General features: G+C 33.4%; 10 protein-coding genes, 4 long non-coding RNA genes and 3 pseudogenes across 21 annotated transcripts; 6 read left to right on the top strand and 11 right to left on the bottom strand.

Annotated features, from left to right (window-relative positions):
* The first annotated feature begins 20,415 nt into the window (after positions 1-20,415).
* On the top strand, positions 20,416-21,510 carry LOC146926185 (uncharacterized). Its single transcript, XM_085706869.1, has 3 exons — positions 20,416-20,649; positions 20,752-21,231; positions 21,316-21,510. The coding sequence occupies exons 1-3, from the start codon at positions 20,416-20,418 to the stop codon at positions 21,508-21,510; spliced, it is 909 nt and encodes a 302-aa protein (XP_085562995.1).
* A 1,675-nt stretch (positions 21,511-23,185) lies between these two features.
* LOC146926184 (uncharacterized) lies at positions 23,186-23,910 on the bottom strand. Its single transcript, XR_015008111.1, has 2 exons — positions 23,784-23,910; positions 23,186-23,462 (listed from the first exon to the last, which is right to left on the bottom strand). It is a non-coding gene; the product is annotated as an uncharacterized LOC146926184 (long non-coding RNA).
* Positions 23,911-29,724: 5,814 nt separating this feature from the next.
* LOC146926183 (uncharacterized) lies at positions 29,725-30,335 on the bottom strand. The gene is made up of 2 exons (XR_015008110.1): positions 30,232-30,335; positions 29,725-29,995 (listed from the first exon to the last, which is right to left on the bottom strand). It is a non-coding gene; the product is annotated as an uncharacterized LOC146926183 (long non-coding RNA).
* A 1,420-nt stretch (positions 30,336-31,755) lies between these two features.
* On the bottom strand, positions 31,756-42,021 carry LOC146926182 (putative CoA ligase CCL8). Of its 2 annotated transcripts, XM_085758559.1 has the most exons (18): positions 41,717-41,846; positions 40,561-40,996; positions 40,323-40,492; positions 39,252-39,404; positions 38,714-38,903; positions 38,517-38,605; positions 38,181-38,249; positions 37,985-38,038; positions 37,746-37,853; positions 37,384-37,482; positions 37,050-37,142; positions 36,885-36,962; positions 36,552-36,656; positions 34,678-34,768; positions 34,246-34,319; positions 33,949-34,128; positions 32,853-32,906; positions 31,756-32,141 (listed from the first exon to the last, which is right to left on the bottom strand). In XM_085758559.1, the coding sequence occupies exons 3-18, from the start codon at positions 40,470-40,472 to the stop codon at positions 32,097-32,099; spliced, it is 1,632 nt and encodes a 543-aa protein (XP_085614685.1). In that variant the 5' UTR covers positions 40,473-40,492; positions 40,561-40,996; positions 41,717-41,846; the 3' UTR covers positions 31,756-32,096. The 2 variants fall into 2 exon arrangements, with proteins under 2 accessions (XP_085614685.1, XP_085614684.1); XM_085758558.1 differs by lacking the exon at positions 40,561-40,996 and having other exon boundaries at positions 41,717-42,021.
* Positions 42,022-44,013: 1,992 nt separating this feature from the next.
* LOC146926181 (putative plastidic glucose transporter 3) lies at positions 44,014-52,014 on the bottom strand. Of its 2 annotated transcripts, none has more exons than XM_085758557.1 (14): positions 51,925-52,014; positions 51,544-51,670; positions 50,463-50,556; positions 50,304-50,371; positions 50,072-50,204; positions 49,661-49,760; positions 49,289-49,401; positions 48,815-48,908; positions 47,659-47,812; positions 47,347-47,490; positions 47,178-47,251; positions 46,923-47,011; positions 46,641-46,755; positions 44,014-44,422 (listed from the first exon to the last, which is right to left on the bottom strand). In XM_085758557.1, exons 2-14 carry the CDS (start codon positions 51,611-51,613, stop codon positions 44,234-44,236), a joined length of 1,437 nt encoding a protein of 478 aa, XP_085614683.1. In that variant the 5' UTR covers positions 51,614-51,670; positions 51,925-52,014; the 3' UTR covers positions 44,014-44,233. The 2 variants fall into 2 exon arrangements, with proteins under 2 accessions (XP_085614683.1, XP_085614681.1); XM_085758555.1 differs by having other exon boundaries at positions 48,802-48,908; positions 49,293-49,401.
* A 2,728-nt stretch (positions 52,015-54,742) lies between these two features.
* LOC146926180 (CURVATURE THYLAKOID protein) lies at positions 54,743-58,042 on the bottom strand. The gene is made up of 7 exons (XM_085758554.1): positions 58,012-58,042; positions 57,719-57,839; positions 56,805-56,899; positions 56,621-56,707; positions 56,065-56,127; positions 55,695-55,732; positions 54,743-54,925 (listed from the first exon to the last, which is right to left on the bottom strand). Exons 2-7 carry the CDS (start codon positions 57,816-57,818, stop codon positions 54,871-54,873), a joined length of 438 nt encoding a protein of 145 aa, XP_085614680.1. The 5' UTR covers positions 57,819-57,839; positions 58,012-58,042; the 3' UTR covers positions 54,743-54,870.
* An 8,115-nt stretch (positions 58,043-66,157) lies between these two features.
* On the top strand, positions 66,158-69,224 carry LOC146926179 (F-box/kelch-repeat protein At3g23880-like). The gene is made up of 2 exons (XM_085758553.1): positions 66,158-67,551; positions 68,821-69,224. Exon 1 carries the CDS (start codon positions 66,281-66,283, stop codon positions 67,547-67,549), a length of 1,269 nt encoding a protein of 422 aa, XP_085614679.1. The 5' UTR covers positions 66,158-66,280; the 3' UTR covers positions 67,550-67,551; positions 68,821-69,224.
* A 14,922-nt stretch (positions 69,225-84,146) lies between these two features.
* LOC146926178 (uncharacterized) lies at positions 84,147-86,364 on the bottom strand. Of its 4 annotated transcripts, none has more exons than XR_015034041.1 (4): positions 85,914-86,364; positions 85,220-85,317; positions 84,667-84,758; positions 84,147-84,564 (listed from the first exon to the last, which is right to left on the bottom strand). It is a non-coding gene; the product is annotated as an uncharacterized LOC146926178 (long non-coding RNA). The 4 variants fall into 4 exon arrangements; XR_015034043.1 differs by having other exon boundaries at positions 85,267-85,317; XR_015034040.1 differs by having other exon boundaries at positions 84,147-84,758; positions 85,914-86,362.
* A 5,237-nt stretch (positions 86,365-91,601) lies between these two features.
* On the top strand, positions 91,602-94,447 carry LOC146926177 (F-box/kelch-repeat protein At3g23880-like). Its single transcript, XM_085708076.1, has 2 exons — positions 91,602-92,857; positions 94,044-94,447. The coding sequence occupies exon 1, from the start codon at positions 91,617-91,619 to the stop codon at positions 92,853-92,855; it is 1,239 nt and encodes a 412-aa protein (XP_085564202.1). The 5' UTR covers positions 91,602-91,616; the 3' UTR covers positions 92,856-92,857; positions 94,044-94,447.
* Positions 94,448-105,048: 10,601 nt separating this feature from the next.
* LOC146926176 (F-box/kelch-repeat protein At3g23880-like) lies at positions 105,049-107,343 on the bottom strand. Its single transcript, XM_085758552.1, has one exon. The coding sequence runs from the start codon at positions 106,438-106,440 to the stop codon at positions 105,049-105,051; it is 1,392 nt and encodes a 463-aa protein (XP_085614678.1). The 5' UTR covers positions 106,441-107,343.
* A 1,296-nt stretch (positions 107,344-108,639) lies between these two features.
* On the bottom strand, positions 108,640-111,691 carry LOC146926175 (F-box/kelch-repeat protein At3g23880-like; annotated as a pseudogene).
* A 4,075-nt stretch (positions 111,692-115,766) lies between these two features.
* LOC146926174 (F-box/kelch-repeat protein At3g23880-like) lies at positions 115,767-118,342 on the top strand. Its single transcript, XM_085706868.1, has 2 exons — positions 115,767-116,427; positions 118,314-118,342. The coding sequence occupies exons 1-2, from the start codon at positions 115,767-115,769 to the stop codon at positions 118,340-118,342; spliced, it is 690 nt and encodes a 229-aa protein (XP_085562994.1).
* A 1,919-nt stretch (positions 118,343-120,261) lies between these two features.
* On the top strand, positions 120,262-121,692 carry LOC146926173 (F-box/kelch-repeat protein At3g23880-like). Its single transcript, XM_085758551.1, has one exon. The coding sequence runs from the start codon at positions 120,262-120,264 to the stop codon at positions 121,546-121,548; it is 1,287 nt and encodes a 428-aa protein (XP_085614677.1). The 3' UTR covers positions 121,549-121,692.
* Positions 121,693-122,743: 1,051 nt separating this feature from the next.
* LOC146926172 (F-box/kelch-repeat protein At3g23880-like) lies at positions 122,744-124,988 on the bottom strand. Of its 3 annotated transcripts, none has more exons than XM_085758547.1 (2): positions 123,618-124,988; positions 122,744-123,056 (listed from the first exon to the last, which is right to left on the bottom strand). In XM_085758547.1, exon 1 carries the CDS (start codon positions 124,917-124,919, stop codon positions 123,627-123,629), a length of 1,293 nt encoding a protein of 430 aa, XP_085614673.1. In that variant the 5' UTR covers positions 124,920-124,988; the 3' UTR covers positions 122,744-123,056; positions 123,618-123,626. The 3 variants fall into 3 exon arrangements, with proteins under 3 accessions (XP_085614673.1, XP_085614674.1, XP_085614675.1); XM_085758548.1 differs by having other exon boundaries at positions 122,744-123,444; positions 123,618-124,983; XM_085758549.1 differs by lacking the exon at positions 122,744-123,056 and adding an exon at positions 123,368-123,428 and having other exon boundaries at positions 123,618-124,983.
* A 2,756-nt stretch (positions 124,989-127,744) lies between these two features.
* LOC146926171 (F-box/kelch-repeat protein At3g06240-like) lies at positions 127,745-128,831 on the top strand (annotated as a pseudogene).
* A 1,911-nt stretch (positions 128,832-130,742) lies between these two features.
* Positions 130,743-135,492, bottom strand: LOC146926170 (F-box/kelch-repeat protein At3g23880-like; annotated as a pseudogene).
* A 4,726-nt stretch (positions 135,493-140,218) lies between these two features.
* On the bottom strand, positions 140,219-141,238 carry LOC146926169 (uncharacterized). The gene is made up of 2 exons (XR_015034039.1): positions 141,081-141,238; positions 140,219-140,659 (listed from the first exon to the last, which is right to left on the bottom strand). It is a non-coding gene; the product is annotated as an uncharacterized LOC146926169 (long non-coding RNA).
* Positions 141,239-144,179: the final 2,941 nt, after the last annotated feature.

Here is a 144,179-nt window from a genome sequence, read left to right as displayed (position 1 = left end):
ACATCATCACTAATAATCTCAGTCACCTAAACAGACTTCTGTAACATCTGGAACATCCTAAACAACCCTCATTCTTACTTCTAAGATCAACTCACGACTACACATGCGAAAGGACCGCATGGAAAACAGTTTTGGGCAACTAACAGCTTAACTCGCAATGGCGAGTGATCAACTCGCAGTGGCGAGCTCAATGGTCTAGCTCGCTTGCAGTTGCGAGTAATGTTGCTCGCAGTGGCGAGCGGTGGGTTCATAGCTCGCAGTTGCGAGTGTTGCTGCTCGCAGTTGCGAGCGATGCCTGTCAGTGCGGGCAGAAACCTAAAAATCACAACTTTTCATCTATCTTCATGGTTCTTTCATCCAATTAGCATCTAATTATCACCCTAGGTAATATCTAAGGTCTGTTTACAGGTTTTGCATCAATCTAACATCTTTTCATGGTTCAATCCTCAAATTGGTCATTAACCCTAATCCTCAATTCTCACAAAACTTAACCTAATCATGCTAAATTCATTTTTCAGAATCATACCCTTAATAATATTGAAAGTTAGCCTCACCCTTACCTGGTTTTTGCAGAAAATCGCAGCTCTCCTCTTGTTCTCCTTTCTTCTGACTTTTCTCCCTTTTTCTCCAAAAGCGTGTCACGTAAAAACGTTTCTAACTTATGTTTGCCCTATTTATCTTTTCGTATTACTCTACTCACCTCTAAACTTACTCATCTCACCTCACGACCCCACTTCTAATATTTATATTTTATTTCTCATATCTTATTTTATCTAACAATAAAATAAGTCACACCAACATAACAACTTCACAAATCATATACTTCACATCAATCTTGAAAAGCTCATAATTTATCTATAAATCATGTAAACCACTTAAATTCATAAATCATATAAATCACACATATAAATCATATAATATATATATGCTAAAACTCATCAAATAATTAAATAATTACGACGGGCGTTACAACTCTCCCCAACTTAAAGAATTTTCGTCCTCGAAAATTTACCTCAAGCAAGTAACTCTGGATAAGACTCCAGCATCTTACTCTCTAGCTCCCATGTCAAGCTTTCACCAGTTGCTCCATCCCAAACGACTTTCACAAGAGGTATCTCCTTGCCTCTCAACTTCTTCACTTCACGACCTTCGATCCTCACTGGTAAAGTCTCCACCGTAAGGTTGTCTCTTACTTGCACATCATCTCTCTGGATCACATGGGACGGGTCTGGAACATACTTCCTTAGTTGCGACACATGAAACACATCATGCAAATTCGATAAATGCGGGTAAACCCACTCGGTACGCCACCGTTCCGACTCTTTCCGATATCTGGTACGGACCAATAAACTTCGGAGTCAACTTCTTTGACTTCAATGCACGACCAACACCGGTTATCGGAGTAACTCTCAAGAACACGTGATCTCCTTCTTGAAACTCAAGGTCCTTCCTACGCTTATCATGGTAACTCTTCTGTCGACTCTGCGACGCTTTCATCTTCTCTTGAATCATCTTCACCTTCTCATTAGTCTGTTGAACAATCTCTGGTCCTAAAACCACACTTTCACCTATTTCAAACCAACATAACGGAGTCCTACACCTCCGACCATACAAAGCCTCAAAAGGTGTCATCCCAATACTTGAATGATAACTGCTATTATATGTGAACTCTATCAACGGAAGATGACTATCCCAAGTTCCACCTTGCTCAAGCAAACAAACTCTCAACAAGTCTTCGAGTGACTGATGTAAGATTTTTCCTACATGTCATATAACTATGTACACGTGAGTATATATAGGATCGTTTCCACAGGGAGTTACGTTAATCATAAGCATTTACACAATCGTTCACATTAAGGGTTTGGATATAATTTGTTTGTTTGTAACACTATATCCATAGATTACACTAAAGTAAAAACGAGAGGGGATCGAACTATTTCGCTTGCGGTATAAGATAACGAGCAAGCATAACAGCAGCAATCTCTCGATCGATTAACAGACTCTAGCTTTATAACCAATATTATTACAATCATTTCTACAATATCCTTCGTGTCCAAAGCGACATCGTTATTTCCAAGTTAGCGTTTAAACATTCGTGTCCAAATTCCTTAAACGATAACAAAGTCGATCGGATAGCTTAATCGACCGTGTCCAGCCTGATTAAGTATCCGAAAGCATTAAAATCTTGATTAAAAGTAATTATCAAAGGTTTACAAACTTGTCAAGAGTGATATAACATAAGATAGATTGTTATTCTAGTTCTAGATTCAAGAGTTTGTGTCCAAATCATCTTGAATCTCTTTGAAAGCATTAAAAGCAAGAATAACAACAATATTGAATCATTAAGCTAGAACCTTATATATTAAAAGATCAAAAGATTACATAATAGCTTGATAGTTACCTCAATACTACAAAGAAGGTGATAGTTACACATAGACATGTAAACTAATGCAAGGAATGAAGGAAAGATGAAGATTCCATGCCAAGATCCTTGATGTCTCAATGAATCTAGGGTTGAATCTACTCCTTAATCTCTTGCTTTGTGTTTCTCTCTTTGAAATAGCTCTAACCTCTCTCTAGAAATGTGTAAAATGTTTTCAATGGAATAGTGAATACCTAAAAGAGAGGTGAAAATGCTATTTAAATGGCCTGTGTTTTTGCACCTGCGCTAATAGCGCAGCTCACGCTAATAGCGTGGTAAGGCGGCCTATAATCTGGCCAATAGGAGCGTGCCACGTTGGCCTTGCCCTGCTGCTACGCTCCAGCCACGCCATTAGCGTAGCTCTCTGGAGTATTTACGCTAATAGCGTAAATTACGCCAATAGCGTAATTCTTCATGGTCTGCTACGCTCCAGGTACGCATATGGCGTAGCTCTCTGGACAATGTACGCTAATAGCGCAGTATACGCTAATAGCGTAGCCTTCAAGAGTGCTCCAGATCCTACGCCCCAGGTACGCTAATGGCGTATCTCTCTGACCTTGGCCATTTCTTCATCAGGCTAATAGCGTAGGACACGCTAATAGCGTGGGACCTTGAACTTTGACGTTTCTTGCTCCTTGCTTGTATTTTCCTGCACAAAAAGGGTAGAATAAGGCTCAAAAGCATAAATGACATATTTACACAATAATTGGAGTTTTCCATAGAGAATCTTGCAAAACAAGTCACTAAAATGCCTAAACTCCTATATGAAATATATCACTTTTAAACACTTATCAAACTCTCCCCAACTTGGCTTTTTGTTTGTCCTCAAACAAATCAATTGACAAGGAAACTAACAAGGCTTTGGACAAGGTTTTCAACATGGTGTCAAACAATTCAAAACAAAAATAAACAAATGGTGATTCAAATATGATCGCGTGGATAAGCATGAGGTCCTCCGCTACTCTAGGTTCAAACTAAGAATGCGAAAAATGTTCTAAGCACAAACTATACATCATAAACTTCAAAATATAAACATATCTATCTATGAACCACACCTAACACACTTCTTTGAAAGTAAATGCAATATAATGATAACAATGAATGAGGTAATGAACACACATCCAACAATCATGCTAACATCCTATTTAAGTTAGGTGTCCATCCAAATATCGTCTCAAAAAGCATAAAAGCATGGATCAAAAGGTCTTGCAAGGGTTATAACTTGGCTGGGCTACAAAAGAAATGTCATATGTGGGGCAATTGATCAGAAAGCCTAACAAAGAGGAACATTTTTTTGTATCACAACTTGAAATCCATATACTTCCCTACCAAGAATTAAAACCTTTGGTGCTTAACAATCAAACTTATAACCTTGACAACTTATTCTCTTTTTGATTTTTCTCTTTCTTTTTCTTTTCTTTTCTTTTCTTTTTCAAATGTACAATTTTTTTCTTTGATTCAATGTTGTCAGGTTATTTTACAACTTCACCATAACTTAACATATAATGCCTCCTTTTCCTCCCCAACTTGAATACAACAAAACTCTAATTGAATGTTCCCCTATCCTAAGGCAAGGGACAAAGTACAAAAAGGTTAAGGGTTCAACAACGTAAAATTATCAAAGTCCTATAAGATTCAACCATGAACTGGATTTTTGAAAAATTTCAGGCAAATTCAACAAGCATTGTGCTTATGAATATTGACAGTTCATGTTTGAGGACTTGATTCATTTGGCTCAGATTGGGGTATCAGATACTCGCTCTTCTCACAGGTAGGCTTTATGTGGTCAAGTAGGTTACTTTCAATTCAAAAAGTGCCTTGATCCTTTCCATGCTTTCAAACAATTCAAAATAATTATCAGATTTAACATAACTAAAACAAGTTAGACGGTGATTATCGGTCTCCAGCATATATACAACAGATTGAAGCTACCTCACATTTATGTTAAGTACTAAGTGGTTCAAAGATATTTATGTTTATGAAAAGACTTAAATGATATATATTTTGTGCAAAGTACAAGTTTCAAATTCTTATTAAAAACCTAGAATAACAGGAAACCAATACCTTGGCCTTACGCTTTATCACAAGTAATATCATTATCACTCACCTGCTTTTGCTCAAACATGGCTCCATGGAGCACTTTAAAATTTATTGTTCATGAGCAATTTTCTTTTGAAAGACACAAGCAAGATGTAAACAAAATTTTCATCCAAAGCATAAGTTATTAAACCAAAAAGCTAAGTTATTAAACCAAATATAAAGTAACAAAGTAACAAAGTAACAAATCAAGCACTAAAAACCACAGTGCTTGAAGAGTACAAAATACAACCAAAATAAACAGATGTTCCAACATGAAATAAAAAACGAAGAGTTATAAAGCAAAAAGAAAAACATCACTAAAAACTCAAGTTCACTGATCATCCTCTCCAGCATCATCCATATCAAGATCCTGGTACACATCATCATCATCACCCACGACTCCAGCATCATCAGGTGTCGCCTCATCATCAACAGCATCAGCCACCCCCACATAAGGATTTGGCCTGCCCTCAGGCCAATGAACATAAGCCTGATACTGCTCAGGAGTCATAACCGGGTACTCAGCATTTCCCGGATGCATGTGAGCATTGTAGAGGTCCTGGTGTATGCCCATGTTGCTCCTCCAAATTGCCTCATTCTGATCCATTAAGAAGCTGTTCTGGTCCCTCACGTACTGGTTATGCATCTGCTGCTCCAGCATAAAGGTCTGTAAACCTGAAAAATCAAAAGAACCAGCACCCTCAGATGGGCCACCTTCATCATCAGAGAAATGGTATTGGGCTGCCCTCTGCTCTGATTTCTCCCAAGTGCGAATATGAGTGTCAGTAATGGCCCCCTCAATATCCTCATCATAGGGTCCAGTAATGGCCACTCCATTGGCCTTCAGCAATCCCATAATCAAACCCGGGTAGAACAATGCCACCTTCTTAGCACCAGTGGCAACTTTCAAAGCCACAGCCTTCATCTCATTAGCAATGATGCGAGCAATATCAACAGGCACTTCTTTCATAATGCACCAGATGAGTGGTAGAACGGCTTTTGGGGCATCGGAAGTATGGGCTCTAGGCAGGGCATTGTGGACAAGGAATTGGAAAACTAAGCGGGCAGTAGCGGTCATCTCCTTGGTAAGTGCATGCCTAATCTCTCCCTTGTCATTCTTTACAAAGAGTCTGCCCTTGTTCATAATATCACGCTCAATTTGCTGAAATTTCCAATTTCCTTGAGCGTTCCTCTTACCATAGGTACACAAGGTGGGCACTATGGGGTCAGGTGATGGCTCAAGGTTTAAGGCATTATCAAGGAAATCATTGATTGCATCCCTATCAAATGGGATTTGCTTTCCTCGGACATAAGAAGTCCAAGAGAAAGTCTCAGCAAGGGTTGCGGGTGAGGCATCAGGGACAGCATTACAATAGAACTCCCTGATTAGGTCGGTGTTAATCTCAGTTGCGGGTACAAGGAGTTTGGTCCATTTGCGACCGGTAAAAATGTGGAGCATGTCAGAGTGTTCGCCACCCGGTTGAATGTCAAAAGTTTTCTCGTGCCAGGTTTTGTACTGTGCCATCTTCTTAAACCTGGCAGAGTGGGCAGGGGTGGGGAAACGGTTTGGGATTGCAGGTGTAGCAGAGGAAGAGGCACCTTTGCCTCTAGGACGTTTAGTCCCGGTAGTTTTTTCAACATTTTTCGGTGCCATCTGCAACAAAACCAGGAAACACCAACATATTGCATAGAAAATATTAGCACAAAGTAGAATTGGTCAGTTAAAAACATCAAAAATTTTGAAAATCTGGGCAAGTATGAAGATCTACGCTATTAGCGCCAGCCACGCTAATAGCGAAATTTTTCTGGGAAACTTTCGCTATTAGCGTAGGGTACGCTATTAGCGTAGTTCTTCGTACCTGCAATTTTCAAATTTTCAAAATCTTTGTTCCTGCAATTTCACAACACCAACCAGCAAATTTCAACCCTAGGTTTCATCCTATGTCTCTAAAACACAATAGAATCATGAAAAGGAATCAGAATCACAACATTGGTACACAAATCATTCAAAACCCTTATTTTTCAAATTTACAAAATGGGTCAAAATCAAAAGATGAATGTTTGTTGCATGTGGGTTGTGATTATTGTTCCTTTTCAAACTATTATCAATGAAGAACAATCTCTATTCACAAATCAAAACTCTAACCCTAACCTAACCATCTCTAATTATGTCAAAAACATGGATTTTTCAAATTTAAGAACAAAGATAGGAAGAGAAGATCAAACCTTGTTAATGCAGAGAGAAGCAACACAAATGCAAGAAGAAATGATGCAAAAATGGATGCTTGAACCAAAATGAAAAGTGGGTTTGATTTCTAGGGTTAGGGAATGGGAGAGAAGTTTTGATGTGTGGTTATGAGATAATGGACAAATGAAACCGTAAAAGGGGAAAAAGAGGGGTTGTGGGAAGTTAAGGGGAGTTAATCCCCTGGGCCCACAAAATTTTTTTTTTCTCCCACGCCAAACTCACGCTTATAGCGTGGCTCTCTGGAGCTCTCACGCTAATAGCGAAAAATACGCTAATAGCGTGAGGCTTCAGGATCAGTTTTTCAAAGTTTTTCATTCTGCTTGTAAATATATATGTACTACTACTATATGCAATAAACATAAAAATACTTACAAAACTGGGTGTGCCTCCCAGCAAGAGCTTGTTTTACGTCCTTAGCTTGACGCATTTTGAAGAAATCATGGCTCGATTAGTGAAATCGTCGTCAAACACCGATCAATTTCACCACCGAAGTAGGGCTTAAGCCTTTGCCCATTCACAGTCCAGTTGGCTTTGGTGACTGGGTCCTCAAGTTCAACAGCTCCGTACGGTTTGACCTCTTTAACCATGAAAGGTCCGGACCACTTAGACTTCAATTTGCCCGGAAACAACCTCAGTCTTGAATTGAAAAGTAATACCATTTGTCCCGGCATGAATTGTCTCAGAATGATCTTTTTGTCATGATACTTCTTGGTCCTTTCTTTGTAGAGCTTTGAAGATTCATAAGCTTGATTTCGTAATTCTTCAAGCTCATGCATTTGAACTTTTCTTCTTTCACCGGCCTTCTCTTGATCAAAGTTTAGGAACTTCAATGCCCAAAAGGCTTTATGTTCGAGCTCGACCGGTAAGTGACAAGATTTGCCATAGACCATTTGGAAAGGAGTGAGGCCTATAGGAGACTTGTATGCAGTCCTATATGCCCACAAAGCTTCATCAAGTTTAGCCGACCAATCCTTCCGAGATGTAGAGACCGTCTTCTCAAGTATGCGTTTGACCTCCCGGTTAGAAACTTCGGCTTGTCCATTTGTTTGCGGATGATACGGTGATGCTACTTTGTGCTTGACTCCATAATGATCTAGGGCCTTGGCAAGTTGTGTGTTGCAAAAGTGTGACCCTCCATCACTAATGAGAACTCTTGGTGTACCAAACCGGGTGAAAATATTCTTCTTTAGGAACTTCACCACCGTCTTGCTATCGGCTTTAGGCGATGCTACGGCTTCCACCCACTTTGACACATAATCAACAGCGACCAAGATGTACTCATTTGAATATGATGACGGAAAAGGGCCAACAAAATCTATACCCCAACAATCAAACACTTCCACTTCAAGGATGAGTTGTAGAGGCATCTCATTTCTTTTTGACATTGATCCGGTTCTTTGGCATTCATCACAATACTTGCAATGTAAATTGGCATCTTTGAATAAAGTTGGCCAATAGAACCCGGATTGAAGTACCTTTGCGGCTGTTCTCTCCCCGTTGAAGTGACCTCTATAGGGCGAATTATGACATTGCCATAGGATCTTCTTTGCCTCTTCATCATCCACACACCTACGCAAGAGATTGTCCGCTCCAATTTTGAACAAATAAGGCTCATCCCACACAAAGTGGTTAGCATCATGAAGGAACTTCTTGCGTTGTTGCCATTCAAAATCTTCCGGAATGAACCCGGTTGCTTTGTAGTTCACCAAGTCGGCAAACCACGGTCTCACATTGATAGCTAGCAACCGTTCATCTGAAAATTCTTCACGAACCTCCGGTTCATTCTTGGTTACCTCATTGTTTGTTAACCTTGAAAGGTGATCAGCTACAAGATTCTCCGTGCCTTTCTTATCCTTGATCTCTAAGTCAAACTCTTGAAGCAACAACATCCACCGGATGAGTCTAGGCTTTGAGTCGGACTTAGTAAGGAGATACTTGATAGCTGCATGGTCAGTATAAACAACAATTTTGGAACCTACAAAGTAAGAACGAAATTTCTCCATTGCATATACTATTGCAAGTAACTCTTTTTCAGTTGTGGCCTAATTGATTTGTGCCTCATTTAGAACCTTACTTGCATAGTGAATAGCATGAAAAATTTTGTCCTTACGTTGACCCAAGACCGCACCAACAGCATAATCACTTGCATCACACATTAATTCAAAATTTAAATCCCAATTAGGAGCAATGATTATTGGTGCGGTGGTCAACTTTTCTTTTAAAGATTCAAATGCATCAAGACATTCATTATCAAAAACAAAAGACTTATCTTTGTTGAGCAAGTTGCTCATAGGCTTTGCAATCTTTGAGAAGTCTTTGATGAACCTCCGGTAGAACCCGGCATGACCAAGAAAACTCCGCACACCTTTGACATTTACCGGTGGAGGAAGCTTTCCTATGACATCGACCTTTGCTTGGTCTACCTCGATACCCTTTGAAGAAATCTTATGACCAAGGACAATACCCTCGGTAACCATGAAGTGACATTTCTCCCAATTGAGCACCAAGCTAGTTTCAATACACCGCTTCAGCACGGTATCCAAGCTATTCAAACACGTATCAAATGACGAACCGAAAACTGAGAAATCATCCATGAACACCTCCATGCATTTTCCAATAAGTTTGGAGAAGATTGCTTGAACACACCGTTGAAAAGTTGCGGGTGCATTACACAAGCCAAATGGCATTCTTCGATAAGCAAAAATACCAAAGGGGCAAGTGAAAGCCGTCTTCTCGTGATCATCTGGGTTCATGGCGATTTGATTGTAACCGGAGTAACCATCTAGGAAGCAATAAAAGGATTGACCGGAGAGTCTTTCAAGCATTTGATCCATGAAGGGCAAGGGGAAGTGATCCTTCCTTGTTGCTTGATTGAGTCTTCTATAATCTATACACATCCTCCATCCAGTGACGGTTCTAGTTGGGATCAACTCATTTTTATCATTAGTGATCACCGTCATTCCTCCTTTCTTGGGCACTACTTGAACCGGGCTTACCCAAGCACTATCCGAGATAGGATAGATCATGCCGGCTTCAAGTAACTTCACTACTTCCTTTCGCACCACCTCTTTCATGTTTGGATTCAAGCGGCGTTGCGGTTGTGCTACCGGTTTAAAGTTTTCTTCCATCATGATCTTGTGCATACAATAAGATGGACTTATCCCTTTCAAGTCGGATAACTTCCACCCTATCGCTTCCTTGTTGGCCTTGAGAACCTCTACCAACTTTGTTTCTTCATCGATGGACAAGGAGCTACTAATGATCACCGGTTTTGTACCATCTTTCTCAAGAAAAACATATTTCAAATTAGATGGTAAAACTTTTAATTCTACCTTGGTGTCATCAACTTTGGCTTCTTCCTTGGATTCTTCTTTCAAATCTTCAAGTATGGCTTGATTAGGAAGAACCTCCTTCAAGGAATCTAGCTCCTTCAAACACTCTTCAATGGCACTTGCTTCATCTTTGTCAATAGCATTGAGTGCGTCCACCAAAGCACTCTCAAGGGGTGTTCTATTGTGCATTTGCTTCCGAGTAGTCAAAATGACTTCTTCGGTTGCATCCATTTTGAAACATGCACCCTTGTCTTTCGAGTACTTCAAAGCTTCTCGGATGTTGAAGGTAACCTCTTCATCATTTACCTTGACCTTCATGATATTATCATCAAGATCAATCATCATCCGAGCCGTTTGCATGAAATTCCTTCCCATTAAGATAGGCACATCCTCATCTTCTTCGACATCCATAACCACAAAATCAGCCGGAAAAATAAATTTGTCCACTTTTACAAGAACATCTTCGGCCATACCTAGTGGTTTTGCAAAGGATTTGTCGGCCAATTGCAACATCATCCTAGTCCGCTTTATACAAAGGTCACCAACTCTTTTGGCAACGGACAAAGGCATGAGATTGATGCTTGATCCAAGATCAAGTAGTGCTTTACCTACACGTGTTGTGCCAATAGCTACCGGTAGAGTGACTCTTCCCGGATCTTGCTCTTTCTTAGGCAACGTTCTTTGAATAATAGCACTACAATTGGCATCGATTTGGATCGTCTCTTCATCGTTGATTCTTCTTTTCTTGGAAAGGATATCTTTCATGAACTTTGCATAGACCGGCATTTGCTCCAAGGCTTCCGAGAATGGTATATCAATTTGCAACTTCTTGAAGAGTTCAAGAAACCTTGCGTATTGCCGCTCTTTGTCTTTCTTCGATGGAGCATGTGGGTATGGTAAGCGTTGAGCCACCACTTGCTTCTCAACTACTTGTTTCTTCCCTTTATCTCTCCCCACATCTTTATTCTTCCTCTCCATCTCCTCTTGTACCACTAGATCTCTTTTTTGATTTTTTTCTTTTTCAACTAATGCTTCTTTATTTTTTATATACACTTCCTCCTCTATCTCTACACTATCCTCCTCGAACTTCTCTTTGTACTCCTCATTGACAACTTCATCATCCTTCTCTTCGACAACAATGTCATCACCTACCCCTATACCTACTACTCTCCCACTCCTTGTAGCTATAGCTTTTAACTGCTATGCCTTGTGGTGCTCCTTAGGATTTGGTTGAGTGTTAGCGGTGAAAGCTCCACCTTGCGGAGGACCTTGAGCCATTTGTTGAGCTAACTGACCAACTTGCGTTTCAAGGCCTTTGATGGACGCGTCGGTGTTTTTCTGGTTAGCCATGGACACTTGCATGAATTGTTTCAAGACCTCCTCGGTGCTTTGGGAATTATTCGGTTGTTGGGGGTTATTTGGTGGTGGATTTTGGTATTGATTATTGTATGGTTGTTGGTAAGGTTGTTGGTAAGGTTGTGGCCATTGGTAGTTATTGTTGTACGGTGTTCTCCAAGGTCTTTGTTGGTTTTGATTGGCCGGATACCTTCCTTGGAAGTTGGAAGTACCCGGATTTTGTTGTGAGGTTCCGGCTTGTTGTGATTGGTTAGGCCTTTGTTGGTTTCCCACATAGTTGACCTCTTCCCCTTCAAAAGAACCGGGCTCGGGACAATAGCCGGTGGGATGATCCCCCGTACAAAGTCCACAAGTATAGACTTGAGCGGTTCCTCCTTCTTGCTTGAGAGATTCAAGAATTTGTTTTGGCATAGCTCTCATCTCCTTTTGCATAGCTTCTATTTGTTGAGTGAGAAGCTTATTTTGAGCCAAAACTGCATCGTTTGCTTCAAGTTCAAGAATACCGGCTTTCCTTTGATTAGAATTCCGATTGTGAGAAGATTTTCTTGTGTTAAGAGCCATTTGGTTGATGATTTTGACAGCATCAGCTGGGTTTTTCATAGCAATAGAACCTCCAGCACTTGCATCTAGCATCGTCTTGGACATGTCTTGAAGCCCTTGACGAAAAAGATATAGTTGCATTTGGCTATCAAATCCATGCTTTGGACAATTCCTTAGCAATGATTTATAACGCTCCCAAGCTTCACAAAGAGTCTCACTTTGGCCTTGAGCAAAAGTTGTAATTGAAGTTTTAGCCTCAAGATGCCTATCTTCCGGAAAGAACCTTTCTTGAAATGCTTTCTCTAGCTCACCCCAATTTTCCATCAAAGAAGTTGGTTGATCAAGATACCACTCCTTAGCCTTCCCGATCAAAGAATGAGGAAACAATTGCACAAACACACCCTCTTCCTCATCTTCCTTCATACCAAGTGTACCGGCGGTAACATAGAAGTTAGTAAGATGTCTATATGGATCCTCATGATCCATACCGGTAAACTGGTTATGAGTTATCAAGTTTATCAACCCCGACTTCAGCTCAATAGATTTGGCATTACGATTGCCCAGATTAGCTAGCCTCCTCGGACTAACCCACATAGGTAGAGCATTCTCATCTTCATTAGCCATTTCTACTTCTGGTTCACTCCTCGGAGATGAATGTGCAGAAGAATGTGAAGATAGTGATATAGTATGCACCGAACCTGACGGAGAAGGAATAAAAAGTAAAGATTCCGGCTGAGCCAGCCTAGCTAATCTCCTAGCTTCCTTTGCTTGCTTTCTAAGTAACCTAGCAGTTTTCTCAATTTCAGGATCAAATTGTAGGTCTTCTTTATCAACGGTACCTCGCATAAACAAAGTTCACCAAGACTATACCAGGTGGTTAGCATAAAAAATAATGAATGATATATGTGTATAAGTATATGCATGAAAGAATTTTGTGCAAAATTGACTTAACATGACAAAATTGTTTCAATACTTATGATAAAAATTTCCGTTACTCCCCGGCAACGGCGCCATTTTGATGTAAGATTTTTCCTACATGTCATATAACTATGTACACGTGAGTATATATAGGATCGTTTCCACAGGGAGTTACGTTAATCATAAGCATTTACACAATCGTTCACATTAAGGGTTTGGATATAATTTGTTTGTTTGTAACACTATATCCATAGATTACACTAAAGTAAAAACGAGAGGGGATCGAACTATTTCGCTTGCGGTATAAGATAACGAGCAAGCATAACAGCAGCAATCTCTCGATCGATTAACAGACTCTAGCTTTATAACCAATATTATTACAATCATTTCTACAATATCCTTCGTGTCCAAAGCGACATCGTTATTTCCAAGTTAGCGTTTAAACATTCGTGTCCAAATTCCTTAAACGATAACAAAGTCGATCGGATAGCTTAATCGACCGTGTCCAGCCTGATTAAGTATCCGAAAGCATTAAAATCTTGATTAAAAGTAATTATCAAAGGTTTACAAACTTGTCAAGAGTGATATAACATAAGATAGATTGTTATTCTAGTTCTAGATTCAAGAGTTTGTGTCCAAATCATCTTGAATCTCTTTGAAAGCATTAAAAGCAAGAATAACAACAATATTGAATCATTAAGCTAGAACCTTATATATTAAAAGATCAAAAGATTACATAATAGCTTGATAGTTACCTCAATACTACAAAGAAGGTGATAGTTACACATAGACATGTAAACTAATGCAAGGAATGAAGGAAAGATGAAGATTCCATGCCAAGATCCTTGATGTCTCAATGAATCTAGGGTTGAATCTACTCCTTAATCTCTTGCTTTGTGTTTCTCTCTTTGAAATAGCTCTAACCTCTCTCTAGAAATGTGTAAAATGTTTTCAATGGAATAGTGAATACCTAAAAGAGAGGTGAAAATGCTATTTAAATGGCCTGTGTTTTTGCACCTGCGCTAATAGCGCAGCTCACGCTAATAGCGTGGTAAGGCGGCCTATAATCTGGCCAATAGGAGCGTGCCACGTTGGCCTTGCCCTGCTGCTACGCTCCAGCCACGCCATTAGCGTAGCTCTCTGGAGTATTTACGCTAATAGCGTAAATTACGCCAATAGCGTAATTCTTCATGGTCTGCTACGCTCCAGGTACGCATATGGCGTAGCTCTCTGGACAATGTACGCTAATAGCGCAGTATACGCTAATAGCGTAGCCTTCAAGAGTGCTCCAGATCCTACGCCCCAGGTACGCTAATGGCGTATCTCTCTGACCTTGGCCATTTCTTCATCAGGCTAATAGCGTAGGACACGCTAATAGCGTGGGACCTTGAACTTTGACGTTTCTTGCTCCTTGCTTGTATTTTCCTGCACAAAAAGGGTAGAATAAGGCTCAAAAGCATAAATGACATATTTACACAATAATTGGAGTTTTCCATAGAGAATCTTGCAAAACAAGTCACTAAAATGCCTAAACTCCTATATGAAATATATCACTTTTAAACACTTATCAAACTCTCCCCAACTTGGCTTTTTGTTTGTCCTCAAACAAATCAATTGACAAGGAAACTAACAAGGCTTTGGACAAGGTTTTCAACATGGTGTCAAACAATTCAAAACAAAAATAAACAAATGGTGATTCAAATATGATCGCGTGGATAAGCATGAGGTCCTCCGCTACTCTAGGTTCAAACTAAGAATGCGAAAAATGTTCTAAGCACAAACTATACATCATAAACTTCAAAATATAAACATATCTATCTATGAACCACACCTAACACACTTCTTTGAAAGTAAATGCAATATAATGATAACAATGAATGAGGTAATGAACACACATCCAACAATCATGCTAACATCCTATTTAAGTTAGGTGTCCATCCAAATATCGTCTCAAAAAGCATAAAAGCATGGATCAAAAGGTCTTGCAAGGGTTATAACTTGGCTGGGCTACAAAAGAAATGTCATATGTGGGGCAATTGATCAGAAAGCCTAACAAAGAGGAACATTTTTTTGTATCACAACTTGAAATCCATATACTTCCCTACCAAGAATTAAAACCTTTGGTGCTTAACAATCAAACTTATAACCTTGACAACTTATTCTCTTTTTGATTTTTCTCTTTCTTTTTCTTTTCTTTTCTTTTCTTTTTCAAATGTACAATTTTTTTCTTTGATTCAATGTTGTCAGGTTATTTTACAACTTCACCATAACTTAACATATAATGCCTCCTTTTCCTCCCCAACTTGAATACAACAAAACTCTAATTGAATGTTCCCCTATCCTAAGGCAAGGGACAAAGTACAAAAAGGTTAAGGGTTCAACAACGTAAAATTATCAAAGTCCTATAAGATTCAACCATGAACTGGATTTTTGAAAAATTTCAGGCAAATTCAACAAGCATTGTGCTTATGAATATTGACAGTTCATGTTTGAGGACTTGATTCATTTGGCTCAGATTGGGGTATCAGATACTCGCTCTTCTCACAGGTAGGCTTTATGTGGTCAAGTAGGTTACTCTCAATTCAAAAAGTGCCTTGATCCTTTCCATGCTTTCAAACAATTCAAAATAATTATCAGATTTAACATAACTAAAACAAGTTAGACGGTGATTATCGGTCTCCAGCATATATACAACAGATTGAAGCTACCTCACATTTATGTTAAGTACTAAGTGGTTCAAAGATATTTATGTTTATGAAAAGACTTAAATGATATATATTTTGTGCAAAGTACAAGTTTCAAATTCTTATTAAAAACCTAGAATAACAGGAAACCAATACCTTGGCCTTACGCTTTATCACAAGTAATATCATTATCACTCACCTGCTTTTGCTCAAACATGGCTCCATGGAGCACTTTAAAATTTATTGTTCATGAGCAATTTTCTTTTGAGAGACACAAGCAAGATGTAAACAAAATTTTCATCCAAAGCATAATATCCAAAGCAAGATGTAAACCTTGGATCTCTATCTGACACAATGCTCGAAGGAACACCATGCAGCTTCACAATGTCTCAAATATAAATTTCCGCCAACTGAGATACAGGAAAACTAATATTAATCGGAATGAAGTGTGCCGACTTCGTCAATCTATCAACAATCACCCAAATAGCGTCATTCCCTTTCGGAGTATTCGGCAAGCTCGTCACAAAATCCATGGATATACTATCCCATTTCCATTCTGGTACATCTAACGGTGTCATCAACCCAGCAGGTTTTTGATGCTCCACCTTCGACTTCTGACAAATCAAACAAGAGTACACAAATTGTGCCACATCACATTTCAATCCGGACCACCAAAACAACTTCTTTAAGTCATGATACATCTTTGTAGCTCCCGGATGAATACTCAAGCTACTCCTATGACTCTCTTCAAGAATCATTTTCTTCAGTTTGATTACTAGCAACCAACAAGTCCACAAACTTAACATCAACTTTCTGCGCATCTTTAATACTTTTCAAGAAATCATTATCAATTTTCAGCATTCTTAGCTTAACACTCCGAGGCGACATTTCACAGACTAAACTCAAATCTCTAAACTGTTCAAGCAACTCAAACTCTTTAACCATCATAGCAGACATATGTAAAGTCTTCCTACTTAAGGCATCCACAACAACATTGACTTTACCCGGATGGTAATTCAAACTAAAGTCATAATCTTTCAACAATTCGAGCCACCTTCGATGTCTCATATTCAATTCCTTCTGATCAAACAAATACTTCAAGCTCTTGTGATCACTAAACACCTCAAATCTCGAACCATACAAGTAATGTCTCCAAATCTTAAGCACAAATACGACTGCAGCTAATTCAAGATCATAAGTAGGATAGTTTCGTTCTTGAATTCTCAACTGTCTTGATGCATAAGCAACCGCTTTACCGTCTTGCATAAGCACACCGCCTAAGCCCAACTTGGACGCATCACAATACACTACAAAAGGCTCATCTGGTTTCGGCAAAATCAAAACTGGAGCCGTCGTCAAACGCTTCTTCAATTCATTAAAACTGTTCTCACAACGAACATCCCACACAAAGGTTTTACCTTTGCACGTCAACTGCGTTAACGGAAGTGCTAACTTAAAAAATCCTTCTATAAATCTTCGGTAGTAACCTGCTAAACCCAAAAAGCTTCTAATCTCTGTAACCGACTTAGGAGTCTCCCATTGGGATACTGCTTCAACTTTAGACGGATCGACTGCAATACCACTACCAGAAATAACATGGCCAAGAAAACTTACTTCCTTCAACCAGAATTCACACTTAGACAATTTAGCATACAACTTCTTCTCTTTCAGCACTTGCAAGACAATTTTCAGATGCTCAACATGTTCTTCTTCTGTCTTAGAGCAAATCAAAATATCATCGATGAACACAACCACAAAGCGATCCAAAAATGCATGAAAAATGCGATTCATATACTCCATAAACACGTCAGGCGCATTACTAACACCAAAAGGCATCACCTTATATTCATAATGTCCATATCGCGTCCTAAAAGTCGTCTTCTGCATATCCTCATCTTTTACTTTAATCTGGTGATAACCCGACCTCAAGTCAATCTTGCTAAACACACGTGCACCCACTAACTGATCCATCAAGTCATCAATTATAGGAAGTGGATACCTATTCTTTATAGTTACTTTGTTCAACTGTCGATAGTCAATACATAACCTCATACTACCATCCTTCTTTTTAACCAACAGTACCGGCGCTCCCCAAGGTGAAACACTTGGTCTTATAAACTTCTTATCAAGCAAATCTTCCAACTGTTTCTTCAACTCAGCCAACTCAGAAGCTGACATACGATAAGGTGTCATAGACACAGGCTTTTTTCCCGGAACAAGATCAATATAAAATTCAACCTCTCTCTCCGGCGGCAGACACTTCCTGATGTGCCGGTAAGATCAAACAATAATCTCTTCAGGAAAACTTCGGGAAATCCTCACACAATTTGCAACTTATCACTCACTGCTTGAATCTCAATAGATAGTGACGTCATCAACGAAAACATCAAAATTCCATCACGTGCTAACTGCTTCAGCTGCTTAGTAGACAAAAACTCTGCTCCACTTTCTTCTTCGGTTGAAGAAGAGTACACCGACTTACTAAAACAATTAATACGAACATGCTTGTACTCCAACCAGTTCATACCAGGTATTGGTTCTCTACATAACAATCAACAATAAGTACAACTTAAATACAGTACAAAACTGTAAAACGACACAACGCGACTCAACTACTTGGCCGGACGGACCGACCTGCTCTGATACCAATTGTAACACCCCGTTTTCCCAACATAAAAATTTCATAATAAATCAGAGTATTTAAATCATAAACGGAATGTCACATTACTTATTGAAAATCATAAAATAGATAATAAGAATTATCCTTCAAAATTCAACATCATAAAAGCTGAAACTTCGCAGCGGAAAATAGTTCAACATAATAAAATTCTTGGCACGCAGGCCTCATCAGAAATCTCATAGTTTTAGTTCAACATTTATTCATAAAAGTTCATAAAGACACGTAAGGAATAGAAGTAAAAGCAAGCCCTCATCCCGTTACGTATCAGAGCACCTAGACACAATGTGAGGAGTCCACTCACGTACGCCTCTAGTCTTTGTTACCTGCAAGTTACCCATACGAAGGGCAACATTTTCAAGCAGAAGGGGTGAGATTTCACAGTTAATAAATTAAACATATAATTCATCAAAATGCATTTAACAACACAAAACATCACTAACATATCAACATTTATTACTTAGCATCATATCAATCATAATCAAATATCATCATTAATATCATCATTAAATATCATCATTAAAATCATAATCAAACATCATATTCAACTTAACTCTTGACTTGACAACGCGACTCAACTAGACAATGCAACTCTTAACAACTTAAATCATCGTGAAACTTCTTGATATGCAAATGTATGTGGTACCATTCGGGGCATCAAGCCCCCAACATAAATGAGCGCAATTAGGCTCCTCAACATGTGAGCATAAAGCTGCCGGGCCTCAAGCCCCCAACGTCGTTTGAGCATTAAGCTGCCGGGCCTCAAGCCCCCATCTTTTATGAGTATGCAATGGACTCAATCTTCCTACAACTTAGACAACATCGTGAACATCTTTTGCAATTCCATAAACATGGACAACTTCTTAAATCTTTACAACTTATACCGACTCATGCAACTTCATGACTTTATATAGTCAACAACATTGAACAACAACAGATTACAACATATAACAGTGCTTGAATGTCTCAACATCATTTGAGGAATGAATTACATCAACTTAAATATCATAAAACATCATAATATTACTCATACATCATCACTAATAATCTCAGTCACCTAAACAGACTTCTGTAACATCTGGAACATCCTAAACAACCCTCATTCTTACTTCTAAGATCAACTCATGACTACACGTGCGAAAGGACCGCATGGAAAATAGTTTTGGGCAACTAACAGCTTAACTCCCAATGGCGAGTGATCTACTCGCAGTGGCGAGCTCAATGGTCTAGCTCGCAGTGGCGAGTAATGTTGCTCGCAGTTGCGAGTGCCTAGGTTGCTCGCAGTTGCGAGTAATGTTGCTCGCAGTGGCGAGCAGTGGGTTCATAGCTCGCAGTTGCGAGTGTTGCTGCTCGCAGTTGCGAGCGATGCCTGTCAGTACGGCCAGAAACCTAAAAATCACAACTTTTCATCTATTCTCATGGTTCTTTCGTCCAATTAGCATCTAATTATCACCCTAGGTAATATCTAAGGTCTGTTTACAGGTTTTGCATCAATCTAACATCTTTTCATGGTTCAATCCTCAAATTGGTCATTAACCCTAATCCTCAATTCTCACAAAACTTAACCTAATCATGCTAAATTCATTTTTCAGAATCATACCCTTAATAATATTGAAAGTTAGCCTCACCCTTACCTGGTTTGTGCAGAAAATCGCAGCTCTCCTCTTGTTCTCCTTTCTTCTGACTTTTCTCCCTTTTTCTCCAAAAGAGTTTCACGTAAAAACGTTTTTAATTTATGTTTGCCCTATTTATCTTTTCGTATTACTCTACTCACCTCTAAACTTACTCATCTCACCTCACGACCCCACTTCTAATATTTTTATTTTATTTTTCATATCTTATTTTATTTAAAAATATAATAAGTCACACCAACATAACAACTTCACAAATCATATACTTCACATCAATCTTGAAAATCTCATAATTTATCTATAAATCATGTAAACCACTTAAATTCATAAATCATATAAATCACACATATAAATCATATAATATATATGCTAAAACTCATCAAATAATTAAATAATTACGACGGGCGTTACATCCATGATCTTCATCTCACTGTTAAAGACGTTCTCACCATAAATGGTAATAGAGCTCAATCGCTGTATACCACTCTCCCTCAAGTTGTGTCTGATTTCATCAACAATGCCGCAATTATGTTTAATGACGCAATAGAGGATGCTTTTGTTTGGCCTCTCAACAAGAATAGAGTCTACACAACCAAAAGTGGTTACAAATGGCTTCTCTCTCTCTTCCTGGTTCGAACAATAACACCAACCTTAATTCTTCTTGGTCCTGGATTTGGAGACTCAAAATTCCTGAAAAATTCAAGTTTTTCATCTGGCTTGCCTGTCACAACTCTGTCCCCACCTTATCTTTGGTTAGCCATCGTAATATTGCTCCCTTAGCAACCTTGCTCTCATTGCGGGCTGCATAATGAGACATTTTTACATTGCATTCGTGACTGTAGATTTTCTAGAAATATTTGGCAGCATATGGGTTTTACTGATCCCGCATTCTTTGACGAAGACTGTGTTGCTGATTGGCTTAGGGGGGGAACAATAGGTACTCACGCCGTTATTTTTTCTGCCTGTTTGTGGTGGGTTTGGAGATGCCGCAATTCTATGTGTCTGAGCAATGAGCATATGTCGTTAACGCAGTTGTCAGCAAATATTAAGAGCTCAATTGAGGACATTAACCTCGCCTTTTCTTCTCCAATTCCGGTTACCTCTCTGGGTCGGCATATAAGGTGGAACAATAACAATTTTGATTGTGCAATTCTCAACGTTGATGGAAGTTGTATTGGTAGTCCGGTTAGAGCGGGCTTTGGCGGATTAATTAGCAACAGTGCTGGATTTTTTCTTGCAGGCTTCTCAGGTTTCCTCCCATCTTCTTCAGACATTTTGCAAGCTGGGCTGACAGCCATTTATTACGGTCTCTCCATGGCAAAGGATATGGGTATCACTGAGTTGGTCTGTTATTCGGGCTCTCTCCTTTCTATCAACGTCATCAATAGCAGTAGTTGTAAGTTCCACGTTTATGCGGTGCTTATTTAGGAAATAAAAGCTTTGCTTTCTCAGGCTAACTATTCGTTACATCATACCCTCCGCGAAGGTAATCAGTGTGCCAATTTTTTGGCTAAGCTAGGAGCCTTTTTAGATGATATCTTCTTATCCTATCAGTTTCCGCCAGATGATCTTCGCCCGTTGTTGAGGATTGATGCATCAGGAACCTTGTTCTTGAGAGCTTAACTTTCTTTGTTTCTTTTTTTTTTTTTGCTGTTTTCCTCTTAGCTTTGTAACCAAAAAAAAGATTTATTTAAGAAACACATGTGGATTACCTTCTTACACATTTCATTAAACTTTTTTATTTTGTATATATTGCACTCTTTTTTATTTTACCAGGTTTTATCCCACCGTTTTCGTGATAAAAAATTACTATATTTGTTTATTCTTTAAGCTTTGGTTTAGGGTGAAGGCTGCAGTACACAAGCAACTTATATCATGTACGGTGCGAGACTATTGAGATCCGTTAGATTAGACTAGACTATCAATGGACTTCTGCACTATATTTTTCTAATGATTTTTTAATTAATAAAAAACATACTCTCTCATCTCTCATCTCTCTCTCTCTCTCTCTCTCTCTCTCTCTCTCTCTCTCTCTCTCTCTCTCTCTCTCTCTCTCTCTCTCTCTCTCTCTCTCTCTCTCAGATATATTCCTCCTATGTTTCTCAGACCCTTCCCCTCTCTCCACCGCTTCACCACTATCGGACAAATCTAGGTTTGTAGTGAGAGAGATCATGATTGGAGAGAATGATTCGAGTGTGTACGGTACATCGTAAGCAATGTTGGAACGTCAATATCCATCGTTAAAATAAACTTGCACACGGTGCGCGACATATTATGATGGCGCACCCTAGAAGGCGCCTTGGTTTAGTCCCCCGACACGTTTATCAATATTCTATTTTTTTAATAATATGACATAGTATGATGCAATAACACTTGATTATTTGTTTGCTTGAGACGTTGGAGTGTGCTCCTCTTAAGTTCGATTCCCTCCAGTTCCATATTCGATGGGCTAGTCCATACAGTGTTTTTGGCTTTAACATCAAAATCATTGAAATATTTTCACAATAATATATAAACTATATCTTATTTTGAATTACACCTGTTGATATTAATCATGTTCATAGTGTTTATTGATTTATAGAAAATTCATACAAATTGTAAGTTCCAAAGCTGAGTTCAAACTTAAAATCCTACAAGATCCTAAAAGATCATAGATTTGAAGCTTAAAATCCATATGCAAAGACCATAATTATTTGAAAAAGATACTCCCTCCATTTCTTTTTATAAGCAAATTTTACTTTTTAGGTTCATTCAATTAATGATGTATGTATGAACCACATGTACATCATTAATTGAATGAACCTAAAAAGTGAAATTTGCTTATAAAAAGAAACAGAGGGAGTAAGTGACTAAATTATTATCTAAAATTAAGTTAAGGGACCACAAAAGTAATCGTGTCTTAATTTTTGAAAATGATATAATCACTATGTCTAAATTCTCTTAACTACATAGTTAATACTACTTTGTATTTGTAACCAAAAAAAATACTACTTTGTATTTGAATGACACTTGTAATGTTTCTATAAAAAAGTCAAATGTGTTCCTAATTAATTTTACATCCTCTATTATGAATATATGTATTGTGATTAGACAAATCAAGTAATCTAGTTGATCCATCCAAATGGTTAATACTTTTGAGTACAACTAAACAAATCCCAAAGTTTTGTTTGATGTGGTAACTTTCTACTATCCAAAGAAGCTAGTTTTAAGTAGTGAATTTGATTGAACTTTAACATCGAAATCATTGAAATATTTTCACAATAATATATAAACGATATCTTATTTTGAATTACACCCGTTGATATTAATCATGTTCATAGTTTTTATTGATTTATAGAAAATTCATACAAATTATAAGTTCCAAAGCTAAGTTCATGAGCATTTTTATTTATTTTGATTGCATTAATACAATATAACTTATTAGGGTAAACAACAACAAGCCGTCTTCAGAACACGAGTAAAGCATTGTCCACCATTCTTAAATCCCTGGGCACGACAGTCTTTATCGCAAGTTGGAGTGCAAGGCACTGAAATACATTTTGCTCCTGGAGGTACCGACACACTAGCAACGAATCCTGAATAAATTCAAAGTCAAAATTATATATTATGCATGTATCATTACTTCCTTTTTTAAAAATAATTCCAATACAATGTTATTTAGGCTCATGCATTGACTAAATTACTACCTAGCATGTTTCACACACAAAAAAAATTTGATTATTGAATTTTGTAAAACATTCATAAAAGAGTTTTTGAAGAATACCGATTCAATAAACCGGTCTTTTTTAATATGGAGACTATGAACGTAATATAACATTCAATAACAAATTTTAATTGGAGTAGTAGATTATATATTGAAAATGCAATTCAGAATGTAAAACTAATTTTTTCCTTACCTGAACTGATGATAAAAAAAATGCAGAAAATACCAAATAAATAAGATTGATTGGTGTGAAATGCCATTTTGTACTATTTCACCTTATATATATCTTGTAATATTTTGTCAAAAAAAATATATCTTGTAATATGTTAAACTAACATCACTTCTATTATATAGACAACGAAAGTGTACTAAAAATATTTTTATTTTTACTTTATTGAATATAATTAAATCTAATTTGACTATTAATCATATTATATGTATATATGTATATATTTTATTCTTTTTTTAATTTAAATGATATATATCTATATATATATATATATTGATTATACTATTATTATCAATATGAAAGCATTAATAATAGGTCAAATTCAAAAAGTTAAAGTAATTAATACAATAAATTTAATAAATATAAAATGATAGTCCTTTTTTAAAAAAGAAGAAGAAGAAGTGGGGAATGGGATATAAAATGATATTCCTTTTTAAAAATAAGTCTATGTCAGTTTATTTATAGTGATTTTAAATAAATTAAATATAATCAATTCTTTAATATATAATAAACGACATTGAAAATTCATTCAAAAATAAATAAATAAACGACATTGAAAATATATTAACACTAAAAAATACTTTTATTTTATAAAATATTATTAAATCTCATTTTTTGAAATATCATGAAAAAATACTTTTATTTTATAAAATATTATTAAATCTCATTTTTTGTAGTGAATAGATCCAGTCTTTTTTTTTTATAAAGGTCTATTTTACCAAAATGCAGTTTTTTCTTTGGACAAAAAGATCCCATTTTTTTTTATTTGGAAAAAGTCAATACTAATGAATAAAATCGTAATTTAGATTTGAAATTATTGTATATTTTTTATATTTTAGGTCCTTTTTTGGTTTCTCTCTTGCCTTGAATATTTGTCTATGTTCTTCTCATTTGCTTTGTTTATATTTTTCTTCTAATTTCATCAAATCATAAGCGGATGAAGGAGTTGTGTTGTTAAGAAAAAGATATTAAATTATTATTATCAAATTGTACATGAACCACAAGTGGGCTAAATCCACAAACATCAACCTTCCATTAAAATGTCAAAAACCGAAAATATTACCAATAACACATATTTTATAAACCCACTTTGATTGGTCTGGTGGTATTTACTTGGGACCTGACAGTATGTTCAGCGACGAAGCTAGCAAAAAATTTATGCATGACCAAATATAAAGGAACGATAAAATATTTTTAAAAAGAATATATTAAATTTAAGGATAAGAATGTTTTTAGTCTCATAGTTTATAATTTTTTAGGTTTAGTCCTTACAATTTTTTTTTCAATTTTTGTCTCGATTTTTTAAAATTTTACAAAAAAAGAAGTGTTTTTTAGTTGGATAAAATGCATTTCAAGAAGCCAATTTTATGCATAATTGAGCGTTCACTAAATAGATTAATAATGTCTTTTCCAATGTAAACAAATAGGTTATTTCCAAGAAACTCAATGTCCATTTAATTTGTATATGACTATCGTCTTGGTAATTTTTACGGTTGAAAAAGTTTTTTTTTCTTTTATAATTGTTATTAAGATCGTAAGTATCAAACCAATGTAAATAAATCTATCAATCATGTGGTAATGTATTTACTTTTTTATTTATGTTAATTTTCAGCAACTGAATTTGTTTGGGGTAGCTCAATGTTTATTATTTGGGGTAGCCGAATATAAATTTATACCAACTAATTGAAGATTAATATATTTTTTGGGGTAGCCTTGTCAATGAAGGGCTACACCCCTGAGTATGTTCCTTCGGTCTAAAGTTCGATTCTTTCCGGTGTTGGACTAATTTAGCTTCTTATAAAAGAAGGAAAATTCTATGGTGAAGTCATGAGAATGACTTTTTTGGTGAAGTTAACACTATAATATCAAAAATGTAGTGAGTAACACCCCACTCTTTGTATAATGACATCAAAAGTTCAGTCCTCATAGTATCATCAATTCATTAGATTAACAAGATTACACTTAATCTAATTTAATCCTACCTTGTCTTAAGTGTAACACCCCACAAAGTGTAACACTTAAGATTTTATCATCAACTCTGTTTGCATGTTAAAGATTCCAACGATAAAATAGTACCAGTAAGTCCAAGATGTTGCAAGCATTACTAGATGAATTACTATTTATCATTAATCAGTAATCAACAATTTAAAAATGAATCAAACATTAACATCAAAATTAACTTTTTCAAAAAAGTCAGTTTATTGACTGCACCGTAGAAGCTCCCATAAAAGAAACACAAATATTCTATAAAAAAATCGTCCACAAGCTAAATAACACGAAAAACACGTAATCTTGCAGTAACGAGCCACAACGGAAGATTGATGTGAAAGTAGGAGGAATTGAAAAAAATAAATTGGTGCAAATAGCTTGAAAAGAGAAAAACGAATTTTTGACAACAAACTTTATATGATTTGAAAAATATGGAAGAACAACAAAAACTTGACAATTGAGTAACATGAAAGAGAGAGCAGGAGAACGATGACTGACTAAGAGAACTAGAGAACCCAAAAAGACGCAAAAATAAATTAGAAAATTTCAATTAAAAATAATCATGTTGTTAAGGATAATTTTGTACAAAAATATGTTCAACTCAAATTGATAGTTAGTTTTGTAGTTCTCTATATATATATAGTGTAAATTTAAATTTAAACATAAAACTGGTTTGCTAAATGTAAATTTATCCAAAAAAATATAAATTCTGAGACTCAGTTAACTTTAGAGTACTCTTTCAGGTAAAAACAAAAAAACCCTTTGATTATAACTTTAGATATTGGCTTGTAAACATCAGAAGTCCAATATTGAGCCTTAGCGTATGCATCTTGTGAGGCACAATGACTTTTATATCTTCTGCGTGATTTTCAAATTCTTCATCACTAAAAGTTTTGCAAAAACTTCTACAAAACCCTAAATATATTGACAAAAGAAAAGTGAAGAGATACAAGGAGAGAGGGGACTAAGCCAAAACCCTTCAAAATTAACATAATCTAAAACAAGTAAACCTAGCTTATTTCTAGAAAAGTCTACACTAATTTCCACATGCATTTGATGCCACCAAGTTCTATCTTGAATATATAAGCCAATATTGGCTAACTTGTCTGCATAACGGTCGCCTTATTATGGTAAATATGAGAAACAAAGGACATATAAGGTCGCATGTGCAAACAGTTTAATCCATCTGTTAATAGTAGAGACCAATTTTGAAGAGAGAAAAGATTACAGGACCATTTTTTGATAACAAGGTTATTAGGGACGAAAATGAAAATTGGTATATTTAGATTAACTAAAAATATATGTAATATTTAGAAAACAAAATAGACAATAAAATTAACCAAATGTATTTTAAAAATGCTATTTATACCGTGGACTATACTATTTGATGCAATAACACTTGATTATTCATTAGCTTGCGACTTTGACGTGCACTCCTCTCAAGTTTTCAGATTCGATTTCCTCTAGTGAAAATTATAAATTTCGGTATGCTATTCCATACAAAGTTTTGCTATGGCTTTAAATTGGTCCTTCATTCATGTTTGCATATGAATTTTCAAGATTCAAATAAAAAAAAATTATAGATTTGAATTTTTTTCTTTCTGAACAAGTTATAGATTTGAATCTTGAAATCTCATATGCAAACATGGTTGAAGGAACGAAATGATGTGAAAAAGATAAATGATTAAATTGTTATATAAAATTAAGTTAAGGGACCACAAAATAATTTTGCCTTAATTTTTGAAAATAATATGATTAATTTTTTTTGAAGGGAATATGATTAATATGTCTCAAACTTCTTGTGACTACATATATATATTTTTTTTAGGACTTGACTACATATTTACTGATCATCCTACATCCACTTTCCTTTTATGGATATTCACTTGAATGTTAAAAACCTTTAAATTGTGCAATCATTATACTGAATCCTTTTAGGAAGAGTAAAGTCATGATTTAGTAATTAAAGTCATGATATCCTTAATTTTATAATAGTACAATAAACATTGAATAATGTGTTACATATAGAATAAAAATTTATCTAATAGAAACACTGCATTGATGTTTATATATTGAAAATAATCGTGAGTTTTCAATATTTTATCATATATCGACTTTCTCATATACGTATATAAAATTTGTTCATGCAGACATAAAAATTTAAAATCTGCAACGGGAATGATGCAATGTTTTGCATATAAAATAAAAATTTAATTAATAGAAACGCAGCAATAATGTTGATATTTCTAAAATAGTCACAAGTTTTCAAAATTTTATCATATCGACTATCACATACCGGTACATAAAAAATTTCTTCTGCATATTTAAGCCTATAAAATCCTCAACGAGTGCAGTTTAAATATAAAATAAAAATTTATTTAATAGATACACCACATTAATGTTTATATTTTGAAAATAGTCATGAGCTTTAATCTATTTTAACTTCGGAGATCTTCAAATTCATTTTTTTAGAGATCCAGAGGGACATCTTGAGCTTTGGTAGTTTTCATATTTCGCTTTCCTGAATTTTGTTTTTTGAGAAACCATTGATGGAAAGCTAAAACTCTCGATCAATCCATTGATTTTGGAGTTCTTTTATAATAGTCTTGAGTTTTTATTTTTATGTTTAGTTCAATTTTTAGATTCAATTTCTTTTCCGTTCATTCTTTCATCTCTTTGATTTTTGTTTGCAAAATCGTTTTTTATGCTAATACTTTGGTTTATTTCAAATAGAGATTGATATGATCTACTACACTTGGTTATACGTTTGATTGAATCTGGTCATTAGGTTAACTGTGATTTTGTGACATTGTTGATCAATTGATATCTCACCCCCACCCCGATTTATTTCTTTTCGTTTGTTCTTAACTTTAGTGACCGTTGATTTAGAGATACTTGTGAGACGATTAAGGTTGACTTATCTTGTTATTACATTCACTCTTTTGATTTATTTTGACCTATGTGCAACAACAAATGAATGTTCAATTATGTGTGGATGTTTTAAAAAGTACAAAAGACCCTGAGGCCAAACCACAACAAGCTCGTTGTTTTAAGACCGTCATTTTCAAGCAACAATATGAAACAGTTGATTCTCTGGGGGCCCTCTCTTTTCAAAAAATTTCTCAAAATATATTTCCCTTCACTGTGGAAGGTACTTAGAGACTCATAAGCTTACTTTGTTGAAAACGTTGCATTAGAAGAGTGAATGTGAGAAAAACACAAGAAAGGAGGTTTGAATTATGTAGGTTTTTCTGAAAATATTTTTCTAAGCTAAAAATAAATTAGAGGATGCAATATGTACGAAGCCTTTTATTTGAATGAAATGAAGTAGTCATGTTTTTGTAAAAAAAAAAAAAAAAATCCTTCATTTAATTTAAATAACAAGAATAGTTTTTGTGAATGTCAATGTTATGATTAGACAAATTGATGGTCGTCAACAAAGATGTATTGGACTCTTATGTTTTGTTCGAATGACATGATCATTCATGTTAATATTTTGTATGACACTTGTAATATTTCCATAAAAATGTCAAGTGTTCCTTATTAATTTTTCATCCTCCATTATGAACATATGTACTATGATTGGACAATCGAGCAATCTTATTGGTCCGTTCAAATAGTTAATATAAATTTCTCAAAATTTTGTTAATAATTTAATTCAATTGAGACCAAATTTTTCTTCCACAACTGCATACTTTTGAGTGCAATTAAATATAGCTGAAAGTTTTCTTTGAATGTGATAATTTTAAAGTAGAAAAAAAGTTAGTTTTTTTTTTTTTAGCAAAAAAAAAGTTAGTTTTATAAGTAGTAAGTTTGATTAAAGCTTAATATCGAAATCATTAGAATACTTTCACAATAAACCGTCAAAGAGAGAATGCAAATTATATAAACTAGATCTTATTTTGAACTACACACGTTGACAATCATGTCCATAGTTTTTATTGATTTAAAGAAATTCTTACACATTGTAAGTTTCAATGCTATGTTCAAGAGCATTTTTATTTATTTATTTTAATTGCAATGATGCAATAGAACTCATTAGTGAAAACAACAACAAGTCGTCTTCTCAAGATGAGTAAAGCATCCACTTTTCTGAAATCCCTTGGCGTGACAATCTTTATCACAAGTTGCAGTGCAAGGCACTGTACATACTCCTCCTGGAGGTACCACCACACTAGCAACGAATCCTGAATAAATTCAAAATCAAAATTATATATTATTAATGAATTTTGTACAAGATTCATAAAAACAATACTACTTTATAAGAGTTTTTGAGTCATACCAATTTAATAAACCAAGTTTTTTTTTTTTTTCATATGGAGACTATGAACACAATATAACATTCAATAACAATTTTCATTTGGTGTAGTAAATTTTATATTGAAAATGCAATTCAGTAGGTAAAACTAATTTATGTCCTTACCTGCACTCATAATCATAAAAATGCAGAGAATACCAAATAGATAAGATTGATTGGTTTGAAATGCCATTTTGTTTGATTTCACGTTATATTTTATTTCTTGTAATAAGTAAAACTAACATCACTTCTATTATATAGACATCAAAAGTGTATTATACTTTTACTTTATTGAATATATCATTAAATTTCATTTGACTATTAATCATATATATATATATATTTATAAATGTATATATTTTTATTATTTTTTAATTTAAATAAAATATATCTATATATATTGATTAAATTATTATTATTAATATGAAAACATTAATAATGGGTCAGATTCAAAAAGTTAAATTAATCAATAGAGTAAATTTTATAAATACAAAATGATATTCCTTTTTTAAAAAAAAAGGGGGAAATGGACTAATTTTAGTTTTAATATCTAGATTGTGTGTTTTGATATTTAAATTAAATTAACTTAACTATATTGAGAAAGAATTTAGGTAAAATTCGTCCCTTAACTCAATTTTAGGTAACACTCTCGTCATTTATCTTTTTTTCTCCGATTTAATCATTTATGTTATTATTAGGTAACACGTTCTTTATCCTTTTTTTCCCCTTTCAATCCTTTATGTTATAAAATATCAATATTGTCCCTATAAAAGTTGTCAATATTGCGTCAATTTTTAGGGGATTTTTCAATAAAATCTGGTTTCTATGTTTGTATGATTAAGATTTGGGTTTGTTTATGAGTTTGATGAATTTTTTCTAAGTTTTTTTTATGATTTTATTTTTGTTGATAAAAAGGTATAACATTGTTGACATTTTATAACATGAAGGATTAAATCGTGAAGAAAAAAAAAGATAAACGACGAAAGTGGTGCTTGAAATTAAATTAAGGAACAAATTGTATAAATTTCCAATAAATTTATATAAAAAAAAATGGTCTAATCAAAATTGGTAATTATTTTGTAAATTGTTTTTATACGATATAGATAACACTTTTACTATTGAAACTGAAATAAATAACATTGTCCAAGTGAAAAAAAAGAAGGTATGCTCCACAAAATACTTTTAAAAAGTGAAGGAAAATCCTTCAAAAAAAAAAAAAGTGAAGGAAAAAAAAGCAAAAGGTTTTATATAAAAGAAGATTCTTTAATCAGGTTTTAATATAAAATTAAGTTTTATTATAAGCATTATCCTTAACGGTCATATAAGCATTTTAACCTAATTTGTTAAGATATGGATTTTGCTGACTTCAGGGATACACATCGTAGATGTTCTTTCCATTTTACTTTTGGGTTTTATTGATTTACTTTTAACAGAATAAATAAATAATTAATACATTTGATTTTCAATTTGATGAAGATGATGAAGGTTGACTGATGGGGAAGATGTAGATTAAAATGATGGAGAAGATGAAGAACCTATTCTTTTTAATTTTTTGCTTTTAACAAAAATATTAAATAATATAATTTTGCTTATCTTGGCGCCACAAAAGCATTTTAACGGAGTTGGATGGAAAGGGTAACGGTGCAAACATATGCAAACATAATACAATTTAAAGGACTAACTTGATACAAAATAAGTCCAAAATGACTAATTTGTTACAAACACAAACTTTTAGGACCCATTAAAAAATCCAACTTTAAAGGACCTCATAATGTATTTGACCTTTAAAATCTATACAGAGTTATATTTTCTGTTTTTCACTCCTAAAGATAAGCTAAATCTTGCTTATTGTAATTGTGAAAAGCCTGAATAAACGCTTCACTTTCATATAAATAATCACTGCAAATTTCTTTCAGATTGGCACCAACATACAACTGGTCTCACAAAACTGACTTTGCCCAGTAAATCATAACAATGTTCAAATGGTGTTTTTACTGTTCTGAAGCTAGGATCTTCTTCAGCTCTTTTTTACTTACCTGAAATTTCAAACAAAGAAGAATTAATTTTCCTTCCTAAAATAATGCAAAATTGGATCCTCTGCAGCGGATGTGTTGGACTGTTAAGTGGAAGTAAGAAGTCACACATTACATTAAAATATAAGTGTTGAACATCATTTAAATAAGGGGACTCATACTCAATGTTCTAAGGTTTTTGGCGAATATGCGGTGTCATGTAGTTGTTCTTAATCCAATGTGGAGATTTACCTGGTGATATAGGCTACCCTCGTGATTCAAAAGTAGGATCAGAGTCGACGTTTCTAAAGTAATAGGCTCCTAGAATCAAAAGTTTGTCTAGCAATATGGAGGCTAGGTGGCATCTGGAGTGAAAAAGTTCTGCTTGAGGGATAGCATGCCAAATTAATGGATAGACCCACTTGAGGGAGAGATTCTTGGAGTGTTAAGGGTGAGTGGGAAGTTGCACATTGGATGCAGATGTTTGTGTAGAGCAACCAATAAGTAAAAAACTCGTGTATTCAATGCCTTATAGTTTTTGGTAAAAATGTGATATTCAAGTGCCGTTGCTCTGAACCCAACGTAGAGATCTCCGTAGTGTTTTAGGCTCCCCTCGTGAGAGTCCTAGATCTAATTGCTATACTGTGATTGTACCGATACAGAGGATCCAAACACTTCACAGTGAAATGGTAAATGACATGTGATTAGGATGTCATAGAAGCAAAAGTAACTTACCTTTCCCATTGCATTGCGAGGGAGTGAGTCCCAAAGGATCAGACGAGTTGGTATCTAACAAAGATATAAACAAATTATTAAACCAAATTTACTTTTGAAATTCCTACAACTTCGATGAATGCAAGATAAATAAATGCATCAGATTCAAAATGTGAAGTGAACTTTTTCCGCAACCGCATATGATTATTGCACAATTTAATTGAGCAATCTAGTATTTTAACAAGTGTTTTGTCTAAGTAAACTTCAGTAGAAATACCCACATAAGAATCAATTGGTGCATGAAGGAAACAAAATTGATGAAATTTGAAAATTAACAGAATGAAATCACCAGAATCATATGCATACAAAATTTCAGAAAGATATGGAGAGTATGATTAACTTGGATCAATATCACAAGCATTTTCAATGGCAGCTTGTATTTAATTGACACCAATTGCGACAATAAATTAGATGGTTAACACAATTTAAATATGTAGTTAATTATGTAATATAACAAGGTGTCTCAACTCAACTTATTAACCGTCAAGTGAACACAATTAACCCCGATTTCAAGTGTTCAAATATACACATACTATAATCATCCAAATTACGTTCAAATGAATCTTTATATTTGAGAGGTTCAAAGATACATGATATTCTTAAGCCACAATTTACGTCCAAATATACACTTGAAAATCGTGGTTAATGACATAAAACCGTGGTTAATTATGTTCAGTGGATGGTTAATGAACTGGGATACCTTATTACATTCATTAACCATCAACTGAACTGCGTCAAGCCGTCAACTCCATATTTGAACCACATTGAACATCTAATCTGTTGTCGAATTTGATGTCAAAATTGTGGCAAAATATCAATGCTCTTTTAGAAAATAAAATACTTAAAATGAGTATGACTTATTTCTTTGTTTGAATACAAGTTTTGGATAACACATTATCATTCGTGATTATAGGTTATTCATAAAGGAGGAGTTAAAAATTTCAGAAATATAAGTTCTATAAAAATGATATCATATATACAAATGGAAGGTCCACAAAAACATCCATTGCGAGCAGACAGACAATAAAACAAATAAACAATGACCATGTCACCATACCTTGTAAGGTGCAAGTTTATCTTTGGCCCAAGTGGATAACTCTTCTAGGCTTAGAGCCGGCTTTGACTCTTCATCTCGCTTTCGTTTAACATCAGCTTCTGGCACGATAATTGCACCAACAATTTCTCCATATTCTTTGTGTGGTAAGCCCAAGACACAACATTCTGAGACAGCTGGATGCTGCAAAAAGGTTCAGAATCTAAATATCATATCATTCAAATTTCAAACCATACAACTATATAAGGGGTTGTTAACAACAACTAACAACCATAAGATGTGAAAACCATAGCCACTTGCCTCTATTATAACTGATTCGATTTCTAATGCAGACAGCTTATAGCCACCGGCCTTGATGATGTCCGCACTAGTACCTGAAAAACAGTAGAGAAGGTACACAATATGTATTATTTCCATCACAATCTAACTTTTACTACTCCGATGATAAAATCAGATGTAGGGATCTTTTCGCTTTTATGTAGCGAAGACATATAACAGTTGACTTCTTGTACACATCCAGTCAATACTGCAAAATTATTAGGAAAAAAAAACCATGTGTCCTAAAAATTGCCGATAACACTTCAAGCATGGTTTTTAATTGTATTGAAAGATTCATGTTGGGAAAAATTGGAAAGATCCAGATCACGGTTATTGTGCTAAAAATTTAAATTCAGATGCATTATTATGCATGAGAACCATAAAACATGCGTAGAGAAACATAAATTTCCTTACGTCCTAGAATGATGTAATATCCATCTTTATCTGTTGTAACTGCATCTCCGGTCTTAAAGAAACCGTCTTCCGTAAATGATTCCTTAGTTACCTACATGGAAATAATAAAATTTCTTAGAGGAAAATGTTATATTTCTTCTAAATTGACTTTCTGTTACTAAGATTAATATTGTATATTGTATATTGATAGGAGCTGAAAACATCTCAATATTATTTACCCGACATAAAGAGAGCTCAGCTCCTTACAACAGAGAGAAATCCTCACGAAAACAGAGGTTTGATTTGGTAGTAGAGAGAAAATGTTATGGGCCCCTGTGGGGGGACAGAGTCACAGTTTTAGAAACGGAAGAAAGAAGTATACCCATATACTTAGTTGATAGAGTCCCGCTTTGAACTTGCAAGTTTTTGATAATTAATTCTTTAATGATCTTATTCTAATGCCCAAATGCCTTTTTAAAAGGCTAAAAATAGCATGAAAAATATCCTGATAAAACTGGGTCATAATAACTAGTAACAATCATCCTAATTGATAGAATCAAAAGTAGCAATGAATAGGATCCAAAATCAAGGATCCTATTTTTTGGGCATTGAAATCAGACATCAGCCCAATCGTCCTTTTTACATACTCAAAGCAAGTACATCTGTGACTTGTTGGCCAAGAAAAGTATGACTAATGCAAATAAATTATCACACATATGGTAAGAACTGCCAAATTGTCTAAACATGGTCCTAAATCTCATGACCTTCTCTCTAGTTTTTCAGGCTCAAACAAAACATATGGAAATTGATCTGTGCTTGGTGCGTACGAATGCTCTCGGAAGCAATTTATTGTCATGGATGTACCAGCTACATATAAATGAATTGACTTGCTTAAATGCCTCTGCCTTCAGCCTAATTTCTACATCTTAAAAGCCCTTTGAGCTTGTTGGGTGTGTGAGAGAATTGTCTACTCTGTCCTAATTCACTAATGTATATTACTCAGCTTTCACTTAGTTTACTATTGTAGCTAATTAGTTTACAAATAGATTTTGTTATAACTGAATAATGAACTCTGAGCTAACTAGTCTTTGAAAAAGTCTCTCCTTGAGCTCACATGTTTTTATGAGAAATAATTCTCTGATGATTCTATTCCAATCATCAAATGCTGTTAAAAAGTGTACAAATAGCAAGAACGAGATCCTGGTTATCCTACTTATTTAGGATCATAATTATGAAATATCCTAATTGATAGAATCAAAACTAACAACGCTAATTGATGGAATCAAAAGATTCTGCTGCGCAAATCTTATGTAGAGAGCCTAAATAAACAAAAATAATTCAGAATTTAAAAAGAGGTAGAAAATCCTAATCAGTGGAATTATCATGTGCCTTTCTTGGTCTGGTATTGCTGGCCCACAGAAGCATCCATAACACCTAGAGACTGCAGCAAGCAATCTTCACCTAGGACAAAGTGACCAATTTCACCCTAAATTTTCCTCTCTCCTATATTTCTCTGCAGCATACGCTCCCTATAAACATTTAGTTTTATCCCAATGAGAACTCTCTCTATTCCTCCATAAGATCCCTACTCTTCCCCATATTTCACTTAGCATATAACACCTAATTAATTTCAGCGCCTAACCTATTCCTTTTATTGAGGTTAATCCTTAGCACCATAGAACTTCTGTTGCTCAAAAAGTGAAAAACCTATAACAAATGTAGAGCCTTAGGATAGTAGTGGGCATAACAAGGAAATAGGCAAAATATCATGTTAAGTGTGCATTGCACATCAATAAGAAGTTGTCTGTAGTATAAAAAAAATGAAGAACAAGTAATAGTTATCACTAATTGATGATTTTAGAATCATTAGATTTAAGAAAACATTCTGAAAATACCTCTGGAAGTTTCCAATATTCTTTAAACAATGATGGGCTTTTAACGCAAAGCTCGCCGGCTTCATTTTTTTCATTCCCACGCTCCTCATCTGCAAGAATCTTGACCTGTTATACACACAGAAAATCACTTTAATGAGTGTTGTGACAAATTTGTGCCCAGACCATATGATAAAAATCATCCATACTGCTGTTTAGGGGGTCTGATCATGTAAACAGATTATGCAACAGTGGAATTGAGAGATAAAAAAGCCCATATTCTATGATCAATAGCAAATGGAAATTTTTTCCAAAAATAAATAAATTAGCAAATGGAAAAGTTCTACATCAACTAACCTGCACTCCGGGTAATGGTTTTCCAACTGTGCCTGCCTTACGCTCACCTTTTAATGGATTTGACAATGCCATGACAAACTAGAACATTGATAAAATAATATAAGATTCATATTAAAAATCATTACAAAATCAATGAGAATTGTAGTAAAACTAAAGTGACCTTACTTCCGTCATGCCATATCGCTCCAATAAACGATGGCCAGTGATGGCTTCCCATTCTTGCATAACAGGTTGAGGAAGTGCAGAGGACCCACACATCTGAATAATAGCATGATAATTTATCAGATTTCAGAAATTGAGTTAGTAGTCAGCATACATAACATAAACTGCAGCTGAGTCCATGCATGGTAAATTGCCACACCAATAAGTTTTACTACACGCCGATTAAGTCAAATTAAAAAATAAAGAATAGCCATCATTTTCTGAAATTCAGACAAAGATCCTTTGATATTCTTTCAAGAGATAAAAATCCTTGATGCATGATGGAACAATAACTTACCATTAGACGCAAGTTCCTTGCAGCAGATGCTGACACAGCTTGTAGCTCAGGATCCATTGCACGGTAACCTTGTATTAATCGGGCATACATAGTTGGAACCTTCAAATAGTAATTATTTAACCATGATGAGGTCACCAAAGACGTATTTCCAACCATTGCGACTACAGTTGATTGCAAATAGTATGCATATGGATTTTATTGATTTTTTTGAAATGTGAAAAGTATTAATTTTTCAAGAATAAAAAAGAACACCATCATATGTCATGTAAAAGCTGTTTTCTATGATTATGGCAGCAAATAAAATTCTTTATTTTTCAGCCAGCCCTAGACTACAAACCAATGCTGATAAGAATGATACGTACTCCAGTGAATACAGTTATAGCATCATCGGCCTTAGATCCTTCAGTTGGATATGACTCACGCCATCTCTTCCAAATTCCGCTGACACTAAATTTTGGCAAAAACTCAACCTTCAACAATACAATGAGATTCTTAGCATACACAAAAATTATATATTCAAAATGGATACTATATATTTTACAGCCATTTGAACCAAAATAAATTTTTTTTTCTAATTGTATTTGCTATAAGAGTAAATTACCGTGGAACCTGCGTAGAGAGGGGCCAGTAAACCATTGAAAAGCCCGTGGACATGTATATCATGTATGTCAAGGATTAACATCGCAAAGATATTCCAAATAACATATCAGAAAAATAATAAATAGTAATATGTTTTCTAACTACAAAAATACTGAATATTGCATACAAAAAAAAAATATATATATTTAATGGATATGATGTAGTGGTAGACAATGCAAAAACTGATCAGCAGATGTGTACTCCCACGCTTTTGTCAAGGATTGGACCTAAAATCAAGACATAATGAAAACAAAATTAGAGAAAAACAAAAATAAAATAGGAATGGATTGACATGCTCAAGTCAACAAAGACTACAGGGTGTTAAGTTACGATTCAAATGAAGTTACAAACTCTAGTATTTGTATGATTTCATTATTCTACCAAAATAACTGGAAAAATAATAGAATTAGTGTTCAGAAAGAGGATTTATCAAAGTAATGAAATTGTCTATTTGAGGTAACACTAAATGTAACTGGATAACTCATAACGCATACCTGAGCAATGATGCTTCCGTGTGTATGAACAACTCCCTTAGGTTTACCTGTTGTTCCGCTAGTGTACAAAATGAGTGCCGGATCTTGACCTAAGAGAAAGGATATGAAAAACAAATGATGAATGAGAAAGTGACATCATATAGCTACCAAAAGATTATACTCTATCTAATATAAAAGCTGAAACTGTGATATCATACTTGATCTTTCAATGGTTTCCACGAAAATTCTGTCTGCATCAATTTTTCCATTCTGTGAATGTTCATCTCTGCTCTTCTCTAACGACTTATTGGCAACAGGTGGAAGATGGAAAAATTGAGAAGAGGTTTTACTGGCAATGTTTTGCATTAATTCACTATGATCTTCAGTACTCAGTATTGCAGACGTGTCCTATATCCAATTTATAATCAAATTTCTATTAAATTTAATCCACAGAACAAAATTGAAGCATAACGGTCGTGCAGAATAAATAAATAGGCCAATTATTGTATATATAACCAATTATTTCTTCCTTGGGTACAATATGAAATCTATAATATGTAAGGTATGCATGTCATTAACTTTCACACAGGCAAACATCTACATATAAATTAGCTATTTGAAAGTTAAGTATGAAGGCAATGCCAAGGGAAAATTAATGAAGTTCTGAATTCATAATGTTCACAAGTCATATGTTAAACAAATAAAAGAAAGGGGTTTGATAGAGCTATATAAGAAAGGAAGGATTCTAAAGCATACCGAATTATTCATCACATACAGGAGCTCTACTTCTGGATAGCTGACTGCAAGTGGAACAGCGACACCACCACTAAGCCAAGTCCCAAGTACAGCAGCAACAAATTCAGCAGAGGGTTTGGCTACAATTCCTATTCGAGCTCCACCAAGATTTCCCTAGGTTTTGGTGCCATCAATAATTGACTAAATTATTATTTTCTGCATATGCATGGATGTAGTATCACACTCCAATAATATAACAACAATCGCACAAGTGCCAAACAACAGATTAAGCATTTCATTAATCTTCAGTTCTTAACATATGATCAAAACAGACACGGTGTAACTTAAAAAATGTGGGTTTTAAGATATAAGAACAGGGTGCCTACTGTTACATTCAAGCTCTTTTCTACAGTTAGTATGAAGTTTTCGGAGAACACAAGAAGACCCATATATTGTATACTTTTTATTCTTTTGCATATTTTTTCCCGAGGTATCCACCACTGCTTAGGCGGTTACTAATCTACATTGAAAAACCTTTTGGGCATGGATTCTCCCTTCCCAACCAGGTTTTCTCTTTACACCCAAGTTAGAGAACAAACTTGTTACCATTTGTTTAAGATGCGTGAGTCTCTTACCAGTCAGACCAAATGCATGTTGGATATTCGTTTGCATTTAGTTAAAGAGGAACATATGCATTTTACAGAGTGTCTCTTTGTTCTTAAATATGCAATGGGATATAAGATTGTATCTTTAGCTTCTTATTGATGCTGAAGCATTTTCCCCTGCTTGTTTCAAAGGAGTTTCTATCTTAGATATGCAGAGGTTAGGCATCCTTGCTCCATTCTTAATTATCTTCCTTCTTTTAGATAGATTTTGTTCTGTGTTCCTAGAAACCATACTATACCCCCTTGTTCTTCTTTTTTTTGATATAAATTAATAACTTTTTTTGATATTTGAAAAAAAAAAAATAGCATAATAACTCTTTAAGTCAATGGGAACTTCCATTCATCATATTCGTCCAATGCTAACCAATGGCACTCGCTATTTCATCGGACAAAGAGAATAGTAAGGGAATTCCAAGTTATAACTCACTGCTTTGACATTACTTCCACATAAGAGATTAGATATCTTCTGCGCCGAAGAAATAATTTGCATGTAACTATAACTTTTCTGATCAGCTCTGATAGCAACATTTCCATGGGATGCAAGGTCTTGCTTCGCAATTGCTTTGAGTACCTCCATAAATGAAGAAGATGGAGATGCTATATAAAAAGAACAAACAATCAAATAGTCATACAAATGAATTTAGTAGGTACTAAACCATGCTTACATTATGCTTAATGAGCAATCACGGGAGTAGTTATTTGGCAGTTTTCTCAAGGGACTAATCAATAAACTGCTGACTGTTGAGAACCAAGATGACCCTTCTAGACTTTCAAGCAAAGCAATTACATAATCATAAAATAATCATAACAACTCAATGTAAACCTCATTCGTTACAAACTGTACATTATAGTAACAATAAGTTAAAATAACTGAGAATTTTATACAGCTGTAGGTTGTAGCGTTTAGAAAGAAATCATTGCAGGTACATTTTTGTAGCCACAGTGAACCCAGAAGAACCAAGTGACCTTTTTATCGTTATGTTAAAAATTGAAGCCCAAGGTTCACAAAACGACAAAAGCATCAACTATCGATGTTGCATGTACAAATAATTGATCAAGACAACACAGCTTTCTGCTTCTTTCTGTCACCGGCATTCGAACCTAGATCGCAATGGAATAGCTTTTAGGATCATTGCCACACGGCCAAAAATGCCAGTTCTAGACAACTCAGCTATTCATAACCCACTATTTTGTTTCATTTTATTTATCTACCCTTAGCATCTTATATTTTTTTTCTAATAAAGCGTTAACATCTTAACTATGACGATACCAAAATATATGTAAAATTTGGATTTGGATTTTCCACAGTTGTGAAATTTCGTATATTTGTTATTATTACAGAAATTTCGTATGATAATTACGTAAACTTACACAAACATATCTATATACACCAACATACTGAATAACTACCTAGTAATAAAGTAAAATAAATGGCTTATTTGAGCTTATCTATTAGCATAAACACTTGTGAACCTGTTCAAGAGAGTAAATGAAAATAACTTATGATATGTCCATAAGTTGTTTTCAACTTATTTCCACAAGCTCTCCTTGTAGCTTATATGAATACAGTTTGACTTCATGCTGAATTAAGCTTGTTTATTCAAACATGGCAATGATATCAAATTCAACGTAAAAAAAACCAAACAATTGAGCTTAAGTGGTTAACGAGATTATCTGACGAATTGTTTAGGAGAACCTGAGTTCGATTCAGCCGAACTCCGGATTATCAAAAAAATTCCCGAGAACCGGAGGATTAACACACAAAAAAAATCAACATAAAAAAAAAAAAAACTCATGAGCCAATGAGAGAGAGAAACTTACATGAGTATGATGATGAACGAAATTGAGAGAAAGAGAAGGTTGGATGCGTAGAAGAAGAAGAAGTTACGTAACCAAAAGAGTGAGGAAGTTTACGAAAAGAAATGAAAGTAAAGTGTTTGTGAAAAGTCCTAAATGAGTTTCTCATTTTGTATTTGTAATAATAAGGTAGCTGAACGCTGTAGAAGTAGGTGTGTTTTTATGTTAACTTGGCGTTTTCTGCTTTGTCCCTTTCGTTCTTTGTTCAATCAGAAAAACGTGAGTGTTTTGGTTTGGATAATAATCTAAAAGTGTTAGGTGATTATGATGATAAAATCTGTTTATGGATGGATTATATAAACAGATTATTTTGAGCAAGAGGCTTATTGTTGCGTGAATTACACTCATTCAAATCAATTTTAGCTTATTTAAGTATTTCCCATTTGGCTTGCCAAATCCTCCAAAATCACGTTTCGTTTTTATAGTATTTTTTTAACGACACATTGCACTACAGCCCTTTGATTTTTATTTTTTTTTAATATATTAAGAATTCGAGATTCAAATTATCTGCATATATAATGTAATGTCATTGTCAACCGAGCTATACCAAGGAACTAACGGTTTTTTTTATAAAGACTTACAATTATTCACAAAAGATATCTTCACCTAATGGAAAAAGTTGAATTCACAATCTTACTTACAAATGAGTCAGCTTCTTATCAATTTAGGCACTTTTTGTTGAAAAAAAAAGGTTTTTATTAGAGGATGGAAAAATATGTTTACAAATGACAATTACATGTGAAGTTTTCAAATAATCTCATTTCGGAAAGCAAATTATATAGGATATGTATAAATTGATTGCTACTTTTGTAAAAAAAAATAGCTGATTGCTACTGACATACGCCCAAATGCTATAGAAAAAAAAAAAATACTGAAATGTAACGTCAAAAGATATGCCATAAATCCTGGATGTCAAAGTCTTGAATCCAGCGTTTCAGGATTAGCATGAAAATTATGCAATGAAATCAGGACTGTTTCAAAATTAACTCTTTTTTATACTAAAAAATTATGTGAGTTGGGTCTTAGAGGTCATGGGAGTAAGCATCAAGACTCAAAATGTTAATAAAGATACTTGCAGATTATCCATCAACGAAATCCCTATGCCGATAACAAGAGTTGAATTTGCACCTTCACATAGTATGTATCAATTCTCTATCAGTTGTATCTAGGTGGTGGAATTTCAAAGTTAACTCATTCTTGGTGTATTTTGCATATAAATATAAATTACTAAGAAAAGTATTGATTTATTTAATGTCTCCATTTTATGTCTAAATGTCATAATTTTTTTTTTATATGGATATGCTTAACTCTGATTTCTCATGCTACAAATAGTATTAGTTAGAAGTATATTTAGAATGAAAAAAATAGTGAATATATAGTAGTTTTGAAATGAACTTAAACTATTCAAAGATATATTTTTTCTTTTTTAAAAAAACGTTTATGTTTAGGGATAAAGCTAACATCAAACTTGGACGTTGACAGATAAAATTATCAAACACAACTCATTCTTAACACTGTATATCTGTACATAGTTGAGTTTTGACAAATTAAATTAAATTACTAAGTTTGAAAATTCTTAGATTAACATCAGAGTGGATATATCTGTACCTAGTAAGATAGTCGTCATGAAGATATATGTTTTGACTATTTTTGCTGTCCTTTGGAGACAAACTGAGTTGTCAACAAGTTCATTGACCTTTTCATTTCCTCTACTTCAAGGAGAATCCAAAGTTTAGTGAGCAAGAATATTTTCCTTAGTAGGGAAAAACTCATATTTTTCAAAAGCATAAGTTCACAACTCATTAGGACTGAAATTCTGCTCTTCTCCCAACACGTTTTGCTCATTCCCAACCAAACTTCCTAAAATGCCCCTGCGTGAGTTAACTCACACACGCTAGTGTTAATCTCTGCGTGAGTTAACTCACGCATGGGCATTATGGGAATTACAGTTGGGAGAAGAGCAAAATACTTAGGACTGAACCCAACACTTCTAGGTCAAACAAATTTTGAAGTGAGACCTTTTAAAATAAGAAAAAGTTAACAAAAATAAATGGTAGAGGAGCAGTGTGAGGAGAGAGAGAGAGAGAGAGAGAGAGAGAGAGAGAGAGAGAGAGAGAGAGAGAGAGAGAGAGAGAGAGAGAGAGAGAGAAAGAGAGAGAGAGAGAGAGAGCAATTAAGTAGGGAAAAAATTGTTGAGTAAAGAGATTTTGAAATTTTGTACTAGCCCTCATCCCTTTATCTTGTCTAGTCCTGCAATTATATTTTAAATCAAATAGAACAATTACTCATATGTTGTACAGTCTCTTACTTGTTTTACAAGTCATCATACAAAAGCTTAACATTTAAGCTAATACAATGGCAAAATTTCATGTTAAAGAGGTAATTTCTTTATCTTTTCCTTCACCAAAAATGTTTCTATAACTCATTCAACAAATGGAAATATATCCCTATACCTCATTCATATGATCCTATTCAGCTCATTTAGGCTATTTCTTGTGCAAGAAGTGCAATCTCAATTTCCTGCAGTGACTTCCCTTTTGTTTCCAGAACATATTTCTTCACAAAAATCACAGCTAACAAAGAAAATGAACCAAAAATACTATACAAGAGTTGTGCTCCCATTTGTTCCAGCATGCGCAAAAATAATAGTCCCACGAAGAAGTTTATCACCTGTTAAAAAAAATGTTAACGACAAGAGCCAAATGAAAATGACATTGATAAATCTGGAAAGCCAAAACTTATTTTTCAAGCATTTAAAATATTATTCGATGCAACTGAATAATACATTAAGAGGAGGTTTCAAGTAATTCTATCTACTATAAATTCTGAACTCAAATTGCAATTCATACTTTGTGGTCGGGACATTGAGATGGACACGAGACACGACACAAACACAGACACCTTAATAATTTAAGAAAACAATAGTGGATTGAATGTAAAGTTGTAAACACATGTATCGATGTTATATCAATGTCCATGGTTGTCAAAATCGAGATCTCATCCAAGATCGTTTGGGTATAAAAAAATCGTAAATCGTGAGATCGTAACAAGGATCGTAAGATCCCACCAAAGGCAAGATTATAATATAATTAAGAAACACACTTAATATTACTAAATATAGAATGTTTCTTCAAAAAAAATATACTACATATAGTGTTATATTATTAAATTATATGATTAAATTAAATAGTACTTATGTTAAATAAATAACCAATTAACTATTTAATTAATTTTTATAAGAACAAACTATTTAAATATTTTTTTTTTTGACAAAACTATTTAAATATTTGTTAGCATAAAACTTTTAAAATATATGAAATAATATATTAAATATAAGATTTATTAAGGCTAAAAACAATGCAATCTTTTAAAAAATAAAAATTCCTCTAAAAGAAGCATTATAAGCACATTTTCCAAAAATAGTAAATCAGCTTTTATTATTGACTGCGTGAAAGACAAGCTCAATTGTTTTGACTTTTCAACGTCCATTTCTCTTCCGCTGCAAAGCATGTCGTTTTGGGCAACAAACACTTCTCCGCGAACCGGGTCAAAACGGGTCATATGGGTTAAAAGGTACAAATTCGGTTCGAGAAAACTCGCCGCTTCCACGATCTTGCGATCTACCTCTGCGCGCCGGCCGCGCCGCCCTCTTCAACGATTTTCGCACCGCGTCGGCACGGTTTAGGGAGAAGAACGCGTGAGATCGTACGATCTCACGATCTACAGCGCGCGCTTAACAACCTTGTCAATGTCAGACACCACACCAGGCACACTTTCAATTTGCAGTTAACATTCCCAAGATCGCAAGGCAACAATCTTACTGATTTCACGGTTTAGCAAGGTGATCCCAACCGAACCCACCATTTCCCAGTTTTGCTTCAAAACAGAATGACAAACAGGGCAGAGGATCGTAAACTTGTACGACCTTACGCATCAGCGCACAATTTTAAATACTATTATAATATAAGAATATATTCTAATATCTTGATATTATCTTAGATTATCGCATAAGTTTTTTTTATCTTAGAGTATCCCATAAGGCTAGTTTTCATATTACTTAATTATTATCATAATTTTTTTTCCTATTAATTATGATTACGAGTCTAGTGTCCCTATAAATAAGAGTTACTTAGTACATAATCTTTTTATATCATCTAATCATAATCATATTTTTGTCTATATTTTTTTCTATCCATGTTTCTTCATATAAAACCCCATAACATTAACATGGTATCGGTGCTTGGCTCTATCTTTTCATTCTTTTGTGACCTATCACGTCACTATTCCATCAAGGCTAGAAAAGCGTCACATTTCAATTCCATAATAAAGCGAAGTAGCAATTCACCATAATAATGTCCTAGACACATAGTACATTAGTACTAGGTATGATAAAACTACAGAAATGACCAAGTCATATATAAATTCTAGTAGTTACCTATCAAAATTTTTAGGGAGTTCTAGAATTTAGATTGGGCCGAACTCAACCCTGAATCTAGCTCAAGGAGTAAGGATTTCCCAAGCTTTCATACGGATTACTTTGGCCCATATCACCAGATCGATGCAAGATCTCAACAGACCCCTCACGGCCAGGATTGGGCATATGATGTGTGGACAAATGTGGATGGCTTAATAACATTACTAGGATAGACTCATATATCATTTTAGAATTTGGATTTAGTCAACTCAACCTCAAAAGCTAAATCCAGGGAAGGGTACTGCTCGAGTCTTAAGGCCTATTTTGGCCATATCTCTAGTCGATGATGTGGAATCTTGAAACACCCCTTAAGACTAGGACTAAACATCTAGAGTATCGATAAATGCGAGTTGCCCACTATCAAAGATCTCAACAGGGAGCATCAAATATCAGTGAATGCAAAAAAACAATTACCCAATGCACAGCCAAGCATATTGCCATTGCCTTGGCTCTGATCTTGCCAGGTAATATTTCGGACATGAGGAGACAAGGAACTGGACCAGCACCAAGAGCGAATGATAGCACATACCTGCATTGCATATTCCACTTTACATTTAGAACAAATATTATTAAACATGAACACTCAAGTATGTAGAGATCTTCGAAGTTATTTGGTAGTACAAAAGAAGGAACCAACGCCTTTCAAATTCATAAGCAAGGTCTCGAAATGCAAGTTGAAGTTTTCTAACCACTTACAGCAACATGCCACCGACGGATAGATACATTGCTCCAGACCCAGATGCATAAGAACTTGCAGCAATCACTTGTAGACCCATTGTTACTGCCTAAATAAGAAAATGAGTAAAAGTCGGATAATATAATTGGATAGAAAACAAATTCTTGAACAATCTAGTTTGAATTTAATAACATGTCTGATGAAATTTATGCAAGTAACATTCAAGTTTAAAATTATTAATTCAGAAAATTTATTATTTTCATTTTCTTTCTTACCATGCCTAAAAAGCTACCGAGGAGAAGCACTTTCCTTCCAAGTTTATCCATCAGAATCATTGAAATAACTGAACCTGAAGTGGCGTACACAACAAGATTGAGATAAATATACAACAATTTACAGATTAACCTAGAAAAAACACAAAGGAGTTAAGCCAGCGGCAGATACCCAATAAATTGCATATTCCTACACATGTGTTTCCCATCTTTGATGATACACCAAAGCTTTCAAAGGTAGCTGAAGAGAAATAGAAAACAGCATTTATGCCGGACAGTTGCTGCAAAGCAAAAAGCGCAGATCCAATGAACATCACTGCAAAATGCATTTAGTGGTTTAGAAACCCGAATTAGACAACTATATACTTTCAAAAAGAATTTGTTATAAAGGATGACATGATTAAGCAATTGACTAGAAGATACAACGATATACTGTCCACAAAAAATATTTCAAAAATTCGAAGAAAAAAATTATGATGTATACCTCTGGCATGGCAGCCAAACAGTATTTCTGAGAGCTTCATTGTGCCGGACTCATCACCTCTGTCAGACTTTGTCAGTTCACTCATTGCAGGTTTCACATGTAGTCCTCCCAAGAGCTTCTCAAATTCAGCCTCAGCTTCAACGGTTCTTCCTTTCTGAGCAAAGCGAAAAATAGGAAAAATAGATATATTATGAAGGATTTATTTAATATTAATTTTAACAGATTTAATCCCTGTGGGAGGGCAAATAAGAAATACAAAAAAGAGGTAGCTGTTAGAATAAAACATAATGACAAATTAGTAAATGGACAGTTAGAGGGAATTTACATAATAAGTAGGGGGCTGCAAGGGGAGAGAGAGATCATTCAAATTTGTAACCATTAAGAGGATAAAGAAATGGTTGTTCTAGAAGGGGAAACCCTTGAAGGAGAGTCTTCTCTCCTTTTCTCTGGATTCCTAGTAATTTGTCCGACTTGCTGCCTTAAGGCAGGGACATATCTTATATATCCTTCATTTAACTCATTTCTATCTTATGTGGAACTAACCACTCAAACTTGAATGCAAGGGGAAAGGAAGATTGTTCGAATTTGTAAACATTGAGTGAATAGTCAATTCGCTCTGTTGTAGAAGGGAAAACCCTTGGAAGAGAGTCTACTCTCCTATTCTTATTCTTTCAATAAGGTTGTATTCTTTCTTTTCATTTCTATGACTTGTCCAATTATTTTCACTCGGTTCCTAACAGTATCAATCATAACAGGAAGAGAGAATATCATTTAAATTCACTATGGAGAAGAAACAACATAGATGAACACAAGTCACCTAGCAATAAAGCTTTTCAATAGCCTCACATCAGGAAAATATAGTCCATAAAAATTGAAGAAATAAAAAATAGGTTAAACAAAAAATAAATAATAAATAAATAAACAAGAGAACTTGACACACTATAGGTTCTATTGCCGATCTTTTTAGTTTATATATATCATCACAACATCAAGTTCATATTTAAATATCTATAAGCCATTATCAGGTAAACATTTTTATCATACTTCATTCCACACAATCAATTAGCCTACACCAGAGAGTCCAAAATAGTCAAAATCAAATGCACTAGGATAACCAATAATAGTTGGTACTTAATAATTTACATGGAGATTTGACCTTGAAAAGCCAATGAGGACTCTCTGCACAGATCTCCATGAAAAGAGCAAGTGCAGCAGCAGGGATGACAGATACCCAAAAACAAATCCGCCACCTGAGCACAAAATTTACACATAAGATGCTACTTTCTACAAATAATATCAGTTGGGTAAATAGTACTACCTCCGTTCCTTTTTAAGTAATATTTAAGGCATTGTTTTACACAAATCAAAGAAACCAATAAGTTTTGTTGTTTATGTGTATCTATTTCTCGCCCTGCAATAAATAATTAAGAGTGATATTGACACAACAACATGTGATGTTGAAATGAACTTTGAAAATGACTAATAGATAGAAACAAAAAATTTCAAAAAATAAATGACAGTTAAAAAGGAACGGAGGAATTAACGAAGAAAAATGGAATTGATGGATAATGCTGCTAATAAAGTAAAGATATGATCATGAATTTCATCAAGCCAATTTGACATTCCATACCAACCAACTATTTCTTTGGCTGGGATTCCTATAAAAAGCGAACCCATGATTCCAAGACATGTTGCAATCTGAGTTAATCCCCCATAAGTACCCCGCACAGCTGGAGGTGAGACCTATTAATGCAAGTGGAGCTTACGATTATTAACTGAAAATACTTCTATTCATACACAAAGTAACTTCGTACTGTAGAAAAAAAAAACATTTGTAGCACCAACACTTCAGATTGAACGAGGGTTCGGTGTCTGACATCGACACATGTGGTTACATTCAAATATTTCACTTTCTCAAATTATTACCAGTGTCGTGCTTAGCATCGGTGTCGATGGTTCACAGAAGAAGAAAGAACAATATTGATGATATGATCAACTATACCTCAGCCACATAAAGAGCTGCAACAGGCGGGCCAAGTCCCATTCCAGTACCAACAAATAACCTTCCCAAAAGCATGCCCCAAAGAGATTTTGATGTTGCACTGCAAAAAGTTTTGAGTAATAAGTGTATAGTTTTATGTATTTATTTATTTATTTTGATGACTCTTTTCTTTCCTTCCTGTTTGACCTCTTTTCCTTATTTTCTTGCATTATCTTTTTGTTTTATACCGAAACGTAGTGGAATAAGAAGATGGATTTTGATGCTTCATGTGCCTTTTATCAAGACTGTTAATGCATGAAATTTGTTTCAAATCTACATTTTTACGCTCAATGCTGCACTAAATTCATAATTGTTAAATATCACCTGTACAGACACATGACACAGACCTATAAAGAGTTATCCAGCTCATACCTCATTACTGCTCCAATGATCATAGGCAAAGCACACAACTGGAAACTTCTTCTACGCCCAACTCCATCTGCTATCCACCCACTGAAAGAAGATCCAATAAAAGCACCTCCTAAACATATACTTACTACAAGACCTTCATAAACATACACATAAAAGGAAGTGGATGAATATATATATTTATATGCAAAACGTTATAGAGATTAATGTTTGTCAGAAAATTAAGATGAAGTACCTTCAGCCAATGTATCCCCACTAAAGCCGAGATCAATAGAAATGCTCTCTAAGGTTTCATTGACTACTCTGTGTTGACGATGATGACAAGAAAATTAGATGATTTCATACAAGGACAAGAAGATGAAAGAGTGTGAAGCTTTGGTGAAGCGTATCATACCCAATATGGTAGCCATATAAGAATGAGGAAATTGAGGCCACTATTACATGCCGCAAAGAGCGCCGCCAACAAGGTTTCGCACTCTGTACACGCACTGAAGATATGAAAAAGGAAATTATATTGTTAGTTCTATCAATTACAAACCAACTCTCCAAAGGGACTTTTGAAAGAAAGAAAAAAAACTTCATTATTTCCACACCAATCAGGAAAAAGAAATGAAAACTTCATGCTACATAATGTAGATATGGCAGAAGTTCATTGTTGGTTGGTTTGGTTGACTTGGGAACTTTCTTAAATATACAAGGCATGACTTGCCATGTTTTCTAAGGTATACTACACAAATTTTTCTTTCAATTCCAAGCCAAATTTTACAAGCTCAATAATGAAATGGTTTGTTAAAATGTTTATTCAAATTTTACGCGTAAACTATCGAAATCAATGAAAGGGAGTCTTGATGCAACAATCGGTGTTAATGCAATGTGATTAGAAAGTCAAGTAATTCTCATATCGGACCTAACTCATCCTCACAAAATTGGCTGATAAGGTGAGGAGTCCCACTCTATAATAAATTCATGTCAAACTTTATACTATCTATAACTATTCATCCTGGGACTTGGGGTTTTTCCGAATACACCCTCTCAATCCCCCAACACTATCCGGCTTGGTGTGGTGCGTGGATATAAATGGTTGGTGGCCTGATGGATAGGCTTTGATATTATATGAGATTTTTATATTGAGGTTAACTCATCCTTAGAAAGTCGGTTTGTAAAGTGAGGGGTGTCACTCTTGCCTTTACTCTATATAATCAGTACCCCCTACCCCACAAAAAAAAATGTCAACAAAGAAATTCATGAAGCAAACATGCATAACATATGATTATGCAATTAATATACTATAGCTTAATAAGTAATCACTGAATACCAATGCAATATAACCCTTGTAAAAGTAGCCATTTCCATTTCTTCCCCAAATATTCAGTCTCACACACACTACTATCAACTTCTATAGAACATTGAATACAATTGAAAACTAATAGAATCACTCAAACATAAAATGAATAAATCCCAAAACAGCAAGGTACCTGGATTTTCATCTTTACTATCATGCACAATTAAGTATTCCCTTGATGCGACTCGCTGTCTTCCTCGCATCGCGAAACAATAAAATCCTTATACAAACCTCACAACAGATTACCTTTCAACAAATTCCTGCACCATAACAACAACAAAATCAAAGTTGCAAACTTTTTCTCAGATCTAACATGCCCAGAACTCCATTTTCCAAAAAGATTACTTTTTTCCATCCACATTGTTATTTCATAAAATGGGGTGCACATAAATATCAACATTATTTCATTATTTTCAAAAATTGATTTTGAAGAAAATTACAAAAATTTAAAAGAAAGTTAAAAAAATACAAATGAAATATTACATGAACAAGAGAGAAATGAAAGAACGTGTACCTTGTTATTGATGATGTTGTAAAATGAAGATGAAGATTTAGAAATGTAGAAATTAGAAGAAAGTGATGATGTAAAAGAATGAATGAGAGTGAAGTGTAAAATTTGATGATGGCAGTTGAAGAAGAAGAAGAAGGCACGTGTCAGTTGTATGTTACACAATCTTGGTCAATAATGTACTAAAGTTTCCATAGATTTCGTTCTTACGCAACAACTTTATTAAACTTCAAGTAAAGTGATTATTTTGTTTTTTTTTATAAGCAAGTAAACTATTTATTTATAGCTATACTTTTTTTGATAAAATTATTAATTGCTATGCTATACTATACTTATAAGTTAATTTTCGTCAAAATAAATCAGTGTTACTAAGTTTTTTTCAGGTACAATGATGTCGGTTTTTGAGGTACAATGATGTCGGTAAGATTTAGATCAATTGATATGTCAAAATTGTTATTTTACATGTGTATTGCGCAATGATATTATTGCATAATCTAGATGTACTGTTTGTGTAAACTTTTTCATTCATGCATTCAATCAAATATCACTACGTAGATATTGGTGAAATATTTTAAAAATTAATATGACAAAGTAATATGTAATTTAATTATACTTTTGATTTGGGGTTGTGCTCAACTAAGTATTTCTCATGTATAAGATAGTTTTATGTTATCAATATTGGATGTGTGTGGAGTCATGATTATTGTCTCTCGAGGCAAAAATGAACGGGATATTGTGATTCGTGAAGGAGTAATGATATTTTGACATCCATTTGATGACAACTTTGTTGACAACCTTGTTTTTCTCACTTCTTATTGGTCAAAAACAATGGAGAGAGAAAAAGAAAGAGAGAGGATAACAACATCATGTGAGTATGAGAGAGAAAGTTGTCCAAAAGTTGTCAAAAAGTGGTTGTCAAAATATCATTTCTCTTCGTGAAGCTACCATTTATGCCTTTTAGTAGATGTGTTGTGTTGTCGTAGTTTAAAAAAGTTAGACACTTCATATACATTCATTTTAGAAGCGTCACCATTTGCGTGACAATCTATGTTACTAGCTATACAAACAAGAGCAATTTTAGTGTGGACATAACAATTTGAACATGTTTTTTGTTCACACATTAAAAAATACATATTATATAATTATTTAAAAATACATATTATTTAATTATTACTTTTCTTTTTTGTATGTGCTCAAAAGAGATGTATTCACATCTCTTAAAAAAATGCCTTCACATCACATTAGAATTATTGTTATTCTTTTGCAACATTAGTTTTAAGGTTGACGTGTTGATCTCTAAAATATTTTTTCCCGAAAAAGATTAATAAAATTGTTGTTATACCCACTTTAAGGAGGTTTATATACATTGAGAGAGAAAAATATATGACATGATAAATTGATGATGTAATAGGAAGAGGAAAAAAATAACATGTTAGATGAGTGTTTGAAAATAAAATATTTACAAATGTCATTGTCGTTATTATCTCCAATTCTTTTTTAGAGACATGTAGCCAATAAAAGTTAACGTATGCTTGTTCAAACAAAAAAAAACAAAAGTTAACATACATAAATCGTATATAAAGAAGGAGTAAGCCATTAAATAAGTTTCTGTCTTTATAAATCATTCTTAAATTAGTCTCCGACTCTATTTATATTTTAAACTAGTTCCCATCTTTGTCAAAAGTTTATCAATTAATGTCCCAGATTAATTGGAGAACGACTTACAAAGTAAGACAGCAATTTGGGGATTTACTCTAAAAAGAAGTATCACATACATCTCTTATTTCAATTCTTGCAAGTCATATACTTCCAATTCCAAACCTACACGTTTCACGGCAGTGGCCATGCAGCAGAGAGACCACACAACGTGCGTACGTAATTGAGTTAGTTCCATGCCCACTAACATAACCATGTTCTTTCCTTTCCATTTGCATCCCATTGTACTCATCTCCCATCAAGCATCTTAGAGAATGCCCCACTTTATTGCATTGGTTGCAAAGAAGATTCTCTCATATGGTAGGTCAATATTCAACACCTAAGGAGATATTGTAGTCAATATTCATGATGGGAGCATATAAGACATTGGAGATGGACACACACAAATAATTGATGTGACTATATATAATTTTTGTTTAATTTCGTTAATTTCATGTGAGTGTGTCCAAATAATATTTATTTGAGATTGAGCCTATGAAAGTCTTTCTCGTGTGATCAAAATGTTATTGTTGGATATCGGGTGCACTACAATTATATCTTGTGTCCAGTCCAGGTACAACTCCACAGTTGATAGTTTTTCTTATTAAAAAAGGTTTAGATGAGTTAAGTCTCGAGGCTCATTTTAGAAAACGCTAACATAAATACTTATATGGCTCATTTTAGAAAACACTAACATAAATACTTATATATTACTAACCAAAAAAATTCTCACGCCTGCGGCAAAAGTTCAATCCACCCCTTTGTGAGGCATGAATCAACTCTTTACTAACTAGACCAACTTTGTTGACCCTGATAATAGTTTGAAAGATTAATCAAATCAAGTTAAGGTAGAAGCTTAAAATGTATAAATTTGCAGTATGGTCTAACCTTTCTTTTAAAACTGTACTCTTAATAGTCTAATCAGCATGAAGTCGCGTACAAAGTAATCTCACTGTTAAGGATAAGCTGATTTCATAAACTTAACTTCATTAAGTCAAGGTTCAGTAGTGAAAAGTTTGCTATGTTGTGACAGATTTAGTAACCAAAACAAATTCACTGTGTAGCGAACGATTTAACAGTCAACTTAAGTGTTTATGTTAAAAGCATTTTCAACTTTTGTACACAAAGGTAACACAACAGACTCAAGCTTCAGTTCATTTATGTATTTGCACTGTAATTTGACATAGGAGTGAACTTTTTGCCACTGATAATCTGCACTTAAAATCACATTCTAGAGTAAAATTTCGGCAGCTCATCTTACTGGCCCAAGATATCTGAAGTTGATTTGTTCAAGATTTGGAAAAGTTCTTCCCTGCAATCAAGAAAATATTCAAGTGAAGTTGATTGCATACTACTGACTGCAATATAAGTTAACAAACTCTTGAAAATTACCAACAAGTGAACTTTAAAATCACAGTAAATCTCATTCTAAGGTTGCTAATGACTAACAAGTTATGGCGTGTTTATTCTATACAACATGTGAGGCAAATGGAACGATTGCACAATCATTCCAATGCAACTGTTTCCAAACCAACCTAGGGGAATCTTCTGGTTTGGAATCGATTATGAGGCCTCCAAATGTTGAAAAGAGTGTGAGAACTGAGAAGATATAAATAAGGGAAAAATATAGTGGATTTGATATACTGTTTAGTATAAGAGAAATAGACGAGAATTTTTTTTTCTCTCACTAGTTATTTGGTTAGAAAGAGAGTGTAAAGAGATAAAGGCTAATATTTTTCGTAAACACAAAGATACCCTTGACAAAAAACAATTTATTCTTCTCTTTTCTCAACCTCTCTTGCAACCAATGAGAAGAAGTTTGGTACTTCTCTCTATCTCTTTTCTAACTCTCTCTTTTGTATTTCTCTCAAACCAATCAAAGGGTCATTAACAGGATCAATCAAGTGAGAAATAGGTTTCTTTTCTTTAATTACTATGGCTATGGTTATACACTAATCTATTGATACTAATTTTCTTTTTCATTCCTCGCTTCAATTATGAAATCACATGTCTTCATATAATTTTGTGATGTAGCTAACATCAGACAAACTGGAAATCAAGAAAGTGATATAAATGCTTACCGGTCAGGCTTGAATAAGAGATAGCGATAGGTGAACCACTGAAACAGAAAAAGAAATTAAAGTTAGATATCAATTCATGTTGCCAAATCAATCCGTCAATTCATCAAGTCCCTCTTGCAAAAACAAAAACAAAGTCGGTAACTCAATGTATTATGTGATGAGTGCACACAATTTATTATAGTTTCTCTAATTTTTGGAACAGGGGAAAATTGTGCAGTTCAGAATGCTCACAAGTGAGATTTATTTGGCTATAGTTTAAATAAAGAATACAAGTTAGTTGAGACATTATGACATAAAGTATTGAAGAAAAAAATATGGTGATTTTATTCCTCATGACATGAGTATACACATTATTTAGCACAGAACTTACCACTGAGAAAAGTATTCCAATCAATTCCAACGAAATCGGGATAACTGGCAATTTGTCAATGGCCTATACACAATATCACAGAAAAAAAAAATCAAAATCAGAATGGTATAGCGATAAAATTAAAGATTGTTTTTTCATGGTAAGAAAAAGGTACAGCCTCAATAGCTATATTGAGAAAGCAAATAATGAATGTCACCAATGTCGGTTCTCGAGAGTTTTCTTGGTTGGAAGTTTATTATTTGACCTTGAAATACTTGGTAATTTCACTAACACAGTTTTACATTAGGGTTTCTTTGGGAGTTGGGGGAAACTAAAAGAGAAGGGTATGGAGTAGTGGTGTATCCAGGATCCTTAATCAATGGAAGCAAAATATATAAAGTAGATTCAGTGAGTTCAAAATATATAATTAAAAAAAAATGAGATTAAGTTGTAAGGCTAGCCATAAGCTCTTCCCTTCCCCTTATAAACCCATGTCCCAAACATAACCTTATCGTTCGGTTAAAATTCTACAATGACGAATTCGGTTCCAAAATAGTGCAAGATTGGTGAAGATTACCGCTATCAAATTTGTTGATGCCCAAAGTGCTACTACAGCTGCAAAGCCCAAACCAAATAGTCCCAACCGGTCCTCAGGTTTATCCCACTGTTTAAACATCAACAAACAGAAACTTAGGTAATATTGAGTCTCTTTCATAAAAAAAGACGAAAACGATGGGAGTGGTAGGAGAAAAGAAACTCACAACATTCTGAACAGACTTGAAAACAGTAAGTGAAGTTGAAGATTCAGAACTTTCTCCAGAAGCCTTCACAACAAATGGAACGTTACTCCGTCTCCCTGTGATTGAAAATCAGGAATCAGGAACATTTAGGGAGATATAAACATTTGTAGGACACACCAGCAGAAAGTGGAAGTAATCAAATCAATGGTGTAAGCCACTGAAGTTCAAAAATGAGCATTCTACGCATGAAAATCATATTTCAAATTCACATGCAACATTTTTAATTGGAGCCAAACTAGTTCATTGCTCATCAACTGTACAAAATTTCAGGGGGCATATATTATGGCAGAAAGTCATTTGAATTCTTTTATGTATAGTTAGTTCAAGCACCAAGGGGGAGCCTTGGCGCGGCAGTAAAGTTGTTGTCATGTAACTGAACAGTCACGAGTTCAAGTCTGGAAACAGCCACTTGTGTAAATTACATGGTAAAGCCATGTGCTATACACCAAATGGTGGGACCCTGTGTATGTGGGAGCTTTATGCATGGGGCTGTGCGCACGGGGGCCGCCAATTTTTAGCTAGTTCAAGCACTGACACAAGCTTGCATGTGTAGGGCATATATCTGTACTTAAACAAATACCTATGAAGCACTAACACAAACACGGACACAACACCGATAATAATTAAGAAAATTGAAGTAATTAAATGTAGCCGCATGCATAGGTTTTTGACACAGAACATGCATTCAATCTGACGTGTCAGCGCTACAACCCCGTTTTAAACAATGTCATACTTTCAATTCTTGTCACAGATATAAGAATATGAAAGATTTTACACAATTATTTACACAATAAAACAAGTTTCATAAGAAATTAAACTTTGAGACATAATAAAAACAAAAGCAAAGAAAAAGAACAAAGCCAGTAAAGGGTTACCTGGAAGAAGAGAAACAGAGAAATTTTGGAAGTTCCCTGAAAATAAGCTTCTACCATGGAGCAACAATGGTGGTGGCAAGCTTGCAATAATGGAAGCCATTTAATTCAATGATAGCAGAATCTGGAAGAAATAATAATAATAATATTCATCATAATCTATAATTATAAATTTATAATAAAGAGAAAATTTTAGTTCATGGTGTCCTAATTTTAAGTCAATGATATAATCAGATACTAACAAGAATTAAAAGGAATAATCTAAAATTAAATTAAGGAAAGAAATAAAACAATACCTTTGGGTTGCTCTACTCTACTGCTGGAAATGATGAGTGAGGTTGTAAGTGAGAACAAAAGCTTCAAATCCAAAGAATGTGAACCACAAAAAATAAAATAAATTGATGTTTATTTATTTATTTGTTTGTTATTGACCTTTTGTGCTTTCCTATTTATTTGGTATGGTTAGGATTATTTGGGCACAATTTTTAGACACTTATTATCAAAATGCATCCCGTTTAACTATTTTAATAAAGATATATATGATGTAATTTTCTCAGTTTTTAACTTTTTTTAAATATGTGAAGGTGTTTGGATATTGTATTTACATAGCTGTGACCATTCAACATTTTGGAGGATCGAACTGATATTATCACCCAAATATTTTTTTCTTCTGTGGAGATTTTTGTTTTAAAAAATCTTCAATTTAAATCCCTAAACTATTCACTCTATAATTTAGTCTTTAAATTCCTTAAAGTATATGTAATATGTTGATTTGGTAATATATGAAAATCCGTCGATTTAGTCTTTAACATCTTAATATCATGGGCTAATTAACTATTTTATGAATTTGAGAGACTAAATTATATTTATATAATTTAAAGACTAAATTGTTTGTTTATTTTATTTTTTATTTTTTTGAAGAAAAAAATAAAATATACGAACAAAAAATCTTTTCCGACGCAAGGGGTGCGTTTGATTTGCTAAAAAACGAATGATGTAACATGACAACCTCAGATGTACAACGTTTGATTCATGAAACTGTTTTAGGGGCAGGACAAACTTGAGGCAAGGGACATGACAAACAAGTAAAATTATTTTCCATCACTAAACCATATCACAACTTTTTGTCTCTCAACTTTTTGTCCAACATACAAGTTGTCTAAAATACCAAAATAATCTTTTGTTCGCAAAAAACCGTATAAAATCAAAAATTATTCAATATCATAGAATTTTGTGATGTGCTGATCTATCTTGAGTTATGTTGTTGTGTTTTGTGCTATTATGTCCGATACTTACTGTATTACGGATCAAACGCACCCATGGAGTACAAAGATAGAATTCAAGGTGCTACAAAGGTCATAGTACAAAAACAACGAATCAATAAAGAGAATGAGCAAGATCAAAAGTTAAGTAACAAAACACACACTTTGGAGAGGATTTAACCACCACAAATTAAAATCAAAATCAATATCAAAATTATCATTTTTTTGCTTTCAACCACCAAAGGAAAGGCTTCAATTAATTGATGCATCGGAGTCTCCTTATACTGAAAGATACGACAATTTATCTCCTTCCAAATTACTCAAACACATTGAAAAAGGATCCTCTTCTGTTTCAAAACAAATGAATTGGACAATTTGTTGATAGTGGAAAACTGCAAAAACTTCCACTGATAGTGACTGATAAGATGGTATGAGAAGTCCAAAATCACACCATTAATTAAGCTAATAAAAGCACAGAGAAATGCTATAATCCTTCAAAAGAGGGAAAGGAGAGAAAGAAGACATGATCATTTATTCTGATCATCTGTTCTTTATTTTTTTTATTTTTTTGTACATGACAAAAGGAGTATACAAAATAAAAAGGGTTTGAAGCATTTTCATTTCATTGTAAAAGAAATGTCAGTGTTTTGTTGTAGTCTGGCTGTTAGAAAATATGATTCTTTTCATTTCATTGTAACTTTAAAAAGAAAATCCCAGATACATATGTTCAGTTCAGCCTATGGGAGAAGGATTGGTCCTCTATGCCAACATGTAATATAAAACAGAACAATTGATCTTGATTATGGATTTTCCTTTGACGTTCTATCCAATGTAATTTCCCCGACATCTTATTGTTTTCCTCCGTCCAACATTTGTTCTGAAACCCATATCATTGTGAAGCATCTGAAATACCTCTGACGATTTCTTCCTAAATTGTGAAGCCTATGAAGACTAATTTTTGTAACCTTTTGATATTTTTTTTTTAAAGTTACTCATCATTATAGTGGAATGGAGGGCTGCTCTCTCCCCCAGGCTAGGTCAGTATTGGACCGAACTGGTAAACAAATTTCGTGTATTATCTTTTTCTCTCGTTGTTTTCTACTTTTACTTGTGTTTATAATTGTCACCTACATTGTTTTGGTTGCTTGATTAATTTGCTTCACACATCAAGTTTTATTGGTGTGATTTTTTAATGAATTCACAACAATTGGTGCCCATTGTGGGGCAATGATCAAATCAATAATTAAGTTCCATGAGTTCGAAGTGGGATATTGAGAAGTTTACCGGATATAATGATTTGGGGTTATTGAAGGTAAAAGTGGAAGCGGTGTTTATACAGCAAAAGTGTGAGAAAGTTTTGAAGGGTGAAGGTGTGTTACTGGTCACCATGTCACAAGCGAAGAAGACTGAGATGTTGGACAAGGCCAGTTCCATTGTCTTGTGTCTCAGAGATAAAGTTTTGAGAGATGTAGTGAAGGAACCAACCGCGACATCGATGTGATCAAAATTGGAGTATTTATATATGACAAAGTCTCTGGATCATCGTCAATTTCTAAAGCAGCAACTCTACTCATTCAAGATGGTGGAGACAAAGTCCATCATGAAGCAACTTACAGAGTTCAACAAAATTCTTGATGATTTGGAGAACATTGAGGATGCGGGTGCTTTGGTGGTGTCTTGTTGGGGGAATGAAGAAGGTGATGTTTCTCACCTTGGGAATAATGCCTTACAGAGCGGTGATCGTCTCGAGAGACGTTAAACACTCAACATCAGCCTGGAGAGGCGGTGGTAAGAATACTCATGGTGTAGAATTGTGGAACTACTTAAAATTCCTAGTGTACTTGGATGCAAGGAAGATCTTCAAGAAGGTGGAAGGCATTCCGATGGTTGAAGAGGTTAAGGTGTAGACTCGTGGAACTACCTAAAATTCCTAGTGTAGTTGGATGCAAGGATGAACTTCAAGAAGGCAGAAGGCCTTCCAATGGTTTAAGAGGTTATGTTGTAGACTTGTGGAACTACCTAAAATTCCTAGTGTAGTTGGATGCAAGGATGATCTTCAAGAAGGCGGAAGGCCTTCCGATGGTTTAAGAGGTTATGGTGTAGACTTGTGGAACTACCTAAAATTCCTAGTATAGTTGGATGCAAGGATAATCTTCAAGAAGGCGAAAGGCATTCCGATGGTTGAAGAGGTTATGGTGTAGACTTGTGGAACTACCTAAAATTCTTAGTGTATTTCGATGCAAGGATGGTCTTAAGAAGGAAGAATGCATTCTGATGGTTGAAGAGGTTATGGTGTAGACTTATGGAACTACCTAAAATTCCTAGTGTAGTTGGATTCAAGGATTGTCTTCAAGAAGGCGGAAGACATTCTGATGGTTGAAGAGATTGGGTGGAAGTATGTGGAGCTACATGGTGTAGTTGGAAGCAAGGGAACATGAATAATGAAGAGAGCAACAAATTGATTGATTTTGGCATTATCATGAATTTAGAGTCAAGGTGGAGAATGTTGTAGAGTGACTCAAAATTGGAAATCTGGAAGTGGCAAAATCTGTGGCTGATTTTGACTGGTTTTTCAGCCTTTTGGAACGACAATTTCCGGCGGCCGAAGAAAAAAAAAAGGCGCCTGATTTTGTCAGCAGCATAAAAATAAAACATATTTTTAGGTAGCGCTAAAGCTTGATATTTCCAAAGCATTTGATAGTGTTAACTGGTCTTACCTTAGTGTTGTTACGAAGAAGATGGTGTTTTGTGATCGTTGGATAACCTAGATTATGATGTGTGCAACTTCAGTCGAGTACCAAGTCATTTTTAATGGCTATCTCATCAGTCCAATAACTCTGGCAAAAGGGCTTCGACAAGTATTCCCTCTCTCTCATTACTTGTATGTTTTGTGTGTCGAGGGAATATCTGTTCTTATCAAACATCACGAGTTTACAAGAAAAATTCATGGTATCAGTATATGTCGACAAGCACCTTCTATCAGTCACCTTCTTTTTGCAGACGACAACTTTCTCTTCTGTAAAGCGACTACAACGGAAGCAAATTATCTTAAAGATATTCTCTTGAGCTATGAAGCTGCATTTGGTTAAGCCATAAATTTTAGCAAGTCGGTTGTGGCTTTTAGTAAGAATACATCTCATGAGGTGGCAACTTCTATCTCTAGCTTGCTGTGTAACAGCCCGATTTTCGCTAGATTTATTTTATTATTTATTTATGTGTGTTATATGTGCTCTTATTTGATTATTTGCCTCTGTGTATATTTTTGGTTGGGAATTGTAGAATTCGGTGTTAGAAGGGTATTTTAGTCATTTTGGACTTAGGGGCATTTTGGTCATTTTGAGAGTAGGGGTAATTTTGTAATTTTTTCGATGATTATTTTTAGTGCTTAGTGAGAGTTGCTATTTTACTAAGTGTTAGGGAGTTGTAGTAATTTATTTATTTCCGGTAAGTGACCGTTAGTACATTTTTACCGTTAAGTGAGAAGTAACATTTTTGGGGTTAGAATAGAAATGGGTTAGGCCCATTAGGACTTTGTGAGCTAAGCCCAATTAGGTGAGCCTATATAAACTCTTGTTAGTAGAGGAAATAGGTTTCCACCAACATTTTCATTTGAGAAAAGATAGAGATAGAGAGAAAATAAGGGTTTGAAGGAGAAGATCAAGAGAAAGGGGTCAGAGGCTAGAGCTAGAAGAGGAATTCATCATCTAGGAGCTAAATTGAAGCTTGGGTTAGAGATTCTTGGTGCTAGAGGTAAGAGGGTTAGACTTCACTCATAATTTCATAACTTTTTCTTTTTACCCATTTTGTGAAATTGATGAATTGAATCTAATTGTTGTAAATTCGTGCATAATTGTTGTTGCTATGTTTGAGAACATAATTTGTGTGATAATTGTGTGTTAGTATGTGGATTAACATGTTGAAATGCATAAATATTGGTATATTGTGTTCTTGAGCAAATTTGTTGAGAAATGAAGTTGTGGTGTTAAATTGTGCATGAATTCATGTTCGTTAGTTATTATTGATTTGGAACATGTGGTTGTTGGATTGATGCTTTGGGTAGCAAGATTGATGAATTGATGAAGATATTTTATGTTGTTGTTGAAAGTTGAGAAAGTGATGATAGTTGGATTAATTATGTGCAATTGATGTTATAATTTCTAGTTTGATGTATGTTTGAGTGCTTTGTAACATATATGACCTGTAAACACGTTTTGGGTTGAGTTTTGAGGTTTGGGAAGTTCAAATTGGGGGTTTTTGGGTGAAAATAGGTTGAAACCCGAAAGTTGAAAGTCTGGAAAACAGACTGCACGCTTAAGCGTGCTGTAAGCGTGCAGACCCAGACTTACGGCTTTTTGGACGCTTAAGCGTGCGTTGGACGCTTAAGCGTGCTGGGTTCTGTACAACCATTTTTGACTTTTCATTTGTGAACCTTGGGACCTTTTCGGACATTTTCTAACACTTCTTTTCACCTCTATAAACACTGTTTGCATCTATAATCCTACTGGAATAACAATTGAATCGAATTGGATTGATTTTGAGAGATTAAACTTGAAACTTGAAAATGGTCAAGAACACGGACTTTCCGGAACTTGATTCTTTTCAAGGAAACCAAGTAGGATTATACTTGAATAATGTTTATATGATTTTTAATGATGATTACAATTGGTTCCATGGAATTACTTGTTTTACCTTGAAAACTTAGAATTTGGAAAAAGTGGCAAAAGTGAGACGAACTTCGTGATTTTTGGGAATTCTTCATACGTGGCCGATGAAATGCTTATGTAACCTCTACTTCACACATATGTGACTTGTGAGAATACATGGCATAGGCAATTGTACTTGTTTACTTTGTTTTGGCTTAAATGCTCAATTATTTTTAATGTTGTGGCTTTGAGAGACGAACTTGATTGAAATTGAGTTTTTAAGAGCCAATTGTATATGAATCCTTTATGGATAGTTGTTATACCTTATGTGAAGATGATTGATGGTGTATATAGGTGACCACTATATGTTGCTTGCATTATGGATGTTGTTGGTGATCGTATATATGTTAAGTGGTGGTGAATTGTTGATTGCATATATACAAGTATTTGTGATGTTGAGGTGATTTGTTTGTGTGAACATATGCATTGTAGTCGAGTCATATGTTCATGCATTCATGACTGATGGTGGTGGATTTTATATCCAATTGAGGTGATTACGATGTTTTTGTTGCATCGTAGGTGACGACCTTGAGGTGATATGGTACCACATGCATCTAGATGAGTCTAGAGTCATTGCATACATTGTTGGTGGATTGATATACATTTGAGTTGTGCATGATGGTTGAATTTGTTAATTGTTAATTGACATGGTTGAAATTGTGATACGTGTATGATACACTTGTTGATATGAACTTGGAACGATGATATTGAATGATCTTGAATGATAAGAGTATTGAGAATACTTGTGAATATATGTATGAATTGTCCTTGAATATATCTTTTATTTCCAATATTCTTGATTTAATCTTATATGGATTATGATGATGTAATGCTAACCCTCAGTGGTTTACCACCTACCTTTCCGTATGGACGGGTAGATGGAGTGCATGATGCTTAGACTGTTTGCTTGATGTTGCCGAGGAGCGGAGTTCCTCTTTTCTTTTATGTGCAAGTGTCTAGATTAGGGCTCTGATCTAGGGTTGTACTTGCATGATGGATTATGTTGGTTATGTATTTTTTTGGAGATGGGATATTGATTGTATCTGAGAGATGTAGTTATTATCATGAGATTTGGAGATGTTATTCATATGCTATATATATATATATATATATATATATATATATATATATATATATATATATATATATATATATATATATATGTATGTTCCGCTGCTTTGTTTACGAAACTTGATAATTTCTACATGTATGTTGTGTTCGTTTGGGCAACGTAGCATCTATTTCTAGAATATATTTGTATATTCGCGCGTTTTACCGCTTATTAGAAGTAGGGTGTTACAGCTGGGTGTCACAAAAATCAATGGCAAGCGTAAATATCTCAGCCTGCCTTCAATGGTTGGTAGAAGTAAGAAAGCAATGTTTAACTACCTCAAAGATCAAATCTGGAAAAAATGCCAATCTTAGAGCTCTCGATCTCTCTCGCGAGCAGGTAAAGAAGTTCTCAATAAATATGTTACTCGTGTGATGAGAGTGAACGAACAATGAATTCATTTTATTTGGGTTCTAAGAAGAATGGTCGTGAAGCAATTAATTGGATGAGATGGGCTAAACTTACTTTATACAAAAGTTTAGGGGGACTCGGTTTCCAAAACATTGAAGCTTTCAACTTATCTATACTCAGTAAATAAGGTTGGAAACGACTCAATGATTCTACTTACTCGTATTCTTAAAGCCAAATACTTCCCTCGAAGGGATTTCTTCGATGCAACTATTGGTCACAATCCAAGCTTTACATGGAGGAGCATTTGGAGTTCCCAAAACCTTATCACTTTAAGTTATAGATGGAAGATTGGCGATGGTTCCCAAATTAATGTTTGGTCATCACCATGGAAACAACAATTCCCACCTAGAATTCGGTCTATGTTATGGCTTATGGCTCACAGTTGTCTTCCTACGCATTCCCGCTTGTTAGAGAAGGGTCTCCTAATCAATGATAACTGTGTGCATTGTGAACAAGTGGCTAAAACACACATCCACTATTTTTTTGTGCCACTGTGAATGTTGTCAACAACTTATTTAAAGTCACAAATGCTTCAGCCATTAAAGATTTGCCCCTCCATGCGTGTAACTTTCATGATACTCGCGTATGGAATCACTCTGTAAACGGTAACTACACTGTCAAATCAGCCTACATGTTATGCATGTCACTGCAAGAAGAAATTTCCTCATCTTCTGTCACCACTTCTCGTAATTGGAATGGATTATGGAAACAACAAAAATTATTACGTCTCAATTATAAACAATTTTTCACTTGTTAAGTTCATTAAATAAAATGTGTTGTTAACGTGTGTCTCAATCCCTCTCAAAAAAAAAAAAAAACGTGTGTCTCGATCACTTTTAAAATATTTCAAAACAAGTAATTAATTTTTAAAAAAGTCAAATATTTTGATTTTCAATTTATTGAATTCACACATATTCATTAATACTTACCATTTGCAAAAAAAATAAATTAATACTTACCATTTATAGTTTTTGCACAGAAAATGCTCCCTCCATAGTCCATATAACACTAATCAGTTTTTGCAACGTACAGTATTTGTGTTGGAATCGGAGCTGCTCATTCGAACACACAATCAGCCATGTCGCGGTCGCCGGCGTTCTTCTCCGACGATCTCCTCACCGAGTTCCTTTCATTGCTTCCGGTAAAATCACTTCTTCGTTTCAAATGTGTAAGTAATCCTTGGAACACTCTCATTTCCGATCCCAATTTTGTGAAATTCCATCTCAAGAAATCAAAATCACAAAATCCACAATTCACACTATTCACTTATCACGTGAAAGACATGTACCGCCGTTTAGGTTGGATTTTCAGTGACGATGGACCTGAGAGTGATAATAGTATCATTCCATATCCTATATCTCGTTTACTCGATAACCCTTCTTTTACCCTTTTCGCTGATTCTAACTCTCTATTGAATCAAAAAGATTGCTCTCGTATAGCTGGTTCCTGTAATGGGTTGATCTGTTTGACTGGTCATCGCTCCGCTGATGGTGAATGTTATGATTACTGGCTCCGTTTATGGAACCCAGCCACTAGGAATATATCTCCAAAAATTGGTTGTTTTCGTGATTCAGGCTGGTTTGTCTTCAATTTCGGTTGTCATAATTCCACCGGAACTTTTAAAGTGGTTGCGGCACGTTACAGTCATGATCAATTGACAACTGATGTGAGAGTTTTCAGTTTAGGTGATAATGTTTGGAGAAATATTGAAAGTTTCCCGGTTGTTCCCATAGGTTTGACTTATGAAGAAAGTCGACATATTGATGTGTTTCTTAATGGCACGCTTAACTGGTTGGCTATTCACAATGACATCCCGATCCCTTGGTATCACCATCCGGCGGCGAAGGATATTACCGTTGAGCAGATTGTTATTATTTCACTTGATTTGAGGACCGAGACATACCATCAGTATCGGTTGCCTCAGGGTTTTGATGAGGTGTCGCCTGCAGAACCAACCATTTGTGTGTTGGGGGACTGTCTTTGTTTTTCTTATTCTCACAAGGAAACCGATTTTATTATATGGCAGATGAAGGAATATGGGGTTGAAGAGTCTTGGACTCGATTTCTTAAAATTAGTTATCACGATCTTCAGTTGGCCTATGACTTTAGTAATGATTCGCTGAAGTATCATCTTCGGTTAGTGCCATTGTTTCTTTCTGAGGATGGTGATACACTCATATTGCATAGCACTCAAGAATCAAAAACAATTGTCTATAATTGGAGAGATAATAGAGTGGAACGAACAGGAGTCACTGTGCATAAAACTAGTATTGATGATGAAACCATCAATCGTATATATTGGGAAATGGCCAAGGGTTTTGTTGAAAGTTTAATTTCAATTTGTTGAAAGTAAGTTCCTTTTCCATGGTTTACTTGTTTGGATTTATGTAAATTCATATATGTTGTTCTCATCTTAATAGATTGTGTGAACATTTGTTTTTATGATTGCTTTTAGGTTGATTGCAACTTTTAATGACCATTTGGCTATAATTAAGGAGATACATTCTCATGAATTTAATTAATTTAATGAATTTAGTTTTTGTTTTTATACCAATATAACCAAAAAGGTTTAGAAATTTTCAGACATCGACAATCAGCCTGCCTTTTGATGGCCTTAATTATATGAACTAGAAGATGATTCAATCTACCTTGGACATTCTTCATTTGGTTTGTCTTCAGAATGTTTTAAACAAAACTAAAATATGAAATGGTCATTGATTTAGGAAGGATAATAGTACATTATTTGAATTATATTGTTTTATCAATTTGGGAGAGGAGGAATGTATATGATAATGATGAATGAATGAGACCATGTACCGATGTTGCCGTGTGTTCGGAACTGGTATGCAGTGGGAGAGTGAGAACTTTTCTGTGCTTTCAAAGAAAGGTGCTGCTCCACTTTGCTTGGGATATACTGCCCGGTGTTTGCAGCAATTTCATTTTTTTAGCTCGTGTAGCTTTGCATCGGTGCATAGTTGTCCCAATTGGACGGAGAACCAAATTGTATTTGTTTGAAATTTATGGGATGGGTATGTTGTGTGGTTTCATGTATCAATAAAGGTAGATATTAGAAAGAATGTGTTGTAATAACAATTAGCTTTGTGCAAAGTGGGGGTAACAAAAAATTGTTTAGAACCGTGTGCTGTTATACTCAGCTAATTTGTGTAAGAGGTGTAACATACATTAATTTCATTTCCCTCAAAACTTTGTTGCAAATAATGAGTCCATTTTTCTGGTTGAGTTGAGTCCATTTTTCAGCTTTGGAATGAGTTGTCAAGTAACTGGTTTCCAAACACACTCGATATGTATTGAAACGAGTGCTTTCAAATAGCGGTGCTATAGTTTGCGTAGCAGAATTTAAATAAATCGTTATTGTTTTGCGACGCACTATTTAATACAATGTGTTGTCAAATAGCGTCTATAGAGGCGCTATAGCACTTCAGCATATACAAATTTGATCAAACCGCTATTTTCTGGGATCTTCGATTGACAACATTGCTTGCATGTGTTTCATTGACCTTTTATGTGGAATTTGATCGTATGACTGAATTTCCATTATAACTTTTTTATCTGTCTCTATATGTTTAATTACTAACATACTTTTTGGCATTTTATTAGCTTGGTTGCTGGTATAAGAAGTCATCGAGAAGCATTTCAGATGCTTCATTCATGGAAGAGGAAAACGATGTTGGAGATATTACACAGGAGAATGGAAAATCCCAAAGCAAGATCAATTGTTTTGTTTCTGCGTTTGATTACATGTATGACTAAAGGATTAATTCTGCTGCCATCATATAGTCTGAATATGTATTTGGTTATTTTAATTTGCAATGGAATAATGTGAATTCATAAAAAGAATCACATTTTGTAGCTTCCCGACTACATAAATACAGTGAGAATGCTGAACTAGTCTTGACCATAATGAGAATGCTGATAAATGCAGTGAGGTCTGAAACTAGTTTTGATCATAATTGATGTATTGGAATGTCATTTTTGAACTAGAAAGTGTCTATTTGTCAACATCATGCTAGCAGCCTTTCACAATTTACTAATGCACATAAACCATGTTTCTGAGCCAGTAGATCCATAATTCATCGCCAAATCCTTGATACTGATAGTACTTTCTGTGATAGCAAAACTTTTGATCATAAATTCATAATTGATCAAATTATGATAGCACTACAACTTGATCATCAATAGAACAAAATGGGTACTCTGAAGTAGGAAACTTGATCATCATGCTAGCAGCATTTCACAATTTACAAATGCACATAGGAAAACTTTTGATCATAAATTCATAAGCGATCAAATCATTATAGCAGTACAACTTGATCATCAATATAACAAAGTTAAATGAGCAAGAGAAGTAAAACATAAATCAAATTCCAACTCCAAGTCTCCCAAATACACAAACATTCACTAATCTGTTAGTACTTGGTACTACCAAATGGCTGTTTATCCGTCCTTTTAAATTAGACAAAATTACTTTCTTAGTTGTTTATTTTAATTTTTTACTTTTAAATTAGTCTTTTAATTATTCACATAATTCAATTTTTGTAATTATATCAACCAAATTCTTGTTCTCTCAGGACATTTAGATTATATAATAAACCATTAGTTTAGTCTTTAATCTTTTATTTACTCATTAAGTCGTCTCAAAAGTATATAAAATCCATTCGACCCATTCTCACAATTTCTATGTTGGTTCGATCCATTAAATCCGATTATTCATTTTATCATAAAACTTCTTAAGCCTATTCTCATGCTTCGAAATCTTTGTCTAGTCTTATATTTTCAGCAACTTCTTTGTTTCTCGATTAAAGTGGTTGCCTAATATTTCTCTTAAACACACTAAGGTTATATTAGGTTTTGAATTCCCCTAACAAAAGAAAAGAAATGGATTATGGAAAGTTTGTCATATGACTACTTTCCATGATCATCCCAAGACAATGAGAAGTCACTCACTCATCATAGTGATGAGCTTTCTGATAGAAGTTAAGAAATCAAGTAAATAAAAACAAAGAAACTTTTGTTGAAAACAAGAGCACAATGCATGAGTTATATGGTCTAATGTGGTGTGAAATCAAGCTTAGACTTGTCTTATTTATAGCTAAGCTCTCTGATTTCATTTACTATCAGAAATTACTAGGACTTAACTTTAATGATGATATTAACACGGAATCATCCAAGTTCTACAAAGAAAAACTAACAAAATTAATTTTACAGGATGTTACGATCGTAGCCCAACATTATAGCTAGCCATACAACCGCTATTTTATTACTTTTATCTTTTGAATTTCTTGAAGATTTGGTGGTGGTTTTGGGACTTTATCCCACAAATTCTGAAACGATGGTGAGTTATTTTCTACTTCTTGATCCTTGAAAGAGGGTTTTGTTGCTCCATGGCTTGACTTGGTCAGCAAGTCTTCATCCTTTGAAGTGTTTCCCACCCTTTTGCATTATTTACTCATATTCCTCTCGGATTTTGTCTATTTATTCAAAATAAAAACCAAATGTACTAAAAAAAAATAAAACTTAAATAAAAACATTAATTTATTAAATAAAGCATAACTAAAAAAATATACTAAAATGTTATGTTGTTGTTGTGTTGTTTTTGGATTTCCAAACTGTTGTATTTGGATTTCCAAATTTTATTATATACCGAAGTTGTTACTAGGTTGAGTCACGACCAGGTCGCTCTCTTTAAGACGTTTCGTGGCACTACCCAAAATTGTGCAAGGTAGACTATCAACCACGCCGCCTCCAGGATAAAACAAGTCCAGCTACAACTGTTCGATTAACTACTGCACTGTAGTTAATCGTTCGAGAATTACACCTTCAAATATGGTACTAAGACCACTCTTTAATACTGAAACCAATTTAATATGGTATTATTACCATTCTATTATGGTGCTAAGAGCACTCAAATATGGTGTTTCCACCATTCTAACCTTTAAGTTCTCCAAACTATCAATATGGTACTATGACCACTCAAATATGGTGTTACCACCATTTCTCCTCAAATAGAAAAAATATTATTATAATATTTATGTACGGTTAAGATCATTCTTGATTCCGACGGGACATTATTATTCCAAATAGGGACTATGATCTTAAAAGTACTCTTTATTCTCAAGGGACATATATTACCGAAGGGACTATGTTTTTAAGACCATTCTTAATTCCGAATGGACATTCAACCGAAAAGGGACTATGGTCTTAAGAACACTCTTAATTTCGAAGGGACAGGAAGGAGGGAGAAGAGAGGAAAGACTCGTCAACACAAGTCAAGAAAGGGAGAAGAGAGAAAGAGTTCCCAACAACTCAATGAAACTCTTTGGTGTGTGGAATGTACTGTGTGAGCTCTCTATTTATAGAAAAAATTCACAACTAATAAGTGAGAAACTTTGGGAACAAGTAATACATTACTTTGTCATTAAGTAATTCACATATTAGATCTAGTACAAAAATATCTTAATTGAGTACCAAAATATAGTATATTTAGTACAAAAATATATTATATTATGTACCAAAATATATTTCAGATCAAGCACTAAAATATATTAGATTGCGTACCCAAATATTTTAGCAAAACTTGGGGACTAAGAAAGCACTTTCTAATAATGATTAAATTAATTATTTAATTTATCATTTCCAAGTAATAAAATATATATATCAATATATATTTTTCTCTAGTGCTTATGTACCCCCATTAATTAGAGGTACACCCCACTATATAAACACTACTAATGTGTGTGTTCTATCCGATGTGGGAGTTCCACTTTTTTCAATTCACACAACACTAGTTCTACCCAACATGAGAATTTGTGTTTAGTCTTTTTACTCAATTTCCATACATGTTCCAACAATCCCCCACTTGAATTTAAAAAATGGTTTCATAAATAACGTCAAAAACGTCTCCATAAGATTTGCTAGTAAACAAAGGTGTCGCCTACAACTTGAACCTCTGCATAGCGAGTAAAATTCTGATTAACAAGAGTTGCTTACAGCATTGAACTCTTTCTCAGACATAGAACCCACACACAAACCTTTTCATAAGGTGTATTCTAAAAGCCCGTGCGTTTATGGCCTTGCACGTGTATCCCGGTTTAACGAACGCTCTAGGTATTCTGCCCCGAATCCCATAGGAACCGGCCTTAGTTCCACATTCGTATATGTGAATCTATCAAGAGTACTCTTGTAGCTATGTACTCCACTCCACATAGAGTATAGATCTCATTAAGAGTTTCTATTATCTCATCCTTCTGTCATTGCAGGAATCATGCTTTCTTACTTTTAACATAGCATGTTCTATCACTTGTGACTTGTTATTACCCATTGAACCTATTTCTTGGGATCTCCAGTCATGTAGGTTGGGTTACCATCACTTATGTCCTTTGGACATTAGTCCCATCCTATTGGATGTGTTTAGGACTTTCTTTCTAGTAATTCCTTTCGTCAAAGGATTAACTAATTCTTTATCAGTACGTACATGATCTACTTTAACCGTTCCTTTTGAGAGTAGCTAGCTCTCCAATACTTTATGTGTTCATGACTTAATAATCATCTCTTACCATTGTGGTAACGATTCTCAATTTTGTAATAGCTGCAGACTATCACAATAAATTAACACTTCTGGAAACGGTTTTATCCACTAAGGGATCTCAACTAGCAAGCATCTTGTCAACTTGCTTCTCCACTAGTTTTCTCTAGTGCTCTCATCTCAGATTCATTCCATAGTGGACTGAGTCAATATCATTTGTTTTAACAAACAACTCCTCTAGTGATGCTCAATGTGCAAACACTAGTCGCTAAATATTCATCTGAAAGATGTTCTATTTTATATCTTGTACCATTTAAGTACAATAGGTTACTCCTAGTGAAGTAATCTTAGAGTCATAGTCTTCTTAAGGCACCTCATGACTCTTTATATAGCATGACAATGCTTCTCATCCGTCTACTAGTAAACTTGCACACGAGTTTCACGACATCGACAATGTCGGATCTAATACATTCAGTGGCATACCTAAGTGCTGCCAATGATGCTCGTATATTCTGTTTTTCTAACTCCATCTCAAGTGTTCTTACACTTGGATCATAATATATGATTGCAAGTTTACGGTGAAATAATTACATTTCCTTAAGATTTTCTCAACTTTGTGAGATTTATCAAAAAAGTTATCTTTTCTGATCTAGTAATCTTGAAATCAAGAATTACTTCAATTTTGTCTAGGTCTTTCTTATCAATGTAGTTGATAAACAATGATTTCACAAAATTCATAACATGAATCTTTAAATCAAATATGAGCATGTTGTCTTCATAGAGACATATGATCGTGCAAATATTATTCGTCACTTTCATTCACTTTATACTCATTCGATAACATTAGAATGTCAAATTTTTTCATGCCATTCCTCAGGAGTTTATTTTAGACCATACAAATAATTATCTAACTTACAGACCATGTTTTCTTGTCCATGAATCGCAAAACTTTCAGGTTGTTTCATATAGATTTCTTCTTCTAGTTCACCATAAAAAGAGGCAACTTTCACATCCATTTGGAGTACTATCGAGTTATGAACGGCGGCTAAAGGGACTAGTACTCTTATGGATATGATTTTCGTGACTGGTGAATGAATGTCGAAGAAGTCTATATTTTTCCCTTTGTCTAAAACCTTTGACTACAAGGAAAGCCTTATATTCATCAACCGTACCATCATGTTTTAGTTCCTTTTTCCAAAATCCAAATACAACCGATTGGTTTTGCAACTATGAGACAAGTCAACCAAGTGTCATGTTTTGTTAGACTCTAGAAAATTCATTTCATCGTTTATTGTTTTTGCCACAATGCAACATCCAATGAGGATATAACTTCTTTAGGGCTTAATGAATCTTCTTCCAATGTATAAACCAAGTTCATACTCTTTAGCAATTTTAGCTTTCTTACCTTCTTGAGGTTCTATAACATCTTGTATGATGTTTTCATAACTATTTCTAATTACATGAATGTGATTAGATATAGTGCCCCCATTAGTTCTTAATTTTTAGAAGGGAATTTATTTTGCCCCCCCCCCCCCCCCCACACTAATGTCGTGCTCCCATTAGAGCCCCCACTAGTGCCCCCACTATTCTTTAGTTAAAGGGGTAAACATTTACATAGAAATCGACATCTTTTAAATTCTATGATCACTTTAACATTTAGGTCATAAAACCTATATGTTTCGTTATTTATCGCATACCCGATGAATACACATTCATAGGCTCTACTAGTGAGTTCAACTCTCGGGGTCCAGAATCCAAATATAGTTCAGACAATCCCAAGTTCAAAAATAAGACAAGTTGGATTGTATTTTCTTCAAAAATTTCTTAATTAGAATTTTTGTTCTTGGACTTGGGTACTCTATAAATTTCAATTTTTGTTATAAAAATTGAACATTCAAGCATATCAATTTTATTTTCGAAAATTCACAGTCATCAATAAATATGATAAAAATATCATTTTATCATTTCTAATTTATGTGTCATCAAATTCACACATATCATAATTTATTATGTTTAGAGATTCATATTCTCTAAATTCTGATTTATATAAACTTTTGGTTCATATATCTTGACTGCAATAAATAAAATTGTCTAATCATATAACGTTGGAATTAAGTCCAAGTTACTCAAGTTTAAAATTAAACACTTGTTCGTGATCAATTTTGATATGTCAAATATTAAAATCACACAACTAATAAAATAGAAGGAGAATTTTAATTTTGAACATGCCATCTTTTTCCAACAAGAGTGTATAGCACACAAGTCTCTCTTTAAGTCTCAGTCAACTCAGTCTTATTTAATAGAAATCTGAAATTCAGATTCTTTCTTATTTATATGAAACATTTGGAACAAATTTCTCGTATAATCTCCAGTTCATCAAAAAACCTTTTCGAATAAGTTCATTCTCTGATTTTTCAATGTTCACATTTTGTACATGCAACAGGGACCAGTTAGATTGTAAATTTGCCTTTCTTGTTTCATGCAAATTTACATCTATTCAACAAATTCATTTTTTTTTATTATAACTGAACCATTCAGTAGCAACTCCAAGAAGTGACGGAAAGCAAAACCGCTTTATAGTCCATAACTAAGTTAATAGTTATTGCATAACAAACCGAGGGACATTTAGTTTTATAAAAAATAAAACTTTATCATTTTCCATTCTTTGTTACTATTTTGTAACAAATGGAACTAAATTATTTTATTTTGTTACTGTTTTGTAACAAAAATTACGCGACGCTCCCATTATGAGCTCCAAACATTTTTCTCATGTTTTGTAACAATCAAAACTTGTTTGGTTCTATAACTAATAATTTGTTTTGTAACAAATTATTGTTTTCATCAAATAAATTTTTAGTGTTGTTGATTGAAACAACAATCACTTCATCGTTTCAGTCGAAAGATGTAAATTTATAGCTTGATTTATCCTTAATGTATTTAGGGACAATTGAACCTCAATAAGTAACTTCTTCGGTAGACAAAGCATATCGAAACGTCTTAAAATTGTTGTTTTTGGATTTCCAAACTGTTGTATTTGGTTTTCTTTATTATCTATCGAAGTTGTTACTAGGTTGAGTCACGACCAGGTCGCTCTCTTTAAGACGTTTCGTGGCACTACCCAAAATTGTGCAAGGTAGACTATCAACCACGCCGCCTCCAGGATAAAACAAGTCCAGCTACAACTGTTCGATTAACTACTGCACTGTAGTTAATCGTTCGAGAATTACAGCTTCAAATATGGTACTAAGACCACTCTTTAATACTGAAACCACTTTAATATGGTATTATTACCATTCTATTATGGTGCTAAGAGCACTCAAATATGGTGTTTCCACCATTCTAACCTTTAAGTTCTCCAAACTATCAATATGGTACTATGACCACTCAAATATGGTGTTACCACCATTTCTCCTCAAATAGAAAAAATATTATTATAATATTTATATACGGTTAAGATCATTCTTGATTCCGACGGGACATTATTATTTCAAATAGGGACTATGATCTTAAAAGTACTCTTTATTCCGAAAGGACATATATTACCGAAGGGACTATGTTTTTAAGACCATTCTTAATTCTGAAGGGACATTCAACCGAAAAGGGACTATGGTCTTAAGAACACTCTTAATTCCGAAGGGATAGAAAGGAGTAGAAAAAGGAGAAGGGCTTGTTAAACAAGTCGAAGGAGGGAGAAGAGAGGAAAGACCCGTCAACACAAGTCAAGAAAGGGAGAAGAGAGAAAGAGTTCCCGACAACTCAATGAAACTCTTTGGTGTGTGGAATGTACTGTGTGAGCTCTCTATTTATAGAAAAAATTCACAACTAATAAGTGAGAAACTTTGGGAACAAGTAATACATTACTTTGTCATTAAGTAATTCACATATTAGATCTAGTACAAAAATATCTTAATTGAGTACCAAAATATATTATATTTAGTACAAAAATATATTATATTATGTACCAAAATATATTTCAGATCAAACACTAAAATATATTAGATTGCGTACCCAAATATTTTAGCAAAACTTTACCCAAATATTTTAGCAAAACTTGGGGACTAAGAAAACACTTTCTAATAATGATTAAATTAATTATTTAATTTATCATTTCCAAATAATAAAATATATATCAATATATATATTTCTCTAGTGCTTATGTACCCCCATTAATTAGAGGTACACCCCCACTATATAAACACTACTAATGTGTGTGTTCTATCCGATGTGGGACTTCCACTTTTTTCAATTCACACAACACTTGTTCTACTCAACATGGAAATTTGGGTTTAGTCTTTTTACTCAATTTCCATACATGTTCCAACATGTTGTTATGTTATCAATCCTTCCATTGTTTCACTGCTGCTATACTGAAACCTCAACAGCCACCCTTTATCTCAACCTCATTTCTACATCATGAACCAACATTCAGTTCACTTGGAACTTGGAAGCATTTAGAGCTAAATATAAGAGTATTTTACTAAGTGAGTGATTGTAATTTTTCATCAGTAACTTTAAAATACATCTATTGATTTATGAAAATTTATTTTTATTTTTATTCTCTTCAATTTCTATTTCATTGATTAAGCTCAACACGAGCTAAAATAAATCATTTTTGTTGTTAATGAGTACCATTTTGATCTACTTTATCTCCAGGAAGTTGTTCAATGAATATTATGATATATGAAAACCCCTAAGGAAATACAAAAGCATCCACCGGTTGACCAATATAAAGGAAACCAAAGAATAAGTCCAAATCGAAATCTATATATACTTTTAAAAGCATAACCAAAATATGTAAGGATCATATAGATGAGGGAAAGTTAGGAAACTAATATTTAAAGAGAGGAAGAAGGTATGAGGTTTGAGAACGAATTCGAGTAGCAAGGAGCCAAAGGAATGTCTTGCCTTAGTTGATAAAGTCGAGTGATGTATGGAAGGATGGCCCTAATTGGTATATTTATGATTATTCTAACCAAGCAATTTGACTCAATTGATTAACAAGTTTACTAAAGATAATTTTTTTAGGAGAACCTATGTTCAATTTGTTCATGGAATAATTCTTGGTCAATCTTAATTCACCTCTTGACCCAACTTTAGATTATTAGAGGCCTTTTCCTGAAACCCGAAGGATTGAGACAAAAAAATGTATATTATAAAGTGTTGGAAATGTCTTTTTGTTAACATGATTTTTAAACCGGTTATCCTTGTCACAAACAAACTTTGTCTTTATGTCGATATAATTATGATTTAACAATCGAGGAAAAAAAAAAAAAGAAACACGCACTATAAATGCTTCAAAGTAGGTGCATGATAAGATATAAAGAAATTGCAAACAACAAAAATTGTTACGTCTCAATTATAAACAACTTTTCCCTTGTTAGGTTCATTGAATAAAATATTTTGTTAACAAGTGTCTCGATCACTTTTTAAATATTTCAAAATAAATAATTAATTTTTTAAAAAGTCAAATATTTTGATTTTCAATTTATTGAATTCACACATGTTCATTAATACTTACCATTTGTCAAAAAAAATAATAATTAATACTTACCATTTATCGCTTATAAAATATCTCATACGCGCTAACATTTCTCTTGAATAAATGATGTATAAGGTTTGCAATCGAGACCAAATACAATATTTACTAGTATGGATACCCGTGCCAAGCACACGGGCTAGAATTTCTTCACATTTGAGGGAGATAATATTGTGATGTATCAAATGTAAGTTATAGTCTAACATTGAGTAGAAGATTGAAGGTTGAACAACATATAAGTGAAAAAATTCATACACTTAGTGCCTTAAAATATTGGGTGAAAATGTGGTATCGTTCTTATTTGTGTGGTTCTTCTCTATTCGATTCAACTTTGTGTGGAAAGCCGGAGTGATTCAAGGTGGTAGATCACAGATGCAAAGAGTCTCATACTTGAGGAAGAGATGTTAATGTGTAAAGTGTGAGTTAAATTTTTGCATGAACGCAGGAGTAAATTTTAAAGAACATTTAAATGATATACCCATATACTTAGCTAATTCCTTAAAGTTCTATATTGGATGTAATAGTAGATCTCAAAGAAGGTATCAGTAAAAAGACTCATATACTTGATGCTATAAGATTTTTTTGTAAGGATGTTGTATCAATCTCACTCGTGTGGTTTCTAGTCTACTGTGGGAATCATACGCAGTGTGGATTCCCCGGTAGTTCCAAAATTATGATGAATTTTTTTTTTTAGTTTTTAGATCCCCGGTAGTCCCCCAACAACTTAATATATTCCGTATACTCTCGCAGACAAAGCACAAACTCCTTATTTTTTCGCTTTATCATTTCTCTTATGTTAAAATCATTTTCATGCTATATTTTTATTCAACCTCTATTATTTTAAATTCCTTGAATTTTGGTATTTGATGGGATGTAACAATGGAAAAATGCATATGTGTTATGTTGAGTTTACAAAATACATGCTTATTGAACATTTTAAAATGATATTGAGTTTTTTTTAATTAAGTTTAATTTGTTGGTAAAATAATTACTCAAGATTCCTCAATTCCTTCAACAAATCTATAAAATTAACGACAACTCGTATTATTCACTATTCTCTTATGGATAACTCGTATTATTCACAACTCGTATTATTCATTGCATATTTTTTTCGCTTATCATTTCTCTCATATCGAATGTCCTTTCTTGTATTCATTTTCTTTCTTCTAATTTTCTTTATCTCTTCTTGTGAAAGAAAGGAACATAAACATACATCCACGAAATCATCATCAACCCAAATTTTTGAACATGTTGTGTCTCTATTTTACTTTTCATGACTATGTCACATAATTAAGAACACATGTAATCACACAGTTGGTTAAACTATGGTAACATTTTCAAGTGTGAGTTAACGTTCTACATATTGGATGAAAGAGTAGATTTTGATCAAGATAGAAATGAGATGACCCATTTACCTAATGCCTTAATTAAGTTTTTTGTGAAGACGTAGTGTCAATCTAACTTGTTTGGTTGCTATTGGCATAACATGATTATCCAACCTAATGCAGGCTCTATTGGAAGGCCTAACATTATGATAAACTAATTTGTTAGTTTTTGAATGTCATTTGTTTGATTTTTTTTTATCTTAAATTTTAGTTATTAGATGTCATTCGCTTTAATGCTATATTTTTTATACAACCTTAAATTTTTTTTTTTTCAAATTCAATTACTTTTGGCATTTGATGGGATTTTACATTAGACAAATGCAGATGTATTATGCTTAGTTGATAAAATACATGCTTATTGAAAAAATTTAAAATGATGTGACATTTTTTTTTTTGGTTTAGTCTAATTCTTCTTATGGAAAATATTAAGGGTTAATTAAGTAAATGGTCCCTATAAATATTCAGAATTTTGTTTTTAGTCCCTACAAAATAAAATCACACTTTTTAGTCTCTGTGACATTTTCCTTTAGCATTTTAGGGACCGAAAATGGTGACGTAAATTTTTTACAGGGACTAAAAATGTTGATGGAAAATTTTACAGGGACTAAAATTGCTGACGAAGAGACTAAAAAGTGCGATTTTATTTTATAGGGACTAAAAATGAAATTCTGAATATTTATAGGGACCATTTACAGGGACTAAAAATGAATTTCTGAATATTTATAGGGACCATTTACTTAATTAACCCAAATATTAAATTGAAGTTTTTCGATGTTGCTCTCTTTCATACCATTTATTTCATTCAACTTGTATTATTTCAAATTCTTTTATTTTTTTTGTCTTTGGTAGGATTTAACCTTGGAAAAGCAATTTTATGTTATGCTAAGTTGACAACATACATGTTTATTATAGGTTTTCAAATGATGTGGTGTGTTTTTAATTGAGTCTAATGTTTTGGTAAATTAACTATCGAGGAATTCTCAACCCTTTCAAGAAACTCATAAAATTACCAACAACTTTTGAAAAAATGTGTTTGATCGTGTAATTCCAAAAATGAATAACAATTAAACCAAAAAATTGTTTTCAGTAAAAAACCAAGATGAGAGATGGTTCCTGTATAATGAATATGCTATTTATAATGATTAATTTGAATTAAAAATGCATTTTCTAGTTCATTGCGATTTTCCGACTCTAAGGGTTTAATCTAGTGGTAAAAAGACAAACTTTTGATTTAGAGGTTCCAACTCATGACAAAAAACACATTACATATCTTTTTCTCTTATCATTTCTCTCATATTCAATGTCCTTTTTCGTATTCATTTTGCTTCTAATGAAATCACCACTAACCCACATTTTTGAACATGCTTGTGTCTCTATTTTACTTTTTATGGCTACGTCACATAATTACGAATGCATAAAATCACACACTTAATTAAAATACGTTAATGTATGAAGTGTGAGTTAACGTTCTACATATTGGAAGAAAGAGTAGAATTTGATCAGCATATAAATGAGATGACCCATATGTCTAGGGCTTTAAGGTTCCGCGTGAAGATGTAGTGTCAAATTAACTTGCGTGATTGCTATTGGCCTAACATGATTACCCAACCCGATGTAGGCTCCATTGGAAATCCCGGCATTATGATAAACTCTCACGATTTAGTCTAGTTAATTGTGATTTTTAAACTCTTAGGGTTTAGTCTAGTAGTAAAAAGACAAACTTTAGATTTAGAGGTTCTGAATTTTGAACACTGCTAGTATCATTGAAGATAGATGAAATCATATTTCATACCTTTCACAAAATCAACATCCGTCGATGTATTTTTTTATTAAAAATAAATTCATTGTGATTTTTTATTTTATTTTATTAACTTCGTTAAATATTATACCGCAAAAATCGTTAGTGCAATGATCATTAAAGAGTTATCCCATGTACATTTTTATTTATAAAATTAGACATAAATGCATTAAAAAATTGTTATTAAAAGACATTTACATGCATTATGCTGTTAAAATGACACAACGTACTTTAAAAAAATTTGCAATACAGACTTTGTAGAAAATCAGTAAAATTGGAATTTATAAAAATTATCGGTTAGCTCAATTAATTTTGGGTAACATTCGATTCTTCTTCAAAACGTTGTTATTATTATTTCTATAACTATATGATTTTTCCATTTTATTGAATATTCTTTCCTAAAAAATGTTTTCAATTAATCTTTTTTCTTTTAGAACATGTTAAAATTTAGGCTTTCATTTTGAATCAGAAAGTTGAGATTTTTCATTTTTAATTTTTTTTTTAAATTTACAATTTAAAAAAAATGATAAAATGTTTAGATGAGTTAGGCTTCGGAAGCTCATCAGGGTCAGAACAAATCTCATGGCTCAAAGAGCATTTAGAGAGGTACTTGTAAATCATTCACTAAAGAAGTCCTTGCGCAGGCACCATAAGTTAAATCAATTACCTTGCAATTAAGTCAATTTTTTACCAATTGAGTATACCTTCCTTTGTAATGCTACCATTAGTAATTTAGTATTAACTTATAATAAAAAAAATCACAGACATGTTACCATATTTAAAAAAAAAAAAACATGATAGCAAATATTAATGCTAATAACATCATTCAATTCTCCTTTTAAATGTTGTTGTTATTACTATTTCTATAATTATATGATTTTTCCATATTGTTAATTTTTTTTCTTTGGCTTAAATGTCACTTTGGCCCTGTGACTAATTTTAATGTTCAATTTAGTCCCTTTAAAATTGGTCAATTTAGCCCATAAACTTATTTTAAAATCTCAGTTTGGTCCCTTAATTTTAATATAAGTCAAATTGATCTCTTAACTTGTGTAAGTTAGTGTAGCTTGATCCTTTATTGTATAACAAAATCGAACTTTGTTAGTAGCATGAAAAGAAAAAAAAAAAAGCAAATTTGTATGTAGTACAAACCTATGCAATATCATTTTTTAAAAAAGGAATAGGTGTAAAAATATGATGACATATTCAATTTCATTATTTTTAGAAAAGTAATAAAGACCGTTTAGTGGAAATTATATTGTTGTATATTATATGATTATTTTTAGGAAAAATGATAATGAGCATTTATTCCCGAAAATAACAATAATGGGTATTTATGTGTCTTTATATTTTTATTTTTGTTAATCCTACATTTTCTAAGAGAAGAGTTCAACTGCGAAGTAACTAAAATTCGGGTTTTCCCAAAAAAAAATTATTTGATGGAGTTCATAAACAACTTGAGCCAAAATACCTGGTTTTCGTATTTATTTTTTTAAATTACTATGATTACAATTTCAAAATTAATCAATTTTAATTTTTCAAGTTTGTAGAAGTGTTTTGAAAGAATTGTTTTTCCGTAGAAGTCAAGGATGAACGAATATTGAGGAAAGAATTAAATATGGAGTCGATTTTAAACCATTTGTGGTTATAAGTTTTAATAATAGAATGAATGCTCCTTAAAAAAAAGAACGAATACAAAGATATGGAGTTGAATAAAACATTAATATTTTTTTCTAAAAAAATATAATAATATAATAATCTTTAATTAGAATATTATTTTAATAATAGTATGAATTCATTTAAATATTTCATAAAGATGAAGGAAATAAAACTAAAAAAATCAAAAACACTATACACTAACGCAAGGTCTTGTTTTTGTTTTTTATTTATACGCTCATCAATTAATTAACTTTTTCCACTCAAATATCTATTTTTCTAATTATAAAATATTAGTTTTGTTGTTGTCTCTTTTAAATAAATCAAAGGAGCCATAAAAACATTTTTTTTTTGTATATACAAAAGAAAATAGAAACATGAATAGAGATCCGGTCAAAAACAAAGAATATAGAAGCAAACACCAAAAGAAAATTTTAAAAGAGAACATGAATAGAAAATAACAACATAAGAAATCACAACAAAAAGTAACATACAAATAATAAATGTTAAACAACAATAAAAAATAAGAAATAAACAAATAAAAGAAAAAAGAATGGGTTTAAAAACAATGATTTTTATGGGAGGAAGATGTAGATGAAAATAATGAAAAACAATTTGTCTATATATATAGGAAAAAAAATAATGTCATAATCAATTCTGATTGGCTCATTAAAAATAAATGAGTCATTGATCCATTTTGATTGGCTAATAAAAAATAAATGATTCAATATCCATTTTGATTGGTTGATAGAAAAACATTAAATGAGATGAAGAGCAGGAAGATGCCACGTGTACTATCGCTTATAGATGTATCCATCCTTCTTAATATAAGAAAAAAAGATGCTGTGGAAAAAACAAATTTAACCCATGCTAACCTTCTGCCACGCCATCAATTTAAGGGTAAAATGTGTCTAAAATTTATCTTTTGCAACTAAATCAGTACAATTGATATTTTTTTGCTTTAATGATGTCATAGTGTTTTGGTTTGGTTCAATTGCTCATGAGAAATAAGTCATACTTCCAATGTAACTAAAAAGCTTACCTGTATATTCATAGATCAACTAATAGTTTCATTGCTTTTAAACATTTCCCATTTTTCAATGTCAGCCAGCACTTACCTATTTGTCCTATCACACAATTCAAATTTCGAAACTCCCCCCTAAATTTTAAAACACCAACCTTTTGAAATCATATATTCAAAATCACTTTCAACAATTTTTTCATTCTCACTTTTCTGTTTCCAAGAACAGGTGAGAGAAGAGAAATAATAAGAAAGATCAAGTTCTATATTTTTTCTTCTTTTCAAACTTGCTAATCTCCATCTTCTACTCTTCAATTTTATTTTGTAGGTTTTCAAACTTTCTAATCTCCATCTTCTCCTCTTTAATTTTATTTTGCAGGAAACGTGACAGTTCTTTACTCATCAAAACAAGTAGTTGAAGTGCTGCAAAAACATGACATTCAAAGTGTCTACAAGTTCAGATCTACAAGTTCATTTGATGTCTAAAGTGTCTAAAATTTACTCTTTTCTTTATCTAACATATACCTTTTCATTATTTGTATTTATGAAAACTACAATTTTTGATCTAGAAATGTTATTGCAGGAAAGTTGAAAGCAGTTCTTGTCTCTTCATCAATCTGCAAACAAAGAAAAGAGACACAAGTAAGTAAACCATGAGAATTACTAAATTACTAATTGGTTTAATTCATAAATCCTCAACAAAATAAATTACTAATTTTTGTATTAATTTCTTGCAGCAAAGTCAAATGATGTTCAAGTCTCTTCAACAAACTACAAACAAAGACATTATTTATTAATAATAAATTGAATACCTTAATTTTATTTTGCAGTGTTGCATTCAAAAAAATTATTATTTTAAACACCGTCCAAAAAAAATATTATTGTTCTTAAGATAAAATTAAGAAGATTACGAAGAAACATAGAACCAAAATATCCATTATGTGAAACAAAAATCTTATCAACCTAACTTTTTTAGATCTATAGATAATATATTAAAATAACATTATTGTTCTTTAAATTAAGAAGATGATGAAGAAGAAACATAGATCCAAAAACATTTTCAAGAAGAAAATCTTACACTTTTCCTATTAAGAGTTTTTGTTCACTTTTTCCTAATGTATGTACCTCTTTTTGCAGCTGATTTAAAAGTTGCTCTCCTACTGTGGACAGGATGTTCTGCAAAATAAAAATAACATATGTTTTAATTTTTTTTCCAAACCAACAAAAAAATACCACAATATGTGGGTATACATACTTTTTTGAGAGAAAAAAAAAATAAACAGAATAATAGATATCAATATTTAAGATGAATTATTAATTTTTTTCTTAATGTTTTTTCAAAAATGAGTTTTTTTTTTATAGATATTTTTAAAAATGAGTTAAAATCTAATTTTCATTTAAAGCATAGAAATGAAATATTAACTACTATTTACCCATGAAGTTCAAAAACAAATTATTTCTTTTTGGTAGAAGTAAATAGTTTCTTTTTATTGATTTTATTATAGATCTTTTTGTTGGTATCAGATTTCTGATATTAAACACAAAAAAAATAGATTTTTTTTTACAAAAACAAAAAAAATTGATTGTTGAAAACAACAATATTTACCAGCAAAACAAAATTTTATTTTTGTTGTTGAGTGATAACCAATTTTGTTTCATCATAAGAAACACAGATACCAATCAAACCCTTTATTTTCTTTTGATGCATGTGATTTTATTGTTGCATGTATTAAACAATGAAGAAATCAGTTTCAGATGAACATAAAACTGACCTTAAAAGGCATATAAGAGGCGAAACCGGTTTCTGATATGGTGGTTTCCGGCACGGCGGTTTCCAGCACGGTGGTTTCCGGCATACTTGCTATGATTAAAAAAAAAACATGGGGTTTGTAGAGGAAATAGAATAGAGTATTTATGTAGTCAAAGTTCTTTGAGAAAAGATTTGTGGTGGTCAAGATCTAAGTTACAAATTGGTGATTGTGAAAATTAAAAATATCTCTATCTATAAATAGATTTGATAGATAGAGGAGGAAGAAGTAATGGAGATGGTGGTGCACAGTGGCGGCTACGGTATGAGTGTAGAAAGATAGAGGAGGAAGAAGGATGAAGTTGGTGGTGGCATGGTGGCGGCTAGGGTGGGAGTAGAGAAGAGAGAAAATGTTTCTGTGATTTTTTGAGGAGAGAGAAAACAAAAGGATAAATGAATTGTTACTGATCCCACCCATTGAAAACTCGAGTAAATTTCATTTTCTATGCGTGGGGGCCACCATTTTGGACTTCAAACATCAATTAAATTGAGTTAAATTTCTTTTTTAAGGAAATTAAATTGAGTTAATTGTAGATTTATACATTTGGTTAAATTCTTTAATATTTTGGTCAAACTACAAGCTTAAAAAATGAGGTTCAGAATACAAAAATAAATTTAATAAATTTCTATGACTTTTTTTTTTATGAAGGATAATTTCTATGACTTACATATCAAAAAATTTTATATATTTATATCGGTATCTAATATATATATGTCAAAAATGTTCATGCTTGAATATTTAAAATTATTATACAAATGAAAAGTTGCCACGTGTAAAACAATTACTCCCTCCGTCTCAAATTGTATGACGTTTTAGGCATTTTAGTTTGTTAATAACAATTGTATGACGTTTTGGGCATTTTAGTTTTGTTCTTAATAAATAATATGGAAAACATAAATGAAATAATTGAAAGAAGAGAAAATAATAAATAGTTAAGGTCTTTCAAAAAAATAAATAGTTAAGGTTATTATGGGAAAAGTAACATTAATGTTGCATTGATATTGTAAAACGACATATAATTTGGGACAACTTTTTTCCCTAAAGCCACAAACAATTTGGGACGGAGGGAGTACCATACATGGGACAAGTCATCGTTAATACGAATTTTAAAATAACGTATTATGCACATGATATGATGTCACTTTCAAAATGTTAAAAACAATTATTATACACGACATGTTGTCATTGATAAAAATAAATAAAAATATTTTCGACACATGGGTCAAGTTGTCACTAATACAAATTTAAAAATGATTGTTATTGATGAAACGAGTTGTCAATGCTCAAAATTTTAAAATAATTATTATGCACGGGCTAAGTCGTCAATGCTTTTAATTTTAAAATAATTATTATCCACAAGAAAAGTTGTCACTACTAAAAAGTTAAAAATAGTTACAATACACGAGACATGTCGTCTCTACTATTAATTTTAAGTAATTACTATATACGGGCTAAGTCGTCTCTACTATTAATTTTAAAGTAGATTTTTTTTTTAACAATAAAAAATGGGATATATATTAACCACAAAAATTTTAAAGTAAATATTGTACACGGGCTAAGTCGCCACTGTTACAAATTTTAAAATAATTGTTATAAACAAGACGAGTTGTCAATGCTCAAAAATTAAAATTAATTATTATACACGGGAAATTAAATTATCATTGACATTTAAATTATAAAAAAATGAATTATTTTTTCTTAAATGGTGGTTCAAAATTAATATATCATACAAATATGTATTTATGTTAAAATAGATCAAAGTGTAATGCATATTAAATATTTAAGAGATGGGGTTGTAATTCAAGCATCTTATAAGGGAGGGAGTATAAATTTTACTTTTTAAGGGAGGGGAGTGTATATTTTAACATAACTGAAAGGGGAAGTGTAATTCAGACATTTTTGAGGGGAGAGTAGTGTAATTTACTCTAAAAATAATTATTAGACACTATACATGTTTTCATTGATAAAAAATTTAAAATAATTATTATACACGGCCTAAGTCGCCGCTGATATAAATTTCAAAAAAATTCTTATAAACATGAGAAGTTGTCGCTACTAGATTTAAAGACAAAGTTGCCATTTATAAAAGAATAACATTATTTCACTTCAGTTTTACAATAATATTGAACATTTATCAACTAAAATGCATGAGATATGTGAACATTGACTAAAATTTCATAGGTGATTGAAATTCATGGATGAAGTAGCATTGACTAAGATTTCAGAAGTAACGTATATGCACCAGAAAAGTTGTCACTGAATAAACTAACTAACTTTGATACACGGAAACAATTGTTATTTGTAAAAATTTGTTCATGTTAAAATGTTCCTGCTATTTATAATATCATCTCGCTTCGATTCTATAATGATATTGAACTCTCATAAACTAAAATGCACGGGATAAGTGGACACTCAATAAAATTTTAGAAATAAATAAATGCACGGGGTAAGTTGTGATTGACCAAACTAACTTGATTTACAGTATATGTTGTCATTTATTAAAAAAAATTATAAATGACATTAAACGCTAATAAACTAAAATACACAGCATAAGTGGACCTCAATTCAATTCTACAATGACATTAAACACTTATAAATTAAAATACGCGGGATAAGTGGACCTCAATTCAATTCTACGATGATATTAAACACTTATAAACTAAAATACACGGGATAAGTGGACATTGACTAAAATTTCAGAAATAAGTCAAATACACGGGATAAGTTGACATTAACTAAACCAACCTTGATTTACAACACAAGTTGTCATTTATAAAATAACTTTCCTGCTAAAATGTTTAAACTGTTTAGAATATCATCACCTCAATTCAATTCTACAATGATATTAAACACTTATAAACTAAAATACACGAGATAAGTGGACATTGACTAAAATTTCCGAAATAAGTCAAATACACATGATAAGTTGACATTAACTAAACCAACCTTGATTTACATGACAAGTTGTCATTTATAAAATAACTTTCATGCTAAAATGTTTAAGTTGTTTAGAATATCACCTCACTTCAATTCTATAACGATACTGAACATTTATCAACTAAAATGCACGGAATAAGTAGATATATATTAAAATTTCATACATAACTAATATGCTTGGGAGAAGTGAGCATTGACTAAAATTGTAGAAATAACTTGAATGCATGAGGATAAACTATCACCAATTAAACTAACTTTGATACACATAACCAATTGTTATTTATAAAAACATTGGTTCTGCTAAAACATTTATGATATTTATCATATCACCTTATTTCAAATCTATAATGATATATTCAACTCTCATAAATTAAAATGCACGGGATAAGTGGACATTCACTAAAATTTTAGAAATAAGTGAAATACACAGGATAAGTTGACATTGACTAAACTTACCTTGATTTACAAGACAAGTTGTCATTTATAAAAATAAAAAATAAAAACATTGTTCCTGCTAAAATGTTTAAACTGTTTAGAATATCATGACCTCAATTCAATTATACAATGATATTAAACATTTATAAACTAAAATACACGGGATAAGTTGTCATTGACTAAACTAACTTTGATACACTGAAACAATTGTTATTTATAAAAAGTTGTTCATTTTATAATATCACCTTCAGTTCGATTATATAATGATATTGAACCCTTATAAACTAAACTGCACGAGGATAGTGTGCATTGAATAAAATTTTAGAAATGTATCAGATACACATGATAAGTTGTGATTGACTAAACTAACCTTTATTTACAGGACAAGTTGTCATTTATAAAAAATTGTTCATGCTAAAACGTTTAAACTATTTAGGATATCATCACCTCAATTCAATTCTATAATGATATTGAACACTTATCATCTAAAATGTAGGGGATAAGTGGATATTGCTTAAAATTTCGTAGATAACTAATATGCATGGAAGAATTGAGCATTAAAATTTTAGAAGTAACATAAATGTACGAGTATAAACTATCACTAACTAAACTAAATTTGAAACACAAAATCAGTTGTTATTTATAAAAAAAAAATGTTCCAACTAAAACGTTCATACTATTTATTATATCAACTTACTTCAATTCTATAATGATATATTCAACCCTCATAAACTAAAATGCACGGGATAAGTGTGCGTTGACTAAAATTTCATAAATAATTCAAATACACGGGATAAATTGTCATTGACTAAACTAACCTTTATTTACAGGACAAATTGTCATTTATAAAAAAAAAAAAACTGCTAAAACTTTTTAACTATTTAGAATGTCATCACCTCAATTCAATTCTACAATGATATTGAACACTTATCATCTAAAATGCACGGGATAAGTGGACATTGAATACAATTTCGTAGATAACTGGAATTCATGGTAGAAGTGGACATTGACTAAAAATTTTAAAGTAACACAAATTCATGGGGTAAGTTGCCGCTAACTAAACTAACTTTGATACACGATATTTATAAACAAGTGTTCCTGCAAAAACGTTCAAGCTATTTATAATGTCACCTCACTTCGATTCTATAATGATATTGAACCTTGATAAACTAAAATGCACGGGATAAGTGAACATTGACTAAAATTTCAAAAATAAATCAAATACACAAGATAAGTTGTCATTGACTAAACTAACCTTGATTTAAACAACAAGTTGTCATTTATAAAAAAAAATGTTCCTGCTAAAATGTTTAAACTATTTAGAATATCATCACCTCAATTCAATTCTAAAATGATATTCAACACCTATAGACTAAAATGCACGAGATAAGTGGATATTCATTAAAAAAACTGTAGATTCTGAAATACTTTGGAGAAGTGGGCATCGACTAAAATTTCAAAAGTAACGTAAATGCACGGGATAAATTGTCGCTGACTAAACTAACTTTGATGCAGAAAATTCTTTGATATCTATAAAAAAATTGTTCTTTCTATTTATAATATCACCACATTTCAATTCTATAACAATATTGAACCCCATAAACTAAAATGTACGGGATAAGTTAGCATTGACTAAAATTTCTTAAATAAAATAAAACACACGAGATAAGTTGTCATTGACTAAACTAACATTGTTTTATAGGACAAGTTGTTAGTTATTAAATTAAAAATTGTTCCAGCTAAATCGTTTTAAACTATTTAGAATATCATCAATGTGACAATTCATTACTAATACATATGATAAAATTATTATTATACACATGACAAGTTATCACTCCTTAAAAGTTTAAATAATAATTATACACCAAACATTTTGTCACCGTTAAAATTTTAAAATGATTATTATACACATGACCAAGTTGACAAACATATTCTAAAATTATATAAGTCGATATTTTTTTTGAGAAAAATATATAAATTGATATTATTATTGTTAACTTGCATATAAAAAGTAATGATAGTATCTTTTCTTAAAAAAAAGCAATGACTTTATCTAATTCCTATACTTTTCAAAGTTAACATTAATTAACTTTTAAATGGTCTAAATTTAAACTGTTCACAAGTACATAATGTCGAATTCAATCTGCATAAAATCATCCACGACCAACCAGTACCCGTGCGGATGCACGGGTATGTTACTAGTTTGTATTATATAAAGATTCAATTAAATTTAAATATAGCTGAGACCCTTTGAACTACAACTCTGCCGCGTTTGTGTTGATCACACAATCAGCCATGTCGCGGGCGTTCTTCTCCGACGATCTCCTCACAGAGTTCCTTTCATTACTTCCTGTGAAATCACTTCTTCGTTTCAAATGTGTAAGTAATCCTTGGAACACTCTCATTTCCGATCCCAATTTTGTGAAATTCCATCTCAAGAAATCAAAATCACAAAATCCACAATTCAAACTAATCACTCAGTATGAGTATGGTGATTTTGATGCCAGTATCATTCCATATCCTATACCTCGTTTACTCGATAACCCTTCTTTTACCCTTGTTGCTGATCCTCACTCTCTATTGATTGAAAAAGATTGCTCTCATATAGCTGGTTCCTCTAACGGGTTGATCTGTTTGACTGGTCATCGTTTCATTGATGCTGAATGTTATGATTATGAGTGTGATTACTGGCTCCGTATATGGAACCCAGCCACTAGGAAAATATCTCCAAAAATTGGGTGTTTTCATGATCGTGGTTTCGTCTTCAATTTTGGCTGTGATAATTCCACTGGCACTTTTAAAGTGGTTGCGTCACGTTACATTTATGATCATGATCAAGTGACAACCGATGTGAGAGTTTTCAGTTTAGGGGATAATGTTTGGAGAAACATTGAAAGTTTCCCGGTTCTTCCTTTTCCTTTGCATTATGATGGACTTTGGCATATTGATGTGTTTCTTAATGGCAGGCTTAACTGGTTGGCTATTCACAGTGACATCCCGATCACTTATTATAATGATCCGGCGGTGAAGGATATTACTGTTGATCAGATTGTTATTGTTTCACTTGATTTGGGAACTGAGACATACCATCAATATCGGTTGCCTCGGGGTTATGATGAGGTGTCGCATGTGGAGCCAGTTGTTGGTGTGTTGGGGGACTGTCTTTGTTTTTCTTATTCTTACAAGGATACTGATTTTATTATATGGCAGATGAAGGAATTTGGGATTGAAGAGTCTTGGACTCAATTTCTTAAAATTAGTTATCGCGATCTTCAATTGGACTATGACTTTAGTGACCAGATGTTGAAGTATGACCTTTGGTTCCACCCATTATTTCTTTCTAAGGATGGTGATACACTCATATTGTGGAGTAGTAAAGAATCAGAAGCAATTATCTACAATTGGAGAGATAATAGAGTGGAGCGAACAGGAATCACCGTGCGTACTAACAATTGGAGAGATGATGGAACTAACAATTATGTATATTGGAACATGGCCAAGGATTTTGTTGAAAGTTTAATTTCGGTTTGTTGAAAGTAAGTTCCTTTTCCATGGTTTACTTGTTTGGATTTATGCAAATTCATATATGTCGTTCTCATCTTAATAGATTGTGTAAATATTCGTTTTTATGATTGCTTTTAGGTTGATTGCAACTTTTAATGACCGTCTAGTTAAGGAGTCGACATTCCCATGAATTTAATATAACACATTTTCTTCTGGCAATTTTCAGACATCGACAATCAGGCTGCCTTTTGATGGCCTTAATTATATCTAGAAGATGATTCAATATCTAACTTGGACATTCTTCATTTGGTTTGTCTTCAGAATGTTTTAAATAAAACTCAAATATGAAATGGTCATGGATTTAGGATAATAGTACATTATTTTAATCATATTGTTTTATTAATTGGGAGAGGAGGAGTGTATATGATACTAATGAATGAATGAGACCATGCACCAATGTTGCCGTGTATTTGGGATATACTCCCCGGTGTTTGCAACAATTTAATTTTTTAGCTCATGTAGCTTTGCATCGGTGCATAATTGTCCCAATTGGACGGAGAACCAAATTGTATTTGTTTGAAATTTATGGGATGGGTATGTTGTGTGGTTGCATGTATCAATAAAGGTAGATATTAGAAAGAATGTGTTGTAATAACAATTAGCTTTGTGCAAAGTGGGGGTAACAAAAAATTGTTTAGAATCGTGTGCTGTTATACTCAGCTAATTTGTGTAAGAGGTGTAACATACATTAATTTCATTTCCCTCAAAACTTTGTTGCAAATAATGAGTCCATTTTTCTGGTTGAGTTGAGCAAAAATTTGTAAATTGTAGCTCTATTGATACTGTTGGGGGATGAAGCTTTGGAATGAGTTGTCAAGTAACTGGTTTCCAAACACACTCGATATGTATTGAAACGAGTGCTTTCAAATTGCGGTGCTATAGTTTGCGTAGCAGAATTCAAATAAATCGTTATTGTTTTGCGACGCACTATTTAATACAATGTGTTGTCAAATAGCGTCTATAGAGGCGCTATAGCACTTCAGCATATACAAATTTGATCAAACCGCTATTTTCTGGGATCTTCGATTGACAACATTGCTTGCATGTGTTTCATTGACCTACTATGTGGAATTTGATCGTATGACTGAATTTCCATTATAACTTTTTTATCTGTCTCTATATGTTTAATTACTAACATACTTTTTGGCATTTTATTAGCTTGGTTGCTGGTATAAGAAGTCATCAAGAAGCATTTCAGATGCTTCATTCATGGAAGAGGAAAACGATGTTGGAGATATTATACAGGAGAATGGAAAATCCCAAAGCAAGATCAATTGTTTTGTTTCTGCGTTTGATTACATGTATGCCTAAAGGATTAATTCTGCTGCCATCATATAGTCTGAATATGTATTTGGTTATTTTAATTTGCAATGGAATAACGTGAATTCATAAAAAGAATCACATTTTGTAGCTTCCCGACTGCATAAATACAGTGAGAATGCTGAACTAGTCTTGACCATAATGAGAATGCTGATAAATGCAGTGAGGTCTGAAACTAGTTTCGATCATAATTGATGTATTGGAATGTCATTTTTGAACTAGAAAGTGTCTATTTGTCAACATCATGCTAGCAGCCTTTCACAATTTACTAATGCACATAAACCATGTTTCTGATCCAGTAGATCCATAATTCATCGCCAAATCCTTGATACTGATAGTACTTTCTGTGATAGCAAAACTTTTGATCATATATTCATAATTGATCAAATTATGATAGCACTACAACTTGATCATCATGCTAGCAGCATTTCACAATTTACAAATGCACATAGGAAAACTTTTGATCATAAATTCATAAGTGATCAAATCATTATAGCAGTACAACTTGATCATCAATATAACAAAGTTAAATGAGCAAGAGAAGTATAACATAAATCAAATTCCATCTCCAAGTCTCCCAAATACACAAACATTCACTAATCTGTTAGTACTTGGTACTACCAAATGGCTGTTTATCCGTCTTTTTAAATTAGACAAAATTACTTTCTTAGTTGTTTATTTTAATTTTTTACTTTTAAATTAGTCTTTTAATTATTCACACAATTCAAATAATCTTGTTCTCTCAGGACATTTAGGTTATATAATAAACCATTAGTTTAGTCTTTAATCTTTTATTTACTCATTAAGTAGTCTCAAAAGTATATAAAATCCATTCGACCCATTCTCACAATTTCTACGTTGGTTCAACCCATTAAACCCGATTATTCATTTTATCCTGAAACTTCTTAGACTATTATCATGCTTCGAAATCTTTGTCTACTCTTATATTTTCATCAACTTCTTTGTCTCTCGATTAAAGTGGTTGCCTAATATTTTTCTTAAACACACTTAGATTATATTTGGTTTTGAATTCCCTTGACAAAAGAAAAGAAATGGATTGTGGAAAGTTTGTCATATGGACTACTTTCCATGATCTCAAGACAATGAGAGACTACTCACTCATCATAGTGACGAGCTTCCTAATAAAAGTTAAGAAAGCAAGTAAATAAAAACAAAGAAACTTTGGTTGAAAACAAGAGCACAATGCAAGAGTTCTATGGTCTAATGTGGTGTGAAATCAAGCTTAGAATTTTCTTATTTATAGCTAAGCTCTCTGATTTCATTCACTATCAGAAATTGCAAGAGTTTAAGGATGACATTAACACAAACTCATCCAAGTTCTACAAAGAAAAACCAGCAAAATTAATTTTACATGCTGTTACTATTTTATTCGGTGGTTATTTTCTACTTCTTGGTCCTTGAAAGAGGGATTCATTGTTCCATGGTTTTGCTTGGTCAACAAGTCTTTATCCTTTGAAGTGTTTCCCACCTTTTTGCATGATTTACTCATATTTCTCTTGGATTGTCTATTTATTCAAAATAAAAAGCAAATGTAGTAGAACACAAATAAAACTTAAATAAAAACATTAATTTATTAAATAAAGCATAACTAAAAAATATCGTAAAATGTTATGTTATCAATCCTTCCACTATTTCACTGCTGCTACTGAAACCTTAAGAGCCACCCTAGATCTCAACCTCATTTCTACATCATGAACTACATTCAGTTCACTTGGAACTTGGAAGCATTTAGAGCTAAATATAAGAGATTTAAGCTACAAGAGTATTTTACTAAGTGAGTGATTGTAATTTTTCATCAGTAACTTTAAAATACATCTATTGATTTATGAAAATTTATTTTTATTCTTATTCTATTCAATTTCTATTTCGTTGATTAAGCTCAACACGAGCTAAATCACTTTTGTTGTTAATGAGTACCATTTTGATCTAATTTATTATCTCCAGGATGTTGTTCAATGTAGAAATATTATGATATATGAAAACCTCTATTTTAACCAAGTTATGTATTTAACCAATCTTTTACCTCTAAAATTTAAAATTAACTTTTGTTGTTTATGTTATCATTAAAATTTTCTTTTATAGTTGAAACCCTAAAATGATTTCTTTTGTTTTCATGCAAACAAGTTTTATGTTTAGAAAGAAGTTGAAAGCAACGTCACAATCTTTGTGGGTATGATCTCTTTATATTATAACTTAAGGTAATGTATACTCGCACTTACAAATACTTTGCATTGAAACTAACATACTATTTTCAAGGAATCACTCTATTCTACGAAGCAAAGTCCATTTTGATAGGAATATCTTGAATAAGGCCAAAAAATGAATGATTGATAAAGCAAAGAAAGGAACAGAGAGCCTCAAGAATGTTGAGCAGCAAACCAAGAATGGTGGCCTCGTCAAGAAAGAGTAGGGGACATCATTCCCTTAGGAAAATACAAAAGCATCCACCGGTTGACCAATATAAAGGAAACCAAAGAATAAATCCAAATCGAAATCCATATATACTATTAAAAGCATAGCCAAAATATGTAAGGATCATATAGATGAGGGAAAGTTAGGAAACTAATATTTAAAGAGAGGAAGAAAGTATGAGGTTTGAGAACGAATTCGAGTAGCAAGGAGCCAAGGAATGTCTTGCCTTAGTTGATAATGGAAGTCAAGTGATGTATGGAATGGAAGGATGGCCCTAATTGGTATATTTATGATTATTCTAACCAAGCAATTCGGCTCAATTGAGCAACAAGTTTATGAAAGATAAATTTTTTAGGAGAACCTATGTTCAATTTGTTTATGGAATAATTCTTGGTCAATCTTAATTCACCTCTTGACCCAACTATAGATTATCAGAGGCCTTTTCCTGAAAACCGAAGGATTGAGACAAAAAAATGTATATCATAAAGTGTTGGAAACGTCTTTTTGTTAACATGATTCTTAAACCGCATGTCACAAACAAACTTTGTCATTATGTCGATATAATTATGATTTAACAATCGAGAAAAAAAAAAAAGAAACACGACATATAGATGCTTCAAAGTAGGTGCATGAGAAGATAAAAAAGAAATTGCAAACAACAAAAATTATTACGTCTCAATTATAAACAACTTTTCACTTGTTAGGTTCATTAAATAAAATATTTTGTTAACGAGTGTCTCGATCACTTTTTAAATATTTTAGAATAAGTAATTAATTTTTTAAAAAGTCAAATATTTTAATTTTCAATTTATTGAATTCACACATTTTTTTTTGACACAATTGAATTCACACATATTCATTAATAGTTATCATTTGTCAAAAAAATAATAACTAATACTTACCATTTATCTTTTTTAAAATATCCCATACTCGCTAACATTTGTCTTAAACAAATGATGTATAAGGTTTGCAACCGAGACCAAATAATTCAAAATAAGTAATTAATTTTCTAAAAAACAAATATTTTGATTTTCAATTTATTGAATTCACACATATTCAGTAATACTTACCATTTGTCAAAATAATAATAATAATAATTAGGCTAAAACCCACTTTTTGCCCCCTAAGTTTGCAAAAGTTGCGATTTTGGCCCCCTATTAAAAAAAATGACAATTGTGACCCCCTATGTCTACCCCCTTTTGCAAAAGCCCAATTTTGACCCAGTCAACCTTATGTGGTACGCCACATGTGTATTTATTTTTATTTTGTATTTTTTTTAATTCCACGCGTATAATTAATTAAAAAAAAACCAAAAATAACAAAAAAAATAGTAGTTTGGCACGTGAGAAATCTTCTTCTTCTTCTTCTTCATTTCTTCCTCTCAAAAAACTCATCCTCTTCTCATAATTTCACCAAAACCCAGTCCAAACCACCACCGTCGAACCTACAAGAAAAATTGCATTTTGCGACTTTTAAAAACGCTGATTGCGACTGTTAGAAGGGTCGCAAATGTACATTTGCGACTGTTCCCCAACAGTCACAGATGTTGGGGTCGCAGCTGTCTTTTGCAACCCTTCGTGGAACAGACGCACCAACAGCCGCAAAGGTGCTGCGACTGTTGCTAACAGTCGCAAATGAGGAGATTTATATGGAATTTAAGGGACTTGCGACATTTGCTAACAGTCGCAAATGTCTAATTAAAATTTATATTTTATTATGCCTGCGACTGTTTGAACAGCCGCAAATGTATATTTTTTTTTAAAAAATCACAAATTTATGCGACTGTTTGAACAGCCGCAAATGTGTGTATGTATATATATATATATATATATATATATATATATATATTTTAGATTTTTTTTTCTCTACAATTTGAAGACAATCTCAAAATATATTACTAAAGACTTAAAATGCAAAATATACATAATTCAAGAGTAAGAAGTTTGATCCATACATCAACTTAAAAGATTGCAATAAAAGTTTATTCTTAAACATCTATATTGCACAATATAGACAACTTCTATAAGAAATGATACTGGTGAATACATGATTAATCCCATATAACTTCCTAATACAAAATCATATTGTACACAATATGAATACAATCCATGGTTCACCAATCTGTTCCCAAGTTTCTGGAATCAAAGAGTTTATCAATGTACTGAATTACAGCTTCTGATGCTGAGACATAAATTTGCATTTGGACTTTTGCTGACTCCGCTGAAGCAAAAGTTGCAAACAACAAAAGGAAAAGAAAAATGAGCATGTTTTGAACAACACATGATAGCAAAGAAAATAAACTACACTACCTTAACAACAGGGGAAATTGGATTATTAGCATAAAAGAGATTGAACATAAGAATGTTAATAGTAGATTAAGACTACTATTAACGAGTCGACAAACAGTCTGCCTCTTGCTAGCCTTAATTATATGAACAAAACTGAATTATGAAGGAATGATGAATACATGAGACTAATATATGATTGAATTTCCATTATCACAGGTTGCCGGTGGAAGAAATTATCCAGAATAACTTCAGATGTTTAATTCATGGAGGAAAATAATAAGATGTTGGAGATATTACAAAAGATAGAAGGTGAAAGGAAAATCAAAAAGCAAGATCAATTGTTCTGTTTTTTTATTACATGTATGCATAAAGGACCAATCCTCCTGCCATCATAGGTTAAATATATGTATATGTTTTCTTTTAAGTTACAATGAAACATGTGAATTCATAAAAATAATCACATTTTGTAGCTCCATGACAACAACATATCCATCTTACAAGGAGGATCCTTTTTGTCCATGTTTGATTCACCTTGATCATTTCTCCAAGACATGAAATCTGAAAGATAGTGTCATCGAACAAGGTGCTTCTGTGCCACTTTTTTAAGAACACGGTTTATCAAATGTTTTAAAAATCGAACGGTCAAATCGGTTTAACTGTGAACATGGAATGTCCACAATTTGGTTATTCGAGGAGTTCATCTGTGATTTCGTTTTGATTTGAGCAGTTTAAAGTAGCTGGATTTTGCAATTTACCAATGCACATAAATCATGTTTCTGATCCACTATTTCTGCTTCCATAATCCAATGCCTTTGGTTCCGTTAGCAGATTAAATAAATTTGGAAATAAATCATAAATTCTAAGGCTTAACGAAATTTGGACATTTTTATTGTAATAAATCTTCAAAATAGTCCCTAAACAACTGTCCACTCTCCAATTTATTCCTTAAATTTTTTAAGTATAATAAATAGTCCAATTTTTTAATTTAGACTCAAAAGTATATAAAAATCCATGAATTTAGTCTCTATCATCATAATAGCATGGACTATACTACTAATTATATTTACGTAATATAGACCAATTGATGGTTTATTCTAATCAAATTAAACAACTTCAATTTTGCAAGAAAACTCGCTTTGAATTAAACTTAGACCATCTACAATGGGGAGTCCTTCCCCTATTTAGCACCATGCTAAATAGACACCCCCATTGTGATACCAATTAACAGGGTGTTTATAAAGATGGGTGATTTTATATGTACCATTAATTCAATTTTTTTTCTTTCTATTCCATTGTTGTATTATTTTAGTATTAAAAAGTAAATTATATATTAGTTGCAAGAGTAATATTTAATCGATCAATATTAAATTTTCAACAAAAACTTTTTTTAAAACAACAAATAATTTAGCTATCTGAATGGAAGAAAAAAAACAAAATAAAGATACAGTGATTGGATTTAAACAAAACAACAAATAATTTATCATCATTTATTTTATATTGGTTTTTCAAGTTTTAACTTTTTTTCATAATTTATAATTAAATTACATCAATATTTTAAAATTATATAATTATGAATGAATATATAAATTATTGTTAAAATTTAACGATATAGAGTTATTGCAGAGACCTAGTTAATAATTATTTTGAGGCGTTGGGTTGGAGAGATTGGGTGTTTATTTAGTATTAATTATAAAACGAATGACGTGTACGGGACCCGTTTAAGCACCGAAATAGAGTGCTGCATTGTAGATGGTCTTACTACGCTTAAATAAAAGACCTAAATTTCTCACAATTAAGGAAACGAAACAATCAAGAGATCTTGATTATTCTTGTAGAAAAAAACTTGGTTATTTTGATGATAATGGAAGGGTAGATAAATGAAGCAAATTCAGAAACATAGTTTGGTTCAGATATTTGAACCTTAGTATATAAAAACAACTTATACTCCATGACTCTTAAATAATTTACTTTCCATTGTTGTAACAAAAAAAAAATTTTACTTCATATTGAGAGACATGAAGGTGAGAAAAACACAAGAAGGGGGGGTTGAATTGTGTTTTGGAAAATTCTTCGTTTCTCCTAAAAACTGAACAACCTGGTCAGAAGCTAAGTGAGATAGCTTCTGAAGTGATAATCAGAATCTAAATGCAGCGGAATAAAACAGAGAGAGAGAAGAAGAACGACACAAAGCAATTATACTGGTTCCTTCCACAATCCGGAAGTAGTCCAGTCCCCCTTGCACTTCCAAGGAGATTTCACTATGAGTAATATCTGATTACAAATGCTCAAGCACACAAGCAAGAGACTTCCTTTGCTCAAGCACACAAGCTAGAGACTTCCTTTGCTCAAGAACACAATCAAGAGACTTCCTGCTCAAGCACAACTGCAAGAGACTTCCTAACTAAACAAAATTACACAGAAAATTATTTAAGGTTGAACACTTGATATACAATCAGAGGTGCTCACAATACAAATCAGATACAGACTCAATGGACTTAAGAATTTCTAAGATATGACTTTGAGACACAGAAATTCTAAGTGAATGCAGAACAATTTCAGCAGAGGTTTGGCACTAGTAAAAATATTGAGAGTCTGTCGTTCAGCATTGCCAAATCTCTAGGTCTTCACTCCTTTATATAGAGGTGTGAAAGAGACGTTGTGAAATTGCCAACACACCAAAGAGTCGTTGTTTGAAGCTTGATCTTTCACCAATGATCTTTTGCCTGATTTGGTTGTTGTCCTATGAAGAACCAATTTGAAATCCATTCCTTATCCAAAGGAACATCTATGCAGGCGAAGCCGTATTCTGGAGCTGTTTTCTTGTCTTGTAGCGTGGACACAAAACAGAGTAGTGGAGAAGGTGGTTGTACAGTTCGTACAATAGTACAATGTCAACGCTTTCGTCCAAATTGCAAGCACATGCCTTCAAACACCTTTGAAATGACCGTTGCAATGTTCCACTAATTTTCTGCTATGTTTTCGAATCCAATAGACAGCTTTTGCAGTGTAGATTCTTCAATCTTTGAATCTTTTGCAAATCCAGTTGATCTTCAGCTTCTGGTGAAATGACTTCTGATGAGGCAGCTTCTGATGATGCAGCTTCTGCAGCTTCTGATGATGTGGCTTCTGGACCTCTTGTCTTCAGGAGCACTATTCTTCAGGAGCGCTTTTACTATCTTCAGGAGCAGCTTGACTTCAGGAGCGCTTTCCACTTTCAGGAGCGTATTGCCTTCAGAATCGTCTAAGCTTCATCTTCTTTTGCTCTTTATTTGCTCATTCAGAACCAATTAATGATGTAACTTTTTTAACTGTGGTCCTGTACACTTGAACAAATATTAGCTAGTCCAATTTACAATTTTTAATACCTTGTTATCATCAAAACTCTTTAAGGTTCATTGTTAAACACATTTTGTTCCAACAAGACATAGTTTGGTTCAGATTTTTTAGTGTTATTGTTTGTGCTTATTTCCTTTTAGAGTTGTGTTTGTTGTTCTAACAAAATATATATTTTTTGCTGATAGTCATGAGTTCTAACAAGTATAAATCATACTTGTTAGAACAACAAACACAACTCTAAAATAAAATAAGCGCAAACAATAACACTAATTGAATACAGAGTTTGGGCAGTTGTGTTTATTTCTTCGACAACAAAATCCGAATTTGCTTCATTTATCGGATTAAGATTCGTTCCTGAATACCTTTCAAGAAAGGGTTACCTTACAAATTTGTCCCTGAATTGTTCGCTCCCTCACTCAGCTATGCTGGGGTGTCTACCAATATACTACACCTGTGTTGAATTGTACTCAACACAAGTGTGAGATAATTATCTGATATAAGTTTTTTTTTTCCTTATCTAATGCAAAATGAATTTTTAAATTCTGCTGGTTTTCCTTGCTTTGCGAACATATATTTTAAAATCTAATTTGGTAAGGTTAGCATATAGGACGTCTTGATTATCATCAAAATAACCAAGTTTTTTCTACAAGAATAATCGAGATCTTTTGATTGTTTCGTTTCCTTAACTGTGACAAATTTAGGTCATTTTTTTAAGTACAGTAAGTTTAATTCATAGCGAGTTTTCTTGCAAAATTGAAGTGTTTAATTTGATTGGAATAAACCATCAATTGGTCTATAAATTTCGTAAATATAATTACTAGTATCTCAAGTATATAAAATTAGTTAGCTAGTCCATGCTATAAATAAAACTACCCCTTTTCAACACTTTTGTGCTGGACTTTTCTTTCCAAAAATACACTCAATAACAAACTAGATGAATATATTCATACTTAGTTTTTCATTATCCCAATTATACCCTTAAACAAATTTTTCTATAATAAAGATCGTTGTTGGAGTCATTAAAAAATGAGTCTTACTAATTATTACGACACAGGTGGCATACGAAACACAAGAACGACCATGTGTCGTTGTTTTAAAGGCTGAAATCACAATAAATCTACATTTTGTGGAAAACACACATATCATGGTTGGAAATTAACGGCTGGGATGTATTCTTGCATTTCGTTTGCGGTGTTTATCGTAAAAAATAGCATTTTCCTTAAAAATAATAATAATTTAGATTATATTTTTTGTTATATTGTTGATGTCATTGCAATAAATAATCATATATTTTTTGTTGATAGTCATGAGTTCTAACAAGTATAATTCATTATGGCAGGATGTAGGGCAAGCTGTTCTTGAAAGCTATTCAAGAATATTAGAAAGTTTGGCCTTAACAGTGCTATAAGATGTACTAAATGCAGATTGCCAGACACATTACCATCAAAAGGAAGAAGAAGAAGAGCGACGCAGAAACACTCTTCTCAATGACACTATTAGATTTCATTGGTTGGAGCAATGATCAATGTGAATCAGACATAGGCTTCAAAAAAGGATAAAACTTAGGTACAATTCTTTAGTTCCTTTTAATATAACAAACTATGAAAAAATTATGGATTTGAGAAAATCATGATGAATTTATTTAAGAACCATACGAAAAGCACCTAAGGAATTGTACCCAAGTTTTTCCCTTCAAAAAACACAAAGAAATGCTATAAAGTTTCAAAAAAGGAAGATGGGAGAAAGAAGACATGATCATTTTTACGTAAAAATGATGAATATACAAAATCAAAAGATTTCGAAGCATTTTGCCATTCATGATGTCCTCCTTGTAAGAGGGTTTTGTTGTAGTCTGACAGCTACAAAATGTTATTTCATTGCAACTTAAAAAACTAGATACATATACTAATATTTGTTCCAAAACACACATCACTCTGAAGAATCTGAAATACCTCTCGACGATTTCTTCCACAGGCAACCTAGGAAGATAATCAAATAGGAAAAAAATGATAATGGAAATTCAGTCATATGGTCCTAAAACAGTTGCAAAACAACAACATAACAATCAATAACTTGTGAGGCAGTCTTCCACATAAAGGTCAGTCAGTGAAACACGTGCAAGTAGAAAAATAATATCAATCAATGAATATTCACACATAATTGTTCTAATACTTGGTAATATCTGTCTTCGTGAGCTTAGCTCAGTTGGTATGGACAATGCATAATATATGCAAGGTCCAGGGTTCGAATCCCGACCACCACAAAAAAAAATACTTGATAATATCTAATCTACCCTCATTGATACATTCAATCATACAGCATAGCCATCCCATAAATTACATTCAATCCTGCATAGCCATCCCATAAATTCAATGTATCAATGAGGGTTCAATCATACAGCATAGCCATCCCATAAATTCAAATTCAAACAAATACATTTTAGTCCTCTGTCCAATTAATACAACTATACACTATATATATAAATATCAGGCAGCATATCACAACCAAAACGGTGCAGCAGATTTCTTTGGTTATGTTTATAAAACCCCAACGACTATTTCATACGTAAGTTTTGTTTATAAAACCTAAATAGAAACCAAATCAAGAATGTCTTAGGCTGCAGCCAGCAAGAGGCCGCCAAACCTTTTGGTTATAATAATATAAAAACAAAAATAAATTCATTAAATTCATGAGAATTGAATATTCACACAATCTATTAATACGAAAACAACATATATGAATTTACATAAATCGAAACAAGTAAACAATAAAAGAGTAACTTACTTTCAACAAATTGAAATTAAGCTTTCAACATAACCCTTGGCCATTTCCAAAATTAAAGTATTTTTAGTTCCATCATCAATACTAGTTTTATGCACAATAATTCTTGTTCGCTCCACTCTACGATCCCTCCAATTATAGATAATTGCTTCCCTTTCTTTATCACTCCCCAATATGAGTGTATCACCATCCTTGGAAAGAAACAATGGCATGAAACGAAGACAATACTTATAATCACTTAAGTCATATTCTAATTGAAGATTTTGATAGCTAATTTTAAGAAATTGAGTCCAAGACTCTTCAATCCCAAATTTATTCATCTGCCATATTATAAAATCGGTTTCCTTGTAAAAATAAGAAAAACAAAGGCATTCCCCCAACACACCAACTGTTGGCTCTAAAGGCGGCACCTCATCAAAACCCCGAGGTAACCGATATTGATTGTATGTCTCAGTCCCCAAATCAAGTGAAATAATAACAATCTGCTCAACAGTAATATGACGCACCGTGAGATCACTATACCAAGTGATCGGGACGTCATTGTGAATAGCCAACCAATTAAGAGTGCCATTAAGAAACACATCAGTATGCCCAAATCCTTGATAATTCACACGAAGAGGAATAACCGGGAAACTTTCAATATTTCTCCAAACATTATCACCTAAACTGAAAACTCTCACATCGCATGTCAATTGATCATAAATATAACGTGACGCAACCACTTTAAAATTGCCAGTGGAATTATCCCAACCAAAATTGAAGACGAAACAGCCTAAATCACGGAAAGACCCGATTTTTTGAGATATTTTCCTAGTGGCTGGGTTCCATAAACGGAGCCAGTACTCGCGACATGAAGCATCAATGGGATGATTACCAGTCAAACAAATCAATCCGTTACAAGAACCAACTATATGAGCGCAATCTTTTTGCTTCAATAAAGAGTGAGGATCAGCAACAAGGGTAAACGACAGGTTATCGAGTAAAGAAGATATAGGATATGGAATGATACTGTAATCAATTTCATCAATCTCAGGTTCATCGTAACTACCATAAGGGAAATCTCTTTTGATATATTTGATGTGACGAGTGGCTACTTTGATATATTTGACGTGATGAGTGACTAGTGTGAGGTGTTGATTTTGTGATTTTGATCTCTTGAGATGGAATTTCACAAAAAAGGGATCAGAAATTAGAGCGTTCCAAGATTTACTTACGCATCTGAATCGAAGAAGAGATTTCACAGAGAGTAATGAAAGGATCTCAGTAAGGAGATCATCGCAAAAGAACACCGGCGACGGAGTCGTAGACATGGATGATTGTTTCCAATGCCAAGGCAGTCTCGTTGTAGTTATAGGGATTGTTCCAATAAAGAACACCGGCGACGGAGTCGAAGACATGGCTGATTGTTTCCAATACCAAGGCAGTGTCGTTGTAGTTATAGGGATTGCTCCAAAAGTTAGCTTTATATTCTCCTAGGGTTGGCCCTGCCTTGCTCATCAAGTTACAAGGTTTTGTTTTTTTTTAGTAACATTAGGTTACCAGGATATAGGGCTCAGACAACGAATTTGTAACTTTTTTTTTTTTTTGAGGAAACGGATTGCACTTTTTAAACGTGGTTTATACTTTTTAAATTTATTTTATTTTTTATATGATTTTTTTAAGGGGATATAAATTTTTTCTTGTAAAAAAAAAAAAAAGAAACTGATGTATTTATATATTTTTTTTGAAATAAAAACTTTTTTTAAGGAAAGAAATAAAAATACTAATGTGTTTATTGTTATTAAATTTTACAGTAACAATAACTTTTTAAAAAATAGATTGGATATCTCTAAAAAAAAAAATAGATTGGATATATATTAGTTAAGGGAAATGTTAACTTGTGCCCTTAAGGCACAAGTTTAGAAGCCAATTATAGAAACTAATTTTTGAAAATTGTGCATTTTTGAAAGTTTAAAAACTTATTTTTTCAATACAAAACTTATGTTTTATTTCTTTTTTTAGATCCTTAACTTGTGCCCTTAGGGCACAAGTTAACATGACCCGTTAGTTAAATAGCCTCCTCTCGAAACAAAAAACTAGGCAAGTAGCCTAGTGACTAGATTTACATCTTTAAATGTGGAGAAGTATTGAATGTACAAACTTTGACACCTACAAATATGTTTTTGCTAACTACCAATTAAGCTACACTTATAGGATTAAATATATAAATTTTATGAGGAACTTGTCGGTCATTCAAAAAAAATCTATCCGAAACTAATTAATATATCTTGTCTACTTCTCATTTTGGTTTGTGAAAAAAAAAAATATATCTTGTCTACTTCTCATTTTTAACATATATCTACTTTTGTCAAAAAACATATACTACTTCTCATTTTTATTTAAATTAAAAATAAACTGTTTCAAATTTAAATATTATTATTTGCAACCAAAAAAATAAAAAATTATTTTAAAATCAATATAAAATATGCTTTTTAAGAAATATTAAATTTGTTTAAAATCTATAAGTAAAGATATATATATATATATATATATATATAAATTTAAGATATTTTCAAATTGTATATTGGTGCTCAATTGTCTAAAACAACAACTGATTTTTAAAAAAAAAAAAAAGAACTGATTTTTTTTTTTTTTTTGACCGAAAACAACAACTGATTTAGTTAATGACTAATTGTTGAACCTATTGTCCACCTTCAATGGAGGCTCCCCTCATCATCACATTTATTTTGTTCACAAAGCTCAAATTTGAGATCTGGCTTATGTGATCCGAGTATAGACCCACTCTGATTAAACTTATTTACGATTAGCAAATAAGTTTAAAAAGAAATTTAAATGAAGAATTTTTTTTTAAAAATAAACAAATAAAAGTAAAAAATAAATCAATCAACTATATATTTAAGAAAATAACATAGAAATAAATCAATCAACTATATATTTAAGAAAATAACATAGAACATCCTCTGAAAAAAAAATAAACATAGACCATAAGTTACCAAACCAATATAGTTTAATTTTTTTTTATAAACGAATAAGAAAATAATAAAAGCCAGGAGGGGGCTGAACCCTTATACAAAAGAGATCACAACTATCAATGGTGGTACAAAAACTACTACCACAGAACGATTCCAGAACAAAAAAACTAAACAAAATTGTTATGGCAGAAACAGGTACTGCCAAGCAATGAGATACAAATCAGTCCAACAATATAACTAGCAGAAGTGCAAAACATAAGTAAAGGTCCAAAAATCAAAAGAATCATTTCTATCCCACTAAGATAGAACCAACATCCAACCAAAAAACAAAAGCTGAAACTGTCAACATGACAGTCACAAATATTTAGGATTGCCTTTGGTCACACACTTTTTGGAGCGAGTTTGTATGGGCTCACTACTTGTGCTACTTGCATGAGTACTGCATGGGCTTGTAGGTTTATTTTTGGTTTTTGTCCTAGCGTGTTTCTCCTTAGTTTGATACATAACAGGTAAATCCCCCCAAAATGATTGCAAAATGTGAACACTTTTATCAATAGCATCATTTTTTTTTTTTGACACAAAATAGCATCATTGAATACTAGGGAGTTCTTCCAAACATCGTAGCTACAAGTCTTTAATTTTGTCAACACTCAGAAAAGTAGCAGTGGTGGTAACAAGAGTTGCTAATTTTGAGCTGACAACCTTTTGCACTGGCTCGCTATCAAGAATTGTAATAGAGTAATTCAAGGAAATATTAGCCTCACAGTCTATAGTTGCATTGTTAGTGACTCCCATAGGTTGCACAAATTGAGAAATCGAATTATGTACAAGTAACAGCTGATCATTGGATGAAACCATGTTAACCTGATCTACTAGTAAAGCCTCCCCTATAGTTGCATTGTTATGAAGATTCTGAAATTTCCTATTTGGCTTCTCTATACCCTTATTCCTATTAAAAGAACTTAATTTCTTGCATTGTTGAAATGTGTGACCTAGCATCTTACAATGAGCACAATAAGCGGGTTGTTTTTCATATTGAACTAATACATCGAAAACATGTCATTCCCTCTCAACTAGCACAAAATAAAATAATTTTCCAGATATATCCAAATCTACAAGAACTATAACATACAATCCAAACAGCCTAGACTGTGTTGCATCATCAATGGTCAGAGAAGTACCTATACTTGAAGCGAGCGTCTCTACTACTCCTGTGGAAGATACGTCAACCTCACCGAAGGTTTAGCATGGGTTTAAACTTGTTGCTGAGGCTTCAAATCCTTGGACCAACAGTAAAAACGCAAAATTCTTGGGAACTCCTGTTTTTTATAATAATAATAAGGGTAAAATATGCTTTTCGTCCCTGTAATTATAGGCCATTTGAATTTTCGTCCCTGAGCTTACTAATCCTCCCATTTTGTCCCTGTAAAAGTTAATCACTTGAAATTTCGTCTCTCGCCCCTTTTAATCACTGCCACGTCAGCAAATTACCAAAATGGCATGGGAAATGACGAAAATACCCCTGACTTATTTTTTTTTTCCTTAAAAAAAATTTCAAAATTTTGAAAATTCTTTTTTTAAATTAAAAAAATCTGAAAAAATAATTAAAAATTTCGGAAAAAAAATGTTAAAATTAAAACTGAAAAAACTGAAATTTTTCGGAGAAAAAATCGTAAAAAAAAATTCGGGAAAAAACAAGGAAAAAATTTTTTGTGAAAATTATTTTTTTAAATTAAAATATCTGAAAAAATAATTAAAAAACATAAAAAATTTCGGAAAAAAAATGTTAAAATTAAAACTGAAAAAACTGAAATTTTTCGGAGAAAAATCGTAAAAAAAAATTCGGGAAAAAGCTGGGAAAAAAATTTTGAAGGAAAAAAAACAAAAAAAAAATAAGCCAGGGGTATTTTCGTCATTTCACATGCCATTTTGGTAATTTGCTAACGTGGCAGTGATTAAAAGGGGTGAGGGACGAAATTTCAAGTGATTAACTTTTACAGGGACAAAATGGGAGGATTAGTAAGCTCAGGGACGAAAATTCAAATGGCCTATAATTACAGGGACGAAAAGCATATTTTACCCTAATAATAATATATAAAACCTTTTGCTTCTAGTTCCATCATCAATACTAGTTTTATGCACGGTAACTCCTGTTCACTCCACTCTACAATCCCTCCAATTATAGATAATTGCTTTCCTTTCTAATTTACAACGCAATACCAATACCAGTGTACTACCATCCTTAGAAAGAAACAATGGCACGAACCGAAGATTATACTTCAGCGAATCATTACTAAAGTCATAGTCTAATTGTGATAACTAATTTTAAGAAATTGAGTCCAAGATCCTTCAACCCCAAATTCCATCATCTGTCATATAATAAAATCGGTTTCCTTGTAAGAATAAGAAAAACAAAGACAGTCCCCCAACACACCAAGAGCTGAAAATGCAGGCGGCACCTCATCAAAACCCTGAGACAACTTATACTGATTGTATGTCTTAGTCCCCAAGTCAAGTGAAACAATAACAATCTGCTCAACGGTAATAATTTCCACTGCTCGATATGGATACCAAGTGATCGGGATGTCATTGTGAATAGCCAACCAATTAAGAGTGCCATTAAGAAACGCATCAATAAGCTTAAATCCTTGATAATTCACACGAAGAGGAATAACCGGGAAACTTTCAGTTTTTCTCCAAACATTATCACCTAAAAGTACCAGTGGAATTATCACAACCAAAATTGAAGACAAGCCTGTGAGAATCACGAAAACACCCAATTTTTTTAGATATTTTCCTGGTGGCTGGGTTCCATAAACGGACCCAGTAGTCATAACATTAATCATCAGTAGAACCATAAACGAAACGATAACCAGTCAAACAGATCAACCCATTGCAGGAACCAGCTATACCAGAGCAGTCTTTTTCATTCAATAGAGAGCGAGGATCAGTGATAAGGGTAAATTACGGGTTATAGAGTAAACGAGGTATAGGGTATGGAATGACACCGTAATCAATCTCACATTCTCCCTTCATAATTTTGATGTGATGAGTGACTAGTGTGAAGAGTTGATTTTGTGATTTTGATCTATTGAGATGGAATTTCACAAAACTGGGATCAGAAATTAGAGCATCCCAAGATTTGCTTACGCATTTGAATCGAAGAAGAGATTTTACAGAAAGTAATGAAAGGATCTCGGTGAGGAGAAAATGCCGACAGTAGAGTCGTAGACATCGTGCTTCCAATTCCAATCTGAACGCAACTTCATTGTAGTTCTAGACAGACTATTGAAATTGAAGAAGATATTTCTACTCCTTGCCTTGCCTTGCTCATTAAGTTACGAGGATGTATCATATTGGGTTGATACAATTCAAAGATCAAATGCATTTCATAAGTTGATACAATTCAAATTATATAATCCGAACTCATAAAATATAGGTTCAGATTATATAATCTGAATTGTATCGGCACAGAGATTGAACATGTGTTCATAAGTTAACACATTTTTTTGGCAAATTGACGACGGATTGCTTGCAACATAAGTTAAAACAAATTATAAGCACAAACATAAGACATGAGCATCCTCAGCCTCATCATGACGTGGTCCCTCCTCAACCAAGAGCTCAGGGTCATGTTAGGGTTGGAGCTCGAGCACCTAAGACGGTCTAGCGGCATCACTGTTGTCGCCCCTGTTGTGAAAGTGACTCAAAATTGGAGTTTGGAGGCCAAAAATTGATGTTTGCTGAAAGTACAAATCGGGGCCCGAATGGAAAAAATCGGGGCCCGATTTTGGCTGTCTTTGGGAGCAGTTTGGTACTGGAAAAATCGGCGCCCGAATGGTAAAAATCGGGGCCCGATTTTGCGTGCTGTTATTTTTTAGAAACGTATTTTTTGGGCCAGATTTGGTACAATTTTATGGGAGTTTCTTTTACTATAAATATAGGCATTGTATCAGTGTAAACCTGGAGATAGAGGGGGCTGAAACAAGGGTTTAGAAATCAAACTAGGGTTTGTATAGAGTTTGTCTCTTGGCAACAAACTAGGGTTTGAAGGTTGATTCTCCTTGGGAAACACTATTAGGATTGAGTCTCTTGGTTACGGGAAGAGGCTGGGATTTGGGTAGAATTAGGCGGGAGACTTATTCTTGTAACCCATTGAAATCTCTTTTGTAACGTTACTCATCATATAGTGGAACGGAGGGCTGCTCTCTCCCCCAGACTAGGTCAATTTGGACTGAACTGGGTAAACAGATTCTTTGTGTTCTCTCTTCCTTTTCTCTCGCTGTTGTTTTCTACTTTTGGCTTGTGATTATAATTGTTCCATACACTTTGATTTTGGTTGCTTAATTATCCCTTGCTCCACACATCAAGTTGTTATTGGTGTGAGTTTTTTCATCGAATCCGCAACAATTGGCGCCCACCGTGGGGCAAAGGGTCAAAGGATAATCAAGTACCATGGGTTCGAAGTGGGATATTGAGAAGTTTACCGGCGATAACGATTTTGGGTTATGGAAGGTAAAGATGGAAGCGGTGTTAATACAGCAAAAGTGTGAGAAAGCTTTGAAGGGTGAAGGTTCGTTACCGGTCACCATGTCACGAGCGGAGAAGACCGAGATGGTGGACAAGGCCAGGAGTTCCATTGTCTTGTGCCTCGGAGATAAAGTTTTGAGAGAAGTAGCAAAGGAACCAACCGCGGCATCGATGTGGGCAAAGTTGGAATCTTTGTATATGACAAAGTCTTTGGCTCATCGGCAATTCCTAAAGCAACAACTCTACTCATTCAAGATGGTGGAGTCAAAGGCCATCATGGAGCAACTTACGGAGTTCAACAAAATCCTTGATGACTTGGAGAATATTGAGGTGCAACTTGAGGATGAAGATAAAGCTATACTCTTGTTGTGTGCTCTACCGAAATCTTATGAATCGTTCAAAGATACCATGCTCTATGGCAAAGAAGGCACTGTTACCTTGGAAGAAGTTCAAGCGGCTTTGAGAACCAAGGAGTTGACCAAGTCCAAGGACTTGAGAGTTCATGAAAACGGTGAAGGCCTAAGTGTCTCAAAAGGGAATGGTGGAGGTAGAGGTAACCGGAGAAAGAGTGGTAAGAAGTCAAAGTCTGAATGCTTTAACTGTCACAAGATGGGTCACTTCATGAAGGATTGTCCGGAGATTAATGGTAACTCCGCACAAATTGTCACTGAGGGTTATGAGGATGCAGGTGCTATGATGGTGTGGTGTTGTTTGGAGGATGAAGGTGATGTTGGTCACCTTGAGAATGATGCCTAGTGGAGCGGTGATCGTCTGGAGAGACGTTAAACACTCAACATCAGCCTGGAGAGGCGGTGGTAAGAATACTCATGATCAGTCTGGAGAGGCGGAGGCAACAATACTCATGATCTACCTGTTGAGGTGGAGTTGCAAGGTTGAAGACATAGTGAGATGTACGCATTTGCTAGTTGGGGTAGAGTACGCTCAACTTGAGGTGGAGTTGAACACACCGGTAATGGTACGACTATGGAGGACCTTGGGTGCTATGCTCTATGGTGAGCAAGGGATTTCTTCATAAGGTTGAAGAATGTATAGCACGACTTGCGGGATTACTCTAAAAAAAGGCCAAGGGTGATTGGATGCAAGGAGACCTTCAAGGAAACGGGAGATGTCCTGTGTTGAAGATGTCATGGTGAATGCTTGTGGGACTACCTAAAATACCTAGTGTAGTTAGACTACAAGGACCTTCGAGAAGGCGGAAGACATTCCGAGGGCTGAAGGGATGGGAGGTGTATACTTGTGGATTACTCTAAAAGCCAAGGGTGATTAGGAACAAGTAGATCTTCAAGGAAGCGGGAGATGTCTCGTATTGAAGAGGTATGGTAAAGGCTTGTGGAACTACCTAAAATTCCTGGCGTAGTTGGACTGCAAGTACCTTCAAGAAGGCGGAAGACATTCCGATGGCTGAAGGGGTTAGGGTGTAAACTTGTGGAGCTACTTGGTGTAGTGGGACCAAGGGAAAGAGCAGCAAGGTGTTGATGTTAAATGGGCATCATCACTAATTTGGAGTCAAGGTGGAGATTGTTGTGAAAGTGACTCAAAATTGGAGTTTGGAGGCCAAAAATTGATGTTTGCTGAAAGTACAAATCGGGGCCCGAATGGAAAAAATCGGGGCCCGATTTTGGCTGTCTTTGGGAGCAGTTTGGTACTGGAAAAATCGGCGCCCGAATGGTAAAAATCGGGGCCCGATTTTGCGTGCTGTTATTTTTTAGAAACGTATTTTTTAGGCCAGATTTGGTACAATTTTATGGGAGTTTCTTTTACTATAAATATAGGCATTGTATCAGTGTAAACCTGGAGATAGAGGGGGCTGAAACAAGGGTTTAGAAATCAAACTAGGGTTTGTATAGAGTTTGTCTCTTGGCAACAAACTAGGGTTTGAAGGTTGATTCACCTTGGGAAACACTATTAGGATTGAGTCTCTTGGTTACGGGAAGAGGCTGGGATTTGGGTAGAATTAGGCGGGAGACTTATTCTTGTAACCCATTGAAATCTCTTTTGTAACGTTACTCATCATATAGTGGAACGGAGGGCTGCTCTCTCCCCCAGACTAGGTCAATTTGGACTGAACTGGGTAAACAGATTCTTTGTGTTCTCTCTTCCTTTTCTCTCGCTGTTGTTTTCTAATTTTGGCTTGTGATTATAATTGTTCCATACACTTTGATTTTGGTTGCTTAATTATCCCTTGCTCCACACATCAAGTTGTTATTGGTGTGAGTTTTTTCATCGAATCCGCAACAGCCCCTACCGCTTCTCACCCTGACCTCCACTTTGGTCTGTTGACTGCCTCGCCTTGCAGATACTGTCATTGTAGGTCTGTCGCCTCTAACACAGTTTCGTCATCAGTCCATATTTGAAACAATCAAAATCACATATACAGATCGGAAAAAATACACACAAAAAAACAAAAAAAAAAAACTTTTCAGCACATCCTGACACATGTTCGCATTATATAATCCAATTTCGGGTGGTTTGAGAGAAATACAGGGAAAAATCGAGCACTGCTTAAATGAGAAGGATTTCTCGTTTCACTTATATATTGCTGTATGGTTTGAATTATATAATCATGAACGTATATTCGAGTTATATAATCCAAACAAAGGTCGTGGAGGGAACGTGAGAAGCAAAGAGGGAAGGAAAGGAAATTCTCTTGATTGCATGAGTCGCTTATTTGGGCATGAGTAACGACGAGGATATGGTTCGAGTTCATAGTTCAGTCCACTGTTGAGGCAAACTCTCTAAAATGTTTTAAAATAAACAAACCTTTGATGATTATTAAATGCATATATAAATGCAGCAGTTATTAGCTGCAACAGTACTAGTAGTACTACATAACGAGTTTTCAGTCTTCACCATTTAATTAATATCTTTCTTCTATCATATCCTACATCACATTTAATAATATAAACATTGTTTTCCCCTAAAACAAAAAAAATATATGAACATTGTTTTCATTGTTCACTTGAAACTACACTTTTTTAAAAGTAAGTACGGTATCAAACCACTTTTTTATTTGGTTTCTAAAACAAGTCTACCAAAAAAGTTTTTCACTTTCTTTCACCTCTAAAACGATTTTTAAAAATAGGATCGCAAAAGAGAGAATTTGTCAAAGTCAGCATAAAAAATCGATCTTGTCAAAACTTGCTTAACTCAAAATCATAAAACTTATTTTACTTTAAAGCATTGCTACAAGACGCTCAACCATGTCTCCAACTCGGTCACCGATGTTCTTCTTCCCCGACGATCTCCTCACCGAGGTCCTTTCATTACTTCCCGTAAAATCTCTTCTTCGATTCAAATGTGTCAGTAAATTTTGGAACACTCTCATTTCCGATCCTTCCTTCGTGAACTTGCACCTCAAGAAATCGAAAACACAAAATCCTCACTTGACACTATTCACGAATCACATCAAACATATCCCCGGAGAGTCCCCTCATGGCAGTGATGATGAACACGGCGAAGATTTCACCATCGTTCCATACCCTATATGTCATTTACTCAATAAACCGTTGTTTACCCTTTCCTTTGATCCTTACTATTGTTTAAACAACGAAGGGTGTTCTTATCTTGTTGGTTCCTGCAATGGATTGATATGTTTGGATGGTGAGTCACTTACTGATGCATATCAAGAGTACTGGCTCCGTTTATGGAACCCATCCACTAGGACAATTTCTGAAGAATTAGGGTATTTTCGTTATTTTAGCGTGAAACATGAATTTTTCCGATTCACGTTTGGTTGTGATACTTCAACTGGTACTTATAAAGTGGTTGCATCATGTTACATTCGTGATCAATTGACAAGCAAGGTGAGAGTTTTAAGTTTTGGCGATAATGTTTGGAGAAATATCGAAAGTTTCCCCGTTGTTATATCTAAAATATCTAAAATTCAATGCTCACAAATATCTAAAATAGTTTTAACCGTAGTAAATTACCATTTGGTATATTTTAAATTGGTTGTCTGAACTTAGCTTTAGTATGGACAATGCATAGTATATGTAAGGTTGGCGTTCAAACTCTGGCCACCACAAAAATAAAAAAATTTAAATTGGTTAAATCAGTTTTAATATTTAAATTGGTTAAAAAAATTGGTTAAAAAAAATCATTAAATCCATGAAAATTGTCGACTCGTTAACAATAGCCAATAGATAGTCATTTGAGAACACAATCATCCAAAAAGCAATAAAAAAAGCGAATATTCACACTACATAAATTCCAACAAGTGAACAATAGAAGAGGAACTTACTTTCAAGTTTCAACAAATCGAAATTAAGCTTTCAACAAAACCCCAGGCAAAGTCCCAACGTAAACAGCTTCTAGTTCCATCATCAATACTAGTTTTATGCACAGTTACTTTTGTTCGCTCCACTCTATTATCTCTCCAATTATAGAGAATTGCCTCCCTTTCTAGACTACTACGCAATACCAGTTTTAATATTTATCAAAAGGAAAAATTAAAGCGGAAGAAAAAGACAACAAAAATATAAAGGGGAACTGAGTTCTCATAACATCAACTAAATGATATCTCGATAGAGGAGAAGAACAAGTATGGATGATCTTAAACTCATGAGTAAGTGAAAGATCTAGTTTAGTGAGTCAATTTACATAAGAGTTCCCTTCACCTAAGGCATGACCAAAACCAACATTCCAACTCTTAACATATACGAACTAATTTTATCAATCAAAATCAACATTAACATAATCACATTCTTTAGAGGAAGGTGTCAAGAAACTAATCTAGGAGTAGGGATAGGAGAAGGACCGCCAAAAATCATATTGGTATAGTTCAATCCATTTATAAACATATACTTCATCCGTAATGAAATATATATAGAGGAAAAAAAAACGTAGATGGAAAATTGATGTATGTGGTTAAAAATTTAGTCCAAAATATCAATTTTTTTATCTACCTTTTGTTTATATCTCATTCCGAATATTTTGTCACGAACCAATTTATATATCTTATCTAGTTTTTATTTTTTGACATAAATCAAGTTATGATTTTTCTATAAATAAAAAAATTGTTCATGTGTTAATTTTTTTTTTTTTTACGATAAATAAAATTTCATTAACAAAAGTCTGACAATAAATCAAAAGTCAAGACTGCAGAAATTTCATGTTTTAATATTATTTTACTTATAAGTATTAAATATGTTTTTTTTGTCTCGAAAAAAAGATTAAATAAGTTATCATAACCATAAGTAAAGAAAATTATAGATAAAAATTTAAGAATTTTTTTATAATCGTCTTACTAGCGTAAAATATCCGCTGATTTTGTCAAATGACTAATCTTCGTCGAAGAATTTATTGTCCACCTCCAACAGGGGCTCCCCTCATCGTCGCATTTATTTCATTTATACAGAGCTCGAACTCGAGACCTTGTTTAAGGGATTCGAGTTCAGATTCACTCAGATTAAACTTATTTAACATAAGCGAATAAGTTGTGTTGGAAGCTATCAAGGTGGCCATTTCAAACGATATGCAAGTTGTGTCGTTCAAAACTGATTCCAAAATTTATCTGATGCGCTCGCCACCACAATCACTCCTACTAGTGAGTTTGATGACCTTGTATCTCTATGTAGAAGTTTCTTGCGTATAAACTACTTTGTAGTGGTGTATGTTAGGAAAGAGACAAATATAGGGTTCTTTTTTTGAAGGAAGACAAATATAGGGTTGCACATAGTATTGTTAGAGCATCCTTATCTCATCATAGCCCCATAATATTCATGGTGTACTGTCTCATTTTGGTTTGTATCCGTTAATTTTAAATAAAATGAGTTGACCTTGCTTTTGCTCAAAAAAGGATTAGCGAATAAGTTTAAAAAGAAATTTCAACGATAAAAATATATTTTGTAGAAGTAAAAAATAAACTATAAAATAGTAACATAAGGGGTTTCCTTTCTTGGTCAAAAAAAAAGAAGGGGTTTCCTTTCATGGTGGTTCTCTGGCAACCCCACATCGCCGGTCTGGTCAAAATTTCGGCGACCGATGGTGACCCTCCGTCGAAAGCTCACGGTGGTCGACGACGGAGCTTCGGCATTGACCAGCCAAAATACGGTATAGACATGATTGAATTAGGAAACTTTACGGTGTAGGTGGAAACTAGGGGTGGCAAAAATACTCATGCCTGCGGATAAAATCCGTCACGGGAATGGGACGGGCTAGCTAAATGGGTATCCACGGGTATAATAAATAGGTATTTGATTACCCATTATTTTATGGATATGGAAACGAATTTGATGATGCATGTGCCCACAGGTACCCATACACAATAAGAAATTAATTAAATTACTTCCTTCAAAAAAAATTAATTAAATTACTAAAATATCTTTATGTGTGTGTCTCAAAAAGCTTAGTTTAGTTTATTGTATGACCGTACAAAAACTTTTCTCTTATGTCACAACTTTCTCTTCCTCTTCCCTTTTATAGGGACCAGAAACATATTTAACGCCTTTTTTTCTTCTTAGCATGATTATTTGATTTTTATTTTAGATTTTAGAGCTTTCTAATTTTAGATAAATAAATGAATATTTCAACTTGTTTCTAATTTCTATGTGGGAATTGATTCAATCATTTTGTGTGAAACTAAAAAAAAATTCTTGAAAAAATTCATCACTTCTCTGTTCAGTAATTTCTTTATATGTGTCTTGGTTACTTTTCTTTTATGTCATGTATTTTGTTCCTTCGTAAATTTTGTATGGATTATGTATGATTTATGAAATTTGAATGGATTATGTATGGATATTTAAAAGTTGAAGTCTTTTGGTAATTAAAAACAATAGTTCTTTCTACCAAAAAATAAATAAATTCAAAAATTTATGGGTACCATGGATACCTCAATACCCCGGGATACCCGTATAGTGGGTACCCACGCGGGTATGGGGTGAGCACGGTATCATATTTATCCAACGGAACGGGAACGAGTATCATGTTATCCGTACCTATGAATATTCATTGACATCCCTAGTGGAAACACATGATCTATGAGTCATTTTCTTAATGCAATTCAAACTATGTTTACTTGATATATCATGTTTTTTATGCTTTTCATGTTTTGATCAATTTTCAATCGAGTAGGTTATACCTCACTATTTTTTTTATTTGAGGAAAGGTTATACCTCACTAAGTTTTTCATTTTTTTTTCACCTCTAAATGATTCTTAAAAATAGAATCGTCAAATAGATTTATATTTTGTTTTCATCTCTAAAAAAATTTATAAAAATAGAATTGCCAATGAGTGAATTGCTCAAAGTCATCATAAAAAATGGATCCTGTCAAAACTGGCTTATAACTCAAAATCATATAACTTCTATGATATTTTACTTTAAAGTATTGCTACAACGACTTTCAATGATGTCTCCGACTCCGTCATCCGTGTTGTTCTTCCCCGACCATCTCCTCGCAGAGGTCCTTTCGTTACTTCCCGTAAAATCTCTAATTCGATTCAAATGTGTAAGTAAATATTGGAACACTCTCATTTCGGATCCTTCCTTCGTGAACTTGCACCTCAAGAAATCAACAACACGAAATCCGCACTTGACACTATTTGCGAATCACATCAAACATATCACCGGAGCGTCCCCTAATGGTAGTGATGATGAATACGACGAAGATTACATCATCGTTCCATACCCTGTATGTCATTTACTCAAAATCATAAAACTTATTTTACTTTAAAGCATTGCTACAAGACGCTCAACCATGTCTCCAACTCGGTCACCGATGTTCTTCTTCCCCGACGATCTCCTCACCGAGGTCCTTTCATTACTTCCCGTAAAATCTCTTCTTCGATTCAAATGTGTCAGTAAATTTTGGAACACTCTCATTTCCGATCCTTCCTTCGTGAACTTGCACCTCAAGAAATCAACAACACGAAATCCGCACTTGACACTATTTGCGAATCACATCAAACATATCACCGGAGCGTCCCCTAATGGTAGTGATGATGAATACGACGAAGATTACATCATCGTTCCATACCCTGTATGTCATTTACTCCATAAACAGTCGTTTACCCTTTCTGTTGATCCTTACTATTGTTTAAAAGACAAAGGATGTTCTTGTCTTGTTGGTTCCTGCAATGGATTGATATGTTTGGCTGGTGAGTCTCTTACTGATGCATATCAAGAGTACTGGCTCCGTTTATGGAACCCAGCCACTAGGACAATTTCCGAAGAATTAGGGTATTCTCGTTACTTTAGAGTGAAACATGAATATTTCCGATTCACGTTTGGTTGTGATAATTCAACTGGCATTTATAAAGTAGTTGCGTCATGTTACATTCGTGATCAATTGACCAGCGAGGTGAGAGTTTTCAGTTTTGGTGATAATGTTTGGAGAAATATTGAAAGTTTTCCGGTTGTTCCTCTTCGAGTGAGCCTTTATAAACTAGAGAATTACGGCTGTGATGGTGTGTTTTTAAATGGGACTTTTAATTGGTTGGCTGTTCACAGTAACATCGAATATAGTTGGCTTCAAGTGCAGGATTTTACAATTCAGCAGTTTGTTATTGTTTCGCTCGATCTGGGAACTGAGACATACAATCAATATTTGTTGCCTCGGGGTTTTGATAAGGTACCGCCTGCAGAGCCTTATCTTGGTGTGTTGGGGGATTGCCTTTGTTTTTCTTATTCTTCTTACAAGGAAACCGATTTTATTATTTGGCAGATGAAAAAATTTGGGGTTGAAGAGTCTTGGACTCAGTTCCTCAAAATAAGTTATCATGATCTTCAATTAGATTATGACTTTAGTAGCTATAATCTGAAGTATCATCTTCAATTCTTGCCGTTGTTTCTCTCTAAGGATGGCAATACACTCATATTGTATAGTAGTAACGAAAGAGAAGCAATTATCTATAATTGGAGGGATCATAGAGTGGAGCGAACTGGAGTTACCGTGCATAAAACTATTATTGATAATGAAAGTAACAATTATTTATGTTGGGAATTGGCCACGGGTTATGTTGAAAGCTTAATTTCAATCTGTTGAAAGTAAGTTCTTCTTCATTGGTTTTACTTGTTAGAATTTATGTAAATTTATATATGTTGTTCTCGCATTAATAGATTGTGTGAATATTTGGTTGACTGTGTTTTAAAATGATTATCTATCGGCTATCGTTAACGAGTCGACAAACAGTCTGCCTCTTGCTAGCCTTAATTATACGAACAAAGTTGAAGTATGAAACACATTCCTGGATATGGGAGAGCAGTACATCATTTGAATTATGTACAGTATATGATACTAATGAAGGAATAATAATGCATGAGACCATGTGCTAATATTGATGTGTGTTCGGAACTGATGTATGTGGCGGGGATTTTGATGTACTTTCAATATTTCTCCAAACATTACTGAGGGAGAATTTTGATGTACTGTCAAAGAAAGGTGTTGCACTTCTCTGCAATCAGTGCATAATTGTCTCAATTGGATAGAGGACTAATATGTATTTATTTGAATTTATGTGATGGATAGAGATTAGCAATTATGTGCTATTTTATTTGCTTGCTATGTTGCTGGTGGAAGAAATTATCCAGAACAACTTCATTATGTTTTTCATTCATGGAGGAGGAAAAGAATACGATGTTGGAGATATTACACAAGATAGAATGTGAAAGGAAAGTCAAAAAGCAAGATCATTTGAGAAGTTCATCTGTGATTTCGTTTTGATTTGAGCAGTTTAAAGCAGTTAAACCATGAGTCCATGACACATAGGTCTTGTAAGTTTAATGTCTGGTTCTGTTTTTAAAACACTGGTTTTGCAAATGGTGAACTTGCATTGAAGCCTATACCTAGTTTTGACCATAATGAGAATGTTGTTACATGATTATGACGAACATAATCGATTAATTTGAAATGTCATCTTCAAATTAGAAATAGTCTATTTTGCAGCATAATGTTAGCAGCATTTAGAAATTTACATGATTTATAGACTAAGTTAATAGTTTATTCTAATCAAAACTTTCAATTTGCTAGAGCACTCACTTTCAATTTTCTCGCACTTGTGTTGAGTAATTTGGACCCCAACATAGCTGAGAACAATTCAGGGACAAATTTTTAATTTGGACCTCTGTATATAAAAACAACTTGTACTCCATAACTCTTACATATTATAATGAGAGTCATTAGATTGGTTCGGATTTGTTCTATTTATAGAGCTCCATTCATTTTCCATTTACAAGTGAGATAGACCCAAGTAATTGATTAATGAAACTCATTTTAATAAACCGGTCCCACTAATGCATCTGTTTTCTTTGTAGCTTAAAAAACCAGATACATATATTAAGCCTATGATGGCAGGAGGATCAGTCCTTTATGTCAACATGTAATCAAAAACAGAACAAATTAATCTTGATTATGGATTTTCCCTTAACGTTATATCCAATGTAATTTCCCCGGCATCTTATTGTTTTCCTCCATCTAACACCACCTTTGTTCCGAAAAGCCACATCGCTGTGAAGCATCCAAAGTACCTCTGGACAATTTCTTCCACAAGCAACCTAGAAAGATAATAGAATTCCCAAAAAGTATGTCAGAAATTAAAAATATAGAAACAAATAAAAAAGTGATAATGGAAATTCTGCCATATGATCATAAGTCAGTTGGAAAACAATAGCAATCAGCAACTTGTAGTTGTAAGGCAGTCTTCGACATAAAGGTCAGTCAGTGAAACACGTGCAAGTAGAAAAAAATATCAATCAATGCTTCAACATAAATGTAGTTGAAAGGGTGTAAACAAAATCAAAACAAAAATCGATGACTATTTCACACTTCAATTTTGTTTAAAAAAATTCTAAAGAGAAATATAATAAAGAACACCTTTTAAGGAGAATCATGTTCTAGTTCATATCATTAAGGCTGGCTGTCGATGTCTGAAAATTGCCAAACCTATTGGTTATAATTATATAAAAAAAAAATCATTAAATCCATGAAAATTGTCGACTCGTTAACAATAGCCAATAGATAGTCATTTGAGAACACAATCATCCAAAAAGCAATAAAAAAAGCGAATATTCACACTACATAAATTCCAACAAGTGAACAATAGAAGAGGAACTTACTTTCAAGTTTCAACAAATCGAAATTAAGCTTTCAACAAAACCCCAGGCAAAGTCCCAACGTAAACAGCTTCTAGTTCCATCATCAATACTAGTTTTATGCACAGTTACTTTTGTTCGCTCCACTCTATTATCTCTCCAATTATAGAGAATTGCCTCCCTTTCTAGACTACTACGCAATACCAGTGTATCACCATCCTTAGAAAGAAACAATGGCAATAATCGAAGATGATACTTCAGCGTATCTTCACTAAGGTCATGGTTCAACTGAAGAACATGATAACTAATTTTAAGAAATTGAGTCCAAGACTCTTCAACACCAAATTCCTTCATCTGCCATATAATAAAATTTGTTTCCTTGTAACAATAAGAAAAACAAAGACAGTCGCTCAACACACCAACAGTTGGCTCTACAGGTGGCACCTCATCAAAATCCCGAGGCAACCGATACTGATGGTATGTCTCAGTTTCCAAATCAAGTGAAACAATAACAATCTGCTCAACCGTAATTTCCACCACCGGATAACGATACCAAGTAATCGGGATGTCATTGTGAACAGCCAACCAGTTAAGAGTGCCATTAAGAAACACGTCAATATACCGAAATCCTTGATGAACCAAACGAGGAGGAACAACAGGGAAACTTTCAATATTTCTCCAAACATTATCATCTAAACTTAAAATTCTCACCTCACTTGTCAAATGATCATCATCAATGTAACGTGACGCAACCACTTTAAAAGTTCCAGTGGAATTATCACAACCAAAATTGAAGACGAAACCACGGTGATCACGAAAACAACCAATTTTTGGAGATATATTCCTAGTGGCTGGGTTCCATAAACGGAGCCAGTACTCATACTCATAATCACCATAAGCGGAGACAGAAACTGAACGATAACCAGTCAAACAAATCAATCCATTGCAGGAACCAGCTATACTAGAGCAGTCTTTTTCATTCAATAGAGAGTGAGGATCAGTGATAAGGATAAATGACGGGTTATCGATTAAACTTGGTATAGGGTATATATTTATACTGCAATCAATCTCAGATTTATCGTCACTACCGTAAGGGGATTCTCCCTTAATAATTTTGATGTGATCAGTGATTAGTGTGAAGTGTTGATTTCGTCGTGATTTTGATCTATTGAGATGAAATTTCACAAAATTGGGATCGGAAATGAGATTGTTCCATAGATTACTTACACATTTGAATCGAAGAAGTGATTTTACAGGAAGTGACGAAAGAAACTCTGTGAGGAGATCGTCAGAGAAGAACATCACCGACGAAGGGGTCGTAGACATGGCTGATTGCTTCCGATTCCAATCCAAACGCAGCTTCGTTGTAGTTATAGACAGACCATTTAAAAAGAAGAAGATATTTCTACTCCTTACGAGAATAAATCATATTGGGCTAAGACAACGATGCAATGGTACATAATTTCTTTTCTCACCCAACCAATTTCTCGCGCACCTCTAAATTTCCTATTTTTTTATATTAGAATTAAATAATTTGAACCATTTTTACCATGTTTCATATTATATAATCTCAACCTTTTTAGAAAACATCTTCAAATTGTTCTGGTTACTATTCTTGTTTGAACATAGTTCGAAAAATATTATTTAAAAAAGGCTTAAATGTGTAATTGGTCGATGCACTTTGACTATATTTTGGCATCAGACTCTGCACTTTTTTTGTTTGGCATTGGTCCTTGCACTTTGAAAAAATTGCAATTGGTCCTTCTGTCAAGTCCAAGTTAAAAAAAATGACAAAACTAATGGTGTGCCACGTGGACCAATTATTACACGCCATGTGGCACACTAAAAGACAAACTTTTCATAATTAAAATATTCCAAAGTTTTGGTATTAGTCCCTGCACTTCAACACCTTTTGATATTGGTCCCTGCATTTTGGTATTGGTCCTTAAACCCTTTATTTTTTTTATTTTGATTTTTGTAATATCTTCCAATGGTATTATTATGTTTATTATTGTTTTGTTCATTATTTTTCTCAAGCATAATTCTAAAAAAATTCCCCAAATAAATTATAAAAAATAAATAAAAAAATCCTTTTTAGAGAACGGATAAGATTTAATCTATTGCATCTTGTGGTCAGTCGTGTGGTAAGTAGGCAAACACAATAACACGAAAAGGGAAAAAATATAAAAATATTTCGTGAGGTTAGCCGTCAAACATGTAAATTTAGAATGATGGTCGTGTTGTAATTTTGAGTTATTATTAAATATCTAAGTAGCTATTTATTACTAGGAAATCATTTTTGCATTTTTCTCCTCTAAGAGAACCTTAAATTATCCTCCCTATCCATCTTATGTTAAAACATACATTATCTTCCCTTGAAAAGTATATATATATATATATATATATATATATATATATCTGTGTGTGTGTGTGTAGAGGATGTATAATATAAGAATGAAAAAATTATACTCCTTAATGACTTTTGTTGTTCAATGTCAAAATCATTTTTATTTTAATCCGTAACAAGCAAACTCATATAGGGCTGACAATGATTTTGGGCTGACAATAATTTTCAATAATAATTACAAAATATTTATAGCCAAATACGATAAAATAAACACACCGTTAAACGCGAAAGAAAAGTGGAAAGATTAGCGTGTTAAGTTCTAATGATGCTAGTTTATTATAAAAATCATATGTGAAACAAATGTTTGTCACTAGTAGTGAGTAAGTTAAATTTATCAATCTTGGTCCTCATGCTTCCGTGAGATTATAGCTCAGTTGGAAGGGACACTGTATAATATATACATGGATCAGAGTTCGAACCCCTGACATCCACTTGTTCACTTAAAAAAAATTGAATTTCTAGCCACTAAACTACTAAACCAATTTTTTTTATTAATTTTATGATATTTTTTAAAATAAAAACGAGAATAATTATAATATACTAATCTATCTATTATAATTTATTAAATTAACTCCTCAAACTTTGATGACAACAACTCAACATTCTATATGACACATAATTCTAATTGTGACAACTCTAATACACTCACTAGTCATTTTAAAAACAATCTCTTCTTTTTCTCGCTTGTATGTTTCTCCTTTGCATGCATGTTGAATATTTTGCATTTTCATGTTTTGCTTGCGTTCAATGCATTTTTCCAAAATGTTACATGCCTCTCTCCATTTGAATCCTCTCAATTATTGAGTGCATTTTCCGTTACAACTCCTAAGTGCATATAATTGTTTCATATAATTACCAACCTTCTCCTCTCACATTTACCTGTTTGACATGAACGGTCAAATGCCTCAACATCAATAAAACAAAGTTCAATGTGAATGAGTTTAAATGTATTTCCAATTGTTTCCTCACAACTCACTTCCTTGAAAAGAAAAATACTATTATTCACCACTAAGTTGAAAATATACAACTGATTGAGGTAAAATTTGTTGACCATAATGCAATGCCTAGTTGGATTTGACCGTAATACAATTGATATGCAAATAATTTAAGGTAATATTTTAAAGGATTATGAACACTGCTGTATGTTTGATAAGTTGTTTGACTTTGAAGAAATTAGATGGAGGTTGGTTTGTGAGAGTTTGGAGAGAGTCTAGTTAGATTTTGGAACAAATAGAAGAACTGGGATGTTTTCATTGTTCTGGCATAAAACCATAACGAAACAACATTTAGTTGTTGCTTAGAGCGAACGGCAGTTAACTGCCGTTCAGGGAAATGGGTAATTTTAGAGCACCTAAGTGCAAACCAGACTACCTAAAGAGCAATATTGTGAATGATTCAAGTTTCCTTTAAGATTGTATTTAAGGTAATATGATTCTTATATGGGTTGCCATTGGGTTGGTATTCTTTTGGGAGGGGTGAGTACTACTTATACTTCATCAACTTATAAGATTTAGTACCACTTCCTTAAAAAAAAGATTTAGTACCACTTGTACTTAACTCTTCTTTAGTTCATGAAATGTTTGCTATTAAAAAAAAAAGACTTAATAGCAGTTTTCGCCCCCTAAATTTCACGAAGTTGTGATTTTGGCCCCCTAAAGAAAAAAACTACATAACCGCCCCCTAAGTTTTGCAACTGTAGCAGTTGTGGCCCCCCTAAGTTTTGCAACTGTAGCAGTTGTGATTCATGTCTCCGACTCGGTCACCGATGCTCTTTTTCCCCGACGATCTCCTCACCAAGGTCCTTTCGTTACTTCCTGTAAAATCACTTCTTTGATTCAAATGTGTAAGTAAATTTTGGAACACTCTCATTTCCAATCCTTCCTTCGTGAACTTGCACCTCAAGAAATCAAAAACACGAAATCCTCACTTGACACTATTCGTGAATCACATCAAACATATCCCCGGAGAGTCCCCTGATGGCAGTGATGATGAACACGAAGAAGATTTCACCATCGTTCCATACCCAATATGTCATTTACTCAATAACCCGTCGTTTACCCTTTCTGTCGATCGTTACTATTGTTTAAATGACAAAGGGTGTTCTCATCTTGTTGGTTCCTGCAATGGATTATTCTGACTGGCCGGTGAGTCTCATACTGAGATTCACATTTGGTTGTGATACTTCAACTGGCACTTATAAAGTGGTCGCGTCATGTTACATTCGTGATCAATTGATAAGCAAGGTGAGAGTTTTAAGTTTTGGCGATAATTTTTGGAGAAATATCAAAAGTTTCCCCGTTGTTCCTCTTGCATTGAGCTATCGTAAATTACTGAATTATGAATATGATGGTGTGTTTTTCGATGGCACTTTCAATTGGTTGGCTATTCACGGTAACATCGAATATAGTTGGCTAAATGTGCAGGATTTTACGGCTGAGCAGTTTGTCATTGTTTTGCTCGATCTAGAAACTGAGACATACAGTCAGTATTTGTTGCCTCAAGATTTTGATAAGGTAACACCTGCAGAGCCAGAACTTGGTGTGTTGGGGGATTGCCTATGTTTTTCTTATTCTTACAAGGAAACCGATTTTATTATTTGGCAGATGAAAAAATTTGGGGTTGAAGAGTCTTGGACTCAATTCCTCAAAATAAGTTATCATGATCTTCAATTAGGTTATGACTTTAGTAGCTATACTCTGAAGTATCATCTTCAATTCTTGCCGTTGTTTCTTTCTAAGGATGGTGATACACTCATATTGTATAGTAGTGAGGAAAGAGAAGCAATTATCTATAATTGGAAAGTAAGTTCTTCGTCTAAGCTCATGATATAACTATAGAAGTTGGTTTTCCACCAAGAAAATTCTTCAGCATCTCCATTGAACTTTGGAATCTTTCCAACACTGGATTTCTTACTATCACTATAATCATGTGAGACATTAGTATAGCTAGTTTCACCAGGTGTAAGAGTAGGAATAGGACCAGACATGTTTTTCTCAGATCTTTTACTGTTGCACGGTTAAGTGTTAAACAACAGACCAAGGCTCTAGATACCAATTGAAAGTGAGAAAAACACAAGAAGGAGGGTTGAATTGTGTTTTGAAAAATTCTTCGTTTCTCCTAAAAAACTGAACACACTGATCAGAAGCTAAGTGATATCGCTTCTGAAGTGATAATCAGAATCTGAACGCAGCGGAATAAAACAGAGAGAGAGAAGAAGAACGACACAAAGCAATTATACTGGTTCCTTCCACAATTCGGAAGTAGTCTAGTCCCCCTTGCACTTCCAAGGAGATTTCACAAGAATGTAATATCTGATTACAATTGCTCAAGCACACCTGCAAGAGACTTCATTTGCTCAAGCACACTTTGCAAGAGTCTTCCTATGCTCAAGAACACAATCAAGAGACTTCCCTGCTCAAGAACAACTGCAAGAGACTTCTAACTAAACAAAATTACACAGAAAATTGTTTAAGGTTGAACAGTTGATATACAATCAGAGGTGCTCACAATACAAATCAGATACATACTCTAAGACTTAAGAATTTCTAAGATATGACTTTGAGACACAGAAATTCTAAGTGAATGCAGAACAATTTCAGCAGAGGTCTGGCACTTGTAAAAATGTTGAGAGTCTTTCGTTCAGCATTACCAAATCTCTAAGTCTTCACTCCTTTATATAGAGGTGTGAAAGAGACGTTGTGAAATTGCCAGCACATCAAAGAGTCGTTGTTGAAGCTTGATATTTCACCAATGATCTTTTGCCTGATTAAGTTGTTGTCCTATGAAGAACAAATTTGAAATCCATTCCTTATCCAAAGGAACATCTTCGCAGGCAAAGCCGTATTCTGGAGCTGTTTTCTTGTCATGTAGCGTGGACACAAAACAAAGTAGTGGAGAAGGTGGTTGTACAGTTCGTACAATAGTACAATGTCAACGCTTTCGTCCAAATTGCAAGCACATGCCTTCAAAGACCTTTGAAATGACCGTTGCAAAGTTCCACTAATCTTCTGTTGTCCTTAGATGAATTTCGATCCATGAAACAACTCTTGAAACCTTGAATTTCACAAATTCAGTTGATCTTCAGCTTCTTGGTGAAATGGCTTCTGATGAGGCAGCTTCTGATGTTGTAGCTTTTGATGATGACATGGAGTGCTAGTCTTCAGGAGCACTTTAGTCTTCAGGAGCACTAATCTTCAGGAGCACTATTCCGTCAGGAGCGCTTTAGTCTTCAGGAGCACTTTACTCTCTTCAGGAGCAGCTTGACTTCAGGAGCGCTTTTTCTCTTCTGGAGCACTTTGCCTTCAGGAGCGCCTAACCTTCAATTGTGTTGATTCCTTTTGCTCTTTATTTGTTCTTCAGTACCAATTAATGATGTAAAGAATTTAACTATGGTCCTGTACACTTGAACAAATATCAGCTAGTCCAATTTACAATTTTTAATACCTTGTTATCATCAAAACTCTTTAAGGTTCATTGTTAAACACATTTTGTTCCAACACACTCATTATTTGTAACAAAGGTGAGGCAAATGAAATTAATAAATGTTTGACGAAATAAAATAGTACCAGTTTTTCCTTTTCTCATCTATCTATAGATCTGTTGATATAATAAATTTGTTCAAGTTTATAGATGTGTGTGTATGTTTTAGAGTGCATTTTTGTATAAGAAAATTTGATTAATATGAGCACAAGTTGTGCTAATAGTACATTACACAACTCAGCTGAGTATAACATCTAAAACTTCTAAATAATTTTAAGAAATTGAGTCCAAGACTCTTCAACCCCAAATTCCTTCATCTGCCATATAATAAAATCGGTTTCCTTGTAAGAATAAGAAAAACAAAGACAGTCCCCCAACACACCAAGATCTGGCAATGCAGGCGGCACCTCATAAAAACCTTGAGGCAACTTATACTGATTGTATGTCTGTGTCCCCAAATCAAGTGACACAATAACAATCTGCTCAACGGTAATAATTTCCACCACCCGATATGGATACCAAGTGATCGGGATGTCATTGTGTATAGCCAACCAGTTAAGAATGCCATTAAGAAAGGCATCAATATCCTTAAATCCTTCATAATTCAAATTAAGAGGAATAACTGGGAAACTTTCAATATTTCTCCAATCATTATCACCTAAACTGAGAATTCTCATGTCACTTGTCAAATGATCACAAATCTAACGTGATGCAACCACTTTAAAAGTGCCAGTGGAATTTTGACAACCAAAATTGAAGACGAAACAACGATGATCACGAAAACAACCAATTTTTGGATATATATTCCTAGTGGCTGGGTTCCACAAACGGAGCCAGTACTCATAACATTCAGCATCAGCGGAACCATAAATGAAACGATAACCAGTCAAACAGATCAACCCATTGCAGGAACCAGCTATAGGAGAGCAATCTTTTTCATTCAATAGAGAGTGAGGATCAGCAAAAAGGGTAAACAAAGGGTTATCGAGTAAACGAGGTATAGGGTATGGAATGATACTGTAATTATCACTACCGCAAAGGGATTCTCTCTTAATAATTTTGGTGTGACCACCGGTGACTAGTATGAAAAGTTGATTTTGAGCATCCTCAGCCTCATCATGATGTGATCCCTCCTCATCAACCTGGGGCTCAGGGTCATACTAGAGTTGGGGCTCGAGACCTTAAAACTTAGTTACAAATAATGAGTGCATTTGTCTGGTTGAGTTGAGCTTACATTTGTGAATTGTGTCTCTCTAGATACTTTTGGTTTTAGGTAATGAAACTCTGGAATGAGTTGAAGTGATTGATTTCCAAATACACTCAATATATTGATTAAATTGAGTGGTTCTATTTCTATCTTTAAAACTGGGTTATCTATGTATATTCATTTACCGTAAAAACTTGGACAGATTTTTTATTTATCCACATTCATTATATTCATTTACCTTAAAAACTTTGTTACAAATAATGAGTGCATTTGTCTAGCTTACATTTGTGAATTGTGTCTCTCTTGCTACTTTTGGTTTTAGATGATGAAACTTTGGAATGAGTTTAGGTGATTGGTTTCCAAATACACTCAATATGTTGATTAAACTTAGTGGTTCTACTTCTATTTCTATCTTTAAAACTTGGTTATTATATTTGAATCTTAAAAAAGATTTTGCGAATTTATATACATGTATATTAGATACTCCCTTCGTCCCGTTTAATAGGAGTAGTTTACAAAAATCACGGGTATTAAGAAAAGTTACGGAGTAATAAAATTGTCTCAAATGTGTGATTATTACTAGATTACCTTTAATTAAATATATATTTAATGTTAACTTTTCATATACCAAGACAAATTGGTAGTATTAATAAGAGGTATATTTGAAAAAAGAGTAATCAATACTATATTTGCATCTAGTGGAAGAAATCATCCAAGAACACTTGTGTTCGCGGTTCAGCTTCGATGGCTCTTTAAAATATCCAATCCAAAAAATCTCTTTTATATATTTGTATCCAAACAAACTAAATTATTTTTTAAAAAGGTAATTTTTACTACGATAAACAAACACAAAATAAACTCTGATTTTTCATAAAATCTCAAAAAAATAATCTATAAACTATTTTATGTCAAAATCATTTTTTTCTTAATCCGCAACAAATTGGCCCATACAACCCGTTTGTTATAACTTTTTTAAGAAAAAATCATTTTTTCTAAAAAAATAATCACTTTTAATAATATTGGATCCGTTTGGTATAACTTTTTAAATAAATCAGAATCTAAACAAAATATAAAAACATCTTCAAATGAGAAGCTGTTAAGAGTACCTTCTCGAAAAATATATTTTTTTAGAGGAGAGAGAAAATAAGGGTTAAAAGATTAAACTATTTTTGTAACAAAAAAAATCTCTTTAATAAGGAGTATAATTGTATTCAAACACCATAAATTATTTAAAAAAATGATTTTTATCACGGTATAGAACGCAAAATAGATTCTGATTTTTTTTATAAAATCTATAATAAATAATTTTTAAATTATTCAATGTCAAAATCACTTTTATTTTGATTCGTAACAAACAGACTCGTAAAGGGATGGTATTGATTTTGTGCTGCCAATATTAATCAATGATAATTACAAAATATTTATAACCAAATATGATAAAATAAACACACTGTTAAACGTGCAAGAAAGGCGGAAAGATGAGCGTGTTAGTGTCTATAATGATGCTAGTTTATTATAAAAATCATACGCGAAACAAATGTTTGTCACTAATCGGTAAGTTAAATTTATTAATTTTGGTCATCGTGAGGTTATTTCAGTTGGTAGGGACATTATATAATATATGCATGAGTCAGAGTTCGAACTCCGAACACCCCACTTATATAATATATGCATTATATAATTTATTTTCCAGCAATTTAACCTTAGGCATTTATATTCTAAGTTTTTGTCTACAATGAACATGTGTGAGTAGACCCTCTAAGTTTGTGGATGGTTAGATGAGTCTAATGAATAAATCTTATTCAAGCCAAGTCTAGAACTTTGTTTTATTTAAATTCGTTTTCTAATCTAATCACATAGTTTTTAAACGCAATAAAATGTATTGAACGATGGACTGAAAGTTGAAGTTCAATAACTCTCATTTCATCATCTCAAATATCAAATGATGGATCGAAAGATGAAGTTTGATATTGAAACTAAGGTGATTAGACGAGACAACACAACACTTGATGGGAACACCCCAAATGAATAGATTTGTGAAGTCTTGAAGCCATAAGTTTCGCACTTAAAGGGTTTTAATGACAATCAACCATGAGAATAAATTTGGTTGTTATTGAAATACATTCATGTATTCTGAAAGGAAACATGAAAATATAATAGAGAATCTTGTCTTTACAAAATGGATCTAACATAAGATAAAAATATAGGCTTGAATTGTTTGTGATTTGTTATTAAGACAAACCAATAATCCCCAGACGCTTTTTATAATCTGAACTAGTTACAAACCTGTGCGAAACTCGTGCTTCGCACGGGTTGAATAACGTATATTGTAAAAAAATTGTTCCAAGGGAAAATTAAGAGAAATACTCTGTTATACACGAAAAATGAGTAAATTAAGGAAAATAACTGCATTTTTTAAAGAAATAGTTGTATTTTTCACACTTTAGCAAACTAAGGGAAAAATGCAAACTTCGTAAATGTGAAAAGCAAGCAAATGCAAATTTAGGGAAGGTTAGACTTGGAGAATGGGATGGAACCAGAGAATGAGAGCTAGATGAAACGGCGAAAATTGTTGATGTGTGTTGGAGCATAGAGGTGAGCCCAATTTATGACTTATCTTGCATAGGGATTAAGACAATGCAAACTCCTTGCCGAAGTAATCACCACACGATGGTTTCTTGACAAAAAAGCTTATACTTGACCTAGGGATCTGCCATGTGGGGATGATGTAATCATGACATCCAAAAGAACTCACAGCAAATTTGATGAGGTGGATTTCTACACTCAAAATTATAGAAATACTTTTGAATATTTCTAGATCTTTATTTCCCGGCCTAAATCAAGATGGACGGTGAGAGTTAGAGAATGGAGTGGAATGGAATTAGGAGGGCGTTTGTTTTAGCTTTAAAAAAAATAGATTTTGCGTTAAAAGAATCTAGAGATTAATTTTTAGAGATTTTTAAAAAAATTTGAAGTTATTTTTGTTTGCCTACTACCCATCAAAATCTATATTTTTTGAAAGAAAATGAGTTTTAACATGTATATACGTTACCTCCTTGTTTCTGGAAAAAAAAAATAGATTTTGAGAAAAACTAATTCTAATGGCTTTTTATTTTAGGGTCAAAATAATTTTTTTTGATAAAATGATTTTTTTAAGTCCTAAACAAACACTTAAAAATTAAAAAAAATGACTTTTTTAAGAAAAAATATTGGCAAAAAGTTGTTGAATGCTACTTCAAAAAACTACGACAATTTATTTCACAAACATCTCTGTTCAACTCACGTTGGGAACCTTTTCATTTATTTTTTAATATTATATTTCAATATATTTTTTTCTTCCATTTAATTTTTTTTGAACCGTTCCATTTAATTTTTTTAAAAGGATTCCATTTAATTTTATTATCCTTTTTCAAAGGAATTTTATAGTCCTTTTATCACTTATATATTTAATTTCAATATTGTTTAATCATAATAACCTCGCAAATATTTTTATTCACATTGTCATTTAATGATACCAAATATTTTTATTTCCTATCTTCGACCTCGCAAATATACACACATTTGCTTTTAGAGTAATAATAATACTTTATGTTTATCTTTCTGTTTTCTTTTTTTACCATATACTTTTTTTTAGCGTTGTATTTATGAAAAAAATCCAAAACAAAGGGGACTTGGATAATGGGAGCCAAATGTACTACTGATGTCTATTTTGGATGTAAATTAGAACAAAGTAAACTACTTGCCCAAGTAATCGCTTCATGATGGTTTCTTGACATAAAAAACTATACCTGAGATAATGTAACCATGGCAACCTAAGTATTTCATATCCAATCTTATGATCTGAACTTGGTGAGGCCTGGCCTACCTTTACAAACACATGGGCAATTTACCCATGTAACATGACATCAATAATAAACGGCGAAAATTGCTGTTGACACATTCCATTTGGCTGGGACACACATGTAAAATACCCTTTTACCCCCTCGGCAGTTAACTGCCGAGGAATTTGAAATCCGGCTGCAGTTAACTGCCGAGGAATTCCTCGGTAGTTAACTGCCGAGAAAAGCTGTTTCATCAGATGAAACAGTCACCTGCTCCCCCTACACACTATTTTCTCATCACCTTCCATACAACTCCAATCCAACCCAAAATCCTAAATTTTTTTTCCATCAAATCTTGCTCCAAAATGATTCAAGCATCAAGCATAGGATGATTCAACACACTTTTGACGTAAAAAAACAGGTATTGTGCATTTTATTCGGTTTATTTTTTGGAAATGTTACACTGTCATGGTTGGTTTACAACGTCAGTCACGTAACACTGGCATGGGGAATCTCGGCAGTTTACTGCCGAGGAAGTCTTCGGTACCTTACTGCCGAGGAAAACCTCGGTAGTTAACTACCGAGGAACTCTTGGGAAAAAATTTTGGTGCGAAAAAATGGCAGCTACTGCCATTTTTTCCAAACTTTTTTTTCTTTGTTTTTTTTTTTTGTTTTTTTTTGTTTTAGTTCATTATGGCATTGATGTTTATGCATTAGTTAGTTGTTAATTCATATTTATGTGTTGTTTAATTATAGTAATGACCGAGAACGCGGAAGATGTTTCGGAAGAGACAAAACATAATTTTGTCCAAATTTCCGGAGATGTCAAGCCGCCTAAGGTTGAAGTCAAACCAAACATTGAACAAGCTTCTAAATATGTTAGCCCCGGTGTCGTCCCACTTCAAGCCCACGAAGTGGACACGGCTAGGTTTTTTTCTGACGACATTAAGTTTCAAGATAGAGAAGAATTGCTTGGGTGGGTACGGTGTCAAGCAAATAAGGCGGGATTTACAATTGTTACACAAAGATCAAGCTTGATCCATCCAATATTGCGCCTAGTGTGTGAAAGGAGTGGAGCTCACAAAGTGCCTAAAAAAAAACCAAAGCATGCGACAACGGGCTCAAGAAAATGCGGGTGCTTGTTCATGATTAGTGGATATCAAAGTACGCAAACAAAGGAATGGGGATTGAACATTCTTAATGGAGTTCACAACCATGCGATGGAGCCGGCTTTAGAAGGACACATTCTTGCCGGTAGATTAAAGGAGGATGACAAGAAGATTGTACATGACTTGACCAAGAGCAAGATGCTTCCAAGAAATATTTTGATACACTTGAAGAACAAAAGACCACATTGCATGACAAATGTGAAGCAAGTGTACAATGAACGTCAAAAAATATGGAAGGCAAATAGAGGTGACAAGAAGCCGTTGCAATATCTAATCTCGAAGTTGGAGGAGCACAACTATACTTATTACTCAAGAACACATGGTGAAAGTAATACAATCGAAGATATCTTTTGGGCTCATCCAACATCCGTTAAGTTGTTTAACAATTTTCCAACGGTTTTGGTTATGGACTCCACCTACAAAACCAACTTGTATAAGATGCCAATGTTTGAGGTAGTTGGGGTAACTTCGACCGATTTGACATATTCGGTTGGGTTTGGATTCTTGATGCATGAGAAAGAGGAAAACTTTGTTTGGGTTTTAAAAATGTTGCGTAAACTTCTTACTTCAAAGATGAATATGCCTAAGGTGATTGTTACCGACAGAGATGGGTCTTTGATGAAAGCGGTTGGAATTGTTTTCCCGGAAAGTTATGGTATGAATTGTTACTTTCATGTGCAAGCAAATGTTAAACAAAGGTGCGTCTTAGATTGTAAATATCCTATGGGAAAAAAGGATGGGAAAGAGGTGAGTAATCGCAATGTTGTCAAGAAGATCATGAGGGCATGGAAAGATATGGTTGAATCGTCCACTCAAGAGTTATATGCAAATGCATTAGTGGAGTTCCAAGATGCTTGTAGTGATTTCCCACCTTTCCTAGCCTATGCCATGACCACCTTGAATGAAGTGAAGGAGAAAATAGTGAGGGTATGGACAGACCGTGTGTTGCATCTTGGTTGTAGATCCACCAATAGGGTAGAATCGGCTCATGCTTTGATCTTCTCCAATCACTTGGCAATTAACAAGGGATTTTTTTGTCGGTGTTAGTCCTTTTTTTTGGTAGAAATTACACCGACGTATATTTTGGGGTCAAAATTGTAATGCCAATTTTTTGTGGCCAATATATAAGTAACATTATGTAATTTATATTGATATATATGATAACATGACTTTTATTGACTTGAAACTAGTGCAATACTTATTTATAGCTTATTAATGTTTGCGCATTTGATTTATTCGTTATTACATTCCATTTAATTTTGTTCTAATCTATGATTATTTTGTTAAAGCTTTTGTCAAGTGAAACATGTCAGAGGTTGCAAGAATTGAAGGGCGTGTTAGGTATTGCGCGTTTAAAAAGACGGTTAAGGTTATGATAACACCGACGGACTCTATTGATGATTTGAAGACACAACTTAACACTTATTTTGAGCATTTTGGTGAAAATCAATATACACGTCACTTGTCTGCTCTAATGCCAATGATAGACCTAGGAGAAGATAGAGATGAATTCACATGGAAAACGGCAAGCTATATGCCTTGGCTTATTAAAGACGATAGCGACGTCGGATTTATGTTTAGGAATATGGTGGAAAATAATGTATTATATATATATGTTCGTTCCATATGCAATTGTAATGAATGTAAGTAGGGATTTAATTTAATGATGTGTAATGATGTGTAATGACTTGTAATGTGTTGTTTGATTATGGACACTATGTTCCGTTTTGATGAATTTCAAACTTTTGTGTGGTTTGAACCAAATGTCGGTTTGATTTAATTATGGACATATGTAAAAGATATTGTATTTTTCTTGTTTATGACCGAGTTTCATTGTTGTATAATTTGAATTGCATATGGAAATGCTCTGGTAAAATTACAGGTAAAAACTGGCCGAAAAATGGCTTGGAAATGCTTAGCATTAATGCAGAACCTGCTGTCTGCATAAATGCTTTCCTCGGCAGTTAACTACCGAGGAATTCCTCGGCAGTTAACTGCAGCCGGATTTCAAATTCCTCGGCAGTTAACTGCCGAGGGGGCAAAAGCGTATTTTACATGTGTGTCCCAGCCTTCTCTAATGTGTGAACAGCAATTTTCATAAACGGCCACATCACCTCATGTATTTGAGATACATATTATTTATTTTTATAGATTATTGTCATATACTTTTGTTATTTGCAGATTGACCCATGCATTAATTAGGCTTTATTCTTTCCAAAAAAATATGTCGCGCCCACTGCTTTCTTCTTCAACATATTCTATTCTTCATTCTTCCTTCTTCACCATTGATTCAAATCTTCTACTGCGCCCAACTTTCTTCTTCCTTCTTCCTTCTTCCTTCGTTCTTCCCAATCTATTCGTAATCAGGGAAGAAATTCATCTTCATCAACATCAAATTCATTCTCTTTACTCTCCACTCATATCATTTCTTCACTCTCATCCTTTGGGAAGATGCCCTGATTTTCTTTCAGTGGAGTAACTTGCGGTTCCCTTTCATTTGCAAGTAAGTAACATTGTTTTTCGTTTTTATTGCTATTTGAATGGTTCAAATTGTTTTGTTTGATTTGGGGGTTTCAGGTTCTCCATGTTTTAATGAATATTGAATTATTCACTGGCTGTGATTGTTTGATTTGGGGATTTATGAATTATGAAAATATGTTATAATCCTTCAACATTTTTTTTTGATTCACTGCTCACTGCTTGAGCCTTTGAGGGAGTTTTTGGTTTGGACTTTGGAGCATCATGTTTCCAGGGGCTGTCTCGGAGTTTTTTGGCTGATGGTCCTACAACTTTGTTTGCTGCGCTGCTGTGTGGGCTTGTTTCTTGTTTCCCTCAGTTTTTGGTTTTGCACAGGGCACCTATATATCCTCTAGGTGAATTGAGATGACAATTGTTTTTCTTTGGTGAACCTGGTCCATGTGTGAATTGTAATTAAGTAGGATATCATTCTTTTAATAGAAATGGACCTCTTGTTGAGTATGAACGAAAAATTGCCAATGGTGAATTGGTGGATGATGATAGTTGTCCAGTATAGTGTGCATTTGGTTAATGCATAATTGAATTCATGAAATGGAATGATTTTCCTACCCTGGTTTATTGAGAAAATGTTGCTGAAGTTGATGCATTTATGCATTTGTTTGTGCCATTTTGTTAGGAATTAGTAATTACTTCACTTAACCCTTTTTCCTTTCTTTTCTTGAGGTAGTTAAAGACACTAACTGAACTTCAAAAACTCTATGATGAGCTTGTTGAATCGACCGATGAATGCCAGTTGAATTGCAATTCTGAAAAACCTATAAGGTATATGGGATATTTATCTTGATTCCTGCTGTTATGTTCAAATCTTAGTCTTACGGAGGAGTAGGCACTAGTAAAACTATGTTGGCGGACTGGTTTTATGCTGATGGACTTGTTTACAAATTTTTAAATGATATGATTTGAGCATTAATTAATTTTGTTTAAAGTCTCTAGAATGATTTCATTGCTTTTGAACGAACTCTACTATAGTACAAGGCCTTCTCGTACTATATACTCAAAACAACTTCTAAAAAATTTATCACAAGTTCTTATGCATACATTATACACACATTCCTTGAATTTTCACAAATCAACACAGTATAGAACATATACGCATTTCCTGGCTTTCACTTCTCAGCCCCATTGATTACCATTGTGTTCACTTGGTGAGCCAGGTTCTACAGGAACAAAACCTCTGCCACCAAAAATAGGACGCTCGAATGAATCGTCAAACTTTCGCCATAACCAATGAACATTGTGAGTTGGAGTGGATAGTAAAGCATGAATGCTGTTTGGTCGATGGATTTCATGGCCTTCAATATCAGCTTCAGAATCTCGAGCATCTCGTAGAAGGGAGACAATGACTGATTTTGGAGTAGTAGTTGATTATATGGTCTTCATGCTGCTTATGCTTTTAGGATGAGGGAGTAGAAGCCTTGTGAGTGGCTTAGTCAGCGAACCAACACCTGATAAATTGTAATTAACTTGTGTTAGCTTCTGTATACAATTTTTCATATAGACATTTTTTTTTCCAACAAATTCATAGAGATGAGTTATGTTTCGACATATTAAGTAGACAAATCAATTTGTTCATAGTTCTAATATGATATAGAGCATATCAAATATTTAATTCGAACATGTTTGCACATGAAAAGAATTTCCTACATTTCATGGACTAAAACCCTTTTTTCCCAATAGATACGATCAGTTATTGCTATTTATCGTTTGGCTTAAGTAGTGGCCAATTATTCAAATATTCAAAAGAATGCCTGTGAAAAGTTAGACGATACGTAGATGTTTAGATACAAAAGACATGTCTGTATATAGATAGACTCGGACAATACACATAGCTTGACAAAATCTGTTTAGAAGACATACTTAGTTTACCTCCAAAAAGGGTCTACGAAGAAGTACAGCAAATACACTTGTAGCCAAATCGATATTTTGCTTAGCTTGCTGATGCAATATTTGTTTCTGAAACCGTGATGCTGCGTTCCCAACCACTTCCATAATAATTTTACCAACAATGGTAAACTTGTTAACCCAACCTGTCATGAAAAATGTAATAAAAAAGCAATAACTCATCACAAGGGTGTTTGTTTCCCGGTTAGAAACATTATTCCATGTAGAAGGTGCAAATATAGATTCCTATAATTGTTACAAGGTTAAAGAATTATCTCTCAAGAATAAAAAATTCCTAGAAAAAGAATAACTTCCACTTACCTATGAAAGGTGGAGTAAACGGTTTCTTACTAGAAGGGTGGAGTAAATGGTTTGAGAGGTTTTGGAGAACAATAAAAAGAAGAGGGTTTCAACAATCATTTTACTTTTAAGTTAGGTGCACATAGGAAACATAGGTGGAGCAAACCGATTTGGCTTCAACCGAAAAAAATGGAGGAAATGGAATCACTAATGGAACGTGTGTCTTTTGGCATTATTATTGTAACCACTAACCAATTTTTGGATTTCTTACTTATAAGTGTTGTAAATTTTGATTATATTTCAAAAGTTTTAAATATTTTGTGTCCCATATTTTTAATTGAGAAATATGGAAAAATATTTTAATAGGAAATTATTATCATATTATTATTTATTAAAATTTTGACTTAGTTTTGTTGACACGTTTTTAATTCCCAATTTGGTAACGGCCTTTGACCACATTATTAGTTGTTGTTATTTACTTGGTCAATATGTGCATGTTTCTATTCCAATCCAAAAATTAACGTTACACTACCCGGTCAATGTCACTCCTACTGTTTTACCGTTTTTATTAGCAATTTAATTGCCACATAACTAACATGTGTATCAATTCAATGCCTATAAAAAAGGTAAGAAACCGGTACAGTACACAAGCTGAGTAGCACACATACTTTTCTAAAAAATCATTTTCCTCTCCTCCATTAGATTGAGTTTCTTGGGTTACATCTTCCTGTTAAAATTTCTTCTTGCGAGTTCTGCATCCTTGATTCTATATCAAGAAGGGTCTGTTAAATCCTGGGGGGTTAGCGTATAATTACGCGAAAAATCCTTAAGGACAGTGCGATCAGCACGTCTCAGACTATTCATTATTTGTTCGTTTTGTAGCTGTTGATTCTATTTGATTTGGCTGTCAAAGATGTTGATAAAGTCGTGGTCAGGGTTCTAATTCAACAACAATCTCAAAAGAGATAAGTTTATTAATCTCTCTTGTTTATATTTGATTGATTCTTTTATTTATATATATTGATTATTATATAGAGATAATTTTATGTCCAAATATTACAACAATCTTAAGGATTTTTCTTTTCTAATGAAATCTATTTGTGCCCTAATTCTCAGATCCACCACCGCGATAGGTTTTAATCAAAGAACACAAAATTAGATGGTGTGAGATTATTGGTTATGGTGTCCACGAAGTGATTGGTCGCATTTGTCATGTCTTGGAGTGACGTGTTCCAATCACGGCAGAATTTGATCGATGGTTACTTTGAGACATGAAAGATAATGGTAAGCTTCCCAATGAAATTGATTAGGTTGCTCAAGCCATTGATGATGACAATAGGAAGGTAAGCTTATACTGAATTTTGGTAGATAACCGGAACCAGGTAACAATTATTAAAATATTACTCCTATTACGCTTTGTTATATCACTCTTGCTCCTTTATTTGTGACTTACGTATCCATTCCTCATTGCCAAAAATTGTGCTAAACCTTCTGATCCCACTGTCACAAATGTTTCTATGAGCTATTTGTTTGTCGTACGTATATCGGCGTATATACAACCATGTGATTAAAATGTGATTTTTCTTGTGCTGCTAATGTTTTTGGTAATGTTATCTGAACATGAATATTGTAGAATTGTGGCTATACTTGCATTGGTGATTATTTGAATTATGTAAGTGATATCTTTGCTTTTTATTTTCATGATGTTATCTTTGTGGCAACTTGAATATATTTTAACAATTATAAACTGCATAATTACTATCTTAAAAGGTTAACGTTGAAATATCAAATGAGGATTTATATTATTAGTTTCTTATACAAGTTTATCCACTGTTCATTTTTCTATATTGTATCAGCATCTAGTATGTATTTATCTAACATAAATGATTAGAAGTTCTATTTTGTGTTCTACAGATATACTCCTTTAAATTATAAAAGTAGTGATGCATATGTTGAAATGCAGTTTGTTAGATAAGAAACTTTTATGACAGCTCTTTTCAAAAGGTCATGAGATATCATATGTGAAGGTTTATTTTTGTACCTTTTGACTTTTTAAATGAGGATTGTATTTGATTTAGTTAATTGATGACTAGCATCATATGACAAGTTTTATAATTTAAAATTTCATAGTTTGAATGTGCATGTTTTGGTAGATAGATTTGAAACATGTTATACATAATTGAAAATGCATTGTTGATAATGACAAACTATGAGATTATGTGCATATTGGTTGAAAGTACTTGTATGCAATCTACCTTCTCTCTAATGATACTATTTTGAGCATAATTAACTTGACAAACCTCACAGTTTGATTACTTCTATTTCTTTAATTTTATTTTGGCTTCAATAAAAGAGTTAGTTGAGGTTATAGTTGTGAAAATATTATACTTATATTCTTTGAGGAATATTTGAAATGACTTTGACATAAGAGTATACTTGAAAAATAAATTATGGATAATCCATTGTATTCAAATAATGCAATGATGTTTACTTAAATTTATTTATGAGAAAATATATATTTATCGAATTTATTTTTCATTGTTGGAGTGTTGTCACTTGAAAATTATTCAAGTAGACCTGTATAATAAATCTATACATAGAATTATATTTTCTCAATGTGGGGGTTTGTCGCTTACAATTTATCTAAGTAGACCTGATGAAGTATATCAAGAATGTCAGTTTGACAATATATAAAATATTGTTTAGAGTTGATAAACCATTGCATCAAAATAATGCAATGATGTTAATTGAAATTAAAATCCAATGAGAATAAATCAAAATGTA

Source organism: Medicago sativa, chromosome 4 (assembly GCF_051527215.1).
Source record: "Medicago sativa cultivar Bolivia chromosome 4, Bolivia_mono, whole genome shotgun sequence".
Taxonomy (NCBI): Eukaryota; Viridiplantae; Streptophyta; class Magnoliopsida; order Fabales; family Fabaceae; genus Medicago; species Medicago sativa.
The sequence above is the reverse complement of the archived record's forward strand: the minus strand, read 5'-3'. Positions and strand labels throughout refer to the sequence as shown.

Bases quoted from the DNA above. Each gene is read 5' to 3' on its own strand.
- LOC146926185 (XM_085706869.1), top strand. From the start codon at position 20,416: ATGTTTAATGACGCAATAGAGGATGCTTTTGTTTGGCCTCTCAACAAG. The intron at 20,650-20,751 runs GTAATATTGCTC...AATATTTGGCAG, and splicing joins CTTATCTTTGGTTAGCCATC to CATATGGGTTTTACTGATCC. The intron at 21,232-21,315 runs GTCTGTTATTCG...GTGCTTATTTAG, and splicing joins ATATGGGTATCACTGAGTTG to GAAATAAAAGCTTTGCTTTC.
- LOC146926182 (XM_085758558.1), bottom strand. From the start codon at position 41,861: ATGAGAAACTCATTTAGGACTTTTCACAAACACTTTACTTTCATTTCT. The intron at 38,606-38,713 runs GTATGATATCAC...CCTTTCTCTTAG, and splicing joins GGAAACCATTGAAAGATCAA to GTCAAGATCCGGCACTCATT. The intron at 36,963-37,049 runs GTAAGGTCACTT...TCAATGTTCTAG, and splicing joins AGCGATATGGCATGACGGAA to TTTGTCATGGCATTGTCAAA.
- LOC146926181 (XM_085758555.1), bottom strand. From the start codon at position 51,613: ATGCGAGGAAGACAGCGAGTCGCATCAAGGGAATACTTAATTGTGCAT. The intron at 50,372-50,462 runs GTATGATACGCT...TCGTCAACACAG, and splicing joins TTATATGGCTACCATATTGG to AGTAGTCAATGAAACCTTAG. The intron at 49,402-49,660 runs GTATAGTTGATC...TTGCATTAATAG, and splicing joins CAGCTCTTTATGTGGCTGAG to GTCTCACCTCCAGCTGTGCG.
- LOC146926180 (XM_085758554.1), bottom strand. From the start codon at position 57,818: ATGGCTTCCATTATTGCAAGCTTGCCACCACCATTGTTGCTCCATGGT. The intron at 56,708-56,804 runs GTGAGTTTCTTT...ATGTTTAAACAG, and splicing joins TCAAGTCTGTTCAGAATGTT to TGGGATAAACCTGAGGACCG. The intron at 54,926-55,694 runs GTAAGCATTTAT...TCTTGATTGCAG, and splicing joins CTCTTATTCAAGCCTGACCG to GGAAGAACTTTTCCAAATCT.
- LOC146926179 (XM_085758553.1), top strand. From the start codon at position 66,281: ATGTCGCGGTCGCCGGCGTTCTTCTCCGACGATCTCCTCACCGAGTTC.
- LOC146926177 (XM_085708076.1), top strand. From the start codon at position 91,617: ATGTCGCGGGCGTTCTTCTCCGACGATCTCCTCACAGAGTTCCTTTCA.
- LOC146926176 (XM_085758552.1), bottom strand. From the start codon at position 106,440: ATGTCTTCGACTCCGTCGCCGGTGTTCTTTATTGGAACAATCCCTATA.
- LOC146926174 (XM_085706868.1), top strand. From the start codon at position 115,767: ATGTCTCCAACTCGGTCACCGATGTTCTTCTTCCCCGACGATCTCCTC. The intron at 116,428-118,313 runs TTATATCTAAAA...ATTTTGGTTTGT, and splicing joins TATCGAAAGTTTCCCCGTTG to ATCCGTTAATTTTAAATAAA.
- LOC146926173 (XM_085758551.1), top strand. From the start codon at position 120,262: ATGTCTCCAACTCGGTCACCGATGTTCTTCTTCCCCGACGATCTCCTC.
- LOC146926172 (XM_085758547.1), bottom strand. From the start codon at position 124,919: ATGTCTACGACCCCTTCGTCGGTGATGTTCTTCTCTGACGATCTCCTC.